The following is a 139,523-nucleotide window of genomic DNA, read 5'->3' on the forward strand; positions in this document are numbered from 1 at the left end:
CCTGATCGCCCCTAACTGCCTCGGCCTCGGCCTCTGCCATCATGGCTTTGTCTGGAAGGATGTCCGGAAGACATCGGTCTAATTAGCATATTACCCTTTTATTAGTATAGATTATAGACACATACTCTTCTGTTGTTTCTGTTTCTCTGGAGAACCCCAAACTGACACAGGTCACATTGCCGTCTCCGACAAAGGGGCCGGGAGGTACCATCATGCCGTGGTGAGGCCCTGGTGTTGGGTTAGTGTTAATGAGTCCCTTGGAGTCATTACAAAGGGTAGTGACAATGTAGGGAAGACACCCAGGCTGCAGAGAGGGCCTGGCCTCGCCCAGGCTCTGCCACTCTCAGGGGGCTGACTCTCGACAAGGTGTGTACCTCTCTGTGCCTCAGTTTCCTATTCTGTAAAATGCAGATGAAATCACCAAGCCTGGAACTCAGCACTTGTCTGGGCCCCAGGAGTGTGGCCTGTCCCGCTGCCCCTGGCCTTCCCACTGCAGCCGCCTGCAAGTCCTGCCTGACTTCCTGCTGCTTCTGTGCTGGAGCCCCGCACTCCTCTCCCCTCCCCCCAAGGCGTGCAGACCTGCCCTGATGGGGCCTCCCCTGCTCTCTGGGCCCCTGTCTCCGGGGCTCGTGCAGGCTGAGGCTCTCAGAGCTCATAGGCACCGGGCATCCTGGGGGCGGCTCAGAGCCTCCTGGGGACATGAGTGGGGAGCCTGCTCCAGATCAGAGACCCCAGACGGTGCCATTGGGGAGCAAGGAGCCATCCCAGGACCAGCTACAGGTTTTGGGGGGCCCAGCGCAAAACGGCCCCTTGTTTGAGCCGTGTTAGGAAATTCAGACGGCAGCTCAGAGCCTGCAGCCATGCCAGGGCGCTTCTGAGCACAGCCGAGTCTGCCGAGAGCCTGGCGCTGGGGCAGCCTGGGGCCCAGACCCTCAGGGCAGCGTGTCTGGGGCTGGGAGAGGGACAGAGGGAGGGACAGGCTCAGGCGCTGGGCTGGGCCTGGCTTGATCCAGGCCTGGGGAGCAGCGGCTGATGAACCCCGGCCTCTCGGGGGGGGACAGGAGGGGGAGCAGCTGTCTATCTATGAAGCCCGGCCTCTCCGGGATGCACAGGAAATGGGTCAGTTTTCCCTGGGGATTCACGGCCTCAGGCCTTGCTCCCTCCAGTCTGGCTTCCGGTCCCTCCCCGGGGCTCAGGCCCACGCTGTCATTCCCCGGGCACTTCGGGGCAATAAAAAGGCTGGTTTGGTTGAATCTAAAACTTCCATCTCAAATCCAATTTCACGCTCGCCTTGTCCCCTCCCGCAGAGCAGCCCAGCCGGGCCCCAGCTTGCAAGAGGCAGGGACCGGGGGCCAGTGCCACCTCCTCTTCTTCCCTCTCTGCTAGGCTGGGGGGGGCGGGGGGGGGGCGGGGAGGCAGGGCAGGGAACCCCCCAAACCGCGTCTCTTCATTCTCCACGGCCCACCCCCGCCCGCCCCCCGCCCCCGCTGCCTCCTGGGTGGCCTCCTGTTGCGTGGCTGGGGGTGGAGGGTGGGAGGTGGCGGGAGCCTTTGGCCACTTCTTTAGCTCTGAGAGGCACCCCTTTTGCTGCTGGCGGGACCCCGACCCCCTCTGCCTCCAGCTGGGGGTCCCGGCCACAATTCCGGGGCCAGGAAAGGGCCCGCCCCATGCAGGACACAGCAAGACACCCAAATCTTGTGGGGAGGCAGACGACTCAGCGCTTGCTGGCCTCTGGGCACAGTACCACCACCAACCACCGGGCTACCTTCCTGGTGTCTTCCTGTGCGAGCACCTTCCTGACACCCCACGCCCCCACCCCGCTTTGCAGTCTTGCAATGAGGGGGAGCGGGTTCTCACACGTCCTGCTTCTCACCGGCCAGGAGTCCGAGGCTGACAAAGCTCAGACTCCTGCCCGAGGTCACACCGGCAGGAAGCGGCAGCATCTGGCCTCCCCAGCGCCAGGCCCAGTGTTCACGACCACTCGCCTCTCCGACCTTCTGTCAGGGGTCATACACGGTGCATGGACGATGGGGTGGGGGCCGATTCTGCCTGTGGAGAGTCAGGGAAGGCTTCATGAAGAGGCGGCCCTTGATTTTGTTATAAAGGGCAAACGGGGTTTCCCACGGGGACCAGGCGGGAAGGCACTGCAGCTAGAGGGAGCAGCGTGTGCCAAGGCCCTGAGGCCTGGCCGGCACCTACAGACCGGGGCCTGCCAGGTGCCCCGTGAGGTTGGGGTTCAGGCCTGTGTCAGATGCATGTTGGGAGGTGAGGCTGATGTGAGGGTTACTGAAGGCCCAAGAAAGAGGATTTGGGCTCCACTCCTGAATCCCCGGGCGCTGACATATGAAGATATCCCACTCCCTACATGCTTGCTATCACCTCCCTCCTGTGGTGGGAGCTCCGTGAACCCGCACGTGACCCTCTGCTCATCCCTCTGTCCCTAACGCTCAGCATGTCGGCATGCAGTGGGCGCTTAATACCTGTTTGGGGGATGGATGAACGAACGAATGAATGAATGAACGGGCACCTGGCTGGGAGGCGTGGCCGCACAGCTGTCCCTCACTGCCGCGGTCCTGAGTCTTCCAGCACCTGCTGGGCCACCGCTAAGCTCAGTGGATGGTCTCACCTTTGCACAGCGAAGGGCAGGGTCCTGCAAGGCGGGGAGGGGGCGCGAGTTGTCCTCAGCATCCTAGATACCACGACTTGAAATTCCACCCTGAAGCCACCAGGTGTCGCTCACGCCACACAAGAAAACCCATCGAGGGACTGTTGGGGTGAGTGGGGGGGCAGTGTCGGCAAATCTCATTTGTGAGCCACAAATGGGGTTCCATCAACGCTGGGCTTGCTCCTCCGGAACCAGGCAGGTGTGACCACCTCGGGCTCCCCCTCCCCAGCCACGGGCAGCGTGGGAAGGTGGCGGCAGGTGGGGGCCCAGGCCCGGGAGGCCTGTGGCCATGGTGCCACCCAGCCAGCAGCCCTGCCCACCGACCTGGGCCTTGGCCATCAGGAAAGCTGGGTCTGCGAGGCCATGCATCGACGCCAGCCACACCGCCCGCCCCTCCAGGCCGCCCGCCCCCGGACGCTGCAGGCCGAGGGAGTGGCCCTCCCCTGGCCAGGGTCTCAGCTTCGAGCCCCAGGGGTCTGGCCACTGCTGCCCTCGCCTCCCAGCTGGGTCTGGAAGCTGCTGGCTTCTGTGGGAAGGAGGTGGCCCACGATCGGGCAGGGGGTGCACTCACGCCACTATGGCTGTTTCCTGTAAGTCAGCCCAGAGCCAGGGCCACCGGGGCCAGTTCCAGGGAAACTGGTCATTGAGCCTCCGAGGGGAGCCCCCTTGGCCCTTCTCTTGGCCTGAGTGGCCGTGACGTTCTGGAGGACGACACAGACACAGGGCCTGGGGCGGCACCTGGACAGGGGCTGCCCGAGGCTGGCGGCCCCTGGAGGACCTGGCCTGGCGGACCCCTTCAGTCGCTCCCGGGCCTGGTTGTGCATGGAGTGAGCTGGGCAGAGTCCAGGCCAGGCTGACGGGGGGCCGAGGGGCGGCAGGTGTCAGTGTAGGGACGGCAGTGACCACGGCGCGGGCTGGGGCGGGAGGCGGGGAGTGCGAGGCCGGACAGGGGGGACAGCGTGTCCTGGAGAGGCTGTGCGGGGCCCATGGTGAGACGGGCCTGCCGGGCCCGCGTGGGGAAAGCGCGGATACGTCAGCTCTCGGGGCGAGCAGACGGCGGGAGTTACTCAGCTTGAGAAGGAATACATTCCAGCTCCCACAGAGGCCGAGTGCGAGCAGAGAACATCCGGCCCGCGGGTTCCACCCTCCACGGAAGGCGGGGGAGGCTGGGGGTCACCCCGGAAGGGCGAGCGCCGGGTGGGAGGGGCTGGGCCCTGACCGTGCAGCTGGGACCAGGTCTCGGGATTCTGCCCGGGACAGGGCGGTGCTCAGGCCGCGAGGCTGACGGCTCAGAGCAGTGTCTACCCGGACCTCTCGGCCGGCCCCTGCTTCCCCGCCAGCCAGCCAGCCCCTCGGTCCCGGGTCCGGCATCTCCCTGTGGGCCGGTCCTGATCCCCCCCACCCCCTGTGCCCTCGAGTGGCAGTGTCCCCCTCCCCCAAAGCCCTCCTCACTTCCCTCCGTCTAACGCCGGCCCCCCACTCTGTGCTGGGCCCTGCGGTGGGGTCTAGGCTCCATTAGCCCCCCCACCCACCATGAGCCACGGCTGGGAGCCATGTGGTGGGGGTGGTATGGCTGCTGCAGGCGGCCTGGAGGTCAGGGCCGTGGAGGACGGACGGTGCCGGGACTCCTGGGAGGATCTGTGCCACAGTCACCACCCCTCCAACCTCGTCACAGGCCCGAGGCCTCATGTCAGGCCCCGCGGCTGCTGGGGGTGCGTGTGTCCCAGGCGGCCCCCCTGCCCCTTCCCCCATGTGCTGGTCTCCCTCCATCAGTTCCCAGGGGTGCAGCCCAACCTCAGGGGGCGGGGGTGTAAGCAGCTGTGGAGGCAGGAGGGGCCTCTGCCCCCTGAGTTTAAAGGGAGTGGAACCAGCCAGATGGGGGGGGCGCTGGAGGGAGGGGCTGGCAAAGGCTCACGCGGCTGGAGTGTGGGACCGTGTGCCTGTGTGTGTGTGCGTGCACCTGTGTGTGTGTGAGTGTGTGAGTGCCTGTGCTTGTGTGTGTGCACGTGTGTGTGCACGTGTGTGTGCACGTGTGTGTGCACGTGTGTGCATGTGTGTGCCTGTGTGTGCACGTGTGTGCCTGTGTGTGCCTGTGTGCGTGTGCACGTGTGCGTGCATGTGTGTGTGCCTGTGTGTGTGTGTGTCAGGGGAGCTGATCACGTTGGTGCAGGAAGTGGAGACCAGGCTGCAGGGCAGAGTCTGCCCTGAGGGCAGTGGGAGCCCTGGAGGTGTCTGCGCTGGGCAGGGACCGGCCACATCGGCACGTACTAGAAAGTTCCGTCTGTCTGCAGAGAGGAGAGGAGGGCGAGGGAGCGGAGCGGACCTTCTCAGAGACCCCAGCTGTGTCCAGTGATGGAGCGGGGGCCCGAGCATGCTGCCCCCTCCCCGCCCACCCCGGCCTCCAGGGCTCCCCCCCTCCCGCTCCGCAGGCTCCCTGGGCTGGCCCCCGCCCGGCTGGCCTGGCGCCCGGGGTCCCCGTTTCCCGCCCCAAGCTCTTGGCTGCATCCCCTGACCCTGGAGGCAGGACTCGTGTCTGGACACCGCAGCCCTCGGACGAAACCGCTCTGGTAAACACGGGCCTGGACAGGAATGTGCGGGAGGGAGTCACCTGGCGTTGGCCCCGGGGCGCAGGGCGCAGGCTTTGCTCTGGGTTCTGGGAAGTCCCTTCCAGGCGGGAAGACCAGCCCGCTTCCCGGAGGCTGTGGGCCGAGGGGAGGCCGGGCCAGCGTTTCGCAAGGGGGTGGGGACAGGCCAGTCCCTGCCGGGCCCTGTCCATTGCGTCCTCCCCCAGCTTCTGTGCACGCGGGCCTGCATGGTACGTCACGCGCCTCACCCGCCCCCGTACCTGCTCCTGCCGGCGGCCACGTCCAGCACAGCTTGGCCACGTGGCTGCGTGGATCCACGGAGCGGCCTGGCTCTTCCTCACCAGCCCCGAGGCTCCGGGTCCCACCAGCCTCTGCGCTGTGGCCTGTTGGGTTTGCTCTTTTGTTCTCGTCTGGGGCCGTTGCAGGCAATGCTGCCCTGGGCGCCCTGGGCCACGGTCGGCCCGCACCTGGGCCAGTGTTTCGCTGGGGCAGAGGCTAAGCTGTGGGCCCTGCTGTTCGCAGGCCCGGGCTCAGTTAGCTGGTCTGTGAAATGGGTTCCGGCACTCCCTCCTTTACGGGATGACACAGGAGTGCGTTCAGCTGGGTGTAGGCACCGCTTCGGGCCTCTGCCTGGGGTGGGTGGCCGGGGCCTGGATTGTGGGGTGTCTGCCTGGGGTGGGGTGTCTGCCTGGGGTGGGGTGTCTGCCTGGGGTGGGTGGCCGGGGCCTGGATTGTGGGTGTCTGCCTGGGGTGGGGTATCTGCCTGGGGTGGGTGGCTGGGGCCTGGATTGTGGGGTGTCTGCCTGGGGTGGACGGCCAGGGCCTGGATTGTGGGTGTCTGCCTGGGGTGGGGTGTCTGCCTGGGGTGGACGGCCGGGGCCTGGATTGTGGGTGTCTGCCCGGGGTGGGTGGCCGGGGCCTGGATTGTGGGGTGTCTGCCTGGGGTGGGGTATCTGCCTGGGGTGGGTGGCCGGGGCCTGGATTGTGGGGTGTCTGCCCGGGGTGGGTGGCCGGGGCCTGGATTGTGGGGTGTCTGCCTGGGGTGGGTGGCCGGGGCCTGGATTGTGGGGTGTCTGCCCGGGGTGGGTGGCCGGGGCCTGGATTGTGGGGTGTCTGCCCGGGGTGGGTGGCCGGGGCCTGGATTGTGGGGTGTCTGCCCGGGGTGGGTGGCCGGGGCCTGGATTGTGGGGTGTCTGCCCGGGGTGGGTGGCCGGGGCCTGGATTGTGGGGTGTCTGCCCGGGGTGGGTGGCCGGGGCCTGGATTGTGGGGTGTCTGCCCGGGGTGGGTGGCCGGGGCCTGGATTGTGGGGTGTCTGCCCGGGGTGGGTGGCCGGGGCCTGGCGGCCAGAGAACAAAGCCGGTGCCGGGGAGAACAACAGGCCTGCCCCTCCCCGCTCCCGCTGCCAGGGCGGGAGGGCTGGATGCAGGAGAATGCTGGCCCCATCACACCCGCGGCTGTAACTCAGGCCCCCGACGCTGCCAGCGCCATAAATTTGGGCGGAAAGTGCAGCTCCAGCAGTTTGCGAGCCGGAGCGGGGGAGGCCGCGTGAGTTACCGCCGAGGAGCCCGCCCGGCATTGTTAGCGCAGCGGGGATGGATTGCCGCTGCCTTAATGAAATGGAATTTTAATTTATGTCCGAGCCCGCGGTGGGGTGGGGGTGCCCGGGCAGAGGGGGCTGAGCCCCAGGACGGGGTTCCCTCCGTGGGGTGGGGGTTGCAGCCACATCTTAAAGGACAGGACAAGGGGCACCCCCGGGTGCTGCCAGCCTCGGGGAGTTTTGGGGAAGACACGTGACCCCTCTGCGCCTGCCGCTCACCTGGTCACACCTGCGGGCCCAGGTGCCGACCCCTAGCAGCTCAGGGAGCGGGGGTCCGATGCTGCCACCTAGTGGGACCAGGTGTGGAGACGTGGGGGAGGGGCGGGTAATGAACCTGGGGCTCTGGGGGAGCCCCCCAGCCCCCACGAACGAACGAGGCATCACCACCTGTGCTGCTTGTGGCCGTTACACCCCTCTCGCCAGCCTGCTCAGCGGGGCGCTCTGTGGGTATCTGGCAGCCGGGCGGTTCCCTCCCCGCGGGGTGCACAGTCACACATGTGCTCTGGGGGGCGCTGCAGAGCCCGCACTTCCGGGGGAGCCGGGCCTGGTCGCACATCCCAGCTGCACAGTCCCTGCCCCCAGGGAGGCCCTGCCTCTCTGAGCCTCAGTTTCCTCTTCTGCCGTCACCCTGAGGGTGGAGGGTTCCGTCAGGTTGTGAGCACCTGGCCCACCACGGAGGCGAGGTTCTCAGCCCTCGCCAGCGAGTCTTAGATCCGTGCCCATTTCACAGCTGGGAACACTGAGGCACCTGCTCAGGTTCACAGAGTCGTGAGTGGTGCAGCCAGGCTCCCACCCTGTCAGTGGGCGTCGGGAATCACGGGGTTTCTCCTCCACACAGGCCGCCCGGGCCCGAGTGAGGGATGCAGGATTTACTGACCTGAGGTTGAAGGTCTGGGGACCTCCTGGGTGTGCCGGGCCCTGGCGGGCCCCGGTCACTCGGGATGGACGACACCAGGAAGAGGCTGCCCTTTGGCCGTGGCGTTTGGCGGAAGGGACTCGATGGGTCCCGGTCCAGCCAGCTGAGCAGGACGCTGTGCCCTGGAGGTGACAGCCAGGCGCCTCCACAGCCAGGGCAGCTGCATCTGGGAGATTTATGTCCCCGGGACTGCAGGCTCCCGGGCAGCGGGTGGCCCAGTCACCCGCCCTGGGACTCTGACCAAAAGCCAGGTCAGCCGGCCTGAGGGACAGGGTCTGGGGGGCTGGGCTTGCCAAGCTGTTTGGGGGGAATTTAAATGGAGTGGGGTGCACTGGGGGGCAGGTGGCAGTCACAGCCAGGAGGGAACAGGCCATCAACTAGGCCAGGGATGATGGAGAAAAGCCAGGAGTGGGGTCTCCATGTACATACGTGTGACATGTGACTGAGAGCCCAGCAGCCATGCCCACGTGTGCCCCACCTGGACCTGACACCCCACACTCCAGCGTGAGCAGAAATGTGCATGCACACACCCAAACCCATGTGTGTACACCCACCCCAAACACACACGTGCACGTGAGCATACAAAACCCAGTGTACACCCAAGTACATGTGTGCATATGCAAACACATGCACGCACATCCAAACACATGAATGTGTACTCCATCACAACACACGTATGTGCATATACCCAAACATGTGGCACACACCACACACACACACACACACACACACACACACACACACACACTCACACCCATGCACCGAGTAGTGGGCCCCTCTCGCCACTAGAGGGCACTGGAGGCCTCCCAGGCCTCCGACTCATTTGCTGAAACAGATGCCTGTGTGTGCGCTTGCGTGTACACACACACATACACACACACACACACACACACACACCCTCATGGCCAGTCGGCCTCAGAGCCAGGATGACACGTGATGGGAGAGGAAGGCTCTCCGGTGCTGGAAGTGTTCCCGGCGGCTGCGCCCTTTCAGACAAGCACCGGGCGTGTCAGCAGCTCGGCCCCCTCGCCCACACATGCTGACCTCAGTGTCCAAACAAACCAGGAAGCCCCCAATCTCCTCTCTCCTCTATGCCCCCCATTCACTGCCCTGAGCCTCACTTCCTGTCGCTGGCCGTGGCGCCCTCTGGACGGCTCTGCCAGGGGAGGGCCCGGCCTAGGAACCCAGGGACCCAGGGACCCAGGCCTGGACGCTCCTGGGGCAGAGGGCTTTGCTGGCACCGGGGGCCGTGGAGGGAGGTGTGCCAGGCCAGCAGATGAGTGGCTGGTGGAGGGACCGGAGGATGTGCAGAGGGAGGGCCTGGGCCTCTGCCACAGCCCTCAGGCCGGGCCCTCCTCTCCTTCAGCCTCTCCCCAGACCTGGGCACCCAGGCTCCCTGAATTTGGTCTGACCTCGACCCCTCCCCCAGGACAGTCTGGTGTGACCTCCAGGTGGGACTAGGCCCGACACAGGTGTGACTGAGGCCTGCCAGCAGCTGAGCGTCACCGAGCCGGCTGAGGACCCAGGTGGCTGGGGCTGCCTGCTGAGCCCTGCCTGCATCCTGAGCACCTGCTCTCCCCCCAGCCCCACCCCCACTGTGGCTGGTGAGGTGGAGCCCAGGGCCCACTCAGGGGGCGCCTGGGCGTGAGCGGCTGCCGTGGTCCAGGAGAGGAAACCGCATCCCCCCACTCGGTCATCCTGGGAAAACGGAGGAGGACGTTCACCGCCTTCACCCGCCACCACGTGAGCCTGACACACCCGCTGCTGTGGCTGCAGGTCAGGAGGCGGCAGGAGCTGCAAGCCCTGCCGACCGTGAGATGAAAGGAGGCTATGAGATGAAACCAAGGAAATGGAGACATTTTAATGCAAGAAAAAGAACAGCGGGCACAGCTCCCTGCCCGACGGCGGTCCTGCCGGGAATGTGCGCTCCGAGCGTCCCGTCCCCGAGCAGGCGGTGCCCGGCCGCTGGGCCCCTGCATCACGGGCCGCACACCTGCCCCCTGCGTCACATTCAACTGCTGCTGCGGCTCCTCGGCCGGCTGTGCCCTCTGGGGGCCCTGCCCCCGCTCCGGGCAGCCAGGCCGGACCCTCAGCCGCCCAGCCCCGCGGGATAGCGGCTCCGTGCCCGCTCCCTCCGAGGGAGGGCCTGGGCCCGGGCTCTCGCTGGTGGGAGAAGCCCCCGGCTGGGCGGCTCTGCGGGCACACGATGCCTCTGCCCTCGCCCAGAGCCCTGCCGGTGGGGCCCGGACACCCGCCGAGTCCCGTGGCCACTCGCCCCTCACAGCTGGTCCTCGTCCACCCACACGGTCTTGCGCTGCTCCTCGCCGATCTTGTCCTTGACCACGCGCAGCAGCTCCTCCACGCTGCCCCACATGTCGGTCTCCACCGTGGCGTACAGGCAGGGCAGCGCCTCCAGCTCCTTCTCCTTCAGCCGGCACAGGCGCAGGAACTCCTCCTCCGTGTCCGGCCGCGGCAGCATCTTCCTGCGGGTGGGGCGGGGCGGGGTGGGCTCAGGGCTGGGGAGAGGCTGCAGGTCGCGCGGACGGCTGGGCCCCGGGGTGTGCGACCATTGTCCAGCCCAGCCGCCCCTGCTGGAGGCCACCCCCCCTCGGGCCACCCCGCCGACCACTCCTTCCCTGGCTGTTTCTCCGCAGCGGCTGCTGCCTCTCGCACACGGTGTACTGAGCCCTTCTACTCTGCTCTACGGAAATCCCAAGAGGTGGGGATTAAAAAACCCACTTTCTTTTTACTTTCCCACGTGGTCAGGTACATAGAAATAAAACCTCCCATCGTCACTATTCCTCCGTGCACAGCTTAGCGGTAAGTTCACTCACACGCTGTGCAACCGTCACCACCATCATCTCCAGAACTTCCCATCTCCCCAGCTGAGCGTCTGTCCCCATTAAACACTCACTCCCCGCCCAGCCCCTGGCCCCTCCACCCGTCTCTCTGAACGTGACTCCTCTGGGCCTCGTGTAGGCGAGTCACACAGTGTGCGTCCTCTGAGCACAGTGTCCATGTTTCATGTGTCAGAGCTCCGTTCCCCTGAAAGCAGGGAGGGGGGGACATCGGCCGCGGGATGGACAAGGCCCTGAAATCATGTGCTCTGGCCCTGCCGAGGCGTGAGGGGCGAGTGATTAAATGCTTGACTAACGGAGTAGGCTAATGTTTCAGCTGGCGATTTTGTGTGGCCCAAGAATGATGTGTTACACTCCAACGGCCCTGGAAAACAGGGTCCCCCCGCCCCCACCTCAGGGGTGACGACCATCCCACTGCATGGGTGGGCCCCGCTCCGCTGGCTCCTGGCCCATCCGTGGGCACTGGGCTGGCCGCGGAACGTGGGTGGGTGAGCACCTGCCCAGCCCTGCTGTGGCCAGGAGTGGGGTTGCGGGGTCCCTGGAGGTGGTGTTAATTTTGGGGGCCCTCCATCGTGTTTCCCGCAGCAGCCACACCATCCCGTTCCCACGGCGAGCTGCGGGGTCTGCTCTGGATGAGGGCCACCTGGGGTGTGTGAAGTGGTCAGGTGGGACTCTGGTCTCATCTGCTCCCTCAGGGGTCCCCTAGGTCCTGGCACTTAACAGGCGCCCCCCAAACATCTGGGGACAGAGCGCAGTGGCCTCAGCTCTCCTCTCAGTCTTGGTCGTGTGCGAGGAGAGGTGGGGTCAGAGGTGATGCGTGTCCCCACCGGGCCCCAAACCTCAGCGTCATCCCGACTCCTCTCCTCTCAGACCCCACCGCCCAGCCTTTGACAAACTGCACACGACCTGGCCTCACCTCCCGCCAGACGGCCCCGGCTGCTCTGGGTGGGAGCCCCAGAGGCTTGGCGGTGGGGTGGGAGGAGAGGGGGTGCTCTAGGGCGCCTGGGGGTCTCGGAGCCCTACCTGAACCTCTTGATGTTCTTCTCCGACACCCGGATGAAGAGCACGATGGGGTAGATCCTGGACTTGATCAGGTCTCGCGTGCAGCTGATCCCGGCCTCCAGCAGGCAATGCTTGTTCTGCAGGCACAGCCCCGAGTCAGCAGCGGCCCACCTGCTCCTCCCCAGCTAGTGAGGGGCCTGGGCGGGGCCTGGGGTGTGGGAGTGGCCTGAGACACAGGGGTGGGGCCTGACATGCGGGGGGCGGGGCCTAGGATGCAGGTGTCGCCTGAGACACAGGGGGCGGGGCCTGAGACGCAGGGGTGGGGCCTGGGAGGTGGGGCGGGGCCTGACATGCGGGGGGCGGGGCCTAGGATGCAGGTGTCGCCTGAGGCACAGGGGGCGGGGCCTGAGATGCAGGGGCGGGGCCTGGGATGCAGACCAGGCTGAGAGCCCAGAGTGCCAGGGGCTGAACCAAGGCAGAACCGGGAATGATCAACAGCAAAACCCAGCCTCCTCTGGCCATGCATGGAGAAGGCACTGGGCGCCCAGGCGACCCTGGCGGCCTGAGTGAGTCCTAAAGTCAAAGGGGCACCAGGAACGCCAGCTGTGCCAGGTGCCGGGCAAAGGCGTCCCGGTCCCAGGCAGGGGGAGCACCCTCAGCGGGGTGCCCGGGCGTCCACAGGCCCCGGTGCCCGCCAGCTCATTTCCGAGGGGACAATCCCTGTGGCTGCAGGGTCGCTTCCAGCACAAACCACCTCTGCACGAAGCGGCCGTGAAGGTGGGAAACCGCACGTGCTCCCAGCGAGCGGCCGCGGGTCTCACCCCCGGGACCGGAACCGCACCGGGGCTCGCACGTGGGATGGAGAACTGACGCCGGCGCCCCATGTTCCCTCACTGCTCCCCGCCCTCCCGCCCAGCGGCCGCCGGCTTCTCGCAGATCTGACGGCATCACTGCCTCGCTCCCACGACCTCGTCCACTGTGCGAACCCTTCACTGGCCACGGCCCAGCCTCTGGCCACCGAGCCCCGGGCTGAGGGCTCTGCCTGTGCTTGTGTCTGCGAGTGACCAGGCCAGGAGGGTGCTGGCGTGACCATCTGCTGGACGGCAAATGCGAGCTCCTGGCCGTCCCCAAGGTCACACCCAAGGTCGGGAGCTGCGCTTTCAGAGCCCTGGGCTGGGAGAGACTCAGTGCGGAGGGCCGTGCGCCGGGCTCCAGAGGACGCTGCCCGCGCGCCGACACCTGCTCGTGTCGCTGCCATGACCTCTGGCGCTCCGTCTCCCCTCCTTTGGCCAACACCCCATCTGTCACCACCAGCTGGCCCTGGACCCGGCCCGGCCCCCACACACACGCTCTCTGTCTCTGGCCCTTGTTGTCACGGCCAAGCATCCCCCCCGCAAACAGCGTGAACTAGAACCCCAGGAAGCGGCAGAAACAGGAGGTTTCAAAACATGAGGGCACGTCAGAGCCGGGACGAGGCGTGGAGGGAAGAAGGGAGGAGGAGGAGAAGGAGGCGAGAGCCAGCCGCATCCCCACGGCGCTCAGCCACGGCCGAGGCGGCCTCCGCGGTCACCGGGCAGGGGCCACACCGCCCGGCCTCCCCCGCCTCACCTTGGCCGCCACGGCCTCGATGTTGGCGGGGACGATGCACTCGAAGGTGTTGGGGTTCTTCTCTCGGGAGTAGATGATGGTCTCTGACCTCTGCTTTCTGAGGAACTCGTCTCTCGTGACGACATCTGCGGGGACAGGCCCAGTCCTGAGGGAGGCTCGAGGCGGCGCTGGGCCGACGTCCTGTCCGCTCTGCCTTCCCATCGGGGCTGGACACAGCTGCAGGCCCGGGCCCACTCCTGGCCACGTGTACATAACCCGCCTCTCACCGCTGGAGGCTCCCGAGGGCGCGGCTGCGACTCCGCCGGCAGTGCCAGCACAGCTGTGAGTGCGCCTCACTCTGCTTCCCAGCGGTAAGTTTCACCGGACAAAGCGGCTCATGAGGATCATGGTGCCTGTCATGAGGGACTTCCTGCTCTACTCACCCACCCATCCACCCACCCATCTACCCATCCACTCAACTATCTTCCCATCAATCCATCTGCCCACCAGTCCACCCACCATCCATCAATCCACACACCTATCAATCCACCCACCAGTCCACCCACCATCCATCAATCCACCCACCTATCAATCCACCCACCAACCCACCCATCATCCATCTATCCATCCATCTATCAATCTGCTTACCAATCCATTCATCCGTCCACCACCCACCCATCCATCAAGTCATCTACCCATCCGTTCATCCATCTACTCACCCATCCATTTATCCATCCATCCATCCATCCATCCACATATCAACCCACCTGTCCATCCATCCATCTGTCCACCCACCACCCATCATTGTCTCCCTGCCACACGAGGATGCAGAAGTCCCCAGTGATGGGGTGGCTTGTCTCCCACATAAGGGCCCAGAGTGGGGACCCCTGGCTGACCCTGAAACCCGTATTCACACTGCCACCTTCAGAGTAAAGGGGGGAAGGGAAGACACCTGAGTGGGAACTTGGCCAGGCTGGCATGGGCACACAGGCCTCCCGTCCACACCCGGCCACTCCACCGCCCCTCCTGCTTCCCCAGCCGCTGTTGTGATGTGACGTGGCGGTGGGGGGGGCTCTGGCCGGCGGGGGGCTCACCTGGCTTGCACATGGTGAACTCCATGGCGCCCCCCGAGTTGAGCAGCTTCTGCACCAGCGCCTTGGCCAGCATGGTGGGCGTGAAGAGCACGGGCCGGCGGCGCTCGCAGTGGACGGCGCGCACCAGGCTGTAGGGGATCAGGCTGAGGTTCTTGCTGAGCTCGCTCTCGGGATCCAGCTCTGGGAGGGACAGAGAAGGGCTGGCTGGGGACCCCTGCTTGCCTGGCCCGGGTGGGGGGGCACGGAGGCCCTGGGTGCCTTCTGGCCTCACGGATCCTTTCGGGGGAGAATGGACCACGGAGCCCGGGTCTGGCAGATAAGGCTGACGGCAAGCCCACAGGCTCCGGGCCGCCCCTGGCCGCCAGGAAGCTTACGAGACCCTGGGCCAGGCCCTGTGCTGCGAGCTGGGCAATGACAACAAGCAGGCATGTGGCCCTGCCTCTGGGCGCTCCATGCCAGGAGGGCTGTGGTGGCAGAAGGCAGACAAGGTGCGAGGAGCAAACACCAACTCGGTCCCTCTGGACGGCACTGAGTGCCGAGGAGGGGCCTGGAGTGGACGGGCAGGGATGCTGCTCTGACGAGGGGCATGGACAGCGAGGGGCTGGAGTCAGGCCCATCTGGGCAGAGGAGGTGGACGCCAGGGAGTCAGGATTGCGGGAGCCCGCAAGGGGCAGGGCTGACCGGGCGCCAGGCGGAGCCCTGGAAGCTGCAGGGGCAGAGGCAGGAGCGCACGGCCTCATGCCGCCTTCCCACCCCATGCGGGCTGGAGGAGCCGCCTTCCGGAAACCAGAGGCTGGTCATGTGCTTTGTCTGACCCAGCAGCCCAGGCCCCACTCTGGCCACCAGCAGGCCCTGCACAGGGGCCTGTGCCCGGGGCCCCTCCCCGGCGTGATGAGTGGCAGGAGCGCGCACAGGGGACAGGCACCAACAAGCAAACGCTCCCAGCAAACAGCTCCCACCAGCACGGCTTCTGGGCACAAACCAACCGGAGCGGGGCTCGCGGGGATGGGCTTGGCAAACGCCACCTGGGGGGCTGTGTGTCCCCCCCAGCTGAGGCCAGGCAGATCCTCCCCGGGAGGCACCCTGTTTGGAGGGAGATGTTCCAGCGCCCCTTGCGGGGACCCTGAGCCGCTGGGCCAGCGGGGAGGGGCCAGCCGGTGGGTGCTGTACCTTCCTGCCTGTCCGCCAAGAGCTTGGTGGCGTCCATGGAGGGCCGGGCCAGGCCCCCGCGCGGGCTCCCGGGCACGATGCGCACGCGCTCATTGCTGTTCATCCTCTTGTACTTGTTCTCCGACCTGCTGACGAACTGGGGGCAGAGGGCGCACACGGCTGTTGACCGCGTTCGCGTCTAACCCGCCCCCGTGCTCTCAGCCTGACTCCGCAGACCTCTGTCCAGGTCCCAGCCTGCCCGGCCCGGCCCCCACTCCCCCTGGGGACACAGGAGCCCGCAGGCCTGCGGTCCTTGTGCGTGGGTGTCATTAGGTAACTGAGTGGACAGGCGCCCACTCTCTCCTCGCCCAGGCTTGGAGCTGGGGGCTCCTCCTGCGGCCCCGCCTGCATCCTGCAGACCATGGGTGCGGCCTCCGCAGGCAGTGGGGCCAGGGGTGCCCGGCCGCTGAAGGCCCTGGCTGGGAGCCCCACTGGCTGGGAGCCCTGTGGCTGGGAGCCCCGTTGGTGGACAGCCCAGGCCCCACCTCCCGGACACTGCTCTCTGCACCCATCTTGCTGTCCTCAGATCCTCCAGGACCTGCTCCCTCCCAAGTTCAGGGATGAGGTCTGGGGGGCCGAGAGGGCTACCCCCATGGCTGGCACAGAACCCAGGCTCCCACCATGTCCCCTGGACACTCTGCGTCTCTCCACACCCTCCTCTGCCAGGAGGGGAGTTGGGGAGCCGGGAGGGAAGTCAGGGAGCTGGGTGGGAAGTTGGGGAGCAGGGAGGGGAGTTGGGGAGCCGGGAGGGGAGTCGGGGAGCCGGGAGGGAAGTTGGGAAGCCGGGAGGGAAGTTGGGGAGCCGGGAGAGGAGTTGGGGAGCTGGGAGGGGAGTTGGGGAGCCGGGTGGGAAGTTGGGAAGCCTGGAGGGGAGTTGGGGAGCCGGGAGAGGAGTTGGGGAGCCGGGAGGGAAGTTGGGGAGCCGGGAGGGAAGTTGAGGAGCCGGGAGGGGAGCCTGGGAGCCGGGATTTCTGTCTGCTGTGCTGTCAAGCGGCCCCTGGACATCAGCTTGCTGACATGTGGCAGTAACGTGTGGTCCCGCGTGTCCTGCCCCCAGGATGCCTCAGGCCCAGCAGGGTTCCCTGCTACCTCTGCCAGGGGCTTCCTGCTACCTGTCCGCATCCCCTGGGCTTTCGGGTCACACCGTTCACCGTGCCTCTGGGTCTCCGTGTCCCAGCAGCAGGACAGAGCGGTGGAGGGACACGCCCCGCAGGCCCAGCTTAGAGCTGCTCCCTCAGCTCTGTCGCCTGTGACCGCGGGGACGGCCACATGGACCTGCTCACCGTGTGTGTGAAACCACTTCTGATCTCACGGGACACCCCCACCAGCCACTCTGTGGTCCTGGGATAATGACCCATGAAAACAAGTCCCTGTAGAACTGAGTGTAAGGGAAGATCATTTGGTCCCGAAGAGCTAAACTGGCTCGGTGGTTAGATAAGGTTTGAGGATCTGCTGGTTCCCGTCTCCCTCGGCTGCGGGCGGCTCAGGGAGAAACGGACGCTCAGCCCGAGGGACACACTGACCCGGACACCGGCAACGTGCTTCCCTTTCCTGGGACGCGGCTTCCGGTTCCTGTTACTGTTTAGCAGAGGCTGAGCTTCCAGCCACGAGCTCCCCAACCCCTTAGGAAAGCAGCGGGTTTGCTTTCCGCAGGCGCAGAGCCCGCAGACCGGCCCGCTGCCAGGTCGCCTGGACGGGAGGGGCAGGGCCAGGGGCTGAGGAGCCGCGGGCGCCCGGGCCTCACCTGGAGCAGCTGGCCGAAGAGGAAACTGGCTCTCGAGAGGCGGGGGCTGACCCGGGGGTCAGTGGCGGAGAGCGGCTCTTCGGGCTGCAGGGTGTTCTGAAACCAGGTGACCCCCCATCAGCCCCGCGGCGCCCGGCAGGACACGCCACCGCCACCGAGACACAGGCGTGTCGCAAGCCCCCTCCGAGCCGACAGGAAGTGCCAGCCAGGGACCCGCGTCCCGGCAGGGGCAGCTCAGACGGCAGGAGAAGCCCGAGGCCCGTTCCCATGGAGACGAGAGCCCTGGCTCAGCATCGCCGTGGCCTCCGGTCACAGGGCGGGCTCCTCCCGGAGGGGCGTCCTGAGAACCAAGTCCCCCCGGGACCCTTCACCCCAGGACTTCTCCACTCCCGGCTGCGATCCCTCCCAAGATGGGGGAGCCCCGGCGGGCAGGGCGGGCACCTACCCGGAAGGCCCTGAGGGTGTGGTGGGCGCTGTCGGCCTCCTCCCGGCTGCCCCGCTGCATCAGCCGCTGCAGCTTGACCAGGAGCAGCTGCTGGGCTCTGGGGAGGGGACAGGGGGGCGGAACCTCAGGGCCGGCGCCGAGGCAGGGCCAGCCCTGGGCAGGGGCCGTGCGTGAGGGCTGTGAGCGGGAGCCTCGCCTCTGGGCCTGAGTCCTGCCTCCAGGGCCATCATAGTGGCGCTGAGGCAGAGCCTTGGGTTCCTCATCTGTTAACGGTCCTATGAAGGCCGCCCCCCAGGCCTGGCCTGGGCCATGGTGCTGGCGTTTACAGATGCTTTACGGACGCCTGTGCGTCTAGCGGGGCGGTTGTTAGGTCGGAGAGAGCCCAGAATCGGATACATGCAGACATGTGACGAGATAATGGACTCCCCCTGGCATGTCTAACAGATCAGCACGCCAGACACAGATACTGGCTTCTCCCTGAATCAACACCGACCCCCACACAGATACTGACTCCTTCCTGAATACCTGGCTGACCCCCTGCAGCTGAAACTTCAACTGAATACCTCAGCTCATGTCCCTGCCCCTCACCTAACCGCAGTATAAAAACAGCGCCCCCCTCCCTGTTGGCGTGAATCCACGTGCCCTGTCCTTGGGGTACGTGGGTCTCCCGGGGACGCAGAATAAACTTTCCTTCCTTCCCTCCCTCTCTCCTCCCTCCCTTCCTCCCTCCCTCCCTCCCTCCCTTCCTCCCTTCCTTCCCTGATCAACTCTCTTTATTTCCTTCGCTGCCTCCTGAGCCACCTAACCTAACAGCGGTGTGTGTGGGGGAGGCTGGGGCTCAGCCCCTGGTGGCCACTGGCTACTGCTGTGTCATTCCGGGCCCAGGCCCAGCGGACGCGAGCGGGAAGCTGCGGGAGAAGGACCGGGAGGGCGCTCGGGGACTTAGGGAGAGAGCAGCGTCCCCGAGGCAGGAAGGCTCCCAGGAGGGGGAACGGGCCTCGCTGCTCCACGGCCAGGCGCCCGCGTGTCCCCTGGGCTGAGCGGCCGCCCCAGGCCCCGCCTCACCGGCTGTAGCTGGGGATGGTGCCCAGGTCCAGGTCGTGGTCCGTGAACGGGTCGACGCGCGCGCACAGCCACTCGTGCCGGTCCTGGTACATGGTGTCGCGCACGTGCACCACGTCGTCGCACCTCAGGGACAGGGAGCAGGCGTCCAGCTGGCCGGAGATGTTCAGGTTCAGCCGGATGTAGAAGGAGTCCCCTGAGGTGACCAGGCCCTCCTCCATGTCCTTCAGCAGCTTCCGGTACCCTGGCAGGAGGCAGGGGACACGCACCGATGAGGCGGTGCCGGGCCTCCCGCCGCCACCGCCGCCGCCTCCCGGGCATATCCACCTGCCCGGACTCCTCTCCGAACTGCTGGCACGGAGACGCCGGGCCCCCCAGGGAACTAGCAGCTGTGTCCCTTACGGGGCTCCCGGCTCGTCCTGGCGTCCAGGAAGCTCAGAGCTAAATTTTGGGCCAAGTTGCAACAAATCTGGTGTCTCTGCCACACCCCCACGCCTTCCCCACCCTCACCCGGCGCTCTAGTCCAGTGATGGCGAACCTTCTGAGCTCGGCGTGCCAGCATTTTGAAAAACCCTAACTTAACTCTGGTGCCGTGTCACATATAGAAATTTTTTGATATTTGCAACCATAGTAAAACAAAGACTTATATTTTTGATATTTATTTTATATATTTAAATGCCATTTAACAAAGAAAAATCAACCAAAAAAATGAGTTCGCGTGTCACCTCTGACACGCGTGTCATAGGTTCGCCATCACTGCTCTAGGCAATGCACAGCTCGCACAGTGAGTACAAGTGTCATCGTGGGACTCAGCGTGAGGGATTCGCACAGACCCGTGGTTGGCAAACTGCGGCTCGCGAGCCACATGCGGCTCTTTGGCCCCTTGAGTGTGGCTCTTCCTAAGCCTTAGGAGCACCCTAATTAAGTTAATAACAATGTACCTACCTATATAGTTTAAGTTTAAAAAATTTGGCTCTCAAAAGAAATTTCAATCGTTGTACTGTTGGTATTTGGCTCCGTTGACGAATGAGTTTGCCGACCACTGCCACAGACGGACACGCCCACAAGCACCATGCAGAGCGCTCGCTCACCCCTCCCGCCAACACCCTTCCTGGGACCAGCCCCCCACTGCCGCCTCCACAGGCCAGCGTGCCCGCTGCGCACGCGTGCAGCCAACAGCAGGGCCCCCGCCTGCTTCTGTTGCCCAACACCATGCCCGTGAGCGCCATCGACGCTGCGTGCAGCATCCGTGCCCTTTTCACTGCTGTGCACGAGTCCACGTGGCGTGGGTCTCTCCTGCGTGCACATGGGTGCTGTCCCAGGCCTCGGCTGCTGTGCACAGCCCTGCGACAGGCATCCTATGCCTCTCTGGTGGACGTGTGGACTGGTGTCTCTTGGACACAGTCACAGACGTGGGGTTCTCAGGCCCCGGTTATGCGTCTGTTAAGCACACGCGGCCGAGTGGGTTTCTGAAGGGCGAGGACCACGGCATCTGTGGTTAGACCAGTGGTTCTCAACCTTCTGGCCCTTTAAATACAGTTCCTCGTGTTGTGACCCAACCATAAAATTATTTTCGTTGCTACTTCATCACTGCCATGTTGCTACTGTTATGAATCATAATGTAAATATCTGATATGCAGGATGGTCTGAGGCGACCCCTGTGAAAGGGTCATTCGACCGCCAAAGGGGTCGCGACCCACAGGTTGAGAACCGCTGGGTTAGACCCACCTGACACCATTGCTCGTCAGTGTGACTCTTTCAAATCCCTTTGGAAGGAAGCAGGGCATGAAGCACAAATGCAGCAAATGCCGCAAGGGGTGCCCGTGACATGAACCCCTTTTCAGCCCCAGGTCAGCCCCACGCGCAGGGAGCTGCGGGAACATGGTGGGCGCGCACGCGGTCCCAACAGCCAGGCCCGGAGACCGCTCGTCAGACGGCCACACCGCACACGGGCCGCCTGAGCCAGCAGGCGTGTGCGCGTGTTCACGGCCCCCCCACCTGCCGGGTCGTGTTGATGCTGATCGCTCTGTGAGCGCCCCGCCCGGAGGAGACCCTATAAGCCGGCGGGTGGAGGGAGATTGCCTCCGCTGAGCTCCAGACCCAGGCTGTCCCGCTGCCCACCTCTGGGGGGCCCCGCCAGGCCCAGCCGGGAAGCCTGGGGGAGGCGGCAGGGCGGCGAGAGCGGCTATTTCTGCGCTGATGAAACATTCATGAGCCTGTGGTTAAAAATAAGCTCCAGCTGCAGAGATAATCACTCGGGGAAACACGGAGGTGAGGGCCTGGCACAGGGAAGACGGAGCTCGGCGCTCCCGCCCGGGGCCGGACCAGGAGCGGGTGAGGCCTGGCTGTCCTGGGCCCGGGGCCACAGCACAAAGGCCTGGCCCTCCGTGTGGCTGCACGGCCCTGCTCCTGCCAGAGCGGCCACCGCAGAGCCCACGCCAACCCCGGGGCTGGACCCGACAGAGGAAGCAGCTCCAGCCCGGCCCGGAGCGGGGAGCAGGCCAGGCAGGGCCAGTCCCGTCACTGGGAGCCCCGGCGGCCTCCGGCCCCTGCTCCTGGCTGGACCTGCAGCGCGCCCGGAGCCGGGTGTGCGCCCGCGGTGCACCAGGCGGGTGCGCGGCGCTCACCTTCGTCGCCCTCCTGCTGCCACCCACACCCGCCCGTCAGATCCTCCTCCCCCCCGCACAGGGGCGCGACGAGAGGCCGCCGCCCGGGGTCCTGCCCGCCTGGTGTCCTGTGGCCGGCGCGCGGGCCTCACCTTCCTGGTTGGCCTTGTAGTGCAGGGTGACGGGCCCGCTGCACCTCTGGATGGTCCAGTGCGCCTCCTCCTTCGTGCAGGAGTCCAGGGGCACGCTCTGCCGCTCGCCCTTGATGCAGCCTTCTAGCTGGAGAACAGACCTGTTCCTGCTGGGCCGCGGCAGAGCCCGGGCCGGCGGCTCCCAGGAAGCGAGAGCGTCCCCCCACACTGCACCCCGCCTCGTCGCCTCGCTCGCCTCCTGTCTACCCCCCTCCCACATACGTGTGCTGGCCCGTGTGCACCCGCATGGGCACAGGCTCCCGAAACACACGTGAGGAGTGGCGGGGGGGGTGGGGGGGGGGAAGGGCTGGAGAGGGCTCCTAGCGAGGAGGGGACCCGCCCCCTTCCCGCCCCCTCCTGGCCTGGGGGCCGAGCTGAATGCAAGGCGTGGGGGTGGGACACGAGGACAGCCCCCTAGAGCCCCCTCCCCCGGGCCCCGCCCTCACCAGCAGCAGCTGCAGGCCCTCGTGCAGCCCGGCCTTCTCGGCCAGCGAGCCCGGCTTGACCGAGTGCACGAAGCTGCCGCTCGCGTTGCCGCCGAGCAGGGTGAGCTGGGAGGTGAGGCTGTCGCCGCTCAGCGTGGTGTGCTGCACCGAGGGCTGCACCGCGGGCCCGGGGCCCCGCGCCTGCCCCACCGACGTGACTGACGGCCGGAAGGGTCTGGGCAGGAAACAGAACAGGGGGTCGTGCTGGAGCTGGGCACCTGTCCCCGGACCACGGAGGGCGGGCGCTGCTACCGCAGCCACCTCGAGGGAGAGCTGTGCACACGGGCGGGAAGCTGAGCTGCTCCGGGCCATCGGCAGTGACCCAGTGACCCAGTGACCGCGGCGGGAGACACTGCTGCCCTGAGAACCAGGTCTCCGCCCACTCCTCCTTGATGGGCGGGGGCCCAGGGCCAGGCAAACGGGGTAGGGGGGCCCTGCTTCGTGGCACCCCCAGCTGTGTGGCTGGGGAAGCCCCCCCCCCCCCGGGCCTGATTGGGGGACTCAGATTCTAGCTTTCAAGGGGCCATGGTCAGTTCCCTTCGTGGGGGTCCCACCTGGTGAGTGGCCTCCACCCCAGCACCCCTTCCCGCAGCCACAGTACCTTTCTAGAGAGAACTTCCTAAACATGAGGTTGACCTGCTCCAGGTCGAAGGCGTCCACGCCCTCGGACTGGTGGGAGGAGGAGGAGGAGTGGATGGAGGGGGGTCCGAAGGAGCACCGCTCGTGGCTGTCATCTGCAAAGGGACGGGGCCCTCAGGACCCAGGAGCAGGGGCGGAGCGGAGAGGGTGCCCTGGGCCGCTCCTGGGAGGCTCCCCCGCGTGAGGGAGCTGGGAGAAGGGCAGCCTCAGCCAGGCCCCTGAGGCCCTGATGCTGATGGCCTGGTTCCCCCTGCCCCCCCAGGAGCCCCTCTTTGCAGGACTAAGGACCCATGTCTGTGTCTGGAAAAGGCGGCCACCGTCCGCAGCTGCTGGTTCTGTTTCTGAATTGGGCTCATTTGGGGACCACCCGAGGTCTCACTACCCTCAACCAGCTCTGGGCCTGGGAGGCTGGGGGCGGGGCTGGGTGGGGCAGGAGGGCAAAGCCTAGACCTTGCAAAGCTGTCCCCCTCCCCCTCCCCCTCCTCCTCCCCACTCGGCATGACTGAGCGAGTGCCGGGGAAGGCCGCCCGGCACAGCTCGGCTCGGCAGAGGCTCCGCAGCCCCTGCTCGGGCTGATCACGAGGCTGGTCTGCAAGGGAATTTGTCCGGACGCTGCAGAAGCGCTTGGCCCGCTGCCCAGAACTCTCCCGCGTCCCCTTCCCCAACTCCTCCAATTCTCCTCGTTCCCAGCCTCCATTAGGGCTGACCTCTCTTAACACTTGATAGAGCTCCTGATGGCTCCCAATTACGGAGCCACTAATCTCTCATTTTATCTTCGGGCAGGCGGCGAGCTGGCCTGGAGGAGAGCCATCTCCAGAGGCCAAACCCTCCTGTCCCCTCCGCCCGCCAGCCAGGGGCTCCCGGTGTGGAACTCGGCACCGTCCCCTGGACCACAACCTCTGCCTCGGCAAGGACTCAGGGACACGCGTGTGAGCCCCGTGCACGTGGCCCAGGCCCGCGAGGCACGGGGCTCAGGGGGTGAGGCTGAAGCAGGCCACCAGCCGTCAGGGCGGGGCTGGGGCCGCACACGCTCTCCCCCAGAGACGGAGCCCCTTCCCGGCTCCCTGCAGGGCTCTGCATGGCACAGCGGGCCCAGGCGCCGGTCTAGGAGCGCCACGTGCCCTCGCTGTCCAGCGCTCCCTGCCCCACGCCTCCTTAACTGCCGCCCCACCTCAGCCCCCCTCCCCTCTCCTACTTGTCTTGTTCAGGTTGGTTAACAGCTTAATAAATGGATGCTTAGGCGGCCGCCCTGCCTCCAGGCCACCGTCCACCCACCGCGCCCTCATCTGATTCTGCGAAGTGAGAACAGAAGCACTTGTGCCGGTCGCTGGGAACCCATGAAACGGGACCAGGGCGCTCGCTACAGCCCGAGAGCTGTTCCCTCTTAAAGACCCAGGCCGAGCTCTGGCCCGTGCGCAGCAGCCCGTGTCCCCACGGCCCACGGAACAGAGGGCAGGCCCGGCCAGCGTGGCTCCGTGGTTGAGCTTTGACCTATGGACCAGGAGGTCAAGGGCACATGCCCGGGGTGCAGACTCCATCCCCAGTAGGGGGCGTGCAGGAGGCAGTTGATCCATGATTCTCTCTCATCACTGATGTTTCTCTCTCTCTCCCCCTCTTCCTTCCTCTCTGAAATCAATAAAAATATATTTAAAAGAAAAAAAACCACCCAAAAAACCAAAGGACAGCCCTCCGGCGCCTTCAGCCTCGCAGCCCACCAGGACGGAGGCCTCTCTGTGCGCGGGCAGCACCTGGGCGTCCTCTCAGAACCCATCCCCTCGCTCCTGAGGCCCTACTATGTGCAGGGCTCCGTCCCGCGGGCCCTGCTCCCACTCAGTGCCAGGCAGCGCGGCACCTGCAAAGGCTCGGAGCCGCCGGGTACCCACCGTCAAGGTCTAAGGCGTCGAAGCCACCGCTGTCGTTGTCCTCGTCCATGGCGCTGCAAGACACAAGGAGGGCGGGAGGGCGGTGGGCTGGGTGTGCGGGGCTCGGGGAGGGGAGCCTCTGGGACGGCCTGGCTTTCTGAGATGCTGGTTCTGAGAGGGCAGGAGGGATGGAGAGAGGAGGGTCGGCGGGAGGGGGGCTGTGGCTGAGGGGGGTGGATGCGGCGGGCGCTCTGCTGGGGAGGGGGGAGGTGTGTGGGGGTGGCACCAAGGTGTCAGCCTTCTCCCAGGTCCAGGTTGTTCACGCGTGCTCCTTGCCAGGGAGTATCGAGGCCCAAGCCAGGCCCCGGCGGGACCGGAGAAATGGGTCCAGCCCCGCCCGCGACCTGTGCTCTCGGTCCTTCAGGACCCGACATCTCAGACTTGAGTGTGACACGCCATCTGCGGCTGGTGGGAGACGTGCCACCCAGGTGTTCCCTGCCGTGCTGCCCAGGTGTGCCCCTGCCGTGCCGCCCAGGTGTTCCCTGCCGTGCCGCCCAGGTGTGCCCTGCCGTGCCGCCCAGGTGTGCCCCTGCCATGCCGCCCAGGTGTGCCCTTATGGTGCCGCCCAGGTGTGCCCCTGCCATGCCGCCCAGGTGTGCTCTTATGGTGCCGCCCAGGTGTGCCCCTGCCATGCCGCCCAGGTGTGCCCCTGCCATGCCGCCCAGGTGTGCCCCTGCTGTGCCACCCAGGTGTGCCCCTACGGTGCCGCCAGGTGTATCTGAGTGGTTTTCTGGGACCCTGATGGTTTCCAAGAGGCGAGGAGGGGGGAGAGGGAGGATCTGGGCCATGCCCGGTGCTGGCTCTGCCACCTGGGCCCAAACCCTGGAGCCACGGGCGGAGGACCCCGACTTTGCGCACACCAGGCAAGTGGCGCCGGTTCTGCCATTTGCTCGCTGGCTGGTGGCCCTGGGAAAGCCAGGTCCCTTCTCTGAGCCTCGGCCTCCTCGTCTGTAAAATGGGTCCCGCGCTGCCCTCCCAGGCGCCCGGGAGGGAAGGGGTCAGTGCAGAGGGCACGGCAGGCACCAGGCCCGTCACCCACCTCCGATGGGGCGCGTCCTCCTTGCAGCGCCTGACGATGGAGTCGTTCCCCGGGGGCTCGGCGGTGATGGACATGATACTGGACCGGCTCCGGTGGGGCTGCTTCTGATGCCAGGGACAGTGTTATGGGGCCAGGCAGCCCCGCCCGGGCCCCCGCGGGCACCGGGATCACAGGCACAGCGACCACATTGGCACGGACAGGGCCCCGCCTCCGCTGGGGTGTGGGGCCTGCCAGCGGGTCTCAGTGGGGACCTCGCCCACCCAGAACCAGCACAGTCGCTCCTCTGCGGAGGGGCGGGGGTGGGGGCGCAGGCGGGGAGGATGGGCTGCAGGCGGGAGTGGCCTTGTACCGGCACAGGCTGAGCGCCAGGGCCCCAGCTGCGAGGTCGGGGCACCCGCCCTGGACCAGATGAAGACCTGCAGGCCTGGTGTGTGGGGGGCAGTGGGGCGACCTTTCGAAACCAGGCCTGCTGGCTCCTGGCAAGGGCTGCCTTCTACGAGCGCCGGATCCCCGCCCAGAGCTGGGGTTAGACTCGCTAATCCCCAGACCTCTGCTGCTGGCGGGTGGGGGAGGCGGCTGAGACCCAGCTGGGGTTTCAGGGCTGAGGGGTTGCGGCAGAGTCCCCGCAGCTCCTGCGATTCCTACAGCCCCTGGCGGGGGCTGGGGGGGGGGGGTGTGCCTCCTCCATCTGAGAGTTAAATTGGGGAGGAGGAGGCCGGAAGGTGGAAACACATCCTGAGCCCTAGAAACATCTTTACAGACATAAGAGGCCTGGGGTGCAGTCCGGAAGGGGAGCGGGCGCCAGGTGTGCAGGGGGAAGCAGGGCCCTGGGGTGGGGGCTGGAGGGCCCCCCCGCTTACCATCTTGGGGAAGGAGCTGGTGATGGGCAGGGACCGGGAGGAGCTGGGGCTGACGTCCATGCCTTCTTCTTCCTGTCCCCTCCCTGTCCTCACCACGGGCAGGAGAGGCCGAGGGGAGAGGGGAGGGACAGGGAGTTGAGAGCCCCTTGGCGGGGTAGGGGGAACAGGGGGTGTCCTGTCTGGGGGCTCGGCTCCTCTCCCACGGGGCTTGCTCTCTCCTCTCCTGACCCGGTCCCACTGCGGGCTCCTGGGGGGAAGGCTGGGCTCATTCACCAGCAGCCTCTGCCCTGGCCAGGCCCAGCGGCTCAGTCAGGGTCCCCGTCCCCCAGGTAAGGTACTGTCCCCTGGAGCAGGGAGTCCCTCCCCTCCCGCTCCCTCAGGGGCTGCTGGGCCTTGGGCACGCTTCTCGCGACAGACAGACAGACAGACAGACAGACAATGCACTGGGGCTCTGGGGACCCACAGGGAGGGGTGGTAGACATGACGAGGCTGCTCCTGCTCTCCCGGCACAGTGACCACTAATTACCACGTGGACACCCCGCCCCGCCCCCGAGGCCGGTCCGAGGTGTCCCCGCAGGGGCGAGCGCCAGGGGGAGCGACAGGGACGCAGAGCAGCGGGGGACAGAGCGGAGGCCGCGCCGCACTAACCTGGAAAGTCGGACGCGCGCTTCAGGCTGATGGGGGACTTGGCTCTCTGCAGCTGAGGGGGCAGAGGACAGGGTCACGCGGGGCCCAACCCGGCGCCGTGACGGGGGGGAGTGCGCGGGGGAGCCCGGCGGCCCCTGCCACGCGGCTGCGACCACAGCAGGCGCACGGCACCCATCTCCGCGGTGCTGGGCAGACGCGCCCCCCCAGGGAGGCCGGGGCTGGGCCCCGAGGACAGAGCTCCCGGGCCAGAGGGTGAGCAGCGGGTGCGAGCGCCGGGCTGTGCAGATCCACACGCCGAGGGCGCGGTGAGGGAGGGCGGGCTTCGGCCGCTGCCGGCCACTCAGCACCAGTGGGTCCCCTCGAGGTGCTGCCCTGGGTCCGTGGTGCAGGGGACGGTGGGGACCCGTGGGCACTGTCAGGCCCTCACACGACATCGGCTCCCTCCCTCCCTCCCTCTCCCTCCTGCCCTCACACGCTCCTTCCTCATCCGGAGCCACGGACACGCTGGACACGGAGCCCGGCCGATGGAGGTCGGGGAGCCCGCCCCTGCTGTGCCCGCCACTCCCCATCAGGAGGGGGCGGCTGCACTCACACCTACCTGTTAAATTTGGAAATAATGCCTCCCCCCCCCTCTCTTACTACACTTATTTATTTATTTAATATTTCTTTACTGATTTCAGAGAGAGGAAGGGAGAGGGAGAGAGAGAGAGAAACATCAATGATGAGAGAGCATCATTGACCGGCTGCCTCCTGCACACCCCCCACTGGGGATCGAGCCCACAACCCAGGCCTGTGCCCTGACCGGAATCGAACTGTGACCTCCTGGGTCATAGGTCAATGCTCCCCCCTGAGCCACGCCGGCCGGGCCTCTCCTACGACATTTAGAGGAAATGAGGGGTCTGGTCAAAACGCACAGCGCACGGTGCCCATCCGTCCGTCCGCAGGGCTGTGACGGGCGATCCGCCTGGGGCCTGAGACCCGCAGCAGAAGCACAGGCGCGTCCTCGCCGGCTCCTGCCCGCCGCCCGCCGCCCGCCGCCCGCCGCCTGCAGGTACCTGGATGCCCTTCAGGTTCATCCTGCGCTTGGGCGGGTGGCAGGGCAGGAAGTATCTGCTGTCTTCGGGCGAGTCCTCGGAGGTGGAGGAGTCGTCGGCTTCCTGGCCGTTGGTCCGGGGGCCGGCCTCCCCGAAGCTCTGGGAGATGATGGTCACGGGCAGGTTCCGGGGCAGACTCTGCGGACAGGGGGGCCGGGCGGGGGGTGTGTGTGTGTGGGTGTGTGTGTGTGTGAGCAGCAGCCGGCAGGCCACGGAGCCGCTCTGCCCCCGGCGCCGCCCCTGCCCTGGGCCGAGCTCAGGACTCCTGCGCTTCTCTCCTGCCCCGACCCCGACCCCGTGTACCTGGAGGCCAGGCCATCTTCCAGCTCCACCCCCTCTCTCCTCCCCAGTCTCCATCCCGCCTCCCGCCAGCCAGGGCCTGGAGCAGGGACGGGACCCCTGAGCTGGTCCTGGCCCTTTAATCCGAGGTCACCATCCTCTCTCCAATTTCCAGCCCCCGGTCTGAGCTACGAATACGGAAAACATTGCCAGGCTTGGCCAGGAAGCTCAGTGGTTAAGCGCTGACCCCTGAACCAGGAGGTCACGGTTCAGTTCCCAGTCAGAGCACAGGCCTGGGTTGCGGGCTCGATCCCCATGTGGGGCGTGCAGGAGGCAGCCGATTCATAATTCTCTCTCATCATTGATGTTTCTCTCTCTCTCTCTCCCCGTTCCTCCATGAAGTCTATGAATATATTTGGAAAAAAACCAAACAAACAAAAAAACATTGCTGAATGATGAAGTGAGGACAGAAACATGGCAGGTCCTGTCCTCTGTGCCTGAGCTGAGGGGCGAGGGCACGAGGTCACTTCTGCTGACCCCCAGAGCCACGCCCCGCCCGCCCGCCGCCCACCTGGTCCAGGCTGCCGCTGTCCCGGGACAGGCGCCGCAGCTTGCTCTCCAGGTTGACGATGCAGGCTTCGCGCCGCACCATCTCGATCCGCATCTCGTCGTTCTTCTCCTCCAGCTCGCGGATCTGCTTCCGGTACTTGTCCTTCTCGATCAGGCACTGTGAGTACTGCGTCTGCGCCTCGTCCCGGGAGTGGAAGGCCTGCGGGAGGGACGGGCCCCTGGCTCTCCACCCGTCTCCCCCCGGACACGCCTCCCCGCCCAGCGCTCCTGCTCTCTCCGCTGTCACTCACAGCCTTTCCCAGCAGCACGCGTCCTGCTGGGCTCCAGCCGCGTGGGGCTTGGGGCTCGGGGCGCCTCTCTGGGGGCTCAGGGCGCCTCTCCGGGAGCCCACTCCCCGGGCCCGAGGCACCTGTCATTCCCACTTTATAGACAGGGCACCGAGCCTGCCAGGGTGCCCGCGTGTTGGTCACACGCCTGAGTGACAGGCCCGACCCAGCTACTCCGGAGACCAGCACTGAAGGGCCGTGCGAGGCCAGCCCGGCCCCACGTGTTCAACTGCCTGTGCGTTCGGAGAGCCTCCGGTTGGAATTCATCTTTGAAATGAAGTGGGAGAGCCCGGCCGGCTGTGGGTCCTGGGGGGCGGGGGGAGGGCAGGGCCTGGGCCCAGAGCCCCGAGTCCTCGGCCGAGTTTCCCCTCCCGTCCAGAGCTGGGCTCAGGGGGAGCTCTGAGGACCGTGGTGAAAGGGCCTCGAGATGTTTGGACACCGGTTTGGGATCTTTTATCCTCATCTGTCACCCGTTTCACCCCACGGTTACCCGGAATTTTCCAAGGGACATAGAGAGCCTTTGAATTGTTCTAAACAGCGAATGGGGAACCCCCTCAGCCGGGAGGGGCGGCTGGTTTTACTGGAAAAGGCTCTGTGGGCCCTTCTTGGCCGCCACCAGGGTGCCCTGGCCCTCGGTGCCCCCCTGACCTTCGTGTCCTCCTGACCCTCGGTCCCCCCAGGCTCTCTGTCCCCCGTGGCCCTGTCCCCCCTCGGGCGGCGTGGCGCACCTGGTCCCGCTCCCGCTCCACCTCCTCCAGCTGCAGCATCACCGTGTTCATGCGGTGCTTGTACATCTCGCAGTCCTTCCCCAGCGTCGAGCACTTCAGCTCCAGGTCTTCCTTCTCCTCCAGGTACTGCGGGGGGACAGGCAGGCGGGGGGTCAGCGTGCCGCCAAGTCACCCGCAGGCCAGGCCGCCGCCCCAAGTGGCAGCCATCTGACCGGCAGGGACGGCCGCAGTAGGTCAGTCAATGAGCTGGGATTTGCTCAGACCTACTGTGTGCCAGGGGACGGAGGGGGGACGTACAGACCCGGTGCGTGCCCCCCGAGGCCTGCCATCGGGAAGGGAGACGGGACCCCACGGACACAGTAGCGAACAGCTGCAGGGGTGCGGGTGCTGGATGTGGGGCCGAGCAGCCCCCGCCCACCTTGTCCCGCAGCCCCTCGGCCTGGCGGGCCTCCTCCTGCAGGTTGTAGATCTTGTTGACCAGCTCCTGCCGGTCCTCCAGCGCCTCCTTGCGGTCGTGCTCCAGGATGTCCAGGATGGCCTTGTCCGAGTCGGGCAGGCTGCGCTGCCCGGCCTGGGGGCGGGAGAGAGGGTGGGTGCAGGGCCCGGGAGCTGGGGCAGACACCACAGACGCCCGCAGGCCACGCTGAGCCACGGGGCAGACACCACAGACACCCGCAGACCACGCTGAGCCACGGGGCAGACACCACAGACGCCCGCAGGCCACGCTGAGCCACGGGGCAGACACCACAGACGCCCGCAGGCCACGCTGAGCCACGGGGCAGACACCACAGACGCCCGCAGGCCACGCTGAGCCACGGGGCAGACACCACAGACACCCGCAGACCACGCTGAGCCACGGGGCAGACACCACAGACGCCCGCAGGCCACGCTGAGCCACGGGGCAGACACCACAGACACCCGCAGACCACGCTGAGCCACGGGGCAGACACCCACAGACGCCCGCAGGCCACGCTGAGCCACGGGGCAGACACCACAGACGCCCGCAGGCCACGCTGAGCCACGGGGCAGACACCACAGACGCCCGCAGACCACGCTGAGCTGGGAGCAGAGACGAGCAGGGAGCGAATCGCCGCCCCTGGGGTCCTCAGCGGTTTGTTAGGTGAGAATGTCATCACCTGAAGAAGCATAGCTCCTGCTGCCGCCAACACCCCGAGGCCTGCTGTTCGGCCTGCTTATCGGAGCCCCAGAGGCTGCTCCCCAACACGTCACAGGTGACAACAAAGACAGGGCAGGCCCGCTGGTGGGCGCCTCCGCCAATTAGGTGCCATCCGCTTGGGTGACACCGGCTCAGCTCTGCTCCGTGTCAGAGCGCAGGCGCCAGGCAGCCAGTTGGGGGAGGCAGGGGAGGCGGGGGAGGCAGGGGAGGCAGGCGGCCTCTTCTCTCCCTTAGGGGTGCGCTGGGCCGTCACTCCGCGGAGACACCCTCCGTCCCCCGCACTCCGTGCTGACAGGGGCAGGAGGCACTGGGAGTGTTAATAAACGCACGGGCTGACCGTGGAGGACCTTGGGATTTTTTTGGTTCACCCTCACCTGAGGGTATTTTTTCCATTGATGTTTTTTAGAGAGTGGAAGGGGGGGCGGTGGAGAGGAACATCGATTGGTTGCCTCCCTCACATACCCTGATAGGGGCTGGGGATCGAACCCATGACCCCTTGGTCCCGGGCCGGCGCTCTAACCACTGGGCCACCAGCCACGGCGAGTCTCTCTGGATCTTTAAGGACCAGCAGGCCTCCCCGGCTCAGGGCACCGGCTGTGCGGAGCGGGTCAGCTACAGAAGCGCTCACAGCCCCAGGTCACCGTGCCGCGCCCGCACCTGGATGATGGACTGCAGCTCCTGGATCTTGGTCTTGAGCATCTCGTTCTCGCGCTCCAGCTCCAGCACCTGCTCCCTCTTGGGCCGGCTCTCGATGTCGTTCTTGAGCTTCAGCGACTGGTTCCGCTCCAGCTTGCACTCCTCCTCCATCTTGTTCAGCCGGTGCTTCAGCTGGTCGATCTGCAGCCGGGGCCGAGGGGCGGGGTTGGCAGGGGCCCAGGAGGCATCGCTCCCGGGTCCCCCTGATGCGGCCCCGCCTGGGCCTGCCCTCCCTCCTCCTTCCGTGGCGGCCAGGGAGGGCCCACAGAGCCTTTTCCAGTAAAACCAGCCGCCCCTCCCGGCTGAGGGGGTTCCCAATTCGCCGTTTAGAACAATTCAAAGGCCCCCTATGTCCCTTAGAAAATTCCGGGTGAAACAGGTGACAGATGAGGATAAAAGATCCCCAACCGGTGTCCCCGAGGCGTTGGCCAACTCGATGCCCTTTCACCACGGTCCTCAGAGCTCCCCGTGAGCCCAGCTCTGGGCCCACCCTGACCCCCCCCGAGAGCGGCTCTGCTCCCCTAGGCTTTGTCCTCGTGGGTTCACAGCAGGTTTCACTGGGAAGGACAGCGTTCCGGCTGAAAGGTCCCAGGCCCACGGGTCTAGAGGGCCTGCCGGGGGCAGTCCCAACATCTGGACTCGGGGCAGCTGGACACGTGCTGGGCGTCACCGCGGGGTGAGCGTCAGGAACTGGGGCCAGGAGCCTCTCACACCTGGTGCCCAGGCGAGTCTGCTGCCCCGGACCCCGGCCTCGGCAGAGCTCCCAACACGGGGGCTCGTGGTCAAGGCTGCAAGGAGGGGACCCCAGAGGGAGCAGGGGGGGGTGTCCTGTCAGGTCCAGGCTCACGGAGAGGCGGGCAACAAGGAGCCTGGTAGGTGGAGGGCCTCGGCTTTAGCTGGGAAAGGCCAGCTCTGCACCCCTCGCCCGGGGTGCGGGGGCGGGGAGAGGCCGCAGGGGAGCGGCCTGGGGCTGAGATGGGACGCGGGGGCCAGATGGGCCTTTCAGTTCTAGACACGCTTCCGCACCATGACCACATCTCAGGGAGGGAGAGTTCCAGCAGGGCACCGTGTGAGCCCCGCCCTAGGTTAACGTCCGCACGTGCTGGGTAGCGGGCACAGGGGCACTCCTGCTTAGAGACCGTGGGAAAAGGCCTGGTCAGCATCCTGAGCTGGGCCCGGGGCCCCAGTGCCCCGAGTGGGCGTGGCGTGCCGCCCGGAGGGGCGCACGCGGGACCAGCCGCTCCCCCAGCGGCTCACGGTGCAGCGGCTCACGCATCTGTGGGTGTGGGTGTTACTGCCGTGACTGCCACTGACCAATGAGGAAACTGAGGCCGAGGGTCAACTAACGGGGAAGCGGAAGCCAGATCTGAATTCCCATCGATGGTATTTAAGGCTCCTGCTCTTCACACACACGTCCCTCTGCCCGTTACGCCTCTGATTCCATCCGCCCGGATTCCAGGGGGCTGTTGACTGATCTGTCCGCTTCAGCTAAATTGCATGTGACCCGACCAGAAATCAGGTTATTTATCCCCGAGTCCCCCACGGTGCTCAGCACAGTGCCTCACGCGTGGCAGGTGCCTCATAAATATCCCGAGAGTCTATCTCTACCCGCAGCCGCAGTGATCCATCTAGAAATAAATCAGCTGTCACTCCCAGCTCTCCGGCCTTCAGCGCTCCCCACACCTGGGATGAACGGCAACGGTCTCACCACATCCCCTCGATCGGGGTCCTGGCCGCCTCCCCCACCTCCTTCCCCGCTACTTGCTCCTGTGGCTCCAGAAACACCACCACGCATGCCCCCTGCTCGGGGCCTCGGTCGCTGGGAGCTCCACCCTGAGACTGGCATGGCCGGCCCTCCCTGTCCTCGGCCTCTGCCCCGCGTCCCCTCTCAGTGGCCTCCCCGACCGTCCCCCTTAAGACAGCACCCGCCCCGCCCCCCGGCCTCCTGCTCTTCGCGTTCCTCCTGAACAGCCCTGGGCACGGCCAGGCGTGTGTCTGCTGTTCTCTGGTGAGAGTGGCCCCGGCTCAGGGGGTTGGGGCTTGAGTTGCATCCCTGGGACAGCGCCTGGGGCGGGTGGCGCTCAGGACGCGAAAGGAACAAACGGGTTAAGCAAATGCCCTTCCCGTCTGCACTCGGGCGCTAAATCCTTTAATGACAGCGTCATGTGCTGGCGGCCGTTCACCGAGAGGCAGCCTGGCTCTGGGACTGGGCCCGGCTGGCCTTTCTGCGCACAGCGGTGCCGGGCAGGGGCTGCGCCCAGGCCCCGTGCCATCTCCTCGCTGACTCCTGGGGGCCACCGTCTGGGCACGGCCCCTGCGTCTCCCCACCCCCGGCCTGGTGCACAGTCTGTGCGCCCGTCTGCACGTGCGCATAGGGCGCCCGGGCCCCGAGCAGGAGGGAAGCCCCACGAGGTCCCTGTGCACACGTCTGCACCTGCCTGCGCCGGACCTGGGCCCCGAGCGGGACCTCGGCTGGAGGGCGGTGGGTGGCGGCCCCGCCCCGCACCTGCCCCCACCCGCTCCGCCCTCACCTCAAGCTGCAGGTCCCGGCTCCGCATCACCGCCATGTTCTTCTCCTCGCTGAGCTGCGCGTAGCGCATGGCCAGGTTGTAGTTGTCGTCCTTGACCTTGACCAGCTCGTCGTTGTAGCCATCGCGCTCCTCCTTCATCTTGTAGTAGCGCTCCTGGAAGGTGAGCAGCTCCACGCGCGTCAGCGTCAGCTGCTTCTTCTCGTCCTCCAGCTGCCGCGCCTTGGCCAGCAGCTCGCAGCGCTGCAGGTCCTTGGCCTTCATCTGCTGCTGCAGCTTGATGACCTCGTTCATGAGGAAGTGCGTGAGGCCCTCGTGGCCCTCCTCCACTGTGGGGGGTGGGGGGGGGGTGGGGGAGGGGGGTCAGGGCATCCCGCTCCCCACCACCCACCCGCCCCTCCTCCACTGCGGGGGGGCGGGGGGGGTCAGGGCATCCCGCTCCCCCCCCCCCACCCACCGCCCTCCTGAGCTCTCACACCCACGGGCCCCAGACTCAAGGGGAGCAACGCAGCTCATCCTGGTTGAGCTTGGGTCTGGCAGGGAGGCAGACATCAGGAAGGAGGGACGCAGACATGCAAGTGCAGCCTGAGATGTGGGAGGGAGGGCACAGGGCAGAGTGTGAGGGGCCTCCAGCCTGGCGGCGGTGGGGGGGTGGTGTTGGGTGGGGGGGGGTGGCTGAGAGGTTGAGTGGAGGGAAACGCTCCGGGAAGGTGGGACATGCGGAGGGGGACGTGGCATGCGCCTGGAGCCCAGGGAGAAGCAGAGGCGGTGGAGGCTGGAGTGTCAGCCGGGCTGGCCCACGGCGCCCTGTGGGCTGCAGGAGGACTGGTCTCAGACAGAAGCAGCGGGAGGTTTTACACAGGGAGGTCTGCCGAGGTGGCGAAGGCGCGAGGCAGGCAGGGGTGGATGCAGAGAGCTGGGGGGATGCAGGGCTGGGAGGAGGCGGGCGCAGGAATGTGTAGGAAGGGACGTAAGACTAGACGGCCAAGGCCTCTGGCTCAGGGATGCTGGCAAGAGAGTAGGCGGGAACCGGACCCAGAGGCGGGGAGCATCTGTCCCGCCGCCACCATTCACGGGGATGTGCCAGGAACACCCCCTCTCTCGGCTCAAGCTTCCCTTTGCCGCTTTCACCATCCGGCAGAAACCAGGGGCCGCCAGCCCGCAGGTGCTGTCCTAGCACCACCGGTTCGCCGCTCTGGGACTGTCCCACCAGTGGACACCCCCCCGCCCACCGCCGGACGCTCTCCTGGCCGAGCCGCTCACCCACGATGGTGGAGAACCTGCGTGTGGGCTCCTTGCCAGTCACCAGCTTGTACAGCTCCGGGTAGTAGAACTCCAGGCTCTCCAGGAACACCACGTAGCCCCGCTGCCCCTTGGTGTGCAGGATGTCCAGCAGCCGGCCTAGGGACACGGCCCGTCACTCGGCGCCCAGAGCACAGGTGACCGGACCTGGGTCCCATGTCCAGCCGCATCCCGGACTCCCATCCCTCAGCGAACGCGGAGAAGACAGCGTCGCCACAGCCGTCGCTCCCGAGGTGCCTCCCGGGTCCAGGGGGTGGAAATCAGGCCCTCAGCGGGGATGCGGTGGCTGTCAGCTCCCTTCCTCTGGGAAACTGGGGGGACCCGGGCACCCGGACACGGCCTCAGGACACCCACAGCTTCCTGTCGACCGGGTTACAGTGAGCCACGCTGGCTCGGCTCCCTGACCGGAGGAGAGGGAAGTGCAGTGGCCACTGCAGCGTGGAGGGTGTTCTCTGGGCTTCGGAGCAGAAAGCACATTCTGTGCGGGGAGCTAGGAGTCCCCGGAAGCAGGCCGCTCCCCTCGGGGCTGCCAAGCGCCTGGAAACAGCTTTAACGCCAGAGGGATGTGCCCGCAGGTCTCTGCCCCACGGGTCCCACTTAGTGTTTACATGTCCTGGCCTCCCTTCACTGTTTCACTTCCAGATGTTTCTTCCCTGGAGGTCCCCGAGCTCGACGTGTCCCCAGGACGGCAGGACACGCGCGTATCATCTTGTGTGGGTGCTGGTGTGTGGGCTGCCGGCGTGTGGGCTGCCGGCGTGTGGGCTGCGGGTGTGTGGGTGCCGCCGGTGTGGCTGTGCTGCCGGCGCAGTGGGGGCGGGGTTGGAAGTGACAGCCGGGCTCGGCAGGAGAGCGCTGCGATGGATGATGAGTGTCGTGTTCACAAAGGACAGTCACAGCGCACGAGGCACTTACCGCCATCACGCCGTGGGGGAGTGACTCCAAACCTTTTAAACTGTGAGCCACAGAGAGAGACGTGTATCCTGTGACCCCGTGTGCCGCACAAGGACAAATACACACACGTGTGTACACACAGGCACGTGCATAAAACCCAAACCAGTTTCACAAACCAGACGTAGCACCTTGAGTGAATGTAAAAAAGTGCTAGGCAGCCCTGAGGCAGTCTGACCCCTTCTCAGAAGACTCTAGGGTGTCCCCAAAACGTATGCACGCCCTTGAATAATTATAAAGGCAGTGCTTATTAGAGCACATTTCCTTTTCAAAACTGAGCTGTCAGCGGCTCAAGTGTGCACACAGTTTTTGGAGACACCCTGCATTCTTAAACAGATACAACGCATTGGGTTCCACAGGCATCAATGATAATAGAACTAGAGGCCTGGTGCATGAAATTCATGCACTCAAGGGGGTCCCTCGGCCCGGCCTGCGCCCTTAGGGGAGCGGGCCTAACCCGGCAGTCGGACATCCGTAGGGCTGCTGCGGAGGCGGGAGAGGCTCCTGCCACCACCACTGCACTTGCCAGCCATGAGCCTGGCTCCTGGCAGAGCGTGCACCCCCTTTGGGAGCGCACTGACCACCAGGGGGCAGCTCCTGTGCTGAGTGTCTGCCCGCTGGTGCTCAGTGCACGTCATAACAACCGGTCATTCTGCCACTCGGTCAATTTGCATATTAGCCTTTTATTATACAGGACACAGTTCTCGAATAGCAAAGTTATGACTCAGTAAGAAATGTGCTTCTTTATGCCTGAAGTGACACGCTCTCTCGGCAGCTCTAACGGCTACTCTAACTCCGAGGGAGCGATGCGTGTAAATGGTGTGTGGACAGACTGTCACCGCGGTAACGGAAATGAAGACGTCGGGGGTTGTGACGGGCGACCACGTCCCAGGTATCGCTAATCACCTGCTTTGTCGCCTGCCTCCACCTGTCAGCGGAGGGGTGCTCCCCTCAGGCCGGGTAGGAAAGTAAACACCGTTTCCCGCTCTCCGAGGCCGGGACCCTCTCAGTTCTACCGCTTGGTGGCGGGCAGGGCCGGGCAGAGGGCCGTGGGCCCAGCTGATAATTCCCGCCCGGGAGAAACTTCACGCTGGCACAGTAGCCGGAGGGGTTTCCTGGGGCCGCCACCAGGGGCAGCCCGCCCACCCGTCCCCGTCCCCGTCCCCGTCCCGGGAGCAGCTGGCTCACCCGCGCGGTTGATCTTGGAGGGCAGCATGGGCGCGTTGAGCACCTCGTCCTCGTCCTGCTCGTCGATGACCTTGCACTGGCGCAGGTAGGGCGTGAGCTTGGCCGGGTTGATGTAGCGGCTCAGCATGTGCCGGTTGCACTCCACGTTCTCCCACAGCGCGTCCTCCTCGTCCTTGAGCGTCTCCATGTAGTCATCCATCCCGGGGCCGCCTCCTGGCGCACAGAAGGCACGCGGTCACCCGGGGCTCACGGGACCGCGGGACCCAGTCCTTCAGGGTGACCTCTGGACGGGTTCTAAAGGTCAAGCAGGGCCTGGTTGGGCCTCGTCCCGGGCACCGAAAGGGTGCCGGTTCGATTCCCGGTCAGGGCACATGCCTGGGTTTCGGCTCCATCCCCAGTGGGGGGCCCGTGGGAGGCAGCCGGTGGATGTGACACCCTCACATTGATGTTTCTCTCTGTTCCCTTCCTCTTTCTCTCAAATCAATAAGCGATTCTTTAAAATAAATTGATAAATAGATAAATGAAAAGAGTCAGGCAGAGGAAAGCATTATGGTATTCTAACCATTTAAGAAAGGAAGGGAGAGGCCTGGCCAGGCCGCTCAGTTGGTTAGAGCATCGTCCAGGCTCGCAATTCGGGTTCGATCCCTGGTCAGGGCACATACGGGCATCAGCCGACGAACGCACACACAAGTGGAACGGCAAATCGGTGTTTCTCTCCCTCCTCCCTCTCGATAACCGATCAATCAGTAAATGAAAAGAAAGGAGGGGATAGAATACAGACAAGCTGGGTGAGCAAAAGTCGGCCCACAGGTGTTCGTGTGGAGAAAGACACGGGTTCTGGCTGTGACGGTAGCTTTACCAGCTCTGTGTTCCACGCACTCACAACTGGAGCGCTGCTTCGCCACCCGTGTCTCCATTCCTGTCTATTCTAACCACGAGCCACGGGCGGACAAGCCACAGTGTTAGGGCAACAACTCCTGGGAGAGGGGAGGCTGCAGCGGGCGTACAGCCCCCCCCGCGTTCTCATGCCTCTCGGGGAATTGTCCTCAACGAAGACGACCCGTGTGGTTATTTTTTTGTTCTGCAGTTTCACGCCGGTGGTGTCATGCTGCGCGCTTCCTCGCTTCCTTTTTCAACTTGCTTTCTTTTCTCTACGTTTTTTGAGACTGATTTAGGTTGATATATACGTCTGATCTGTTCATTTTTAAAAACATATTTTATTGATTTTTTACAGAGAGGAAGGGGGAAGGATAGAGAGTCAGAAACATCGATGAGAGAGAAGCATCGATCAGCTGCCTCCTGCACACTCCCTACTGGGGATGTGCCCGCAACCCAGGTACGTGCCCTTGACCGGAATCGAACCTGGGACCCTTCAGTCCGCAGGCTGACGCTCTATCCACTGAGCCAAACTGGTTAGGGCTAATCTGTTCATTTTTAAACTGCTTTAATGAAATATAGTTTATGTAGCACACAATTCACCTTTCTAAAGTGTACAATTCAAAGTACATTCACAGAGCTGCCCAGCGATCACCCCAATTCATGTTAGGACAGTTTCATCGCCCCCAAAGGGAGCGCCATGTGCATCCCTCTGATGCGCACCCCTCCCGCCTGGGCACCCACTGACTTCCTTCCAGGCACCTGCCTTTTCTGGACCTTCATGCGCAGCAGGCGCTCCATTGTCAGAGTGACAGTGCCTGCATTTCAAGTGCTTTATTCACGTCTAACGGTGGCATGTGTTCCGTGGTAAGAACATAGCAGCGTTATTTATCCCTTCCCCCCGGTTTTCGACTGGAACATTCAGCACTGTCTCCAGCGGGAGAGCATGGAGCAGCCTGACCAGGAGACAGTCCCCAGCCCTGCTCCACGGAGCCACGGCCCTGCTCCACGGAGCCATGGCTCTGAGGGATGCATGTGGTGGCCCCAGGGCGGCCCCAGACACGCTGGTGTTAAAAGGGGAGATTTCAGAACAAACACAGGTCCTTTAAGAAAAAGCACTTTGGTCTTTGCCCCCTTCCCTCGGGATCTGGAGGGGTCAGAGTGTCCTTTGTGTGGCAATGCGATGCCTCCTTGCTAGGGGCCCTGGAGAGCTCCAGGGTGGGCTGGTGGCCAGAAGACAAGCAAGTGACCGGAAGCGACTCAGCCCCACACCTGACCTCTGGGGAGGGGAGAGGCCAGAGAGTGAGTTCAGTCCTCCATGGCGCCCGGCTGGCGTGGCTCAGGGGTTGAGCGTCGGCCTATGAGCCAGGAGGTCAGGGTTTGATTCCCTGTCAGGGCACGTGCCTGGGTTGGGGGCTTGATCCCCAGTAGGGGGCGTGCTGGGGGCAGCCGATCAGTGATTCTCATCATTGATGTTTCTCTCTCTCCCTCTCCCTTTCTCTCTGAAACCAATCAACATATATTTAAAAGAGGAAAAGAAAGTCCTCCATGGAGAATGATTAACCAGCCATGCCCGTGTAATGACACCCCATAAAAACGCCTAAACCCTGGGGTTCCCAGAGCTTCTGATTTGTGCCCACGTGCCCACGCTCGGAGGGGCACCTCAGCTCCAGGGCCCTGGGCCTGGGCATCTGAAGGAAGGGGACAGGCTGGTGAAGATGAAGGTGAAGCCAAGTCTAGGGCAGTGGGTACCCCGATACCCAGTGCTGCCTCCTACTCACACCCTCTCAGCGGCCACCGCCCTGCGGTCTTGTCTGTGTCAAATAGACCCCTGGCCCCGGCCGACTGAGCTGCCCAGGGAGGACCCACCCACGCGCCGGTTGCACCTCCACCTGGGGCTTCCACGCGGGCCACAGACAGCGGCCGGGGAGTGGGCTGGGGGCTGAGTGGAGGCCGGCACCTGGACGCCAGGGAGGTCAGAGCTGGGCCACCACCAGCGGACAGAGCGGGGAGGGAGGCAGGGAAGCGACGCCCCATGAGCCCCGGCCACGCGTGGCCCTGCTCCTCCCGCATGGCATCTGGTCCCTGCTGTCGACCGCAATGATCTCCCAGTGAACGAGCTGTCTGGCCTGGGCCTTTGCTACATGCGACCAAGGGCCTTGGCTGCGTGCTGTTTGGAGCAACAACTGACTCAGTGATTACAAGTGGGCGCAGTCCCAGTCAGGCCAGCAAAGTGCACAGACAGCAAGCTGCTGTCACCACCGGGCGTCCTGACCCCCAGCCCCTTTGCAAACCCAGAGCGGGCCGCCTGGCTGCTGGGTGGGGGCGGGGTGGCTCGCTCCCTCCAGGTGAACCTGCCTTTGCTATTTCCAAGGCGTCGACATCCACGTTGGACGCTCCCCCCTCCCCTGAATATATTTTTAAAAAATATACTTTTGATTTCAGAGAGGAAGGGAGAGGGAGAGAGAGACAGAAACATCAGTGATGAGAGAGAATCATGGACCGGCTGCCTCCTGCACGCCCCCACACTGGGGATCGAGCCCACAACCCGGGCCTGTGCCCTGACCGGAAATTGAACTGTGACCTCCTGGCTCATAGGTTGATGCTCAGCCCCTGAGCCACGCCGGCCGGGCCCTCCCCTGAATCTTAACCAGAGCTGGTGGCAACTCCAACCCAACACCGGCAGGTCTGACCAGGGTCTGGCCAGGGTCCGGCGTGGTCTCAAACCCTGGGCCCCACCGGTCTTTCTATAAATAGCGAAAGAGCAAGTTCAAGGCTCCCGGGCAGGCCCCACAGGAAGGGCCACGCTGCTCACCTCTTTACAGTCCCGCCTCACTCATCTGAAACACGTACCACGGGGCTCCCTGCTGCTGTCACCGTGAAGGTCAAAGTCTTCACCTGGACCCCAGGCCCTGTGTGGCACGCCCCCGCCCGTCCCCGCGGCCTCCAACCCACGGACGCTGAGTCAGAGCCGGCTGGGGACCTGCTGGGTCAGAGCTGGCTCCGCGCCCCCTCACTCTCAGGTCACCGCGCTCTGTTCCTCTGTTCGGCTCAGGGCGAAGGGGGCGGGTGTGACGTACCTGGCATGTGGCAGGCTCAGGACGCCGCTCCTCCCGTTACCGAGGCCTGAGCGTCACTCCTCCAGGGCCGGGCTCGTCCCTCCCCGGGCCGGGCTCCTCGGGGGCCTGGGGCTGCGGTGGCCGGGCTCTGGAAAAGGGGAGAAGCGGACTGGGCAGAGCCGGAGGGAGAGCAAGGGCCATGCGGGGCCTCAGCGGCCGAGCAGCGCCTCTCTCCCGGACGGGACGTGGGGCGGCCGCGCCCAGGAGCCGCTGGAGGAAGAGCCGTGGATCCAGCCCGGGGCCGCCTGGGGAGCCACTGCCCAGGTTCTGAGGCCCCGGGACAGAGATGGACAGAGGTCCCTGGCGGGGGTGGGGGCGGGGAGGGCTCCCCACGGTGCGAGAGGACGTGCTGAGTGGACGCTCCTGTCGGCCCTCGCTCAGGAGCCAAGGGCAGCGCACATCCCCAGCCCAGAGGCGCTGCCTTCGCTCCATTACGTCTGCAGCCGCGGCATCGGGTGGGACAGGCGCTTGGTAACTCCCCACGGAGCTCCTTCCGGGCTCACAGGCCGCCCGGCCAGGCCGCCCTCGGGTTGAAGGGAAGGACCAGGCTCCTCGGGAGAAGGGGGCCGGGAGGGGAGGGAGGCTCCGCCCTGAGCAGGTGGGAGGGGCTGCCCCCTGCCCCCCCCCCCCCCCCCCCCGCCCTGCTGGCTGCAGGCCTGTGAGGGCTCCGGGGGTGCTCGCTCGGGAGTGAGGGGCCTGGGCGCCCGTTTAATCAGGAATCCGCTTGATTTGGGCCGAAGGATTAATCGCAGGTGACACCGGCCCTCCCAGGGCTGACAGAGCTGTTCTCGTCGGGTGTCAGCTCGATCGTAGGGAGCTGTCACGGCCTCGCCCCGGGGAGCGCAGGACACGCTTCTCTGGAGGACGCCGTCTCCCTGTTCGGTGACCGGGACAGGAGCAGCCGCCCGCTGCGGGCACCGCGGGGAGGGCTGTGGGCACCGCGGGGAGGGCTGTGGGCACCGCAGGGAGGGCCGTGGGCACCGCGGGGAGGGCCGTGGGCGCCGCAGGGAGGGCTGCGGGCCAGTCTCCGGGCCGAGTGCCCAGCTGATGTGAGCAGGCCGCCCACAGGCGAAGGGAAACGACTATTTTCTTCATTTTAGAGAAGGAGGGGCCGTGGGTTCCTTCTACAACCAGAGGAAAAGGCTTCTGGAAATTGGCTGGTGAGAAGGTTCCTTTGCAAGAGACGGAGCGCAGGTGGCCCAGGCTGGCACAACCACCAGACATGTCAGCACAGACTGGGGAAACCGAGGCACAGGGCCGCCGGGAACGAGGCTGCCCTTCCTGCCTCTGCCCTAGAGTTGGCCCACAGCCTGAGGAGCCTGAGGTCGGGGGAGTCGTACAGGCTGCGTCTCCCGAGAGACGGACCTGCAGGTATTTAACAGTCACCCCGATGCTGACACGTCACCCCGATGCTGACAGGCCACGGACCGCGCACAGGCTCCCTGGGGGGCCATCCCGCAAGGAGGCCCATGTGAAGGAGACGACACGTGTCAGATCCCCACGGAGGCAGCTTTGGGCCACGGTCGCTGGCCGCCTCTCATCACCGCTCCACAGAGCCCCGAATTGCTTTTTTTTTTTTAAAGTCTGACTTTTAAATGCCTCTAACCAGAAAGTGTCTGTACAAAAGCGCCCTGAGATATCGCTTCAGCACACAAGCCTAAAACAGAAGTAAAACCAAGTTCGAGGACGGCAGTTATTGGCTCAGGGTTAAAAAGAGCTATTGCTTCTCACAAAGGAATCGATGGCTCGGGGAGTTACTGGCGTGGGAGTCAGGCCGGCCGGGGAGCCCATCCATCCTGCAGGGCGGCCGTTAGCCGATAAGCAGCGCTGTCTGTGTGGCCCAGCCGCCCCTGAAGGAGGCCATCCCTGGGGAGGGCGAGGAGGCTCCGGGAGGTGGGAGCGGCCTGTGCCGCCGGGAGCAGAGTGCGTGGAGCAAGGCGAGACGTAAGAAAGCACAATCTGATCATGAAAACCCATGAAGAAGTTAGAGAAGATGCTGCAGCCATGAAACAACGCCATGAAAAGGAACGAAGAACGGGTTCTTGGCAAGTGAAATAAGGTCGCAGACACTTGTAATGAATAGAGGATTTGGAAGAGAAAGTTGAAGAAATCTCCCCCAAAAGTTAACAAAAAGTTAAGGAAGATGAGAAGGAGGGCTGAGGTCCGCTTAGAACAGTGGTTCTCAACCTTCCTCACGCCGCGACCCTTTCATACAGCTCCTCATGTTGTGGTGACCCCCAATTTCATTGTTACAAATTGAACATCATTAAAGCACAGTGATGAATCACAAAAACAGTATGTAATTATGTATGTGTTTTCCGATTGGTCTTAGGCGGCCCCTGTGAAAGGGTCATTCGACCCCCAAAGGAGCCGCGACCCACAGGTTGAGAACCGCTGGTTTAGAAGGTCTAGTACCCAATAAGCCGAAATCCTGGGAAGAGACAACAGAGGTTATATTTCCTTTCCTGTGCACCTTTTGAGGATATCCTATACATGAAGGGATGAAACGATCAGAGAAAGAATATTAGGGACCCTCCACATGTAGGACTATGAGTCTTCCGATGGGAAGAGGTGGCGAGCACGCGGCACAGCCCGGGGAAACGCCTTCTCAGAACCTCACTGAGATTTCAGGCCACCAGCGAGCAGAGACCCCGAAAGCGTCCGGGGGAGAAACAGCAGGGCACCCCGAAAGCTCTGGAAGTAAGTCTGGCCTCGGGCTTCCAATAGCAACTCCGGAAGCTGGGAGGCAGCCAGGCAATACCTTCACATTTTCGATGGAAAATACCATTAAATCTGGAATTGTAAACCCACCCGAACGATGATGAGTGAAAACAGAACAGTATTCTCAGAAAGGCAGTGACTCTGGACGCTTACTTCCTCGTCCCCTTTCTGGGGAAGCTACTTGAGGATGTGCTCCAGCAGAACGAGGGGCTCAAACAGTAAAGGGGAAGGCACGGAGCCCAGGAAACAGAGAATCTGATGGGCCAAAGCACCAAGGAAAGTTCCGGGATGAGAGGGGTGCCGCAGGGCCATCGAGGGCCCACAAGAGACACTGCCAGGGTGAATGTACTGAATGGTCACCTCGTATCCTATATAATAAAAGGCTAATATGCAAATCAATTGAACGGCGGAATGACCGGTTCCTAAGATGCCCACTGTCCACCAGGGCACAGACGCTCAAGGCAGGAGCTGCCCCCTGGGGGTCAGTGTGTTCCCACAGGGGGTGCACCGCTCAGCTGGAAGCCAGGCTCACAGCTAGCGAGCACAGTGGCTCCCAGTCCCTGTGCAGGCCTAAGCTGTGAGTCGGACATCCCCCGAGGGCTGGGCTGAGGGATGCTCCCCCTTAGTGCACGAATTTCGTGCACTGGCCTCTCGTATTTGATAATGTAGGACATAATATTGTGAAGCAAAGGACCGGTCTGAGAGTCAGATGGGGAAAATTAAGGACAGGCACATTAAAACCAAAAGCCTCAGCAAATGAAAAGAAAAAGAGAGGCAGTTGTAACTCCAGGAAAAAATAAAAAGCTAAGAAAGGAAACAAATTACAGGCCTCAACCAGCCTCAACATAAAACAGTACTAACCTAGTTGTGGAAACGTAGCACACAACACTGTGACCCACGTGCACGGGGAAAGTGGAGGAGGGGGGCGCACAGTGGGGTCCAGAGGACGCGGGTCCTCACCTACCTCGCGCTGCGCCGACAGGAAGGACAGAGCAGACGCAGCGACACGTGGGCTGCACACACGTTGCCCAGAAACACGGAGGTGGGTGCCGGAGGACAGCAATGATGAAGGCGAGTCAGAAGTGGTCGCCTTTGGGGGTCAGGACGGGGCATGCTGCTGGCCAGGCTGGGGACTGACGGTTTTCCCGACCAGCCTACTTAGCTTTTTCCTCTCCCCACCACTGGTTTTTGGAGAGAGTGGGTGAGAAGAGAGAAACGTTGATGTCAGAGCGACACATCGATTGGTTGCCTCCCACACCCACCCGGGCCAGGGCTGGGGATGGGACCTACAACCCAAGCTCACGCCTTTGACCGGGAATCGGACCGGCGACCCTCCAGTGTGCAGGTGCATGCTCTAACCACTGAGCACCAGAGCGAGCCGGCTTAACTTGTAAACCTGCATGACATGCGTTATCGTGGCAAAAATATCAATAAAAAATGACATACATCTACCAATGGAATACGGACGCTGCATTACGGTCTGAAGGGTCAGACAGCCACCCCCTCCTCTGCACCCTCACCGCGCCCCACCCTCTGCAGAGCCTGTCACACCGCTCACCCCTTCACCGGCCAGAGGTGCGTGCAGGGCATTCACAGACGCCCCTCCCTCCCCTGCACAGGAGTGCGGTCGGTCGGGTTGTGGCTCCCAGGTTAGGATGAGGGGGCAGGTTAGGGAGTAAGCCCTGGGTGAGACCCCACAGCCGCTCAGGGGCAGAGCCTCCAGCCCCCCTTCCCTGACTCTCCGTCACCGGGGCCTGAGGGAGCCAGCCGCCCTCACAGATAGCGTGCAGGCAGCGGAGCATCTCCTCCTGCCCGCCGGAGCCCTGCTTCCTGGGCTCTGTGTCTCCCTCATTCCTGTTTGCTCCCCTCGTGTTGCTGGAGTGCACCCTCCAGCCGCCCAGGAAGAGGTGGGGGTAGCTGCTGCGGGCAGACACCCCGTGGATCCTCTCATTTGACACAACCGCCCTCAGAAGCGGCCACTACCGACCCCCCCACCCCTTTACAGAGAGGAGACAGGCCACCTGCCCTGTCCATCCCCTTTCGCCCCCGCAGCCCCGCCAGAACCCAGCATGGGGCCTTAGCCACAGTAGGTGACCCACATCTACTTGTCTGCGTATAAATAAACGAACGGCGAGGCCGCTCTGACTTCACCGCCCGCACAGAGCCAGGCCCTTCGCCAGGAGCCGCCCTGCGGGACGGACGCGCCTCTGCTGGCGGCACTGGTCCCTCGGGCGGGCGAACGCTCCGGGGCCAGACGGGGTGGCAGTCAGGGAGATAAACGCATCTCTGGTTAATTGATTTGCCTGGGAGATTGGAGTGGGCGGCTCGAGAGGGAGGGTTTAATTATCCCAACGAAACCTCCACTTAATTGAAAGGAGTTCTGGCAGAAAAAAAAGTGGGGGGGAGGGGGCTATTATTTAAAAGACTGATCTAGTGCAGTGGTTCTCAACCTTGGCCGCACATCAGAATCACCTGGGACTCTTTAAAATCCTGATTTCCAGGCCTCATCCTCTGGAAATTCTGTTTCTTTGTTATGGGGTGGAGCCACAACATGAGTAACAAAGAAACAGAATTTCCGGAGGACGAGGCCCAGAAATCAGGATTTTTAAAAGATTCCCAGGTGATTCTGATGTGCGGCCAAGGTTGAGAACTGCTGCGCTAGTGCCTGTGAGGACTGAGGACACACAGGGATACACCAGCACTGGGCCGGCCGGTGGCGTTCACAGTCCAGGAAGGAAAGCTCATGGAAAAGACCCCGAGTCACGCCTTCCTCGTGTCCCTCCCCTCTCCCCTCGTGGCCACAAGAAGGACACTCAGAGAAGCAGCTAGAACCCCCCCTGCCGGCTTCCTCCTGGCATCCCCGTGAACGTCCTCACCTCTGTCTATCTCGGCTCATTGAACCGAAACGTTGAGATGATAACATTTCCCATCAATTACCATGTGTACAGCAATCAGTGGTGCTTCACCCGTACATGTTTTGAAAGCAGCAATTATCGTTTTAAATTCACAGCCGAGTGGCAGGCACTGCCAGCTGCCGGCCCAGACCCATGCTCTCTTACTCTGTTGAGGGAGCCCAGTTTTGTGGAGTGTCGCTGGGCCCATCTGGAAAACGGCGTTTCTCGCCTCCCTTGCAGCTAGGGTGGCCGTGCGACACAACCCTGGCCTCTGCGACGTGAGTGGAAGTTTCAGGGGAGACACCGGGGAGGGCTCCTTGGGCTGGGGGCAGGGTCTGGGCAGAAGAGCCTCTTCTTTGTCCCTGTCTTCCTCCCTGGGAGGCGGATCCAACGCCCGGAAGCACAGCAGCTGCCCTGTGAGCGTGAAGACAAAGGCTGCCCTCGAAGTGCAGCTGCCTGGGTGCCGCCAGGACGCCGGGTCCAAGCTCAGCTTTGAGCCACTGGTCCACAGAAGAATAAAATCCCTCGTGTGTGTGGAATTCTGATTTTGTTTCTATTATTTGCAGTTAGGAAAACCACCCTCACAGACACGTGTGACAAGTAAGATCTACGGCCTCTGAGAGCGCCATCGTGGTCCCAGCTACAGACGCCTGAGTCCCGGCTGTCCATCGCTCTTGTTCCTTTTCCTAGATACAAGACCGAGCAAGCAGGCGATCGATGAAGACGGAGCACCACCGTGGACGGAGCGCCGCGGGTGACAGCAACAAATGGTGTGGCTCCGAGGGGTGGCTGTGCCACGAGGCGGTAGACACAGCCGGGACACAGTAACGAGACGACACCGCCTTCTGTCTGTCTGCCCGGCCGCTCTTGGACGGCGGTGCCTGGCGGCCCATTCCTCTCCCGCCGGCCTCGGTGCAGCCTCCGGTCCTGAGCCGACGCTGGATTTCCAGGCCCAGCCTCTCCCACACCCGCTGGCCTCGCCTCTTCTCTCTCAGCCCTCGGTCTTCCCGACGCTCCCAAACGCCCGGTTACAGCCATGCTTCGCGCCAACATCCAGGCATGCCCACTCCATAGCCGGGCACTGCCCACCGCCATCCCCCCGGGCACCAGGCGAGCTCCTCAAGGTGCTCCAGCCACTCCTCTCCGTGACCGGCCAGGGCCATAGCTGCTGTGGATACAAGTGCCAGGGACAGAGGAGGCCCAGGAGGCCCCAGGATGCAGGGGCGGGGGTTGGGGGGCGAGGCCCACTTACTGAGCCGGAGACCAAGGGCACGGCCACCTCACCCCTCCCCACCCCCGGCCCTGGCGCCCACGCTCCTTCCCAGTGGCCTCCACCCTGCGCCAAGGACAAGCCCTTCTGAAGGATGTGCCTCCCTGCCCCCCGCTTCTCCCCTACCCCTGCAGCTCTCACTTCTTGCCGCAGGGAAGCTCCTGAGAAAAGCACACTCCGCAGAGCTAGGCTTACACTGTTCTGGAAGGCGCGTCCCTTCATCATGGGGCTCTGTGAGCGTTGGCTGCGTCTGGATCCCAGAGCCGCGCACACAGTGGATGGACAGGACAGTCCTCAAGGTCTGTCAACCCTCCCCCCCATCCCCCCACCCTAGTGTGAGGCCACCTCTCTGCCTCTTGGGAAGCGCCTGACGCCTGGCCACGGGAAGCCCTCTGGCCTCGACCACAAGGAAATGCCGCTCTTCTCTCTCCCGCGGCCGCCTTGGCAGCCTGGTCAACGAACGCCTGTTCACCACGGGAGCCGCGAAGTCACCGAGAGCACCAGCGCGCTCCAATTCAGGGCCTCTGTGCTTTCAGAGGCAGCCCTCTGCTTCGTCCGAGGGCCCCTGGGCGTCCCTCATCGGCATCTTCCTCCTCGTCTTGGCCACGGGTTGGTTCAGCATTTGGGTTGGAAGGAACTCCGAGAGCCCGCGGTCCCGCTGTGACTTCGACACGCCAGTCTCCAGACGGGGCGCGGTCACGCTACGCAGCACGTGGGGATTCAATGGAAATGCGACTGGGATGCTCTGGTGACCTCCGGTTTTATAATAAAATCATCCCACGGCCACCTCACTGTCTTCGGCCATCAGCCCCCCAGGAAGTGTGCCCTGGGAGCAGGAAATACGCCTGCGCCCGGCCTAGTCCCACCTCCATCCTTGGCCATTCCGTTTCCGCGCCCGCTGTGGGTTCCTTGGATTCACCTGGGACTTGCACAGCCAGGCCCTCGGTGACCTCTCCCCACCTCCACCCAGTCTCCCCCAGAGTCTGGGCAGGAGACCTGGGGTCTCTACCGCGCAGAGGCGACCCCACCGTGGACGCAGCGAGCATCCATCCGGAGCCGACATCGCAGATCATTCAGTTCCAGCCCAGGAGAGGGGTGGGGGGACGAGGGGGCCTGTTTGGAAACGACATGGCAGCTGCGCCTGACCTGGAGCAGCGACAGGCAGACCTGCTCCTGGGGGGACCCGCAGCCCCGAGAACCTGTGAAGTGAAAAGGTCGGCCCTCTATTTCTCAGGAAAGGACACCAGCATCATCAAATTGGAGCCCCACGCAGAGAGCAGCCACAGACGAGAACGGGAAGGTCCTGTGGGAGCCGCACTCCCACTACAATCTTCCCTTGATCTTCTCACTGGGCCGGCACTGGTCCCGCGGGGGCAGGAGACAGACCAAGTCAAATGGCAAACTAGGCGGCCCGAGGCCTCTGGATGTTTAGTGGGGCAACATTTGAAAGTCTGGTGATGAGGATACTTCAGGGCAGACTTAAAGTGGGAGACTGGGAACCCTACTCATCCATCCATCCATCCATCCATCATCCATCCACCCATCCATCCATCCATCCACCCATCCATCCATTATCCATCCATCCATCCACCATCCATCCACCCATCCATCCATCCATCCATCCATTATCCATCCATCCATCCACCATCCATCCACCCTTCCATCCATCCATCCATCCATCCATCATCCATCCACCCATCCATCATCCATCCACCCATCCATCCATCCATCCACCCATCCATCCATTATCCATCCATCCATCCACCATCCATCCACCCATCCATCCATCCATCCATCCACCATCCATCCACCCTTCCATCCATCCATCCATCCATCCATCCATCATCCATCCACCCATCCATCATCCATCCACCCATCCATCCATCCATCCACCCATCCATCCATTATCCATCCATCCATTATCCATCCCACTTAAACATCCATCCATCCATCCACCCATCCATCCATTATCCATCCATCCATCCACCATCCATCCACCCTTCCATCCATCCATCCATCCAACCATCCATCCATCCATCATCCATCCCACTTAAACATCCATCCATCCATTATCCATCCATCCATTATCCATCCCACTTAAACATCCATTCATCCATCCATCCATCATCCATCCATCCATCCATCATCCATCCATCCATCCATCCATCATCCATCATCCATCCATCATCCATCATCCATCCATCATCCATCCATCCATCCATCCATCATCCATCCATCCATCCATCCATCATCCATCCATCCATCCATCCATCTGTCCATCCGTCCATCCATCATCCACCCATCCATCCATCCATCCATCCATCTGTCCATCCATCCATCCATCATCCATCCATCCATCCATCCATCTGTCCATCCGTCCATCCATCATCCACCCATCCATCCATCCATCTTCCTTCCATCCATCCATCCATCCATCCATCATCCATCCATGTGTCTGCAAACAGGTCTGCTGACGATTTCAATCAACCTGAAGAGTAACAGGTGATGGTCCAAGGTAACAGGTGCCACCGGGAGGCAGTGGAGCGGCAGCAGGAGCCAGAGGAGGCAGGAGGCTCAGCGGTCACCTGCACAGGCTGCTCAGGTCAGCGGAAGTGACGGGGCAGGAGGCGCAGGCTGGGTTTTACAGGCCTCAGGCTCCTCCTCTTCCTCCGAGGGGCTCAGGACTCAGGTGAGAGCTGGACTCTCAGGCGTCGGGTCACTGGGCAGGTCTCTGGGCAGCAGAGGGCAGAGGAGGTGCTCTGAGGGCCAGGTGACCACGACCTCGATAAGATGGGTCGTCTCTGAAGAGCCCTCCGCTGTCCAAGTAGAGAGTTGGGGGGCTGGGGTCCGTGTGCAGGGCACCCCCACACAAAGAACAGGGAGCGCCTGCCCTCAAGGGGTTAAAATATGTTCTGCTTGTTGGTGTGAAGTGACATCGTCCCCCTAAAAGAGGGGGGTGTAGCAGAAGCGTCCCAGGACTGTACTCAAATCAAAAAGAGAGGGAACCCCAAAACCTTTGCATGAAGGCACCAAGCCGGGGCTTCTCTCTGCCCCTGTGGGGAGAACGTGCCCTGAAGTGAGAGACCCCTGGTGGGAGCTGCCGCTCTGCGTCCGCTGCTGCGGCCTCGGCGCTGCTGAGCCTCTCGGAGCCGCCTACTGTCCGCACAGCTGGACGGACAGCACTTACGTCCTAGCACTGTCACCGTGCCCACGCAGGCACTCAGTCCACGTCGCTCCGTCCAGCCCGGCCACAGCCGGCGGCAAACGCGACGGAGGTCTCTGCCGAGGCCCCGATAGTCACCTCCACACCGAACACAGTTCACAGGAAAACGTCAGGGACTGGCCGCCACCCTGCTGTCGGGGCTGCTGGTTAGAAACTCACCCCCCTGGGGGGCGGTGTCGCTGTCTGTCTGTCTGTCTGCCCTGTTGCTTACGATCCTCGGGGCAGGGAAGCCCTGTGGCCGGCAGGACTCCTGGACAAACAGGCGCTGAGTTGTATAAAGGGATTGCTTTCCGAGGGATGCACGCTGGCTCCCTCCTCCGTGCGTGCTGTCCTCCCTTCGGCGGCGGGTGAGCCCTGTCATCTCCGTCATCTCATCTCCGCGCGGCGAGGTTTCCCCCGACAGCCTGCGGGCTGGACCGCGTGCCCTTCACACACGCCTGCATTTCGGGTCTGAGCGCCCGTCCGTCGCGCTCTCCAGCAGCCGTGGATTAGAGGCAGGACCACATGGCCCTGTGGTTTCCGGCCTGTGGGACAGAGCCCTGGTCTGGGCGGGGCGGCCTCTCCCGGCTCTGTCGCGAGGACGCTCCGTGGGCTGCGCTCCCAGACGCCGCGTCCGAGCTGGGCTTTTTCCGGTGGCGCTGCCAGAACCCGGAGGCCTTGGTGTTGATGAAGCCCGTCCAGACGCCACGGTCCCAGTCTCTCCGTGGAACCCCGATGCTCTGAGAACCGATCGCCCAGAACCAGCCAGTGGCCCCTGTGCGAGCCGTGTGCGCGCTCTCTTGTGTGAGGTCACGGGAAGGGGACGGGAGCCTCGCCGCCAGCTCCCCTTCAGAGACACCTTCGTGCTGGGGTGTCTGAGGGGCGGGGTGTCTGAGGGGCAGGGGCACTCATTCGATGTCAGTGGGGACAGAGGGACGCAGGAAAAGCCCAGGACCGACGTGAGGTGGAGGCAGGACGGGCGTAGGAAGCTGCTGGAGCTCAGGGGGAACCACCGCCACGAATCCTGCGTCACAGGGGGCGAGGCGGGGGTGGGGGGGTAGGACTCCGCGGGCAGCTTCTGGCGTCTCTGCCACATCCTGGTGCCTCCCAGGCCTCGCGCTCCCCCGGCCTCTCTGCCAGCTTCCGCCCCGGCCCAGCACCCCGAGCCCACCCAGCAGTGACCCTAAAACAGACGCCTGTCCCCACGGAGGAGCCCTGTGCAGCCGAGAGAAGGGGCAGAGCACTGACACGCTATGTCACGTCCACGCAGTGGAGCCGGGAAGACATGCTGCTGAGCGGGAGGCAGACGCCCACGGCCACGCAGCGAGGGCTTCCATCCCGGAAACGCCGGGACAGGCAAGCCCACAGGGCCCGGGGCTCGGGGCTCAGGGAGAGGGCGGAGGCGGGGGCGACGCTCCTGTGTTCTGGGGACGGGAATGCTGTGGAGCTGGACAGAGGGGGTGCTGGCACAGCACCACGAATGTACTAGAAACCACTGGCCCAGCCGACGTGGCTCTGTGATTGAGCATTGACCTATGAACCAGGTCAGGGTTCGATTCCGGTCAAGGGCACAGGCCCGGGTTGTGGGCTCCATCCCCAGTGTGGGGTGTGCAGGAGGCAGCCGGTCCATGATTCTCTCTCATCATTGATGTTTCTATCTCACTCTCCCTCTCCCTTTCTCTCTGAAATCAATAAAAATATCTTAAAAAAAACCCCAATTGTTCACTCTCAAATGGTGCATTTTATGTCCCGGGAACGTCACCTCGATCAATACAATGAAGTAGGTGAAAGCAGCTACGAGTTCCCAGCACATGCGTGGCGGGTCCCCAACCAGCACTAGCCCCACCGCCACGCAGCCCCGCCGCCACGCAGCCCACCACCACGCAGCCCACCACCACGCAGCCCCCGCCACCACGCAGCCCACCACCACGCGGCCCACCACCACCACGTGGCCCACCACCACGCAGCCCACCACCACGCAGCCCACCACCACGCGGCCCACCGCCACGCGGCCCACCACCACCACGTGGCCCACCACCACGCAGCCCCCGCCGCCACGCAGCCCGCCACCACGCAGCCCGCCGCCACGCAGCCCCGCCGCCACACAGCCTGCCACCACGCAGCCCCGCCGCCACGCAGCCCCGCCACCACGCAGCCCCGCCACCACGCAGCCCCGCCGCCACGCAGCCCACCACCACGCAGCCCCGCCACCACGCAGCCCCGCCGCCACGCAGCCCACCACCACGCGGCCCACCACCACGCAGCCCCCGCCACCACGCAGCCCACCACCACGCGGCCCACCGCCACGCAGCCCACCACCACCACGTGGCCCACCACCACGCAGCCCCCGCCGCCACGCAGCCCGCCACCACGCAGCCCCGCCACCACGCAGCCCGCCGCCACGCAGCCCCGCCGCCACACAGCCTGCCACCACGCAGCCCCGCCGTGCAGGCATCGTGGTTTTACCCGATGCCGTGGTTTCTGATGTCATCACGCTTCCTGCACAGCCGTGATGGGAATGTTACCGCGTCCCAGAAAGTTACCGGTGAAAGGAATTCGGGAATCTTCACGCTCAGAGACAATCCAGCCGGGGCGACGCGGACGGGACCCAGGGGCAGGCACCCGGGGCTCTCAAACCCGAGTCCTGGGGCCGTGGGACTGGGAGAGCCAGCTGCACGGGCGGGTGGGGGGGAGGCCACAGAGGCAGGTGGGCAAGGGGTGGGAGAGGACGGAGAAAAGGGAACAGGGACCAGGTTTTATTTAGCACCCGCAGGTGCACGGCCAGAAAAGGGAAGGGCAGTGAAGCGAGTCGCAGCGAAGGAGGGGGCGGGCGGGCGGGCGCTGGGTGCAGGGCGGGGAGGAGAGGGCGGGCCGCCTGGGGGCTGCGTCTCTGGGCATCCCTGTCCGCCCTCCGCCTCCTGGCCGCTCAGAGGCCCCAGCCACCCGCCCAGGAACTAGCGGGGCCAGCTCCCCGTCGGCCGAGGCGTAACAACACGGGACTCGCATGTCCCACGCCCCGGGGAGTGTCACCAGACCCCTCAGAGCACGCCCGTTCCCCCGTGCGAGGACCGTGTGGGAAGCCAGGCTCCAGGGCCGCCCCGCGTCACACGCACGTGTTGCAGGCCAGGCCGGGGCTGCGTCTACCGGCGCCGACATTTCTGCACCGACGGGTGCTACCCTCTGGGCGACTCGAGACCCCAAGAATGAACCACTCGCTTCTCCTTTTAAAGGACGCCCTGCACCTGAGTCACCTCTCACACCTGTGAACCGCAGTTCGACCCTGAGAAGAGGACTCAGCCCTAATGAGCGAGACTGTCCCCCCCCCCCCCCCCCCCCCCCCCCCCGCAGGAGTGTCTGCCGCCCACAGGACCTGCCGGCTGTTTCACGAGGAGACCAGGCCCGGCTCAGCGCCTCCCGCAGATCCTAGGCGGAGTGAGCTGTCCGGGGGCCCTGGCCCCGCTGCCCTGGGGTGAGCCCTGCCCCCACGCGGGGCCGTTTGTCCAGGATCGAGGACCTGGGTCACCCTCGCGGCTCGGCTCCCAGCGCCGCCTTCTCATCCCTTTGCTGTGGGCGGGCTGGCCTCGCTGATGTCCGACATCCACGCCGATTCCTCTGCCTCCAGATCTACTGAGCCTCGGAGGAGCTGACTGACTGGTGCCCCGGGAAGGCGGGCCCCAGGGGTGGGTCCCAGGGGCGAGGCTACGGGGCGTGAGGTTTGCATGGGGCGGGGGCCCGGCTTCTAGACACAGACGCTGTGCCCACGTCCTCTCCGCCCAGCCGGGGCACAGGCACCACACTCCTTCCCCAAGAACTCCGTCGGGCCCTCAGCCTGGGCACCGTCCTCATCAGAGGAAAGTTAGGAAAACTGCCCGGCCGGCGGGGCTCAGGGGTGAGCGTTAACCTATGAACCAGTGGGTCAGGGTTGGATTCCCCGTCAGGGCACAGGCCCGGGTTGCGGGCTCAATCCCCAGTGCGGGGCGTGCGGGAGGCAGCCGATCTGTGATTCTCTCATCATTGATGTTTCTTCCTTTCCCTTCCTCTCTGAAATTAATAAAAACATACGGGGGAGGGGGGCCCTAACCAGTTTGGCTCAGTGGATAGAGCATCAGCCTGTGGACTGAAAGGTCCCAGGTTCGATTCCGGTCAAGGGCATGTACCTTGGTTGCGGGCACATCCCCCGTAGGAGGTGTGCAGGAGACAGCTGATCGATGTTTCTAACTCTCTATCCCTCTTCCTTCCTCTCTGTAAAAAATCAATAAAATATATTTAAAAAAAACAACATACGGGGAGAGGGGGAAGAGACAGGAAGACCAGCAACGGGAGCAGGAGGCTCTGTCCGCACGGCAGCCAGGATGGGCGGCCTCCATGCAGTTCCGTGCCCCGTGCACCCGAAGCCGGTCCCACAGCCGCCAGGAGTGTGAGGGCCACCGCGTGGCTGAGAGGTGAAGACGCACGACCATGAGAAATCGGGGAGCGGGGTGCACGCCACCCTGACCTGCAGCCCACTCCCTCCGAACCAGCCGCGGCTCCCTGGCAGGTGCACAGGCCTCAGGGCGCCGGCTGCGGGGCTGTACTCACGGGCTCGCACATGGCGCTGCCCGGCCTGGCCGGTCCCTCTGGCTCCGGATTCCCGCTCCCGCCTGCTGCGGGCCAGGCCCCCAAAGGCTGACGCTGCAGGAGTGGCGCCCGGAGCCCGCACCCCGCGGGGGCGCCTCTATTCTCAGCCGGGGCAGCGGTGGGGCTGGGGGGGGCGGCCGCACTTCCCTTTTTGCTTCTGCTCTCAGCAGAGTCTGTGGGTGACTTTCCAGGGAGGGGGGAGGCTGGGAGGAGAGAAGGGGCCCCTGGCAGCAGAGAACCGGCGGGTCTGTCTGGGGGCAGCGGGAAGGGCGGGAGGTCTGGGCAGCAGCGGCATCGCCCCAGGTCTGCCCGCCCGACGCTGGACCCCGGGAGGCGGCCGGGGCGGGAGTCTGGGACCCAGCACCTCCCTGCAGGGACTTCCTGTAGTTGTTGCTGCTAACCCAGAGGACACTTTTCCCACTAATTTCGTTTTTAGAGAGAGTGGAAGGGACACAGAGAAACATCGCTCTCCCGCACACGCCCTGACCGGGGCGGGGTGGAGCCTGCAACCGAGGTGCGTGCCCTGGACCAGGACAGAACCCGGGCCCTGCTGTTCTCAGGCCAATGCCCTAGCCACTGGGCCACACTGGCCAGGGCCCTGGAGGAAACCCTTGAAAGCCTCACGCGGAGGCGCTCAGAGCCAATCACACCGCCGCGAGCTTCTCCTCCAGACCCCGGGCCGCGGCAGCGAGCGGGCACCCTGTGCCCTGGGCCTCAGGGCGATGCGGAGCGGGCGGTCTACAGCCCTCAGCCAGAGGGAGGGCGGCGGGGGGTGGATGGGCAGCCCGCACACCCGGGGTCAGAGGTCAGCCCCGCCCCTTCCTGGAAGCCTGCTCAGCCCCCTCCTCCCCTGCTCAGCCCCCTCCTCCCCTGCTCAGCCCCCCCCCCACCCCCCCCGGGCCCTACCTGGGGACCCTGGAGACGAAACACACCCTCCTGGGCCACGGGGCTCTGGTGTCTGAGCCCCAAACCCCGGCCCCTCCAAGCCTGGGGAGGGGCGGACGGGAGGACTCCTCCCGAGGGACCAGGTCTGTCCTGCCGGCTGACACCGGCTCGGGCCAGGCCCACCCAGAACTCAGGAGCCAGCCTCCGCCGGTGTTGCTTTATTTAGCTTTGCCCCGAAACCCCGGTCCACACGGCGTGAGCCTTGCCTGCTGACTCAGCTCTGCAGCCAGAACTCATCAAATCCCATTTCAAACGGGTCCAGTGATTTTATTTTCCGATCATAAATATGAAATTTAATTAGCAGCTTGCTGCTAATGAAGTCACCGTGGAGGGCGGCCTGGAGATGTGGGTGGGGGGGGGCGGCGCCTGGGGAACAGGGCCCGCTGCCCTGCTTGCTCTCCCCGCCTTCCGCGTCCCTGCAGAGCCGGGCAGCTGTGAGGCAGCCGCTGGGCCTGGACGGACACGTGGGACCCTGCCCTCAGGCGGAGAATTGCAGGGGCGGGGGCAGGGGGAGAAGGTGCGAGGCGGGGGGAGGGGCCAGGGGGGTCGGACGTCCCCTCCCTGGGTCTGTGTCCCTGGCCATCACAGGCCGGCTGTCTTCTCTCGCAGCTGCCACTCTCCACGCAGAAGCGAGGGGCCGGGAAGAACCCCGAGTCTTTGCAGAGAAGGTGAAGGAAAGGCCGCGAGAAAGAGCCGGAAGGAGCCGGTTCCCCTGCCTGATGCCAGGATCTCGGGTGAGCAAGGCTCCAGGAGACCCAGGCGTGAGCCCCGAGCAGAAGTCAAACCGTGACCTCCTGGTTCACAGGTCGGCGCTCAGCCACTGGGCCCCGACGTGGGGTGTGTTTTCTTTAAACAGAAGCATCGCACCGTTCTGCTGGCACTTGGGTTCCTGGACAGGTCGGAGCAGCACCTGCTGTGGCTGAGGGTCGGGGCTGAGGGTCGGGCTGAGGGTCGGGCTGAGGGTCGGGGCTGAGGGTTGGGGCTGAGGGTCGGGCTGAGGGCCGGGCTGAGGGTCGGGGCTGAGGGTCGGGGCTGAGGGTCGGGCTGAGGGTCGGGGCTGAGGGTCGGGGCTGAGGGTCGGGCTGAGGGTCGGGCTGAGGGTCGGGGCTGAGGGTCGGGCTGAGGGTTGGGGCTGAGGGTTGGGGCTGAGGGTCGGGCTGAGGGTCTGGGGCTGAGGGTCGGGCTGAGGGTCGGGCTGAGGGTCGGGGCTGAGGGTCGGGGCTGAGGGTCGGGCTGAGGGTCGGGCTGAGGGTCGGGGCTGAGGGTCGGGCTGAGGGTCTGGGGCTGAGGGCCGGGACTGAGGATCTGGGGCTGAGGGTCTGGGGCTGAGGGTCTGGGGCTGAGGGTCGGGGCTGAGGGTCGGGCTGAGGGCCGGGACTGAGGGTCTGGGCGCTGTATATCGGCCCCAGCAGGTGCAGGTGCTCAGGGATTAAATGCCCTGAGTAAACTAAGTCTGCGAACCTCAGCGCCGTCCCCTCGGCCACAGCACCGCTGACCCCCTCGGGGACCTGCCTCCGCAGCCCCGGCTCCCTGAGACCTTCCAACCGGAGGCTCCGCAGGGATCACACTGAGAGCTCTGCTCACACTCCCTCCACTGTCCGCAGGGACACGGTTGTGGACTGGCCTGCTCACTCCCCTGCAGAACCTTCCAGAGCCCCAGTTTGACACTGGTGCCGGGCTCTCCTGGCTCAGAGCCGCCCGGTCTTTGAGGGCACTCCCGACCTCACAGTTTGGATCTACACACTCGAGATTCTCCTGGGTAACCGAGGCCCGTGTGGGACCAGGTCTCCACCTTCACCCCAATGGGGCCCTCCCCTGGCTGTGGCCTTGCTAGGGCCCCAGACGCCCGGATGGGCTGCGGCACCCAGTGGACACACTCAACAAATCCCCAATCACGGTCGGCCCTTAGAGTCCCCGCTCATCTGGGCTGGTGCATGCAGGTCGACCACGAGGTGTGGAAACATCACATTATCAACAGCAGTGAGCATAGTAGACAATTATAAACCAGGACGAGGGATCTGAAAAGGCCTTGGCCAGCCGGTGGCTGGGGAGGGCTGCTGGAGGTGACGAGGCTCAGGATCACGCTGGCTTTTTGCCTGGATGCTCTTTGCATGGGAGCGGGGAGCCCGGGGCGGGGGGGCAGAGAGGTGGAGCCCAGACGGCGCAGGGCAGCCTCAGGGAACCCAGGAGACAGACTGGAATCGGGCTGCCGGCGTCTGCCATTGGGACAGGGATGCCGAGAGGAGGAAGCCACACAGAGGAGGGTGGGCTAAATGCTAAACACACACACGCAGGCCGGACTGCATGAACCTGGCAGAGAACAGCCACCGAGGGCCGGGACTAGAGGGGTTTCGATGACACGCGGACTGAGAGATGCTGCAGTCCTGCCTGGCCATGGAGAGACCCCACTGTGCTCCCCTCAGCGACCTGGAAAGTCCACCCACAGGACCACTCAGAGGCACCGAGCACCCTCTAAAAATAAGTGGGAAAAGAATCAAGCCCATTGACACGTAAATTAACGGTTTGCCAGATCAAAAGTTATCCCAACGGATGGGTAACACAACCCAGACACTTGGCTCCCATAACCACCAGAACTCACTCACATTTCACCAGATGCGTCTGAACCAACAAACGTGGCTCATCATCAGGAGCAAAACCCGTAGATAGAAACAGACCCGGAGATGACAGAAATGTTGGAATCTGCACGCGAAGACTTTAAAACAGCTGTTATCAGCATGTCAACGATTTAAAGAAAACACGACACAATAAAGCAAAAGAGAGGAAACAAGAAATAAGCAAATGGAAATTCTAGACCTAAAGATCAGAACACACGAACTAGAGATTCAACAGATGGGCTGAACCATCATTTGGGCCTCGCAGAGGGAAACACAAACAAACCACAGCGAATTTAAAAACAGGGCAAGAGGAACGATACAACGGAGACACCGAGGGGAACAAAAAGATCGAAAAGGATGGAGCTAAGAATCAGTACACTGTGGGGCAGTATAAAGTGGTCTAACGTTCATGTTCCTAGAGTCCCAGGAGGAGCGGAGAAAGCGGAATTGTGGAAGAGGATGCTTTAAAAATTTTTCCAAATTTGATGAAATGTATCAACCCACAGGTCCAAGGATTTCAATAGATTATAGCAGAGTAAACAAACAAAACCCTCCCCCCCACACAAGGCATATCATAACCAAATTGCTGAAAATTACATATAAAGAGCAATCTTAAAAGTAGACAGAGAAAAAAAAAGACACATTCAATGCAATGGACTGGTGATAAGAAACACTGCTTATTCCCCCCAAAAAGCAATGCGAGGAAGAAAACAATGGAAATGTACGTTTAAAGTGCTGGAATAAAGCACCTAACATGGGATTCTTTATCCAGCGGAACCTCTTTCAAAAATAAGAGGAAAGAAAGGCTCTTTCTTTGACAAACCCGAAGTGGAAAAAATTCATCCCCAGCAGACCTGCAGCACGAAGAATATGAAAGAAGATTCTTCAGCCGGAAGACTCAGATCTGCATGAACCGAGGAGAGCCCAACACGGTAGCTGTGTGAGCAAATAGAACATATTTTTATTTGTAGTTTCTTTAAAAGATAATTGATCCCGGAGGGCAAAAATAACGGCAACCTATGGTGCAGCTTAGAAAATACTCAGAAGTAAACTATAGATCATAGTAACCCAAGGCATGAGCGGCTCAGTGAAAGCGCACTGCAAGTCTTTACACTGTATGTGAAGTGATAGGTAAAATCCAGGTGGCCCGGCCAATGTTGCTCAGTGGTTAGAGTGTGGGCCTGCGGACCAAAGGGTCCCGGGTTCGATTCTGGTCAGGGGCACGTACCTCGGTTGCCTTTCCCGGCCCTGGTTGGGGGCATGCGGGAGGCAACCAAACCATGTGTCTCTCTCACATCGATGCTTCTCTCTGTCTCTCCCCCTCCCTTCTACTCTCTCTAAAAATCAATGGGAAAAATATCCTCTGGTGAGGATTAAAAAACAAAACAAAATAAAAACAAGGCGGATGTGATTTAGTGGCAGAGTAGGTTTAATATAAATACAAGGTAGGCTGTGATCCAGGTAAAGATGCGTTTCAGAAGCCGCAGAACAACTGCGCACACGCACGGGGAGAGCAGGCAGGAGGCTGGCCGGGCAGCAGAGAGGAAATGAGAAGCTCACAGGCCTTGGTCAACCCAAAGGCAGGCCGGCCGGCCGGAGGGGAACCGGAACAGAGAACAGGCCCATCAGAAAGGAAACAGAGATTAGACGGTACGTGCCACTGGGCTAAACTCTGCCCTGAAAAGCCAGAAGCGATCAGAGTGGATGGCAAAGTGCTTATACGATATGCTGTTCATAAGAGGCACTTCAAGTATCAGGACATGGACAGGGCGAAAGTAAAACCGCGGGAACAGTGTGCGTCAAAACTGGAGCCACTGACATTAGAAAAGGAGACCTGGGGAAAAGGAGTGTAGGGAGGGGCCAAAAGGGACATCTATATATAGAAAAGCCTAAGTGCCAAACGACCGAACGACCGGTCGCTATGATGCACACTGGCCACCAGGGGACAGACGCTCAACACATAGGATCGAGCTCCCTCCTGTCTGGATTGGGCCGAAACTGGCTATCTGACATCCCGAGGGGTCCCGGATTGTGAGAGGGCGCAGGCCAGACCGAGGGACCCCACTGGTGCATGAATCCGTGCACCAGGCCTCTAGTTTTATTATAATAATGGAGTCAGTTCAGCAACAAGATACAATGATCTGAATGCGTATGAGCTTAATTATAGAGTAATGAGGCCAAAAAAACCCCAACCAAACAGATAGAAATGAAGGGATCAGCCAAGCCTACAATTATAGCTGTAGATTTCTCTTTCATTGTAATTATTTATTATTTTTTAAAAAGAATAGTTTATTGATTTTTTAGGGCGAGAGGAAGGGAGCAGAGAGAAACATCATAACATCCATCGGCTGCCTCCCGCACACCCCTCCCACCCACTAGGGATCGAGCCTGCAGCCCGGACATGTGCCCTGACCACGGACGATGCCCAGCCAGCGGAACCGCACCGGCCAGGGCTCTAGTCATAGATCTCAACACTCCTCTCTCAGTAACCGTTAGAACAAATAAATAAAAATCCTGGAGAGGGGAGATTTGGACAACACTATCCCCGCCTTACCCAGTGGGCATCTGCTTACAAACACTCCAGCCAACGCCCGCGGACCCTGCCGAACACAGAGGCATTTCAGTACCCATCAAACCTTCGCCAGGACCTGGTGCGGGGCCATAAAACAAGTCTCCACAGCTTTATAAAGATTAGAATTATAAAAAATATGTCCTCTGACACCAGGGAATTAAACGAGAGACGGTAATTTAAAGGCACCTGGAAAACCCCCAGATGTCGGGAAGCTCAGTGGCAGCCCTAAAGAACCCATCGACCGAAGACGACGCAGAACGGAAAACTGGAAAACGGTTGGACTCGAATAGAAATGAAAACAAAACACCAGCATGTGTGGCCGGCGGCGGAACCAGTGTGTTGAGGGAAAGGTCTGCTTCTAAACGCTCATGTTCGGGAAGAAGGACGACTTAAAAGGAACGTTCTGCGTTTCTACGTGGAGACGCAGAAAAGCCGAAGGAGAGGAACGGCGATAAAGAATGGGGAGCAAGACAGAAAGAAAATTCAGAGCAACGTGGGGAAATCAATGGGATTGAAAGCTGGTTCTTTGAAAAGATCAACAAGGTTGCTGCACCTCTAGCTAGAGATTAAGAAAAAAGAGGACAGAACGAAATGACCAATATCAACCCGCTGGCACGCCGCCGCGGGCACCCGGGTCCTCTCTACACATACCTGTGGTGATGCCAATGAGAAGCCCGGCCCAGCTGACAGGACCGATCGGACAACGGCGCGGCGATGGAAACACGCCGTGATATAACGACCGGAGCGGCGTCGGGCCGTTCCTAAGTACAATAAGGGCGACGTGAACACGAGCTCCGTGAGACCACGACGGGCCATCTGGTGACAGGCGGCCGCTCGGGGACGAGGGGCAGGTGGCGTGCACCGCGAGGACACAGCTGGGTGAGGGGTCGCTCGCGTCCTGGGCGGACAGAGCGAATGTGCCAGATGGCTCCGGGGTGCTCACAACGGTGCGCGATTTAAACCTACGGACTGTTTATTTCAGACTGTTCATCGAAACGTCAAAGAAGAGAGAGAATCATGGGTCGGCTGCCTCCTGCACACCCCCCACTGGGGATCGGGCCTTAGAATCCAGGCATGTGCCCTGACCGGGAATCGAACCCGGGACCCTTCAGTCCGCAGGCGGATGCTCTATCCACTGAGCCACACCAGCCGGGGCTGTGAGGAAGGGTTTACGATCAGCGCATGGAGGGCAGGAGACCCAGTGCCGAGGCACCAGGTGAGCGGTGGGAGGCCGCGGTTCCTGAGCCGTGTGGCCGGGATTCGGATCCAGGTCAGTTCACCCTCGTCCACCCACCACCCCCTTCTCAGCACCGGGCAACGGGACCGTGGCCGCGTCTGCGGCTCCGTCCCTCCCCTGCGAGCGAGGGTGGCCAGCGGGATGCAAACCCCTCAGGGAAGTACATCGGGAATAACCACGAGAGGGAACAGGATGGAGGTGACTTCCCGCTCCCGCCCCCTGTGATTAATTCCCTTCGTTTTACATGCAAACGCCTCCGCCCCCGCAGCAATAAATAGCCCACCGGCTGCAAGGCCTGCGTATCAGTCACCACCCGGGGCCGGGTTTCGCTTCCTCGCTGCAGCTCCATCGCGTTGGATTCTTTCACCAGGACGGCTCCGCGCAGGGTCCCTTCAAGGACAGACACCCGGGCGGGGCGGCGACAGGGAGGGTAGGGTGACCACGGGGGGGTGGGGGGGAGGGGGGAGGCGAGACATGAGATATTAGCAGCCACGAGGAAAAGAAGGGGGCGCCACGAGGAAAAACACCACCAACTACATTTCAGTGACATTGGGCCACGGACCAACACAACCAAGAAGCTTACAGGTTCGGCTAATGCACCATCCGAAGGCGCCTTCCCTGGCCCGTCTCCTCGGCAAGAATGTGGAGCCATTTGTCACCTCCCTGACACGGAGGCTCCCCGACACTGGGCGCCCCCGACACCAGTGCCCCCGACACTGGGCGCCCCGAACTTTCTCCACCTGAACCTCCGCAAAGGCCAGCCCCCCTCCCCCGCCAGAGCTGGGTAGAGCGACCTTTTCCTTCTGAAGAAGTTGTCCTTGCTCCCAGGACCCCCAGCTCTGCCCAGCTCACCCGCCATCTGACACGGGCGGCTGAGGGCTGGACACGACACGTCCGTTCTGCCCAGTGGCCGCCTTCGTGGCCACCTGGTCTCCTCTCAGGGCCTCCTGGGATTTTCCCGTGCAAGACCCTTCCCCGTGGGGTGGGGCTTCTTAGCTTTCTTCTTCTTTTTTTTTTTTTTTTAATATATTTTATTGATTTTTTACAGAGAGGAAGGGAGAGAGATAGAGAGTTAGAAACATCGATGAGAGAGAAACATCGATCAGCTGCCTCCTGCACATCTCCCACTGGGGATGTGCCCGCAACCCAGGTACATGCCCTTGACCGGAATCGAACCTGGGACCTTTCAGTCCGCAGGCCGACGCTCTATCCACTGAGCCAAACCGGCTTCGGCACTTTCTTCTTTTTTAAAAAATATATTTTTATTGATTTCAGAGAGAGAGAGAGAGAGAGGGAGAGAGAGAGAGAAACATCAGTGATGAGAGAGAATCATTGATCACTGCCTCCTGCACGCCCCCCACTGGGGATCGAGTCCCCAACCCGGGCATGTGCCCTGACCGGGAATCGAACCCTGACCTCCTGGGTCATAGGTTGATGCGCAACCCCTGAGCCACACCAGCTGGGCAGAAAAATAATCTTTAAACTAAAATTCGATGTTCAGCTAAAGCGACTCCAGGGTAAAAGGGGAAGAAACACATTTTCCACACGAGCAGGGACTGAGATGTGTGTCACCCACAGGCCCACGGTGACGCGACCACCAGACAAGGCCCGTCGGCGGAGAGGGCCAGAAGCCCACGGGAGGACGGGATGGAGGAGGCAATGGTGCCGGCCTGCTGCGTGCGATCCGAATGGCATCCCCAAGCTCACGCGGACACCCCAGCCCCCGCACCCCAGAGCGCGAGCGTATCCATAGACAAGGTCGCGAAGAGGTGGCTACGTTAGGACGAGGCCATTAGAACGGGGCCTTGGTGAAGAACGGCGAGAGTCCGTGGGAAGGGTCACGAAAGGGAGCCGGTGGCCACGCGAACACCAGACAAAGTAAAAACTGTTGTAAGACCCAAAGAAGGACGTTATATATCGATAAAAGGGTCGATCGATCGATTGAATGGAACAATGACAGACGCACCTGACAGCGGAGTCCCCGAGATACAGGGTGCAGGAATCGACAGAGTCAACAGGAGGACTCTCTCCCAGGGAGGGCTGCGCACTGCAGTAGCCTGTTTCAGCACGGACGGAACCGCCGGCAGATCAATAAGGAACGGCGAGAGCAAGCCATTACGGGACAGAACAGGACAAACACGGCCTGACCGGTCCCGGGGGGCAGAAGCCAAGAAATGATGAGAGCTACCATCGCGGGTACATCCGGAGAACACGCTCCCGCGTCACACCTTACATACAACAAACGCACAAGGGCCACAGGAGAATGGGGCTTCAGGGGACACACATTGAAAGGCACAGGCCCGGGTTTCAGGCTCGATCCCCTGTGGGGGGCGTGCAGGAGGCAGCTGACCGATGATTCTCTCTCATCGCTGATGTTTCTATCTCCCCCTCTTTCCCTCGGAATCAATAAAATTATAGTAAAAAAAAAAAAAGGGACAAGGTGGCTTGCAGGCTGCGAGGAGGAACCAGCACCCCCACCTCCCCCGCCACTCAGGGTCACGTGCTTGGAGCTCAGAAAACAGAACCGCAAGACAGCCGGGCAGAAGCTGGCAGAGTCGCTGTGGGTGTCGCAGTGCGAGACGTCACACGGCCCCGAGGAGGGGACCCGTGAGTATGATCAGAGGACGGAACAGACGTAACATGTTGGCTGTAATGGACCAGCTTGAAAGTCTGTCCCCGACCATCGGACCATCGGCATCGGGCGGCCCACGGCTCTCAGACGCACATGAAGCTTTACAGAAGCTCACCACATCAGGCGACGTGAAAAGCGGAAGTAGCAGGGGGTGGGATCGCTGCAAAAAGTATAAAAATAAAACAACCACAAAGGGGACCGTCTCCAGCCGCTACGCCATCACAACGTAAACGGGAGATGAAGATTATTTAAGCAGGAACGGCAACGAGGCCACCCACTGCCGGACGCAGGGGCCAGCGAGGGCGGATCCCAGACCAGCTGCTCTCTCCCCGTGTTCACACACGGCACAAAGCAGCAGGCCGCAGCGGGGCCCCGCAGACCGGAGCTCGCTGAACACCGTGGGGCGGGCAGCTCGGCGTCGTGTCCACTTCGGCGCATGGTCGAGGTGCCGCTTCAGATCAGTGTCGAGAATAAAAGAAGTTTCCAATAACGTGGGGATAATCGCCAACGATTTAAAATGTGTGCCTGACCCTGGGCTGGGAAAGGCTCCTGGACGAGCGCAGTGAGGACGTCGCCGGGAGACGGTGGAGGCGGCTGAGCAGAGCGCGATGAGGCGGTTCCGCGGGCGCGGCGCCAGCTGATGTGAGCGAGGGTCAGACAGCCCCGCGACGCCGGAGAGAAAGCGGCCGCATCAAGGAAAAGACAGGAACGCGGCAGACAAGGGAAGAAGGGACACACCCCGGTCCGCGTGATCAGCGAACAGGGAGCCACAACCAAGATGCAGCGCCAACAGAGGCGCCATGCTGCCCCTGAGCTGCTCCAGCTGTTCCACGAGACCCAGGAGGGACCCTCCCTCCCAGGGTACCCCCACCTCCCAAGTGGCCCCCCTCCCAGGGTCACCCTCACCTCCCAGGGTCACCCCCCTCCCAGGGTAGCCCCCCCCCCCCCAGGGTCGCCGGGGGTTGGATGAGTCAGCAGACGCCTGGATAGGGCCCCTGGCTCGCCTGCCTGGCTGCTGCTCTCCCTGCAGCGTGGCCTTGCACTCCAGTGGCGACATGCTCTCATTCAGGTAAAGTCCTGGCGAGGGTGCTGGGGAAGAACCACGCTCACGCTGTCTTGGTCCCGCCAGTCCCGGGGGGCCCCCTGCCGCACCCACCAAGTCACCATGGTGTCCCCACCCCAGCAAGTCCCTGTTGGCACCGAACCGACAGAAACAGTCGCCTCTCCCACAGGAGGGAGTGAGACCAGCAGGAGCAGGAAGGGAAGACCCTAGATGCCCACACAGGGGCTTCTGTCCCAGGGGAGGCCTTGGAGCTGTTACAAATGGGGCAGCCCGGCCAGCGGGGCTCAGTGGCTGAGAGGCGACCTATGAACTAGGAGGTCAAGGTTTTGATTCCCAGTCAGGGCACATGCCCGGGTTGCAGGCTCCATCCCCAGTGGGGGGCATGCAGGAGGCAGCCGATCCATGATTCTCTCTTATCATTAATGTTTCTCTCTCTCTATCCCTCTCCCTTTCCTATCTCTAAAAATCAATTAAAAATATATTTTTAAAAAGAAGAAGAACAGGGCAGAGTTTATACCAACATGGAAAGAGCTCCAAGACACATTTTAAGTGAAGAAAGCAGCTGCCGGACAATACGTGTTGTATGATGCCCCCAAACTAAAGCGCGTATTCCTGTCGCTACATTCGATGCCGGGACGAGGCCTGGACGGCGACCACCCGCCGGCCGCCGGTCCCGCAGGGGAGCTCACCAGGATTGATGCCGCGCTTGGAAAGAGGCAGCAGCGTGGCGACATTCCTTGAGGATTTTAAAGAATGTTTCCATGCATGAATTTTTAGAAATAAGAGTAAATGAAATATAAAACAGACCCAAACACCAATGCAATCTTTGGCCACACAGCCGGGGATAGAGGCGGCTGCTGTAATGATTTCGAAACTCGCTCCCAACTTGGTCCTCCTCCCTCCCATCTTTTCCCAACCTGACCCTCTGTCCCTGGCCTCGCCTTGCCTCAGGCCACGCTGTTTGTAACAACAGAAGCGGCATTGTTGGCTTGGGTTGCTCTCCACCCTTAATGTGCTGCAAAGCACCTGGGAGCCCCGTGAAAATGCAGATTCTAATTCGGTGGGTCCGGGGTGGGATCCCTCAGACCCCACCCCGGACCCACCTCTGAGCCACGCCACAGGGAGATGTGGACATCCCACACCTTAAACATATATCTATACTTGTATTGATTTCTGAGAGGAAGGGAGAGGGGGAGAGAGAGGGAAACATCCATGATGAGAGAGAATCATGGATCAGCTGCCTCCTGCACGCCCCCCACTGGGGATGGAGCCCGCAACCCAGGCCTGTGCCCTGACTGGGAATTGAACCCTGACCTCCTGGTTCCTAGGTCAACATTCAACCACGGAGCCACGCCGGCCGGGCTGTCCTTGATCTGTTGATCCCGCATGTCCATCCGTGGCTGGTGCCCCTGCTCCGAAGCCCCCGTGGCTGCCCACCCACAGGACAGCCGCTGCCTCCTGCTGCAGCATGGCAGGCGGGGGGGGGGGGGGTGTGTGTGTGTCCTTGGGGGCCTCTCCTTCCCCTGACCTCACATCTTCAGACTTTTTCCCCACATGGATGCTCCCCCCGGCCCCCCGCAGGCCTGGCACCGAGCTGTTTCCCTGCCCAGAAGGCCCCGGGCACTCCTCTCTGCGGGCAGGGCCTCGCGGCTTCCAGCCTCCATCCAGCGGCCAGACTCGGGGAGGTCCCCCGGCTCTCTCGGCAGGCCCGGCGCCCCGTCCCTCAGACCGGCCTTCGTCGCGGGTCCCGTTATCACCAGCGCTTCATCCTGCAGCGATCGCCCCGACTGCAGGCTCGTTGGGCGGGAACCCGGTCTCCACTTTCCTCCCTGGCACCCAGCGGATCCCTGTGGCTACAGACCCCGGGACGATGACTAAGAGGATCAGGGCAGCCCGGCCGGCGGGGCTCAGGGGCTGAGCGTCGACCTATGAACCGGGAGGTCATGGTTCGATCCCCGGTCAGGGCACTTGCCCAGTTGGGGGCTCCATCTCCGGTGTTGGGCGTGCAGGAGGCAGGGGATCCATGATTCTCTGACATCACTGATGTTTCTCTCTCTCCCCCCCTTCCTCTCGGAAACCAATACAAATATATTTTTTAAAAAGAGGATAAAGGTAGTAATGGGTGCTCACGTCCGGGGATCAGACAAGGGGGACAAGCAAGTGCTTGGCAGGTGGCTCAGCCGGGTGTTAGGTTTGGAGGGTCCCTTCAGAGCCCGCCCGGGTCACCCCGAAACGAGCAGCCCACGCCTGGGCCACGGGGTCCCACTGAGAGGGGAGCTCCCCGCACGGGCAGGCCCTGGCAGATGGGAGCTCGCGCAGTCTCCCGAGAGGGGCGCTATCCCCGCCTCACAGGCAGGAGCGGGCAGAGCCACCCCGGGTCGCCCGAGGCCGCGGGCTGGTGGGCGGCAGAGCCCCCGCTCACGCACGCGCTGCCCGGTGAGCAACACGCCGGGGGTGAGTCACTCGGTGCCCGCGGGACAGGAAGGCGAGGGGCGCGCCTGGCGCAGTTCTGACTCAGGCAGCCCTTCTGGGCCTCTGGCCGGTCTCGGGGGGCCGTCCCCTCCCCCGGGAATGGCCCCTCGCAAGGAGCATCGCCCCAAATCGCCCCACACCCCGCAGCACGGCGACCCGCTCTGTCAGGAGCCTCTCGATCCTGCCCGGGACCTTCGGGTTTGAAGCAAAACAAAAATCTGATTCACTGTTTCCAGTCCTGCAGGAAACGCAAGGCCTTTATGTTTCTGTCACTAAAAACCCACGTCAACCCAGAAAAAAAGCCTCTGCACGCGTCTCAGCTCACACGCAGCACGCGTGGCTCATGACGAAGGCGGAGCGGCCCCGGGCGGAGGCGAGGGGATGGAGCCCATGGCTGTGCACCCACCCGCCAGCGAGGGCCCCGCCACTCCCGGGCAGAACACCCGCCCCGGGAAGAGAGCCTGTGGCTTCTGGCACCCCAATAATGTGAGGGCGATGGCCCCCCAGCCCCCGGGACTCGGGAAGCTCAGCCCAGAGGCTGCGGGCGGAGCCGGGGTTTCGGCAGGAAACGCAGGCGTTGGCCCCATTCAGGCGGGAGCAGGGGCGTCCCTCACGCACGGGGGCGGCTCCCCAGGCAACAGGCATGGATGCATCTGGAACCCTCCCGGACCCCAGGGCGCACCCGCTCCAGGAATTAACCAGAAACGCACTGGGCAAGGCTCTGGGCCTGCTGCTCCCCGCCCACCAGAAAGTCCGCTGAACCCCGAGATCCGGGTGAGGGGCGACCCCGAGGGGAGACAGACGCTGCCTCTGGAAAGAGCCCTGCTTTGTGCAGAAGCATCACCACGGGGCGCGGACGCTGGCTGAGCTGCGAGGCGCCCGGTGCTGCCAGGCTGGAGGCTCCCCCTGCCCGCCCCTGCCCGCGGGGGCTGTTAGAAAGTGCACCCCCCCAGCACCCACGCGGCCCCGTCCTCATCGTCCCAGGGAGATGGACGCCGGTGTCTTGGCAAAGGGAAGGCCCAGCGCCCGCCGAGGGAGGAGGCATGACCCACAGGAAGTCACGACCAGGGAGCACTTCATAGCAGCAAACCTCGCACGACATGGCAGCTCCCCACCCGCTACCGCCTGCCCCTCCGAGCGACCCCGGGGGCGGGGGGGGAGGCGGGGGGTGGGGGCAGGCCCTCATCTCGATCTCGCTCCGGGAGAGACAAAACCCCGGGGCAGAGATGTGCTCAAGGCCACGCGCAGCCACGGACAGTTACAGCCGGAAGGTTCCGGCCCTGACGCGGGCGGAGATGACTCACGGGCACGGGCTTCGGTTGTCAGCCGCACACCCGCCGCAGGCGTGGCATTCGGTCCCGGCCGCTCCACCGCCGCCCTGCTCGCCTGGGCCCGGCCCCCAAGGGAAGACTGCCGGGCGTCTGCCACTTGCCCTGGCTCCTCGAAACCCCTCGCGCGCGGGGAAGCCGGGAGAAGGGCCTGGGCTCGGGCTGCCCACGCCGCCGTGCGCCCACCCGCAGGGTGAGACGTCCGCCCGGAGCACCGGCCGGCCCGCGTCCACACGCCTGCTCGCCTGGCAGTGAACGTGCACGGTCGTGTCGCCAAGACGGGAGCAGGGAACCGGCCGAGGGTGTAGGCCTGAGCGCCGGGCAGGATGGAAGAGGGACGGAGGGGCGGAGACATCGGAAGTCCGATCGCGGATCTCCTGACGTCAGGCGGACATGGAGTCGGCTGGTGGTTAGGTCACGTAGGAATCAGAAAAGAGGGACCAGGAAGGATGTGCATGGACATGAGAAACAACGAGAGAGAGAGAGAGAGAGAGAGAGAGAGAGAGAGAGAGAGAGAGAGAGAGAGGCACTGCGGCCACGTGGACACTGTGCTCCGAGGGAGAAGGGCTGCTGTGGCCAGTGATGCTGTGAGGTCCGAGGTCCGGGCCTGCAAGGGCGAGGGTGGACACTGGCCGTGGCCGTGGAGGCCGCGCCGTGGCCGGGAGCAGCCCTCTGTTGCTGCCGTGGGCGGGAGGCCTCCCACCTGGAGAAGTTAGAGACCTCCCCGCCCCCAGGCCGCTTTCCTCTGCAGCCTCACACGTCCCCAAACTCAGAACCAGGGGTCTCCGGGGGCCCGAGGAAGGCCCACCCCTGAGAGCGGGGGACACATGCTTTTCAGAGTTGGAGAACCCGCCAGGAGGGGTCTGCATGTGCCTCCGTCTTGCCCAGTAAGCAGGGGTGGCCTTGGGCTCAGCCCCCCGCCCAGTGGAGGTGAGCGGCTGGCTTGGACCAGCTTCTGAGAACTGGAGACGCGGGCTGGAGAGGGCGAGGCGGCATTATTCACCTGAATGCTCCCCTGGACCAACCGGACCTGGACAAACCAGACCAGGACCACTGGACCTGGACCAACTGGACCTGAACCAACCAGACCTGGACCAACCGGACCTGGACCAACCGGACCTGAACCAACCGGACCTGAACCAACTGGACCTGAACCAACTGGACCTGAATAAACTGGACCCAGACCAACAGGAGCTGAACCAACCGGACCTGGACCACCTGGACCTGGACCAACTGGACCTGAATCAACTGGACCGGGGGGACCAACCGGACCTGAACAAACCAGACCTGGACACACTGGACCTGAACCAACCAGACCAGGACCAACAGGACTGGGACCAACCAGACCTGGACCTACCAAATGGACAAACTGGACCTGGACCAACCGGACCTGGACCAACCGGACCTGGACCCATTTAAAACGACCTGGGCCGTTTCTTTGTAGCGAACGTCAGTGAGTCACACAACCCTACGTAGCCGCCGGGACGGGCCCTGATGCTGATGGAAGGCGGTTTCACTTCACCGACCTCCATCCCCTGAAATCACCGTTCACCGAACCCGGGCCGCGCCGCACGGGGCTTGTGCCCTCGGGTTAGACAGTGGGCGCGGCGCCGGGACTCCTGCGCGAGTGTTCAGCAGCGTCACCGACAGCCGCGCACGGGACCCACACGGGCGTGTCCGGGGCAGGTGGTGAGTGATTGTGGTGGATTCGTCGGCGCAATCCTGTGCAGCAAGGAGAACCCCGTGACTGACTGCTACACACAACATGCAGGGAACTCAGGCGGGAGACGAGAGAACACGCGTGGGGTTCCGTGTATGTGAGGGTCAAGGGCAGGTGGGGAGGGGCGACTGGGACAGGCCGTGAGGCCCCCTCCCACCAGACACATCGGAGGGGAGTGTGCTGTGCACCGGCTCAGGGGCTCCCCCACCAGAGCGGACTCCCCCCCCCTCCCCGGGATCTCTCTGACGGGGACGCTGGACTCGGGAGCTACGACCAGCGAACTTGTCCTTCAAGTGGGACCAGCCCACCCAGAACTGGGGTGGCAGCCGGAGACGGGGCACCCACCCCGGCCGCACTGTCCTTTCTTTGTTTTTAAGAAAAAGATGTTTATGGATCTCAGAGAGGAAGGGAGAGGGAGAGAGAAACATCAATGAGAGAGAACCACTGATCGGCTGCCTCCTGCGCGCCCCCTGCTGGGGATCCAGCCCGCAACCCGGGCCTGGGCCCTGACGGGGAATCAAACCGTGACCTCCTGGTTCATCCGTCATCGCTCAGCCACCGAGCCACGCGGCCCGGCCACGCTCTTCTCGGCCTCGCCGTTCCCGCTGCTTCTTACTCATAAAGAGGAGGCTCGTGGCACGAACCAGCCAGACACCCCGACTCCTCCCTCGGGCCCAGCCTCCGAGCCCCACGCCCCGGACGTCCTATGAGAAGCAGTTCTCTGTCCGGCTCCTCCCAGACACTCCCGTGTGCATCCCGGTCAGTCCCGTCTCCGCTCGCGCGGTAGTGGCCTCACGGAGCCCTGCTGCCGGGGTCGCGCTGCCCTCAGGAGCGTCTGTGTGGCTCCCGGCTTCCCTGGAAACACCGCGTGCAGGCGGGGCTCCCCGCCCGGGTTCCCCGTTATCGCGGGGTAAGTGCCCGTCGCCAAAGCGAGGCGTGCGGCGCCCTGCCCCTCCCCCGCCAGCACCAGGTCCCATCACACCTTTGGACGCCGCCAGGCTGACAGGTGAGAGACGCAGGTCCCTGGCGACTTCCCTGTTCCCTCTGAGTGAGGCGTGCCGAGCTGGGTGGGGGACACACACGCTCTGCGCACATGTCGCCTGGAGCAGGGTGTGTGGGTAGGACTCCCCGACTCTGCAAGCGGCTGCCTGAGGCCAGGGGCCCGGCGGCTCGGCCTGTGTTTTCGCCTCTGGCCCAGTACCCCCCCCCCCCCCCCTGTTTGTATGCAGCCGTGACCACGTGACAGCCAGGAGGAGCAGGAGGATGACCGAGCAGGTGCGCCTGGGGGAGCCCGAGCACAGGACGGAGCAGGGAGGCGAGAGCTGAGCCCGAGCTGAGCAGAGAGGACAGGGCCACCGACACCCCGTCCACAACCGGACAGCGACCACTGTCCTCTGTGAGCCTCGAGCAGCCACAGCCCAAGGACCCCCGCTGCCTGGCCCAACCAGGTGTGCTGCCTGGACCAACCGGACCTGAATCAACTGGACCGGACCAACCCGACCTGAACAAACCGGACCTGGACCCACTGGACCTGAACCAACCAGACCAGGACCAACAGGACTGGGACCAACCAGACCTGGACCTACCAAATGGACAAACTGTACCTGAATCACCTGGACCGGGACCAACCGGACCTGAACCAGGCAGGGATGCAGGCCTGGCGGCCGGGCGCTCGGACAGTGGGGAGCCGCACTCCGGCCCTGGCGGGACTCTCCGTCCGACCTCTCGTCCCCCCCCACCCCCCCCGCAGGTCTTGGGAGGACAGCACAGGGAGTGACAGGCAACATCTCGCGTTCCTCTTACACGTGGCGTAGCCGACAGGCCCGACAATGACCGACCCCAGCATCCGGCCGCAGTGGAAGAAGGGTTCCTGGGGAGCTGGGTGGGCACAGCCTGTCCAAGGTCAAGGATGAGCACAGAGGAGCAGGGGCGCCTTGAACCCGCGTCCGCGGCCACAGCGTGAGCGCCTTCCCCCTCCCCCTCGGCCTCAGACCCCGAGGTGGAGCTCGGACCGCCCATGGCCGCCTCCCCTGGGTCTGACCGTTTTTTTAAAACACGAGTTTTAACGACCTGGTCGTGCAAACGCAGCAGGCAGCAGTGTTGGGGGCCTTTGGGGGGCGCTGGCCATGTGGGGCTTCACCCCGTCCCACTCCCAGGGGCCCCGGGTCAAGGCCCAGCAGAGCAGAGGCTGCTCGTTTTTAAAAAAATCCTCACCGAGGATATTTTCCCATTGGTTTTTAGGGAGAGAGGGAGAGAGAGGGAGAGACAGAGAAACATCGATGTGAGAGACGTCGATGGATTGCCTCCTGCACGCACCCCGACCAGGGCCGGGGAACCTGCAACCAAGGTGCGTGCCCTGGACCGGAATCGAACCCGGGACCCTTCAGTCTGCGGGTCGCCGCTCTATCCACTGAGCCACACTGTCCAGGGCAGATCAGCTGGTTCTGAACCGACTTGAGGAGGCTCCGTGCTCCGCGGTCCACCCTCCTCTTCATCACCATCCCCTGGATGTCGGGGCCCGACCGGGCCTTTATGCCTGAGGTGGCACCTCCTCCCCGCCCGCCCACCCTGACCCGCACGGCCCTTCCGTCCTGGGCAGCACGGCTCGTTGCGGGAGGACGAGTGCCGCATGGGGAAGCGGAGGAGGAGGAGGAGGAGGAGGAGGAGGAGGAGGAGGACATAGGAGGTCGGAGGAGGAGGAGGAGGAGGAGGAGGAGGAGGAGGACACAGGAGGACATAGGAGGAGGAGGAGGACATAGGAGGAGGAGGAGGACATAGGAGGACATAGGAGGTCGGAGGAGGAGGAGGAGGACATAGGAGGAGGAGGAGGAGGACATAGGAGGACATAGGAGGAGGAGGAGGAGGACACAGGAGGACATAGGAGGAGGAGGAGGAGGAGGAGGACATAAGAGGAGGAGGAGGAGGACATAGGAGGACATAGGAGGAGGAGGAGGAGGAGGAGGAGGACATAGGAGGAGGACACAGGAGGACATAGGAGGAGGAGGAGGAGGAGGAGGACATAGGAGGACATAGGAGGAGGAGGAGGAGGAGGACATAGGAGGAGGAGGAGGAGGACATAGGAGGAGGAGGAGGAGGAGGAGGACACAGGAGGACATAGGAGGAGGAGGAGGAGGAGGAGGAGGACATAGGAGGAGGACACAGGAGGACATAGGAGGAGGAGGAGGAGGAGGAGGAGGACATAGGAGGACATAGGAGGAGGAGGAGGAGGAGGAGGAGGACACAGGAGGACATAGGAGGAGGAGGAGGAGGAGGAGGACATAGGAGGAGGACACAGGAGGACATAGGAGGAGGAGGAGGAGGAGGAGGAGGAGCCAGAAAAGGAAGGAGACTGACACCTGCTCCCCGTGGAGGGGCCTGGAGTGACTCTCAGGGAGACCAGCCGTCCCAGAAGGACAGTCACTGTCCACCTCCCTGGGTCCCTGAGGCGGCCGACTCACAGGCCCAGTGGAGGGTGGGCTGGGGCGGGAGGTGGAGGTGGGGGTGGCGGCACATGGCGAGGAGCCGGGCCACCCTGCACCTTGTGGGGATCAGAGGGTAACGTCTACGTTATGTGCATTTTACCACCATTTACAAACGCACCCGGGGACCCTCCGTGCAGCCAGGACTGTGGGCCGTGGGCGCTCATAGATCCACGCTGTGCTGGCAGGAGGCTGGGCGGGTCCCTGCCCTAGGCCACCCGGCCACAGCACCACCCACAGCCGGAGGGGGGAGGGAAGGGGGCCGGGGGATGGAGACTCAGGCGGAGGAGAGCGCTTGCCCAGCCCTGCCCGCCTCATTGTGCGCGGAGTTTGCAGCGCTGGACGCGCGTGGAGCAGGCGCTCCGAGGCCTAGGACCCCCAGCACCTCCTGCTTCCTGTGGGGGGACCTGACACCTCCAGGGCCATGAATGTCGGGGGACACTTTTTCAACCACAAGCCAGAGGCCTAGAGAGAAGGCAGGCGCCCAGGTCGGCGGGCCCAGGCCCAGTCAGCAGGAGGCTCCCCGCGCGTGGCCACACCTGGGGCCCCCTCCCTGGGGCCTGGGCGCTCTGAGCCTGGGGGCACCGGCCCATCTCCTCTGGGCCTGACCCCCAGGCCAGGAGGACCTCACCTGTGGCCAGAGCCTCGCATCCAGTCACCCGCCTCCCCCCTCCGCCCCAGGCCCCAGCTCTCTGGAGCCTCTGAGTCAGGCCTGGCTGAGGTCTGGGAACTTCCTGTCCCCTCAGGTGGTGGAAGAGGCTCTTTTCCTCCCTCCTCCCTCCCTCCCTGGGGGCAGGTGCGGGGACGCTCTGCTCTGCGGGGTCACCCCTCCTCTGAGGGGCTGGCACTCTGCCCGGTGGACACTCGGATGGTCAGAGAACCGCAGAGACTCCGGGAGGTGCAAAGTGAAAGAAAGAGAAAGGCTTGGAAGGGGGGACAGAGAAAGGGGGGGAAGAGATGGAGAGAGAGAGAGAGAGAGAGGAGCAAAGGGGCCCAGCACTGGGCCAGCAGAGCCAGACACTCCCCACCCCCCACCGCCACTCACCGCCCACAGCCCTTGAGGGACCCAGGCATCCCGGCCGGCCGGGACCCTGTACCCTCGAGTACCTCCCCCCCCCCGCCCCCGTCACTCCCCCCACCACGACCAGGCTCTTTCCCCCAGTGCGTCCCCTGACTCCCGACTCCCCCCTCGGCCCCCCCACCCCCGCACGTCCTCTGAGCCTACCTGGGGCGCTCATGCTCTGCCAGCTGCGGGCACCTCCTCCATGCAGGCCACGGGCTTCCTCCCGGAGGCCCGGCCCTGGGCCTGGCCACACCGTCCAGTCCAGCGCCTGCCCGGGGGCTGCAGGGCCAGGGGTGGGGGTGGGGGGGCAGCGCGCCCCGGAGGCAGGGAGGCAGGAGTCCGACACCAGGAGTCCGACTAAAGAGAAAAAAGAAGAGAAAGTGTGTCACAGACCGGGAGGGCGGGGGAGGGAAATGCAAAACCCGACAGGAAATGAGACTAAAATGCAAAATGTTAGAAGAAGAGATAAGGAAGGGGGGAGGGGCGGGCTGGGTCCCAGGCCCGGGAGCAGGCGGCAGGCGGTGGGTGGGCCCTGGGCGGGGCCGGGGCAGGCACTGTGGACACTCGGTGAGCCCTGTGGCCGGCCACCTGCCCGGCTCTGAAACCTGCAGGCGGGTGTGGCCGTGGGAGGGGCCCCCAGAATGATGGGAGCATGAGTCCTGCGGCCTGGACACCCCAGACCTCCTCCCGCCTCACCTGTGAGCCAGCAGCCCCTGGGGCTGGCCGGGCCGCGTGCCTCCCATGGCCTCCGCCCGCTGGAGGGGTCCCGGTGACTGAGGCTGCCATCCCTCCCGCCCCCCTCTCTGCCCCCCAACCCCCCACGGGCCTGTGAGGGCGACTGGGGCCTGTGGTCCTTGTTAGCACTTTACCCCCAGGCACGCCGAGGGCCCGCCGGCCGCCCTCTCCGACCCACTGCAGGTCCGGAGGGTGCACCTGGGCCCACCGGCACCAGGGGGTCTCGGGTTCTGGGCCTCCCACGGCCCGTGTCCCTCGCGGTCTACCCTGCCTCAGTTTACCATCCTCGCCCGCCCCCCCCCCCCCCCCACCCAGAGAACAGCCCCTCCCGCTTCCTGCTCTGATGTCTGGGGAGAGGTCCTTGGGTCCTGGAGGGAGACAGTCCGTCAACCGAATGGCCGAGCAAGAAGGTGTGACTCCGCGTGCGGGCCTCGAGGGCCCTGGCTCCTGGCTCCTGCGGGGCGGCCAGTGAGCAGGCGGACAGAGCGCGCTTCCTGCGAGGCGTCCAGAATGAACCCTGGAACCCACAGAGAGAGAGGGCCAAGCCCATCCGGGCCGCGGCCCGCAGTCCTGGGTCCCGGGGACCCTCGGGGCAGGCGGGTGCATGTGTCCTCAGGAGCCTGCCCCCCTGTGGCCCTGGAGAGCCGGCTTCTCACCATGCACACACATCCATGCACACACATCCATGCACACACACCATGCACACACCATGCGTGCACACCATGCACACACATCCATGCACACACACCATGCACACACCATGCGTGCACACCATGCACACACATCCATGCACACACACCATGCACACACACCATGCACACACACCATGCACACACACCATGCACACACATCCATGCACACACACCATGCACACACACCATGCACACATATCCACGCACATACACCATGCACACACACCATGCACACACCATGCGTGCACACCATGCACACACACCATGCGTGCACACCATGCACACACATCCATGCACACACACCATGCACACACACCATGCACACACATCCATGCACGCACACCATGCACACACACCATGCACACACATCCATGCACGCACACCATGCACACACACCATGCACACACACCATGCACACACACCATGCACACACACCATGCACACACACCATGCACACACACCATGCACACACACCATGCACACACCATCCCCTCCACGCGGGGCTGAGGGGGGCGTCCTGCAGAAACGTGCAGAACCCGGTGGCCGCGGCGCTGCTGCTGTGGGACCGAGGGCTGGCGGCGGGCCCCCTGGGCGCCGCGCGTGGGGCAGGTGGATGCGGAGAAAACGTGGACTCAGCCATTCGCAGCAGCTGCGCTCTCGGCCCGTGTTTCCTTCCCGAGGGGACGGAGGACAGCAGACACTTCATCAGCATCAGGGCAGCCGGGGCCGCACAGCCGGTGCGGTGGGGCCTGTGCGGGCGCCGCCTAGTGATGAGGGATTGCGGTCAGGACGGCCTGCGAGCGTGGGAAGTGGTCACGGACGCTCCGTCTGTCTTGGGAGCGGAGGTAGCAGCTGGGACCGAGGAGGCTCTGAGTCGCCGGGGCCACCTCCTTGGAGTCCTTCCTCCCAGGCTCCAGGGCGCCCTGTGCGCCTGGTCCCCGTTTAAAGATGGAGCCGGTCCGCCTGCTCATCCCTCCCAGGCCGCCCAGGGCGCCCCTCCCGCGGCGCCGAGAGCACCCGGAGCCACCAGGCCGCCGGAAGGCCCGTCTGAGCCCGGAGTCAGGCTCCTGAGAAAGACCAGCGCCGAGGCCAGAGGACTCGCACCTTAAGACCGTCGAGGGGCTGGGCCAGGAGGCATCTCCTGGCGGGTGTGCCTGGCGCTCCGTCAGCTTCCCGAGGGCCCGCCCGCCAGGCCACTCCAGCGCGAGGGGAGCTCCCACCCGCCGTGGACGCACCCGGCACTGTCCCTGTGGGCACCAAGGTGTGGCACGTACGTCAGACAAGTCAGAAGCCTGCGTTTCTGAGAGCGCACCCAACCCTCCGGGCTGCGCCTTCGCGCCCGCACACCCTCCGGCATGAAGTGCGATCGCCCACCCCGACCGTGACCTCCCAGAGAGTGTGGGCGGATGCGTGTTTCTGACCTTTAGTTTCTTTCTTTTTTTAAATATACCTTTTTTGATTTCAGAGAGGAAGGGAGAGGGAGAGAGAGATAGAAACATCCATGATGAGAGAGAATCATGGATCGGCTGCCTCCAGCACACCCCACACTGGGGACCCTGAAACCCGGGCCTGTGCCCTGACCGGGAATCGAACCGTGACCTCCTGGTTCATAGATCAATGCTCAACCACGGAGGCAGGCCGTGCGAGTGTGTGTGTGTGAGTGGGGAGCACTGAGTTTCTTCATGGAGGAGCTGTGTCGTGGGAAGTGTCCACGTCACCACGGCTCGGTTCTGGGTGTAGAACGTGGGGGAGAGTAACAGCTGCGTGAAGGGTGAGGCGAGGGGGCGAACAGGAGGGAAGGGAAGTCAGACGGGAGCGTGGAAGCAGGAAAGGGAGGACTGGAGGCGAGAGGAGAGCCGACCGCCGACTGCAGCGGATCTGATGACAGAAGCTGCTGGGGAACGGTCTGTAGGTTCAGTGTCAGCCCCAGTTCCGAGGCCGAGGCGGCACATGGGTCGGCACCCTACCTGCCGTCCAGGCCGCAGGGTTGCACGTGGCACTGTCCGAGGCGTCCACGTGAGCGCCTGCAACAGTGGACACACCCAGAGCAAAAGCAAAGCAAAACCACCACCAAACCACACAACACACACACACACACACACACACACACACACTCACATAGTCATACAGCCACTCACACACTTGCACACACTCACACACACACGCACACTTGCACACACACACAAACTCACACACACTCACACACACACTCACACACACACTCATACTCACACACACTCACACACATACAGCATGTGTCAGTGACGGTCTATATAGGCACAGCTCCGGGGCTGCTGATATGAAATAATGATGAGAAGGGGCCCATACAGCGTTAACAGACGTGACCAGAAACATGAAGTACATTCGTGTTGTTCACGGCCGAGTCGTATCCCACTGTTAAACGCACCCCCGCCCCTTCACCCGCTCCTCTAGGAAATCCCGCCCTCGGCGACAGCACGGAGGGGCCTGGAGGGCGCTATGCCGAGTGACACAGGCCATCAGAGAAAGACAAGAGCCATGTGAGTTCACTCATAACAAGCAAGATAGAGACAGACTCCTAGAGCAGCCGGGGTGGGGGTGGGGAGAGTGGGAGGGTTGAGCAAAAAAGGGGAAAAAAAGAGAAAGACTCACAGACACGGACAGAGGTGTGGTGATTGCTCGGAGGAAGGGGGGGGTGCGGGGGGATAAAGGGGATGGAGACTGGACTTGGGTGGTGACCGGTGCCCAGACAGTGTGCTGTAGATTCGTGCGTCTGAAACTGTCTAATTGTTAACCGGTGTCACCCCAGTAAACTCAACAAAAATAAATCACATTTTATCAATAAGGATTAGGACCCGCTGGGCCGGTGGGCCTCACCCCGGGACAGGCAGTGTCTCCTGTGGCATGGCAGGCCTTCCCGCCACGGCCACGCCAGCAGTGGCGCCTCCTACTGACAGCTAGGGCAGAGCACTTTAACAACCTCTAGTTCAAAACTATTTTCAGGAATCCTATATAATAAAGAACTAATATGCTAATTAGACCGGATGGCAGAACGACCTTCCAGAACAACCAGTGGGCAGGGCTGCGGGGCCATGAGGCAGCCGGGGCTGCGAGGGCCTTGCACGAATTTCGTGCATCGGGCCTCTTGTAATCCTATATAATAAAAGGGGAATATGTAAATAGACCGAACTGTGGAACAACCAAACAACTGAACAACCCGTCGCTATGATATGTGCTGACCACCAGGGGACGCGTGCGGAACATGGTGGGTGTTGGGTGGAGCAGGTGAGCGGGGGCGCCAGACCAAGGCGGGGCGCTGGTCGTTGTCATCGGGGTGAGCCTCTGGTGGTTACTGAAAACTCTTTGTACCCATGCACTGTGGCCCTGCCTGGTGCTCACACTTGCTGCCGGCACCCCTGCGCCAGCCCCAATCACTCAGCACCGTCAGTGGGCGTGAGTAGCGGCTGCTGGCCCCGATCGCCCTTGAGGGCTTCTCCACCTCCCCCTGCTCCTGAGGGGCGATTGGGGCCAGCAGCCGCCTCTTGCACCCACTTCTGGCGCCAGCCTCAATTGCTTCACGCCGTCAACGGTGTGAGCAGGGCTGGTGCAGTCAGCACCTGGGAGTGTTGGTGGTGGGAGTGGGGTTGCCGGCAGACAGGGGGTCGGGGGGCCGCGGGGCCGCGGTGGGAGGGCCTGGGCGGGGGTGCAGAGGATGGGCCGAGACCCACCCCTGTGCCCACCGCAGCCTCGAGGCCCACAGTTCCTTTCAAGGTGCACGAATTCGTGCACTGGGCCCCTAGTTATATAAGAGTTGGCAACACATCGTTATTTGTGTTTTGTTTTTTTTGGTTTGAAAATAATGATCAGTTATAAAAAGAATGAATTTCAATTTTAAAGACATTCAAAGTCAGAAAAAGACTTCCCGTCTGAACGAAAATGGGTACTTACCAAACAGAATATTACAGCTTAGGACCTGCCCTCGGTCTCACCGTCTTAAAGTTTAAACATGAATAAAACTCCCCGATGGGCACAAAAACGGCCGACGCGCGGTAACAGGAGGTCGCTTGGCTCTCGGTAACGGCCTCTCGGTTTACAGGCGGGAGGAGGACACGTGAGCTTGGAGATGAGAACCGGCCGAGAGGAACTCAGACACGTCCGACCGTGGAGGAAGCCTTTTGCTTTAACAGCCTTTCCTGAGCGCCGAGCCACGACCATAAAGCTCAGCTATTCCGAGTGTACAATTCAGTGGCTTTTACTACATCGACAGAGCGGTGCCATCACCAGCATTTCCGTCACCGTCCACACAGAGCTTGCGCCCGCTGGGAGTCTGTCTCCCACACCCGCCAGCCCCAGCTGTCCCCTCCCCTGCCTGCACCCAGCCACCCGCCCATCCATGCTCATCTCTGCGGACTTGTCTGTCCTAAATGTTTCCTAGAAGTGGCATCGTACCGAGTGGCTTTGTGTGTGGCTTCTCTCACTGAACAAAGTGTTTCCGAGGCTCCCAGCGCCACAGCCGGACGGCGTTCCGTTATGACAGACGCTGCCCCTTCCTGTACCCCCTCCCCCCGCCCCCCGTGTGTCCGTCTTCCACCAGCTGGCGGGCCTGGGCTGTTTCCACTCCCGGCTGCACCGGGTTCCGCTCTCGCCGTCAGTGCCGCGGTTCCACGTTCTCGTTTTATTGCCAACACATGTTACCGTCTTTCTTTCTTTCTTTTAATCACGGCTGTTCTCACGGGCGTGAAGTGGTCTCTCGCTGTGGTTTTGATTTGCTGATGACGTTGGCATCTTTTCGTGCGTCTCTCGGCCACTGGAGCATCTTCTTTGGAGAAGTGTCTCTTCTAGCCCTTTCCCAGGTCAGGGGTGGGCTGTCGTGTCTGTGGACTTGTAAGGGCTCTTTCTTCTGGGTGCAACCTCCGTGTCAGGTCTGTGGCTTGTGAGCAGTGTCTCCCCGTCTGCGGCTGCCTTCCCACCTTCCTGACGCTGCTGTTCGCAGCACAGACATGTTCCTGTGGACGTGTCTGCTGTGTCTGTTACTCTCTCATGGTGTGTTTGCTGGAGCTCCTAGGACAGTGATGGCAAACCTATGACACGCGTGTCAGAGGTGACACGCAAACTCATTTTTTTTTTGGTTGATTTTTCTTTGTTAAATGGCATATAAATATATAAAATAAGTATCAAAAATATAAGTCTTGCCCTAACCGTTTGGCTCAGTGGATAGAGCATCAGCCTGCGGACTCAAGGGTCCCAGGTTCGATTCCGGTCAAGGGCATGTACCTTGGTTGTGGGCACATCCCCAGTAGGGTGTGTGCAGGAGGCAGCTGATCAATGATTCTAACTCTCTATCCCTCTCCCTTCCTCTCTGTAAAAAAAAAAATCAATAAAATATATTAAAAAAATAAGTCTTTGTTTTACTATGGTTGCAAATATCAAAAAATTTCTATATGTGACACGGCACCAGAGTTAAGTTAGGGTTTTTCAAAATGCTGACACGCCGAGCTCAAAAGGTTCGCCATTACTGTCCTAGGACATCAATGGGGGCCCCAGCCACATTTCTCTCCTAAGAGTGTCACTCTCCCAGCCCTTACACGGTCCCCTTGGATGTAATATTTGTTTATGGTGTCAAATCTGGGTCCAAATTCAGGTGTTTGTTAAACAATACATTTGTATTGATTTCAGAGAGGAAGGGAGAAGCATTAATGATGAGAGAGAATCATCGATCGGCTGCCTCCTGCAGGCCCCACACTGGGGATCGAGCCCACAACCCGAGCCAGTGACCCAACTGGGAATCGAACTGTGACCTCCCGGTTCATAGGTCGCCGCTCACCCCCTGGGCCAGGCCGGCCGGCCAGATTCGGTTTCTGACATGTGGATGGACATCTATTCGTCCCAGAACCACAGCTGAAAAGACTACCCTTTCCTCCGTGAACTGTCTGGCCCCTTTTGTCCAAAATCAGTTGGCCATAAATGAGGGTTTACTTTCGGATTCTCCATTTTATTCCATTGTCTATCGGTCTACCCTAGGCGAGTGCCACACTGTCTGGATCGCAGTAGCTTTGAAGGATGTTTTTAAACCAGGAGGTGTGAGTCATTCCACTTTGTCCTTCATTTTCAAGATGGCCTCGGCTGTTCAGGGCTCCTTGGGCTCCTGTAGGACACTTGAGGGCCGGCTTGTCCATTTCTGCATGAAAGCCGGCGATTTTGGTAGGAATTGTGCTGAATCTGTAAATGAATTTAGGGAGCGTGATCACGGGCCGTCTTCCCATTGATTTAGGTCCCTTTGAACGTCTTTCCAGGACGGCTGACTGTTTTCGGCGTCGACGTCCTCCCTTCTTTTATTAAATGCATCCCCCAGTGTTTTATTTCTTTCGACGCGATTATAAATGGATTGTCTTCTTGATTTTGTTCTCAGGTTGTTTATTGCCAGTGCACAGAAACACAATTGGTTTGTATATATTGATCTTGTATCTCTCAATCTTGCTGAGAGAGCGTGTGTATTCGTCTTAATCGTTTTTGAGCGGGTTCCCTGGGGTTTGCTAGGCACAAGCCTGTCCTCTGAGGCTCCCGCGTCTCTTATGAAAACCCGGCAGAACCCCAGGGGCGGTGTAGAATGCAGACCAGCCACAGATGGATTCCAGGGGAGCTATCACCGGCCTCGGGTGGAGTTGCTGGTCTGCTGTGATGATAGAACAGACAGCCTCTTGGTCTTAAATTCTCTACAGACTTCGTGCCCACTGCTGCCTATGGCTGGGCAGACACCCCCCCGCACCCCAGTGCACTGGGGCCCACCCCACTTTCCTGGCGCTCTCTGAACCCGACTTTGATACAAACCTTCCTCAGATGCACACACTTGGTCACCCGGGACACGGCTGAGCCTCAGCATTCCTGCCGCCCCCCGCCCCCCAGACCCTCCACATCCTGGGGGCCGGCCGGGATGGCCTGGGGACACCTGAGTGGCAGCTCTGCTCGTGCTGACACTGCCCTGGGCCTGTGGTCAGAGGCGTAGGATGACGTGGTGCCGAGGGGCTGCCGTGTGGAGCCCCACACCCGGGGGGCGCACAGGCCTGTGAGGGTGACGGCGCTGCTGTGACCGGTCATGGACGCCGGGCCAGGCGGGTCCCGCTTGCTGCTCTGTAAGGAGGGACGCTGGTTCCGTCTGACCCGCCGCGACCGGCAGCCCCTCGCCCTGCACCGCCCGCCTCGGCCCGAAGCTGCTCCTGTGGTTTGTGATGAGCTCGGAAGGAGGATCGTGAACCAAAGAGAAGAAAACCCGCTGGGTCCCTCCTGCCCCCCGGCCCCCGCCCCCTGCCCGCCCCCCTCGGGGCCCACATCCCCGGGGCCCACCCACATCCCGGGCTTCTCAAAACTGCATTTAAAATGCACTGTTTTCACACAGCTTAGGGCAGCGTCGGCAAACTCATTAGTCAACAGAGCCAAATACCAACAGTACAACGACTGAATTTCTTTTGAGAGCCACATTTTTTAAACTTAAACTATATAGGTAGGTACATTGTTATTAACTTAATTAGGGTGCTCCTAAGGCTTAGGAAGAGCCACACTCAAGGGGCCAAAGAGCCGCATGTGGCTCGCGAGCCCCAGTTTGCCGACCATGGGTTAGGGAGCAGAGAGGGGTGTTTCTTTTTATTTCTTAAACATGTTTTTATTGATTCAGAGAGGAAGGGAGAGGAAGAGGGAGAGTAAGGGAGAAGGAGAGGATAGGGAGAGGGAGAGGGAGAGGGAGGGAGAGAAACATCAATGATGAGAGAGGATCATGGGTCAGCTGCCTCCCGTACACCCCCCACTGGGGTTCGAGCCTGCAACCTGGGCCTGTGCCCTGACCAGGAACAAACCCTGACCTCCTGGTTCCTAGGTCGATGCTCAGCCACTGAGCCGCGCCGGCCGGGCCCCACAATTCTTAATATGTGACAACCTGCAAATATAGTTATAACATCACACGTTTAAAATGTTTTCCTGAAAGAAATGAACTCTGTGAACACGCAGTGCCATACAATCGTGCTTTTCGCGTGCCGATTAGAGGCTCTATAATAATAAAAGCATAATATGCTAATTAGATGGGACGACATGGAATAGCGCGAGCCTGTTCCAGCGGGAGCGCGGGAGGTGTCCTATAGCAGCTCTGTGAGGGGCACAGGCCCCCTTGGCACAGAAATGCGAGGCCTCAGGCTGAGGGAGCAGCAGGTGCTCACGAGGGAGCTGTGGCGTGTCCACCTCCCGCGCTGCGTGCGTCGGCCCGTGTCGCAGGTCAGCTGACCCCGGCAGAAATGTCAGTCGCTATTAGTCTGAGGCAGGACTGCCAGAGGGACCGGGAGCCCCCTGCGCCGTGGGCGCGGACTCTCCCTCCCTCTCTGCTCAGCGCCCAGGGAACCGTGAGAAAGGAAGGAGCAGGTACCGTTCACCGGCCCGGCCCCAGGGCCTTTGCACGTGCAGCCGTGGGCTCCCACCTGGACTCGCACCAACTCTCCTGTCTGCCCTTGAGGTCCAGGCACCTGCCAGCTTCGAGTAGCCACAGCACCTCCCGCCTCGGACGCAGGGGCCACCAGAAGGCCCTGCGTGCGGCTCAGCGACTGGGCTCACTCGTGTGTTTCCAAACTGAAATCTTGGGAGGACAGACCATTAAGGATACAAGACGTGCCCGTGTTACTTACAAATGGCTGCGGGCCAGGTGAAAGGTAACGGTACACGGAACTGATTGTGGCCGCGGGCTTTTCTAACACCAAGGACGCAGCCGTCGGCGGGAGCGAATGCTGGGCTGCAGACCCCCTCCTGCTTCCCTGGGCAGAGCCGTCAGGTGGGCACAGGAGGGAGATGCGCTGTCTGTGGCCGGAGCCTGGCTTTGGGGATATTCATCTCAGTCACACACAGATGCTGAGCCTGACTGCACCTGGCCTGCCTCAGCCACTTTTTAAAAAATCCTCATCTGAGGATAGTTTTCCTTTGATTTTTTAGAGAGAATGGGAGATGAAAGCGAGAGAGAGCGAGAGCAAGAGAGAGAGAGAGGAAGGGACACATTGATTGGTTGCCTCCTGCACATGCCCTGACCAGGGTCCGGGCTGGGGAGGAGCCTGCAACCAAGGTTCATGCCTTTGACTAGAATCGAACTCAGGACCCTTCAGTCTGCAGGCCGACACTCTACCCACTGAGCCACACCAGCCAGGGCTGCCTTGGGCCACTTTTGCCAGGAGCCTCTCTCAGAGCCTTCAGGCAGCTCCGCAGCCCCACCCGGCCGGCAGGTGCGGACAGCCCACCTGCTCCTGTGCCCTGCAAACCCGAGCTGGAACCCTGCCTCCCACCTGGCTCTGTGACGCTGGGCGCCTGTTCTCATTCATCAAAGTGGAGAGTCGTCACCCACCGAGTCCACGCCCATCGGAAACCCATGGCCTGATTGGAAGCGGGTCTGTGCGGAGAAGGCGGTGAGATGGACCCTAAGCCACTGGCAGGGTCCTGGGAGGAGAGGAGAGGACAGGGACACCGGGACAGGCCCGGAGGTGAGAGCAGAGCTGGGGGTGTGTCTAGGAGCCAAGGGGTGCCACCCGGAGCTGGGGGAGGGGCAGGGACGAGCCTCCCGGAGCCCCCAGAGGGACCCAGTCCTCACTCCACGTTGACCGTGGACTTCTGAGCCCACAGCTGAGCACAGGAACCGGGTTCTGCTGTTTGACGCCGCCCGCTCGGCAGGGATTGGCTACCGTGGCCCCGGGACACGAGTGCAGGCCCCAAAGCAGCCGTCAGAGTGGCCCTGACCCCACAAGGGAGCAGACGCCCCTCAGTGTCAATGACGTGCGCACGGCGTCTCCCCGATAAAGAGCATGTCACACGCAGTCTCCAGGGTGACGCGGGTCTGTCCCTCAGGCATCACCAAGCCCATCGCCGGCTCCTCCTGCCCCCCCCAACTCCCCTGCACCCCTTCTCCCCTCGATCCCCCCAACGGTGCCTGGGTGCCTGAGCCTCCATTGGATCAAACAGCCAAGAAACTCCCGGTTGAGCCGCGCGCTCCTCCCCACGTCCCAGGCCCCGCGTGCCCGTGCGGAGTGATCGCCGACTTCACCGCCGCGCAGGCAGGTGCGCTGGTAGTTGGTGACAGATGTGGAAATGCAATAAAAGGCACGTTAAATACAACAGAACAAGCGGTGGCCGGGGGCGGCGAGTGTTAGAACACGAGGAGGCGCACTGTTCTCCCGCCCCGTGTGTCCTGGAGTCTGTGCGGCTAAGACAGAGCTGAGCCCGCCGCGGGGACAGACGGTTCCAGACGGGGATGTGTGTGCACACGCGTGTGGCTGCCCCTGGTGCAGGGTTGGCATGAAGAAAAGCTCTCAGGCCTCAGCCCTGGGCGGGGCACCAGTCCTCTCTAGTGCCAACACCGTGTGGGCACCCACTGAGGTGCCATTCCCAGTCGCCACAATACCAGGTGTCCCGGTTAATAATGCGGATTTTTTTCAATAGATGGAGTTACACGTATGTTGATATATAAGTAATTTGATATGTATGCTATTTTGTTGTATGGACAGCAAGCTTCAGAACTTCATATGTCAAGTTTGCTGAAGGTGTTAACATCATAGATATTTTTTATGCTTAAAAATGTCCAATTTCGTGCCAAAAAAAAGAGCATTTGCAGGAAGTTTTAATTCATTATTTTGAAGAAAAAGTTATCGTATACTTCGGGAAGCTTATGGTGAACATGCTCCATCTCAAGATACTTGTGATCGCTGGTTTAAACACTTTAAAAGTGATGGTTTTGATGTGAAAGAGAAAGAATGTCCAGGTAAACCAAAAAAGTTTGAAGACCAACAATGACAAGCATTATTGGATGAAGATGCGTGTCAAACTCAGAAACAACTCGCAGGAAGATTAAATGTTGCTCAGCAAACAATTTCTGATCTTTTACAAGCAAAGGGAAAGATTTTAAAGGAAGAAAAATGGTTGCTACATCAACTGAACGAAAGACAAATGGAAAACCGAAAAGTCATCAGTAAAATGTTGCTTCAATGGCACAAAAGAAAGTCTTTTTTGCATCGAATTGTGACTGGCGATGAAAAGTGGATTTATTCTGAGAATCCCAAATGCACAAAATCATGGGTTGATCCAGGTCAACCATCAACATTGCCTGCAAGGCCAAATCCCTTTAGAAAAGACAATGCTCAGCATTTGGTGGGATCAGGAAGGTGTGGTGTATTATGAGCTTCTCAAACCAGGTGAAACCGTTAATACTGATCACTACCGACAACAAATAATCAATTTGAACCACGCTTTGATCATAAAACCACCAGATGTGCCAGAAGACACGGCAAAGTAATTTTGCTTCATGATGACGCACCATCACACACTTCAAAACCAGTTAAACACACGTTAAAAGATCCTGCCTGGGAAGTATGAACCCACCCGCCGTATTCACCAGACCTTGCTCCCTCAGATGAGCACTTGTTCCGATCGATGGCACACGCACGTTCTGAGCAGCGCTTCAAAACGTATGAAGAAGTGGAAAATTGGGTCTCTGAATGGTTTGCCTCAAAACAAGAAAAGTTCTATTGGGGCGGATCCACAAATTACCCGGAATATGGGGGAATGCGTAGCTAGCGATGGACATGACTTGAATAAAGCACTTTTGATGTTTCTCTTGAAATTGTCGTGTTTTCTTTGATTATAAAACCCGCATTATTAACTGGTACACCTGGTAATGCGGAATCATGTCCCCCCACCCCCGCCCCCACTCACAGGCTGAGTCCCAGCCCCAACCCCTCAGCAGGTGGCTGTTTGGAGGCGGGGCCTTAAAGAGAGAATGAAGGTCAGTGAGGGCCTGGGGACCCACTTCAACATGACTGGCGTTTTCTAGGGAGAGGAGAGGAGAACTCAGACAGGAGGGGTGACCTGTGGGGACCCAGGGAGGAGACGGCCATCTGCCCGCGAGGAGAGGCTGCGGCAGGAGCCAGCCCTGCGGCACCTGGACCGGCCTTCCAGCCCCCAGGCCTGGGGGGGGGACCAGCGTCTGCTCTGATCCCCCGTCTGCTCTGATCCCCAACCCGTCTGCCCTGAGCCCCCGTCTACTCTGATCCCCCCTCCCCCGTCTGCCCTGAGCCCCCGTCTGCTAGGATCCCCTGTCTGCTCTGCCCCACGGGCTGAGGGGCACCTGGCCACTTGGACTCGCTCAGGCCCACAGGCGGCCGGGCGGCCCTGCTGGTCCCAGCGGATCACCTGTGTCGGCGCGGCTGTCCGGTCCTCAGTGGCCGCGGCTGGGCTGTCCGGTCCTCAGTGGCTGTGCCCCTGTGGTCTCTCCTGCCCCAGCGGGGAGCCGGGGTGTTGGGGTGACGGCAGGGCGGGGAGAGGGTGCATTAGTGCAGGCGCCGGAGGCCCAGCCCGGAGGAGCCGCACACGTCTGTGCGTCCCATTGGCCAAAGCAGGTCACGTGACCGGCCACACGGGGAGGCGGAGGGCATGGATCTCGGGAGGGGCAGGGAGTAGGGTCATGTCTGCAATCAACCCAGAGGGCTCCCAGATATTTTATTTGTTTGTTTGTTTTTACTGATTTCGGAGCGGAAGGGAGAGGGAGAGAGAGAAACAGTCATGATGAGAGAGTCATCGACCGCCTGCCTCCTGCACGTCCCCCACTGGGGATCGAGCCCGCAACCCGGGCATGTGCCCTTGACTGGAATCGAACCCGGGACCCCTCAGTCCGCAGGCTGACGCTCTACCCACTGAGCCACGCCGGCTGGGTTAGACGTCGTATTTTGAAGTAAAAATCTAAATGTCAAGCCTGAGTGATTTGGAGGAGGTTCTGAGGGACAGAAACTCTTCGCAGTAAAGCGTTCGGGGTCCCTGCGTAGCAGGGGCAGGGAGAAGGCCCTGACTTGAAGGGTGATGGAGAGCAGGAACCGATCCCCCCAGTTTCCAGTGACTCGGTGTTCGAGGTCTGCCTTGTACCCCGGGGACCCGCACGCGATCAACAGTGACAATGCGGGGACCCAGGTTTGCGTCCGACAGAAAACCCTGAGCTTGGGGGCTCCGTCAAGATGTCGGGCCCCTTTGAAATGTCACTTTCCCCGGGAAGCCCTTGTCTGGGCCGCCGCCTGGCAGGTGTCGCTGCTCTGGGCTCTCAGACCTTTTGACTCCCCCCCTCACCCCCCCCCGAGGGCACGCCGCACCCCTCGCCACACAGCTCTGTGGGCTCAGCTGGCGGGGCTCCCGCGTGGGCAGGCGGCAGGCCCACCTTCCAGTTTTGCTGATCGCCTCCCCAGGCACAGACCCGGGCTCCGGGGACACGGGGAGATGACCTTGTGGAGCGTCCCGAGTCCCCGCAGCCCCACTCCCCGCGGGCGGCCTGGGAAATAGCAGAGATTGATTTCCAAGGAAATAAAAAGGTTTGCATTTCTGATGGGCCCGGAGCCATTCCGGGATGACGTCCCCGCTGGCCTGCGGGGATGCCAGAGAGACAGATGGCGGAGCCGTGCCCGGCTTTTGCAGCTAAAACAAACAGCCCCCCCCCCCCTCAGGCCCACGGTGGCACCGGGCCTCGCTCTCTGGGGGGTCCTAGAGCCTGCAGAGGGCTGGTTTATAGCTCTGTTTGGACCCGGCTTTGTCCGGCAAGATGTTTGTCAGCGGCTCTGAAATACGGGCGCACATTCCTTGAACACTTGTAATTTAGCTCCAATTGCTCCTTGCCGGTGGACACGCAAATGAAAATCAACAAGATTCATACTTATTTCCAGGCGCGCGGCGACAGGAGCAAAATTAACTCCGGTAAATAAGACCCTTCTGCGAGGGACGGAGTTGCTGGGAACGGCTCTCGACCCTGAAAACTAATCCGGAGGCTGAAAGAGCCCGCCATCAGGACAAGAATAGCAATTTCAGGGCGGCCGTGCGGCGGGCGCGGGCCGGGCCGGAGACACCATGCCTGCAATTTATTTCTCTCGAGCACTTCGCGGGAGGCGTCACGAGTGCTCCACGGCTCAGTGCGGCTTCTGTGCACACGAGCGAGCGGACAGTGCCCCGTGTATCAGGCGGAGGGAATCGGAAACCGCAGAGCCGGCGGGCAGAGCCCTGTGGACGGGAAGCTGGAGGCCGGGCTGGCGAGGGGCCCAGGCATGACTGGGAGGCTGAGCCCAGACAGGCCGCGACCTGGGAGGACGGCAGGCAGGCCTCGAGCGGACGGGGAGGGAGAGGGGGCGCTGCCCTCCTGCCTGGGCAGGTGTGGGCGCCGGGACGATTCCTGGGGCCCGGGGGACGCGCTGATGGACATTTCTCTGTGGACAGGAGCCTAGAGGTTGTGGCGACCGTGGATGGAACACACGTGTGTCCAGCTGGAGACGGACCGGTGGGTGGGGGTGGGTGTCCTGGGATGGGGGGGCACCAGCAGTTGGGGCGTTTCAGGGAGAGATGGCCAAGGGGGCTGGGCCCCTGGAGGTGTCTATCATTGGGGTCAGGGGACCAGCTTTGTGGGAGGCAGGAACGTCAAACCTGTCCCCACTCTTCATGGCCCAGAGGGCGGAGGAGCCGGAGGCTGTGGGAGCGTGGTCACGGACGATACCCAAGAACACTTCAGAGTGACCTTGGCTGGACCCTGAAGTGCCCACGTGCTGGGTGAGGGCAGCACATGGAGCGTCACTGTGTGGAAGGACTTTGAGTCCCTGGGAGGCAAATTGGGGATCAGAAGGGGGGGCTTGTTGGAGAGACAGTGCAGCCCCCGGTGCTCAGTGCACAGTGCTCAGTGCACAGCGCACGGCGCAGGCTCTTGAGATGGAGGGGGCCTTCCACAGGCCTGACACGGGCATCTGCGCGGGCCCCTGCGGCAGCGTGGGCATCAGTGTGTGCACTCGCGTGCCCAGCGCATCTGAGTGGGCATCAGTGTGTGCACTCGCGTGCCCAGCGCATCTGAGTGGGCATCAGTGTGTGCACTCGCGTGCCCAGCGCATCTGAGTGGGCATCAGTGTGTGCACTCGCGTGCCCAGGGCATCTGAGCAGGAATCCTGTGTGAACTCGCGTGCCCAGGGCATCTGAGTGGGGATCCTGTGTGAACTCGCGTGCCCAGGGCATCTGAGCGGGAATCCTGTGTGAACTCGCGTGCCCAGGGCATCTGAGCGGGAATCCTGTGTGAACTCGCGTGCCCAGGGCATCTGAGTGGGGATCCTGTGTGAACTCGCGTGCCCAGGGCATCTGAGCGGAAGTCATGTGTGAACTCGCGTGCCCAGTGCATCTGAGCGGGAATCCTGTGTGAACTCGCGTGCCCAGTGCATCTGAGCGGGAATCATGTGTGAACTCGCGTGCCCAGGGCATCTGAGCGGAAGTCATGTGTGAACTCACGTGCCCAGTGCATCTGAGCGGGAATCATGTGTGAACTCGCGTGCCCAGGGCATCTGAGCGGGAATCCTGTGTGAACTCGCGTGCCCAGGGCATCTGAGTGGGGATCCTGTGTGAACTCGCGTGCCCAGGGCATCTGAGCGGGAATCATGTGTGAACTCGCGTGCCCAGGGCATCTGAGCGGAAGTCATGTGTGAACTCACGTGCCCAGTGCATCTGAGCGGGAATCATGTGTGAACTCGCGTGCCCAGGGCATCTGAGCGGGAATCATGTGTGAACTCGCGTGCCCAGGGCATCTGAGCGGAAGTCATGTGTGAACTCGCGTGCCCAGTGCATCTGAGCAGGAATCATGTGTGAACTCGCGTGCCCAGGGCATCTGAGCGGGAATCCTGTGTGAACTCGCGTCCCCAGGGCATCTGAGCGGGAATCCTGTGTGAACTTGCGTGCCCAGGGCATCTGAGTGGAAATCCTGTGTGAACTCACGTGCCCAGGGCATCTGAGCAGGAATCCTGTGTGAACTCGCGTGCCCAGGGCATCTGAGCAGGAATCCTGTGTGAACTCGCGTGCCCAGGGCATCTGAGCGGGAATCCTGTGTGAACTCGCGTGCCCAGGGCATCTGAGCGGGAATCCTGTGTGAACTCGCGTGCCCAGGGCATCTGAGCGGGAATCCTGTGTGAACTCGCGTGCCCAGGGCATCTGAGCGGGAATCCTGTGTGAACTCGCGTGCCCAGGGCATCTGAGCGGGAATCCTGTGTGAACTCGCGTGCCCAGGGCATCTGAGCGGGAATCCTGTGTGAACTCGCGTGCCCAGGGTGTTCTGGAGCTGATGGAGGAAGTCAGTCCAACCAGTTGTCGGCACCTACGCACCGAACACTTTTTAAAAAAGAAAGAAACAAAGCAGAAGCTAGTGCGCTGACTGCGTTTCCCTTCGCACCTTCTGTCGGGTGTTAGACATTTTTAGATCCGTCCGTCCGTCTGTCCGTCCGCAGGACTCACCGTCTGTCCATCCACTACGATGTGCTCAGCCCATTCTCATGTAAAGAGGCTCCAGACGCCCCTGGGGTGCAGGTGACCGACCTGTGGGCGCACGGAGGACGTGCTGCTTGGACCCCTCACGGACCGTCTGGAATGACTGACGGACGCACCCGCCAAAGACGCTGAGAGTCAAGGCCCGGCGTACATGGTGTCCTTGCTAATGCGTCCCTCATAGAAGCGTTAGAGGAGAGTTAGGGCTCCTTCCCGCTGTCCTCGGGGTCCCTCCCCCCTCCTGTCCTCAGGGCCCCCTTCCCCCTCTCCTGTCCCCAGGGTCCCCTCCCTCCCTCCTGTCCTCAGGGCCCCCTCCCTCCCTCCTGTCCTCAGGGCCCCCTCCCTCCCTCCTGTCCTCAGGGCTCCCTCCCCCTCTCCTGTCCCCAGGGTCCCCTCCCTCCCTCCCTCCTGTCCCCAGGGTCCCCTCCCTTCTTCCCCGCCAGGTGCCTCCCCTGTGGGGCCGGGAGGAGTGGACGATGTCACCTTCCCCGTTTATTTAACCGCGACCGGGAGCCTTCTCCCAGGAAGTCAATGTCACGCGTGCGAAAGGCCCCGACAGGAGACGAGCAGCTGCTGGCTCTGGGAGGCTCCCTGGGGAGGTGCTGACAGCGCGCATCAGGCGGAGGCGACAGCAGCCCTCGCCCTCCGTCCTCCTCTCGTTCCTCCTCGCTGATGAGTCCGAGGTGACAGCTCCCCGAGGCCGCGCAGCCGCTCGGAGGCTCTGTCTTTCCCGTGGCGGAGCGACGTCCGTCTCTTCTCATTTGGTGTCGGCGCTCCACCTGCTTGTTCTCATTAGCGAGGCTGCCGCCGGTCTGCGATGCCACGGCCGAGCCTGCACCCGCGCCCGGACAGGCGGCGTGGCCGCGGGGTGACAACAGGGGGGCGCCCGGACACACGGTGTGGCCTCGGGGTGACATCGGGGGGGCGGCCGGGGACCGGTGTGGCCGCGGGGTGACATCGGGGGGGCCCGGGGACGTGGTGTGGCCGCGGGGTGACATGGGGGGCGGCCGGGGACGCGGTGTGGCCGCGGGGTGACAACGGGGGGGTGCCCAGACACGCGGTGTGGCTGTGGGGTGACATGGGGGGCGGCCGGGGACAAGTGTGGCCGCGGGGTAACATCGGGGGGGCCGGGGACGTGGTGTGGCCGCGGGGTGACATGGGGGGGGCGGCCAGGGACGCAGTGCGGCCTGCTGACCGGACAACCTGGGCAGGAACAAACAACGACACCCGACTGCGAGGAAGAGCTGGAGCCCTGTCCTGCTCCCGCGGCCCAGGTCGCCCCCGGGGTCCCTCTTCTCCTGGGCAAGAGCGGCAGGGACCGGGCGTCTGTCCCCCCCACCCCCACCCCCACCCCACCCAGATCCTCCGGGCTGGGCCGTGCCCGGCCCTGGCAGCGCCGCCGTGAAGCGGGGTGAGCTGGGAGCCGCGCTGGGAGCCGGCCGCCCGGACACCGCAGCCGCTGGCGCTGATGGATGAGGCTGTCGGTGGGGACAGCGTTCCGGTCACGCGTGGCTGGTGGGTTAGGAAAGAATTGACTGCAAACATGGACTGTGGGGGGCGGGGGGCGGGGGGGCCCGAGATGGGGGAGGGCCTTTCTTCCCGCCAGGTGCCTCCCGCCGGACCTGCTGTTCAGGGCGCAGATGCCAAGAAAACACGCGGGCCTTCGAGGCATTTCCTGCGTCGGCAGCTGTGCCCGGCCCAGAGCAGCGCCTCTCCGTCCCCAGACCCCGGGCCCCAGGCCCCTGGCCGGCGGCTCCCTCAGAAGGGCCCACGTGTCTGTGTTACTGTGACGACAAGAAAAAGTGCCAACACACGGGCAGTGAGTGGTGCTGTCGGTGCCATTGACGGGCAGACGGTCTGGCCAAGGCCGTGCCTGGAGCCCGCTCCCCTCCTGCTGGCAGAAAGCAAATCGTGTTCAAGGGAAGCCGCCCCCGGTTCAATCCTGTCGCGAGAGGATCTGAGCGGTCAGGGAGCTGTTTGAGGAAGAGACACCTGCAGATGTCGGTGAAAGGGGAAGAGCAAACAAGAGGGGGCAGCACGTGCAAAGGCCCTGTGGCAGGGTGGCAGCGAGGAGAGGGGTGGGACGTCCTGCACGGAGGGCGGCACAGGCGGGGAGGACCAAGCCGAGAAGTCGAGTCATTATCCCAAGAGCAGTGAAGCCACAGGAGGACGTGGGGTAACGTGACCACATGTGTCTTTAGCGCCATCACTCCGCCCGCCTGGGCCGGCAACGCGCCTCCAGACAGCCCTGCGGCCACAAAGGCCTGTCCCCTGGACGCCGGGAGAGCTGCTGGCAGGAAGCCCTCGTATCCAACCGCTCGGGTGGCATCTGCCAGAAGGGCGCTGGCCCCTGTCGCACCCCTTCCCGGGAGAGCCAGCAGCTGGTGCTGGTCACCCCCAGGACCGCTCTGAGGGTCACCCATCTCCAGAGCCTCTGACAGGGTGTCTGAGGCCTTCCTTGAGGGGGGGGGGGTCACGCTGGATAGCGCCCCCTGCTGAATCCTGCGCACCTGCTTGCCCCCCACAGGCGACACCCTCCGGACCCCCTGACAGAGCGCCTGCTCGCTCCCTCCTCTGAGTCTGCTTCCCGGACCCACGGCGGGAGCAGGGACGGGCTGGTGATGGGGGGTGGGGGTGGGGATGGCTCCCAGTGGGCAGGGAGCTGGCGGCTGACCAGGGCCGGGGAAGAGAAGAGGGGAGCTGCCCTGAGTTGAATTGCCCCCGCCCAAAGATGCCGAGCCCCGACCCCAGGCCCGCGGACGTGACCTCATTGGAAATGGGCCTCTGCAGGCGATCAGGTTAAGGCAGTCGTCAGGGGGGCCCTGCTCCCAGATGCCCGGGCCCTTCCCCAGGGGAACGGGGTGCGACTCACACGGGGAGGGGGGCGCCCTGAGGAGGAAGCAGAGGGGGTGGCACGTCTGCAGGCCCCGGACCAGGGACGGAGCCACCCCGGGAGGCAGAGCGTGGCCTGGGGCGGACCCTCCCTCGCACCTGGGAGGAGCCCCCTGCCCACCCGACCCCCGGCCCCAGGCTGCTGACCCGAGCCCGCGAGCGCCTGCCGGGTGAGGTGCCGGCGGTGACAGCCGGAGGCCGTGCGCATCTCATCACTCAGCTCCCACGACAGACTTAAATGCTCAGAAACAGAGCAAAACCCAAACCTAAAATGCTGGTCACTATGAAAAAAAGTGATGCTCTAACCCAGGCTGCTGCTGAGAAAGGAAGACGGGCGGGTTCCCACCTCCGCCCGCTGCAGGGGTGCGGCTGGGAGCCCTGCGGGTCCCACTTCCTGCAGGGCCTGTGGGGTTTCTGTCGGTTCTGTGCACACAGCTCAGGAGCTGTGCGCCTGCCCCCCCCCCCCCCCCCCCCCAGCCCAGGCTGCAGGCCTCCTGCAGGAAGCCAGCGGGGAGCCGGCGACCACGGGGCTGCGCACAGCCTCCCCACTCCTGCCCGGACCACTTCCCCGCAGTTAGGATCCCCCCCCACACACCCAGGGCCCCAGGGGGGCCGGCACAGGCCTCACCTCCTGTTTCACTAACGCGAGCGGCCTGAGCAGAGGAGCCCATTTTAACGAAACATGAAGAACTGAACTTTCCAAGCGGGTGTCTGGGGAGAGTCCAGCCTCCGGCTCCCGGGGGTCTGTGCAGCCGGGACCACGGGGAACGGCCACCTCCCGCCGGGGGGGGGGGGTCAGACGCCACAGGACACTCTGAGGGTGAAGGCCAGCCCCCCAATAACAGCAAAACCCCCACATTATCTTTGCAATGGAGTGAGGTGAAAAGGAATCTCTCACAGAGGTGTGATCTGACCCTTACGATGTATAAATATTAACAGGACAGACTCTCCTGGGAGATTCCTCGTACAGGTGGCGCTACCTTCCTAACAGCGGTTCCCTCGGCTCTCAGACAGTGGGACCCCTCCCTCTCTCTGGCTTTGCTGGAGATTTAAGCGTCACCGTGGGATGAACGTTTCCATGAACGTTTCCTAGGAGTACGGCCCGCCCTGGGCGCCGCGCGGCCGGCACCGCAGTGATGTCTCCGATGAGGCCTGTGCTCCCACAGCGGGGGCAGCGGGGTGGGTGGGGCTGGCAGGGGCAGGGCGGGCCGCAGAGCTGCAGGCCGGAGGTGCTGTAAGGTGATTTGATTTACATCACACCCTTGAGAATGCAAAGTCCGACACCAAACCAAAGGGGAGACACCCAGAGGGTAGCGGGCACCTTGACGCGCTGGCGTGCACTCGGGGCAGCGCAGGGGTGGCCCCACTGCCTGTCTCCCTCCCTCCCTTCCTTCTTCTCTCTCTCTCTTTCTCTCTCTTAAAGATTGTTTTATTGACCTTTACAGAGAGAGGAAGGGAGAGGGAGAGAGAGAGCAACATCAATGTGAGAGCGGAACATCGGTCAGCTGCCTCCTGCACACCCCCTCCCAGGGATCGAGCCTGAAACCTGGGTGTGTGCCGTGACTGGGAATCGAACCTTTTGGTGCGCGGGGCGGTGCCCAACCAGCCGAGCCACACTGGCCAGGGCCCACTGGGTTTCTTACCTTCCTCCCGCCCAGCCACCTGGGGAGGGAGGTGAGGGAGCGTCCCCCTTCACAGACAGGCAGACCGAGGCTCCTGAGCGCGCAGAACCCGCCCGCGGGCCGGCAGGAGTTAGAAACCCAGGTGCCCTATCTCCCGGCCGGCTGGTGTGCACCAGACGCCGGCACTGCCCATGCACTGACCGCGGCGACTGCTCTGAGGGGCTTCTGCGCGGCATCTCGGTGGCTCGGGCGCCTTGTGGGGTCCCCGGGAGCGCTCCTGTGGGCGTCGTCATCCTGCCACCCAACAGCCTTTCCGTTTCCACGAGGTGAGCCACGGGCGACGCACGCTGAGCCGCCTGTGTGAGCGGAGCGGGGAGGGGGCCACAAGCACCGCGAAGTCCCACTGGCACCGGTTCCCTCGCAGAGAGAGATCCGGCGCCTGGCGTGAGGCTGGGGCAGCGCCGTGGCGGCAAAAACTAAGAGCCGCCCGGGCGACCTTGTGCGGGAACTGGTCTGGGAGGAACACGGGCCGAGCGGTGTCAGGGCCTCTCAGCTCTGCTCCCAGCACAAGGACAATCAGCTGCGTCCATCCGTCCGTCCCCAGGCCCCAGGCACTGATGGGAGCCCAATTAGGGGAACGGCTCTCGCTCTTGGTTAATGTCAGGAAGGTGAGCCCGCGGGCGGACAGGACAGGCGGCTGGGAGACACGGAGGAGCCTCGTCATCCCAGGGCCCGGCCAGCAGACCCTTCCTGCTCCCCAAAGAGGCCCCGGGAACTGGGTGTCCCCGATGCCGGAGGGCACCATGGGCACCGCAGGGCACAGGGCCTACTGGTCTAGGGAGCCGCAGGCTGAGACGCGGGGAGACGTGCTCTGGGAAAAGGGGAATGGACTGTGGCTTAGGGGGTGCTCAGGACCCGATGGACGTGAAGGGGTGGGGGGTGGGCTAGCAGAACCAGAGAACCCAGGGCGCACCTTTGGTTGGGCTTTTCCCAAATGGACAAGGGCTCCTGGCCGATGGGCCCAGGGGGCACCCTGCACCCGGGAAGGGGAGGTGGCCTGTGGGCTCCGTGGGAGGAAGGGGACGGGGAGGGCTAGCAGGGCTGGGCCTGGGGGGGCATGTGGGGGGGACGGGGAGGGATCCGGCGGCAGGTGCTGGGGAGACAGTGCAGGGGCAGAAGCCGGAACCCAAAAGGCAGAGAAACAGGAACAGGCTGGGTCAGGGAGGCTGACATAGAGCAGGAGGGCAGCACACAGGGCGGGAACCTGACTCGGGGTGCAGGCGGTCGGCACCGGGAGCCTCAGGGGAGGGGCAGCGTCCCCCCAGCATGCACGGCTTGGGAACTGAGGTCTGGAAGGGGCAAGTGGGTTCCCAGCCCTGGAAACTCGGGGCTTGTGAAGTTGGGGGGCAGTCACCATGACCACCAAGAGGAAGGGGGTCCCTGACGACCCTCAGGTGGGTCCCCTGCTCTCGGGCCTCAGAGCTCACAGGGCAGCTGTGCTCACAGGCCTGGCTCATCACACAGAGGGTTTGATCCCAATCCTCCCGGCAGGATGGAGGGGGGCGCAGAGTCCAGGGGGGCCCATGCGGAGCTCCCAGGGGTTCCCCTCCAGAGGAGGTGAGGGCAGAGCGGCCTCCTCCCACAGTGAGGGGGCAGTGAGCAGGCAGCGCAGCCGGCAGGGACGGCCCTGATCCTCTGTGTGCAGTGTTTCCGGGGCTCTGTCACCCAGGCATGGTTGACTCCCCGTGTGGCTGACCTCCGGCCCCTCCAGAGGTCGAGCTGATTCTGTGTGACCCAAAGTGCCCCTCCCCCGCAATCACCCTGTTAGACGGTATGGCCTGGTCCATGCCCCCAGGTCAACAGACACTCCCATCGGCCCAGAGCACCTCGCCCACGAGGTCACCAGCACAGGGATGCGGGCTGAGGGCAGAGGTCACAGTGAGGGGACCAGGTCCCCCAATACGACTGCCACTGGGGATCAGAGGCGGGGTGCCAGGGCCAACATAGAGTGGGCCAAGACCCTCCCTTCTATCCTCCCCCCTCCCCCTTTCCTTCCTCCCTCCCTTCCTCCCTCCCTCCCTCCCTTCCTCCCTTCCTTCCTCCCTTCCTTCCTTCCTCCCTTCCTTCCTTCCTTCCTTCCTCCTTCTCTCATTAAGACAGTGCTAAAGGTCTTCCATAAATTAACTGGGCCGGGCTGCCTCCCATCGCCATAGCGACGGGCTCTCTTCCCAATGGCTCCCAGCTGCCCCAGTAAGTGAAGCTGTGACGCAAGCCTGGGTGGCTCTTGCCAGCTCCAGGCCGCCCTTCACTGGCCTAAACATACCTTTCCGTGGGGAGGACAGTCGTGGCAGAGCCACGGTGCTCCGTCGTGTCACCGCCGCACAGCGGAGCCGGAGGGCAACGGAGGGCGGCTCCCGCACCTGTGCCAGTGGCAATGGGTTTCCTTGAGAATTCTTCGCCGGGTGAAATAGATTCAATCTGCATTTGCTTCTAACTGTTATATAGTAAACGCTGCAATGGAGACACGATCTAATACAGGAGAGGAGGATAGATGAGGCCTAAGAACGGTCTGCGGGGAGGACAGACTCAGGGGGGAGGGGGCCCTGGAGGGTGGGGGCTCGGGGGGAGGGGGATCGGGAGGGAGGGGGCTCGGGAGGGGGGGGCTCGGGGAGGCCTTGTCAATGTTGGGACTAATTCTATTTGTAACGGTGACCCCAACAAACAGACCTGGTCAGGCCTCCTCAAGCTGGTTTTATTTTATCCCCCCAATCAGTTGTATTATTACCTTAATTGGGGAAAAATGATCTACCAAGTTCCCCGCAGCCTGAAGGAACATGAGTTTAACTAGGTCTTAAAATTGAACATGGCCGGCACGGCACACCCCAGGGACAAGCAGTCTGTAACGAGAGGAAGCGGCATTGCCAGCCTGGCGTGGAAACACAGCGGTTCTCAACCTGAGGGTCGCGACCCCTTCAGGGGTCGAACGACCCTTTCACAGGGGTCGCCTAAGACCATCGGAAAACATCCATAATTACTTATTGTTTTTGTGATTAGTCACTATGCTTTCATTATGTTCAATTTGTGACGATGAAATTGGGGGTGACCACAACATGAGGAGCTGTATGAAAGGGCCGCGGCATTAGGAAGATTGAGAACCGCTGCGCTAAAGGGAGACCCACGTCCACACCGCCCGCCGCTCGGACTCGCACTTTCCCTCCCAAGAAAAGGGACACGTGAGAGGCAGTGAGTGTTCGCTGAGCGACCGGTAAGCACCCAGCACCTGCTATTGGGAATGCATCCCAGGGTGGTGCTGGGGTGGGCGGGGGTGGGTGGGGGTTGCCCATTGGCTGCTTTTATGAATACACTGTGCCCTGAGCAGGAGCTGGTTGGTGTGCAGGAAAATGGAGCTGTTGTCATGGCAGCGGCTCCACGCCTGTTGGGGATGTCAGAACAACCCACGGAGGGCAGCTATTCTGTGCTCAAATCATTAGTTTTTAAGTAGGCACTTATCACTATGAATTTGCCTCTTAGAACTGCTTTTGCTGCATCCCGTCAGTTTGGGTGTGTTGTATCTCCATGTTCATTTGTCTCAAGATATCTTGAGTTTTCTTATGCTTCCTTCTTTGAGCCACTGGTGGTTTAATCTCCACGTGTTTATGAACTTTCCAGTTTTCTTCCTGTGATTGATTTCTGGGCTCATACTATGTGGTTGGAAAGGATGCTTGATATGATTTCAATCTTCTTAAATGTATTAAGGCTTGTTTTGTGGCCGAACATATGACCGGGCCTGGAGAATGTTCCCTGTGTGCCTGAGACGAATGGGTATCCTGCCGCTTTGGGATGGCACGTTCTGGAAAAGTCTGTTAAGTCCATCTGACCTAACATGCTTCGTCCAGTGCAGCGGTTCTCAACCTGTGGGTCGAGACCCCTTTGGCGGTCGAACGACCCTTTCACAGGGGTCGCCTAAGACCATCCTGCATACCAGATGTTTACATGACGATTCCTAACAGTAGCAACATGACAGTGATGAAGTAGCAACGAGAATAATTTTGTGGTTGGGTCACAACATGAGGAATTGTATTTAAAGGGCCAGAAGGTTGAGAACCGCTGGTCCAGTGTTTCCTTCTTAACTTTGTGTCTGGATGAGCCGTCCGCTGTTGAACAGGGGGTTCTGAGTCCCCCACTACTATCGCATTGCTGTCCGTTCCTCTCTCCAGGTCTGCGATTATTCGCTTTATAGATGTGGGTGCTCCAAAGCTGGGTGCACACATGTTCACATTTTTACTAAGTGCACCACAGGGGGGCAGTTACGCTTGCTGGGAGCCCCGTCATGCCAGGCACTGAGCGCATACCCAGCGACTCCCACAACAACGCTTTTCCCATTTTACTGATAAGGAAATTGGGTGTAAAGAGGGAAATCATGGCCAGCAAGGACCATGTTCCCACATGACTTCATCTCGTCGTTGGAAGGGTCGGCTGGAGAAGGTTCTATGTCTCTTACTCCTCTCTTATGGTTTTATTTTTGTTGTTTTTTTTAAAAGAAATGTTGAATCTAAACTGTGGAGAGCGGCTACAGCGTCTGGACAGGTTCAAGCCTCGGACTAATGAGAGGGCACGGTCCTTTCATGGCAAAGCCACATACAGGTCCCAGCTTGGAGGGCAAAGCCCTCCCAGCACAATTATAGCCAAAGGCTGTGGCTGTGAGCTTGACCTTCTGGTCGGAACCTGTGGGCCCAGGTGGCTGAGTGATGTGGGCTGTGGGAGGTGCAGCAAGTGCTGCCCAAACAAAGCTTGATAGAGTTCAGGCGCATGTAATCGAGTAAATTCAAAACCCTCGGGAACGTTGTAAACACCATGACCACGCCCTTACTTTGCCTCGTGGAATCTGCTATAAAATAAAGACTTGGCTTGCAGGCCGTGGCTCTGTCTCTCCATCTGAGAGCAGCGTCCCACCCGGCCCCAGCTTCATTCTCTTGTCTGTCTGCTTTAATCCTTCACACCCCGCTCCCCCCTCCCCCCTCAGGTTCACCCCTGGCCGTGCTGGACAGGGTTCGTTAAACAGCCTGGGTTCAGTTTTTACTGACCATGGGCGCTCACTTCCTAATCCTCACTCTTGACCTCTTCCTCCTGTGGGGCTGTTAATAGAAATGGGAAGTTATGCTTCCTGACTGTCACTTGCTCCCGTGGAAAACCCCTCAGTGACCTCTCGCCCCTCTCAGGCTCAGGCCTCGAAGGAGACGTGGTGAGAGCCCTTGGGGGCCAGACACCCGCCGCTGCCTCTGGCCTCTGAGGAACTGGCACGGATGTGGGTGTGCAGCCACTGCCTTTCGAAGGAAGCCGTGATGTGTCCGGCTGAGCAGCGGGAGCTCCGGGGCGGGAAGGCCATGAGACGGGGAGGGTCTGAGAAAGGGTTTCTTTTCTCCCGGAGGGAACAGTGCCGCGTGCACTCCTGTTCCCGGCCTTCCTGCCGGGGGCGAGGCCACGATGGCCAGTATGGCGGGCGTCCCGCACAGAGGGGAGACTTGAACCGGTTCGAGCCAGCTAGGAGGCGCTTTCGGGATTAAAGGATAATGAAAGACTGACATAAAATAGCTTAAAACCTTGGGCTGGGTGTGGTGCCCGCCCTCTGGGGGGACAGAGCACACAGAGAGAGCCAGCTCCGAAAGCTGTTTATTATATACTCGCGTTACAGGAAGTGACATCTCATCTGGGTGGGCCTTTGACATCATGAGATCCATCCCCTTAACACTGGGCGGGAGAGTCAGGCTGAGTGGGGTCCAGTCTTTGGCTGGTCCCGCCCTCCGGGAGTGGCTCTGCCCCCCCCTCCCCCAGTCCCAGCTGATGTAAATGAAGCCGAGTGGATTCTAACGGCCCTAACAGCCGGGGCTGCAGCAGCCTCTTGTGATCCTGAGGGAAGGGCCAAGGGGTCTGCCAAGATGTGGGTTTTGACGTCGTTGAGCCGCTGAACCGACACCTGCAGCCACCCGCCCGGACCTTCTCGTTCTTGGGTGGGAGAAGGCCTCCGTGCTGTGTGAGCCTCTCCGGCCAGGTTCTGCTCCTCTGACGGGGTCCACGCTCCTCCGTGGGGCCGAGACGGTCCCGCCCTCACAGCGCATCTCCCAGCAGACACGCGCTCCGTCAGGGAGGGCAGGCCCGCCTCTCGTGCCCTCGTCGCCAGACTGCCGACAGTCTGGAATGTTGGAGGCGCTCAGCTGCCCGCTGAACGATGGCGACCAGTGAAGGGCGTTGAAGGACGGGTAGAAGCAGAGCCGCAGGGGGCGCTAGCCCTCCCAGACACGGAGGAGCCTCGTCATCCCGTGTCCCCGATTCCTGAGGGCACCGTGGGCACCGCAGGGCGAAGGGCCTGCTCGTCCTGGGAGCCTCAGGGAGCCGCAGGGGGCCGCAGGGAGCCGCAGGGAGCCGCAGGGAGCCACAGGGGGCCGCAGGGGGCCGCAGGGGGCCGCAGGGAGCCGCAGGGAGACGTGCTCTGAGAAAAGGGGAATGGACTGTGGCTTCGGGGGGTGCTCAGGACCCGATGGAAGTGCAGCTGGGGGCGGGGGTGGGGGGGGGGGGAGACAGGGGCCAATTTCAGCATCTGATGCCCGTCCCGGCACCTCCTGTTCCCAAGGCACGGGCAGCCTGGCTGCTCCCGGTAGTTGGCGGAGACGGAGGGACCGTCCTCACCACGCCGTCGGCGCAGGCGGCGTCCCTGCCAGGCTCCTGCCCGCTGTTGTCAGCGAACGTGAATTCGCCGCGATGACCGATGACCGCGGGCCTCTGGGCTGCCCTTTGGCTGCTGTCACCCTGTGACCCGCTGCCAAAGCCGCCCTCGGCACGCCCCTCGGCCTCGGAGAACCCTGGGCGGGTGTGTCCGAAGGCGGGGACGTCCAGATACATGTGTGTTTTTCCACTCGTGGGCTCATTCTGCTCTGCAGGCAGGTCGGGTGCCTGGGAAGCATGCGCTTACGTGAAGGTGAAGCACACATGGCCACAGCTCTGTCCGCCGCGGCTCTTCCCGACGCCCCTTCCTTCCTCCCCAGCGGCCCCAGCAGCGCCGTGGGCCCCTCACTCTGAGCGGAGTGTCCGTTAGGGGGTGTGTTTTGGTTAACCCTCACCTGAGGCCATTTTTCTATTGACTTTTTTAGAGAGAGTGGAAGGGAGGGAGGGAGACAGAGAGAGAGAAACATCGATGGGAGAGAGAGACACATCGATCGGCGGCCTCCCCACTTGGCCGGACCACGGCTGGGGATGGAGCCCAGGACCGAGGCACAATCAGCCAGGAAAGTCTGCTCTTTAATCCCCCTCGGACTCGCGGAGAAAGCCTGTGAACACTGGGTCATGCCGATGGGACCGGGGCCCTGCGCACAGGCTCCCTCCAGCCGGGCTGGGAGGCGCGCTGTGGACGTTGCCGGGCCTGGTTTCCGGGGGACAGCTGGCGACCAGAAGACGTCATCGGGTGTGTGAGGCCTACAGACCCCGGTGGTCCGGGCCCCGCCTGGCTCTGGATTCCGGCTCTGCCCCTCGGTCGCTTGGGGACCCCGGGAAAGTGTCTGAGTGTCTCCCCCGTCATGTGCCCCGTGTGAAGCGTGGGATGTAGACTGTGTCCAGGCTTGACCTTGCTCGTCTGGGAGAGGCAGTGAGAGCGGAGCCTGATTCACACACATGGACAGGCGTGTGGCCCGGCCGGGCAGCTCGGGTGTCAGCATGTCCCAATACACCAGGCTGCGGGGTCGGCCCCAGTCAGGGCACGTACCAGAAGCCACCAATAAATGCATAAGCAAGTGGAACAACAAGTCAATGTACTTTTCCCCCCTCTCTCTCTTTAAAATCAATAATAATCTTATAAAATAAAAGGCTAATATGCAAATTGTCCCCTCACCTGGGAGTCCGACCAAGGGGCAGGGCCAGCCGGCCAACCACTGGCAGCCCCTCCCCCTGGCCACCCCTGCTCCCCACCATCCCCCAACCCCGATTGGGGGTGGGGCCGGCCAGCCAACCACCCCAGCCCCTCCCCCCGGCTTGTCTGGCCTGATTGGCTCAATTGGGGTGGGCAGGCCGGACCCCACCCATGCATGAATTCGTGCACCGGGCCTCTAGTAATAATAATAAAATCCGTTTGGGGATAAAGCCCGGAACCCAGGCACGTGCCCTTGGCTGGAATCGAACCTGGGACCCTTCAGTCCGCAGGCTGACGCTCCATCCACTGAGTCAAACCAGCCGGGGCCATTGATGTTTTTTAGAGAGAGTGAAAGGGAGGGAGAGAGACAGAGAGAGAGGAACATCGATGTGAGAGAGAGACCCACCCGAGGGAGGGCTGGGTGGAGCAAGCCCAGCGAAGCAGGGGGTGCTCACTCACGTGAAATGTCACATGTGTCTTCGGGCCTCAGTTTCTCCACTTGTAAGAGGAAGGAAGTGCTGCTCGTGAAGCCCTTGGTGACTGCAGATGCACATGTGACGCGGACACAGGGTCGCCATGGCTACATGATGGCAGTCTCCGCGGACGGGGGAGGCGCACGCGGGCAGGGGCCGCTGCCTCGATGCACACAGGGTGTGTGTGTATGTGTGTGAGTGTGTGTGTGTGTGTGAGTGTGTGTGTGAGTGTGTATGTGTGTGTGTGAGTGTGTGAGTGTGTGTATGTAGGTGTGTGTGTGAGTGTGTGTATGTATGTGTGTGTGTGAGTGTATGTGTGTATGTGTGTGAGTGTGTGTGTGTGAGTGTGAGTGTGTATGTGTGTGAGTGTATGTGTGTGAGTGTGTGCATGTGTGTGTGAGTGTATGTGTGTGTGAGTGTGAGTGTATGTGTGTGTGTATGTGTGAGTGTATGTGTGTGTGTGAGTGAGTGTATGTGTGAGTGTGTGTGTGTGTGAGTGTATGTGTGTGTGTATGTGTGTGTATGTGTGTGTGTATGTGTGTGTGTATGTGTGAGTGTATGTGTGTGTGTGAGTGTTCACAGAGTAAGACAACCAGCAGCCCCTCACAAAGGAGACCTAAGAACGGGCACTAAATACGTAGAGTTTCTCGCCTTCCTCACTGATCAAGGAAATGCACATGAAACCACTGCAGACAGGAAGGCGGATGAGAGAGCGCTCACGGACCGGGCGCTGGAGGGGAGACAGGAACTCTCCAGCGATGCCGGGGGGACCCTCAGGGTTTGTCCTTAAAGGGCCCCGCGAGCTCAGGCTGCAGCCTGCGTTCAGGGAAGGCCAGGCCTTGACGGAGAGGAGGCCTCCCCGCGCTGGAGGGCGGGCCCTCCCGCAGCTGCGTGTCCTCCCAGCGGCCACAGCCGGGGCTGGCTCGGGCAGAGCAGGGCGCACGCAGGGGCTTTCCACTCCGGCGCGAGGGACAGGAAGTCGGTGTGGGCCCGGACCACAGGGCGAGGGGGTGGCCGGCCGCGCCGGGGATGTGGTCAGCCTCAGCTCCGTCCCATCTCCGGGAGGGTCCGACCTTCACCCGCGCGTGGCAGCAGGTGGCGGGGGTGACGGAGGAACCGCCCACACGATGGAGTGGCTGTGAGGGCTGGACCCTGCGGACGCGGCCAGGTACTGGCTCGGGTGCCCGATGCCAGTGCGCGCGCGTGACTCACTTTCCCTAAGTCACTCCCTCCCCGGGGAGAGGAGATCATCTCCGCTCAGAGGGGCACCCGGGAGCCGGGCGGACGGGGAAGGCGGACGCTCGGCTCAGGGGCAGCGCAGCAGCCGGACCCGGCCGGTGACGGTGGAGACAAGCAGAGAACCAAGCGCCCTGAGTCGGCCAGGCCCAGCCAAGCAGGGCGAGGCTCACGCGGGCCCCAGCCCAGCAGAGGGGGCGCTGGCGCCTGCCTGGGGGGAGGGGGGCCCTTCCCGGGAAATGGAAGTCCTCCACGGACAGCGTTCCCGGGAAAGACCGACGGGAGAGCGGGGACCGCGGCCCAGGAGGGAAGGCGGCCGCGTGGGGAGCGGTGACAGCCAGTCCCACGGAGGCACCGTGTGGCCGAGAGGCACCCCGGCCGCCCCGGCCTGTGCTTATGCCTCCCGCCCACGTGGAATGGACGGCCTGTGTGACAACAGGATGCTGGTGAGGCCGCAGCGACACGGCGCTTCTCCCGTGCTCTCGGGGTCACTGGCCAGGGGAGGCCGCTCTGTATCGGCTGTGAGCACCCCCCGGCCCCTGTGAACAGGCCTGTGTGGGAGCAGCGAGGCCTCCAGCCGACAGCCTGACGGGGAGTGGTCCGAGGAGCCGGCCCGGCCCCAGTCGAGCCTTCAGATGACGCAGCCTGGTGACGTCCGGACGGCAACCTCAGGAGAGACCCCGAGCCAGGAGCCCCAGCTCGGCCACAACCAAATCCCTGGCTCGCAGAAACGGGGCCACACGGCTTCATTGTTATTTTAAGCCACAAAACTGGGGGGCATCTCTCGTGACTTCCCAAAAGGAGATTCTGTCGCCCACGATGGACCTCTCCCCGTGATCTGGGAAAACAAACATGTGAAGGTCATGAGCAGACAGCGACCTCGGGAACCATTTCCCCACGAGCACGTCTCCCGGGTCCTGCTCTCCACACAGCGGATCCCCAGCCCGGCCGGTCACACGTGGCTCTAGTTGGATGCGTTAATTCCCCCCGAGAGCATCGCTCAGGGCGGCAGGAGGTGGAGGGAGGGTCCCCGAGGCCGTCTGTGAAGGTGGGGAGGGCGGGAGGGTGTGCGGTTCTACAGGAAGGGATGCTAAGCCACGCTCCGGGGCTGGGGGCTGGGGGCTGGGGCCTGGGGCAAGGACCGTGGGCCGGGCAGCGGGGGGAGCCGAGGAGGAAGGAAGACGGAGGGATGGGATGTTTAGAGGCAAGAGTCCCTGTGGCCCTCAGCCTCCCAGACCCTGCGCCACCCCCTCTGAGCAAAGGGGGTCCGGATCTCCCCCTGTTCACGGACGACTCATTCAGAAACACCCCCCCCCCGCCCCCCCCGCCAGCTCCTCGTCCTGCTTTGAATTCTGCTGCCGGCGGCAGCGGCGTCTGAGCCCACAGATCACCTGTCTGCCTCACCTTGCCCTTCGGACTGGCCGTCCACTGCCTTCCTGGTTCCACTTGACCATGGCCGTCCACTGCCTTCCTGGTTCCACTTGCCACGGCGTCCCCCCTCAGGGCCTGCCGGCCGCCTGGGGGGTCTCCTGCCCCCTGCACTGTGAGCGGGACTTGGATGGGGAAACCCGGGGGAGTCAGACAGACGCCCCCACCTGGCCGGGCTGGCACTGCTCTCTCTGATGCTCTCTCTACTGTCGTCCTCGGAAACGGCACTTTGCAAACGCAGCTCTCAGGACACCCCCCCCCCCCCGCCCCACCCCGCCGCCCGCGCCCCGCGCCGTCACTGGTCTGCGATCTGCAGCCCCTCCGCGTTTCTCTGAGTCCCGGACGGAACTACGGCCTTTCCACGAGGGGCCTGCTCATGGGCCTTCGGATGAAAACTAGCTCCTCACCACACCTGCCCGTCGAGATAACACAACGCAGGCACGTCACACGTGAGCTCGTAGCCATCGGGAGCCCATTCCCCTTTCCCTTTAAGGCTTTACGGAGCCCTCGTGGAGCTGGGCACAGGGTGATGCCCCACAGGGGGCGCTGGGCAGGGAGGCGCCAGCCCAGGAGGCAGTGCGTGTGCTCAGCGGGTTCGCACTCGAGGAGAGGCCCAGGGGAGAGGCCGAGGGGAGAGAGGCCGAGGGGAGAGAGGCCCAGGGGAGAGAGGCCCAGGGGAGAGGCCAGGGGAGAGGCCCAGGGGAGAGGCCAGGGGAGAGGCCCAGGGGAGAGAGGCCCAGGGGAGAGAGGCCCAGGGGAGAGGCCAGGGGAGAGGCCCAGGGGAGAGAGGCCCAGGGGAGAGAGGCCCAGGGGAGAGGCCAGGGGAGAGGCCCAGGGGAGAGGCCGGGGGCGGTGGGGGGAGAGGCCCAGGGGAGAGAGGCCCAGGGGAGAGGCCAGGGGAGAGGCCCAGGGGAGAGGCCAGGGGCGGTGGGGGGAGAGGCCCAGGGGAGAGAGGCCCAGGGGAGAGAGGCCCAGGGGAGAGGCCAGGGGAGAGAGGCCGAGGGGAGAGAGGCCCAGGGGAGAGGCCGGGGGAGAGAGGCCGAGGGGAGAGAGGCCCAGGGGAGAGGCCGGGGGGAGAGAGGCCCAGGGGAGAGAGGCCCAGGGGAGAGGCCAGGGGAGAGGCCCAGGGGAGAGAGGCCCAGGGGAGAGGCCGGGGGGGAGAGAGGCCCAGGGGAGAGAGGCCCAGGGGAGAGGCCAGGGGAGAGAGGCCGAGGGGAGAGAGGCCCAGGGGAGAGGCCCAGGGGAGAGGCCCAGGGGAGAGAGGCCCAGGGGAGAGAGGCCCAGGGGAGAGGCCCAGGGGAGAGAGGCCGAGGGGAGAGAGGCCCAGGGGAGAGGCCGGGGGGGAGAGAGGCCCAGGGGAGAGAGGCCCAGGGGAGAGGCCAGGGGAGAGAGGCCCAGGGGAGAGAGGCCCAGGGGAGAGGCCGGGGGGAGAGAGGCCCAGGGGAGAGAGGCCCAGGGGAGAGGCCAGGGGAGAGAGGCCGAGGGGAGAGAGGCCCAGGGGAGAGGCCCAGGGGAGAGGCCCAGGGGAGAGAGGCCCAGGGGAGAGGCCCAGGGGAGAGGCCCAGGGGAGAGAGGCCCAGGGGAGAGAGGCCCAGGGGAGAGGCCCAGGGGAGAGGCCCAGGGGAGAGAGGCCGAGGGGAGAGAGGCCCAGGGGAGAGGCCCAGGGGAGAGAGGCCCAGGGGAGAGGCCCAGGGGAGAGAGGCCGAGGGGAGAGAGGCCCAGGGGAGAGGCCCAGGGGAGAGAGGCCCAGGGGAGAGGCCCAGGGGAGAGGCCGAGAGGAGAGGCCCAGGGGAGAGGCTGGGGGGAGAGAGGCCGGGAGGAGCTGGCCGGGTGCCCAGTGGCTGATCATCGACCTCTCACCCGGGAGGTGGCAGTTCCATCCCCCGTCAGGGCACATGCCCGGTTGCAGGCTCGATCCCGTGTGGTTCACAGGTCGATGCTCAGCGACTGAGCCGCACCCGCAGGGCCCCGGGCGTGTTTACTCCTTAGAGCTCATCTTGATTTTTCAAATGTGATTTACACTGAGGCAGCGACTACATGGAATCAGGCCACGCTCACAATTCACACGGTGCCTTCATGGCCTGCTCAGTGTCACCTTCTATCACGTCCCAGTGTGTGCGTGCGTGCACGTGTGTGCATGCGCATTTGTGTGTGTGCGTGTGTGTGTGTATGGTGTGTGTGTGTGTGTGAGTGTGTGTGTGTGTATGGTGTGTGTGTTTGTGTATGGTGTGTGTGTGTTTGTGTATGGTGTGTGTGTGAGTGTGTGTGTGTGATTGTGTGTGAGTGTGTGTGTGCGTTTGCGTGTGTGTGTGCGTGCGTGTGTGAGTGTGCATGTGTGTGCATGCGTGTGTGAGTGTGTATGTGCGTGCGTGTGTGCGCGTGCGCGCGCGTGTGTGAGAGTGTGTGAGTGTGTGTGAGTGTGCATGTGTGTGTGAGTGTGCATGTGTGTGCATGTGTGTGTGTGTGTGTGAGTGAGTGTGTGAGTGTGTGTGTGTGAGTGTGTGTGTGAGTGTGAGCACATTTACCCTGTAGGACCGAGGTGGGACGTCGGTGCTGCTGTGAGGATGGGGTAGGCCAGCGCCCCCTGGACTGGCAGGTGCCAGATCAAATTTGGATTTCAGATAAACAGCACATTTTTTAGTGTGAATATTTATTTGTATTTGCTTTATCTGACAATCCTGCCTGGACCTCTGATTTATGAGAAGAAAAGCTGAGATTAGGATTTACTATGAGAGAGAGAGAGGTGGGGGCGGGGAGGAAGGGGGAGAGATTACCGCTTCTCCTTTGAGCACGCCTGCGGGGAATCATAACGTGTGACCCACCTCTCCCCAGTTTCCCCCTTTTGGGGAGGACTCACTCTCACTCTCTCCTTCTGCTTGGAATTTACATACAAGAACCTCCTCCGTCTCCCTAGCAACGGGGCCTAAAAGCAACTTTCCCGGACAGCAGCCGCGAACCCGTTCTGGAAGAGCTGGATCCCTTCCCGTCGAGCATCTTTAACGACTAAACAAGCGCTTGGAACCCGGTTCCACGCACACCAGCCTCCGTTTCCGTTTGGGGAAAAGGCCGCAGACATTCTTCTCCGGGCGGGGCTGCCCCGCCCCCGTCCAGGGCCGTCCAGACCTGGCGGAGTCACCACATGAGCGGGAGCCAAGGGGACGAGGGCCCTGGGGGGACGCCCCCCTGGGAGTGGGAGGACGGAGGCCCTGCTGCGCTCACACACCGAGCACTTGGAAAGCTTTTGGTGAACAGCTGCGCCACCAAAGGTGTGAGCTGGACAAGACATTCTGTTTGTCACCCCAGATCTCTCTGCCCCCAGATCTCTCTGCCCCCCCAGATCTCTCTGCCCCAGATCTCTCTGCCCCCAGATCTCTCTGCCCCAGATCTCTCTGCCCCCCAGATCACTCTGCCCCCCCAGATCTCTCTGCCCCAGATCTCTCTGCCCCCAGATCTCTCTGCCCCCCCAGATCTCTCTGCCCCCCAGATCTCTCTGCCCCCCAGATCTCTCTGCCCCTCCAGATCTCTCTGCCCCTCCAGATCTCTCTGCCCCCCCAGATCTCTCTGCCCCCCCAGATCTCTCTGCCCCAGATCTCTCTGCCCCCAGATCTCTCTGCCCCAGATCTCTCTGCCCCCCAGATCACTCTGCCCCCCCAGATCTCTCTGCCCCAGATCTCTCTGCCCCCAGATCTCTCTGCCCCCCCAGATCTCTCTGCCCCCCAGATCTCTCTGCCCCAGATCTCTCTGCCCCTCCAGATCTCTCTGCCCCTCCAGATCTCTCTGCCCCAGATCTCTCTGCCCCCCCAGATCTCTCTGCCCCCAGATCTCTCTGCCCCCCCAGATCTCTCTGCCCCCCAGATCTCTCTGCCCCAGATCTCTCTGCCCCCCAGATCTCTCTGCCCCAGATCTACCTGCCCTCAGATCTACCTGCCCCCAGATCTCTCTGCCCTCCCAGATCTCTCTGCCCCCACAGATCTCTCTGCCCCCAGATCTCTCTGCCCCCCAGATCTCTCTACCCCCCCAGATCTCTCTGCCCCCAGATCTACCTGCCCCCCCAGATCTCTCTGCCCCCAGATCTACCTGCCCCCCAAGATCTACCTGCCCCCGCCCCCTCCTCTCCACCCCGAGACTCCTCTCCAGGACCCGCACCCCAGGCCTCCCTCCCCCCGGCCTCTCATTTTGTTAAGGTAATTGGCACGCCCCCCCCACCAAGTGTGCAGGTTGCGTCTCGGTGGCTCTACAGCATGACGCCCCAGCACCACAAACCTGACCGCTCCCCCCATTCCCTCCAGCCGCTCGCAGGAGCTCCGGGCAGTGTCCCACCGGGACCGGACTTCTGTGGACACGTGATAGACGTGGAGCCGCACACATGCAGTCCCGTGTCCCGCTCCCCCCACCTCACAGCCCACTTTGTCGTAACCTCTGTGCTCTGCCCCTTCCTCCTGCAGAGCAGGCCTGGCGCAGACCCCACGTCTGCTGGACCTACTGGGCAGCCGGCGGGTGTCGGGGCTGCTTGCGGATTTCGGTTTTTCTGAACGACGCTGCCGTGACCATCTGCGCACGTGTCTCTGTGTGGACACGCGTGTTCGGGTCCCTTGGGTCGGTTCCGAGGAGTGGAATTGCCAGCTCAGAGGGTCAGTTTATGTCTGACTATTTAAAGCTACTGCCGCTCAAAGCTACTGTAACATTTTACATTTTCACCAGCGACGAACGAGTCCCAATTTCACCTACGGTTTGCAGTTTGATTTTTAAAAACTGTAGCCATTTATGAGCGGTGCCGTGGCCGTGGCCGTGGTCGCCCATCATGGCGGCCTGTGCATTTCCCCAATCACTCAGGGAGGCCTGGCCGCTGCCTCTCAGTCACTGGTGTGTCTGCATCGTTAGCAAAGCGTCCCTAGAGCTCTCGCTCATTTTAAATTTAAATGGTCTTCTTCTTACCGGTTCCAAGAGTTCTTTGTAGATTCTGGATACGAGTTCCTCGTCAGAGATGTAATTGGCAAATAGTTCCTCCCGGACCGCGGCTGGCCTTCATTTTCTTAATGGTGTCTTTTGAAGTGCGGGTGTTTTTAATTTTAATGATGCCCAATTTATCAACTGGCTAATGCTGTGCGTGTCGTGTCTAAAAACTCTTTGCCCAACCCAATGTCTTGAAGGTTTCTGTCCTAGAAGTTTTATAATTATAGTTCTTATATTTCGGTCTGTGGTCCATTTTGAGTGAATTTTTATACATCATAGAGATAAGGCCTGAGCTCCTTTGTGTGTGTGTGATGTGTGTGTGTGGTGTGTGTGTGTGTGTAAGTGTATGTATGTGTGTGGTGTGTGTGTGTGTGAGTGTATGAGAATGTGTAAGTGTGTGAGAGTGTGTGTGAGAATGTGTAAGTGTATGTGTGTGTGAGAATGTGTGTGTGTGTGTGGTGTGTGTGAGAATGTGTGTGTGGTGTGTGTGAGAATGTGTGTGTGGTGTATGTGTGAATGTGTAAGTGTATGTGTGTGTGTGAGAATGTGTATGTGTGTATGTATGTGAATGTGTGTGAGAATGTGTAAGTGTATGTGTGTGCGTGTGAGTGAGCATGTGTGTGTATGTGAGTGTGAGTGTGTGTGTATGAGTGTAAGTGTATGTGTGTGTGTGGTGTGTGTATGTGAGTGTGAGTGTGAGTGTGAGTGTGTGAGTGAGCATGTGTGTGTATGTGAGTGTGAGTGTGTGTGAGTGTGTGTGTATGTGAGTGTGAGTGTGAGTGTGTGTACAAATACCCAATTGTTACAGCACTGGTTTTGCATAGACCATTGTTTACGCTGGTGGGTTGTCTGTCGTCTTTGTGGAAACCAGTTGATGACGCGTGGGAACGTGTCCGGCTCCCGGTGGCCGTGGGTGGACGGGCCGCTCCGGCCCGTGTCCTGGCCGCCGGCGGTCACGGGTTTGAAGTGGCGGCGGGCGCAGACCCCGTTTTCCTTTCTCACCGTCGTGGCCGCCGGAGGTGCCTCGCTCTGCGTTTCCGTTTGTGCTTCGGGGCCAGCTTGTCAGCTTCTGAAAATCCCGCGGGCGTGAAAGGGTCTCCCACTGAGTCTGCAGATCAAGGGGGGAAGCGGACACATCAGCAACATTAAACCTTCTGATCCACAAACGGGAAGTCTCTCTATTTATTTACCTCCCTTCAGTGTCACCGCGGGGACCTGGACCCCCCCAGCCCCGCCAGTTCCCACCCGGCGAACCCCCTCTTCCGCGGGGGCTGGGCAGCCGGCTCCTGCCTCGGGGCCACGTGCGCCGGGGGCTCCATCACCTCCGCGCCGGCTGCGGGCCCAGCGGAGGCGGTGCACGCGCATCGCACAGTCCGGTGCGTGACGGTAACCACAGCAGGTCGCGGGGGGCGGTGTATTCTCGCTCTTACGTCCTCTCCCACGGCGCTGCCTGACCGCAGGCCCCGGCCGCCTGGCCCACGCGCGCCCTGCGGGGGGAGCGGGAGGCCTGTCCAGCGGCGGGCAGGGCGCTGCGTGGACACAGGTGACGGACAGCTCCCGGCGCGTGTGCTTCCCCGCGGCGCCTGCAGGCCGGGCTCCGAACGTTTGCTCCAGGCAGTGCTCTGTCTGGGGGCCCCTGGGGTGGTTGGGGTGCCCCGGGCCCAGGCATCGCGCGGGCACCGCCCCCCCCCCCCCCACACACACAGGCCTCCCAGAGCAGCGCCTTCGGATGCTGTCGGTTTGTACCTCCGTTTCCTCCGCAGAGTCTTTAACACACGTTCACGTGTTTCCGATCGTCTCTAAATCCGTTTAGAATTCACAAATGTAGAGCTGCAGCGAGATCATGAGGGGAAGCCGGCCGGACCCCGGGACAGCGCTGGCCTTTGTGTTTCTGTTTATCGCCATCTCCCCGTCGCCCCTAGAGACCGATGGCTCGTTCGGGAGAGAACCTGAGTCCGGAAGCAAAGTCGCTGCTTAATGGCCTCCCTCCTCCCAGTCGAGCCGCCGCCCACACGGGGATGTGTTCCCGGGCACAGCAGCAACCCAGGCAGCATGAGATTTAAACTATCAACAGATACCCCAGCCTCCACGCGCGCGCGCACACACACACACACACACAGACACACACACATGCACACACACATGCACACACGTCTGATTCCAGCCTGGACATACAGACGGGCAGGAACGGGTATTCGGTTTCTGACAAAGGCATCTCCCCGGCGGCCCCCCCTGGAAGGCCTGGCGCTGGGTGTGGGCTCTGAGGGGTGATGCCCCCTCTGCCCATTGCTGCCAGGTCGGTCCTGCGTCCTGTGTCCTGTTTAATTACTAATAAACATTGTAGCCCCCCCCCCCCACCTTAAATGAGGATGGAAATGAGAGGCCGGTGCTGCTTGTAAAGACGCCGCGGGAACACACGTGTCAGAAATGAGTGATTTGCTGCAGGGAACTCACGGAGGAGGAGTGGGGTCGCCTCCTGCGGGCATTTCTGCCACTCACCGGCGGCCAATGGGCTTTCGTCCTGGGCCCTGCGGGAGGCGCTCTCCCATGGGGCTCCCCTCTTTCTCATGCCTCTTCTCTTCCCCCCACCCCAAGCCCCCAGGCCGCGTGGCCAGCCCTGCCATGACGCCTCAGCACCGGGCAGGGCTGGGAGGACCCGGGACCCTCGGGCTACTCCCCGCTGCGCACTGGCCGCCATCTGGGGGCAGGACAACAGGCTGGCCAGCCCGAGGCCTCAGTGAGCGCCCCGCACCGTGACACGTGCGCAGTGTGACCGCCCAGGCTGAGGGCCGAGCAGATTCTGCCCAAATCATGGTGGCTCTGCTCCCCACGACGTGCTCTGTCAGGAACGTGAGCGGTGATGCACGGAGCACCTGCCACGTGCCGGCACCGAGTCCTTCACACGGACCGTCTCACTGCATCTGCACAGCACGCGGTGGTAACATCAGCCCATTTCACAGGTGAGGAAACCGAGGCACGCAGCAAGCAGGCAGCCAGGTGCCTCCGGCGTTCCACACCCCCCTTCCCACGCCCTTAGGCTGTGAGCAGGAGCACTCCCTCCTGAGCCCTGAGCCCTGAGCCCTGCGAGGGGCCGAGCCCGCCCCACATGTTGCTTCCGCCAGTCCTCACAGGACCCAGGGACGGGAATCCTTGTCCACCCGTCACAGCTGAGGACACTGAGGGCCAGAGAGTGGGGTCGCTGCCTGAAGCAAGTGTCAGAGCCCACCCCAGGCCCAGGCCCCGGCCCCGCCCCCACAGCCCCCCTCAAATCCGACCTGGGCCCCTGGCCTGGTCGAGGCGGTGGACGGGCCAGTGGGGTGCGGTCCTTCGGGAGTTCCGGGGAGCCTCCTCACGGCCCGGCGGCCCTCTGTCTCAGAGGCTCACGTCCGTCCGGTCTGTGCTCCCTTCGTGCCATGTTGGTGCCTCTGCCCGCGCCCCCGAGCCAGAGTCACCATCTGAAAACAGTCTCGAGGCCCATCCCCCGCCCGTCAGGTGATTTAAAACCCATGAGAAGTTGGGCAAAAACTAGACGCCGGAGAGAATGTGGGGGAACGCAACCCCCGCGCCCTGCTGATTGATGCAGACGGACCCAGCCTTCCCGGGGAGCTCAGGGGCCTATGAGGCCGAGCGTGTGCGGAACCCCGAGCCAGGGGTCCCCGCGAGGTGCGCCCCAGGAGCCCCGGTCTGTAAAAGGGACACAGCCGATGCCTATCAGGAGGGACCGTGAAGGAGGCATGGAGGCCCCTATGCAGACATCGGGAAGCTGGTGTGATCGATGACGGGGGTGACGGGATGTGAGAGCTGACAGCCAGCGAGGGGCTCTGAGAGGCGCCAGCAACAGTATGATGGGCTGTTCATGGACACGCCCCTCCAGGCCCGGGCAGGAGAGGGAGGGAGGGGTGCCTTGCCAGTGGGGTTGGAAGGACTGAACCTCATCTGTAATGTTCTAGGCATTTTATATATTTTTAAAATATATTTTTATTGATTTCAGAGAGGAAGGGAGAGGGAGAGAGAGAGAGAAACATTAATGGTGAGTCATTGATCGGCTGCCTCCTGCACGCCCCTGACCGGGAATCGAATCTCAACCTCCTAGGTCATAGGTCAGTGCTCAGCCACTGAGCCACACTGGCCGGGCTGCGCGTTTTATATTAAAAAACAACAACAGACAGGAAACGTCGCGGCTGTTAATCTGGGTCCGTGGGCCCCTGGGAGTGTGTTCCCGTCGTCGCTGCGCTTCTCTGTGCTTTAAACACGGGGAAATGAGAAACCCCGGGGTGCGACCGCAGCCTGAGCTGAGGCGGCCCCGTACCCAGTGGGCGGCGCTGCTTCGTGCCCGGCTCAGCAGCCGGAGGAGCCGGCCTGCTCTCCCCACAGCAGGACAGGGAGCAGAGGGCGCCGTCTCCGAGGCTGCTTTGGGAGGTCGTTAAAGAAATCTGGACATTGTAGGCGATATTGATTAGCAGAGACACAAACGGGGAGCAGAGTGTAAAAGCTAATCAATAAGTACATGCGTCTCTCCGCTCCCGACCTTAGATAACGGGGCTGACTGAGGGCCTCGCCACTCACCCTGCGAACCGGAGTTAAATATTCATTATGGGTCATACGGCTCCGCCCCAGGAGGGACCATCTGGGGCTCCGGGTATATCCCCCCCACTCTGCACCCCCCCGCCCCCCCGCCCCGGGCAGATTCCCAGGAGAGGCCACCACGAACCTTGCCCTTTCTACCGGCCAGGAGAGAACAGGACCGCTACGGGACAGAATTCATGGTGCCACAGGCTGAGCTCATAATATCAGCGTGGATTTAAAGATATCAGTTCTTAGCGAGAAATTAAAAATAGTCCGTCCTCTCCCCGCCCCCTCCCCTCCTCCCCGCCATCTCTCTCTCTCTTTCCAGATTTAGACTCGGAGAACCTTGCTAGGTCACCTCCCCCTCAGCATCCCTGTGACGCCTCCTCTGTGTGAGAGGCTTGGGGGCACGTTCTTTAACAAGCGGGTGTCGCCTTGCTCCTGCGGGGACCCTGCAATCAGCTCAGTTGCAAATGAAGGAGAGGAGGCGGGAGGCCTAGGACCTGCCCACGGCGCCAAGGGAGCCACCGGAGAGCCCCCCACACCCACACCCAGCCCTCGGCCCCACCTGAGCACCAGGGAGAGAGCTCCTCCCCGCCCCTCCTCACCCCGGGGGTCCCCCTGCACCTGAGAGTTCAAGGACGACACGTGGCACAGCCGTGGCTCCTTTACACGGGGAAACTGAGGCCCGGACGGAGCTGAAGGCACAGGGGTCCCAACGCCCTGTCTGGGGTCCTCGCCGCCCGACCCCATGCCTGCCCCTCTGTACACACGGAAGAGCGCCCCCCCAATACCCATGCCAGCGGCGGGTCTGGTGCAGAGGAAACCCCACGCCCCCTCCCGCCCACCTGCCCCTGAAAAGGCACCGCGGAAACCCCACGGATTCAGGGTCACGCAGAATAAGCTTCTCTCAGTGAAGTGACCCCAGTGGAGAGAGAGCCTCCAACTCCCCCCGGGAACAGGGCTCCGACGCCCCGACACTGCCAGCTGGTGCCGGGGGGCCTTGTGCCGGCGCCCAGCCTCCCTGCGCTTCGCTTCCCAGAAGCCCTTTCTAGTTTTTTTAAAAAATATATTTTTATTGATTTGAGAGAGGAAGGGAGAGGGAGAGAAACATCAATGATGAGAGAGAATCATGGACCGGCTGCCTCCTGCAGGCCCCACATGGGGATGGAGCCCGCACCCTGGGCACGTGCCCTGACCTCCTGGTTCAAGGTCGACGCCCAGCCACTGAGCCGCGCCGGCCGGGCCCTGCGGCCCTTTCTGTACCAGCGCTGCTCACACTCAGCCTGCACGCGGCCACCTGCCCGTCACCGGCGGGTCCTGGGACTCAGCGGGGCTGACGCTCAGGTGCCTGTGGGGCCGGCGGTCTCCGTGCGGGGCCCGGAGTGGCTTCCCGGCTCAGTCACCTCCCTGAGCTGACAGTTCCCGACACCCCTCCTGGCCTGAGGGCCTCGGAGCCCGTAGCCTGGACGGGATGAAGCAGCGCAGCCCCGCCCCCGCCTCCTGCACCGAGCTCTCCTCTGGTGCCTGGACCCCCGGGGAGCGGCATGAGCCTGCGGGGCGGGAGGCTCCCTCGGGCACAGACCTTGGCGTGAACAGCGCTGTGAGCCCAGGAGAAGGTCACGGCCATGAAGAACCTGATTGCAATTAGGGGCTTTGCCGGCGGGGGGGGGGGGGGGGGGAGGGACGGGGGGGGGGGCGGAGGGCCGCAAAACAGAGACGCGGGTTTTTCCTGCGAGCGAGGGTCCCACTCAGCTCATCAGCGCCGTCTGCTGTGTCCCCGCAAGATGCTCACGTGCCCACGACCTCGCTCCTGTCCCTCCCCGGGTGGGACTGCAGGGCCAGCGTGGGAACCTCACGTGTGAGGGCTGGAGGGACAGCCTGGGAGCCACGCACCTCGCGCTTCCTAGAGGAGAAAATGCCCACGGGACAAATGCCACACATCCTGCTCGCACCCTGAGCCGCCCGAGGCCTTTAAGAGGACGGAGCCCCCCCGGGAGGAGGCGGAGGAGGGGAACCGCTGCGAGGCCCCTGAGCACCACCCACGGAGGCCCACGCTCCGCTGGTCACCCCGCACCCCACACCATGTACCCTACACCCCACACTGCATGCTGCACGCCCCACACCGGGAAGGGGGTTGGGCTGGAATCAGCGTGAAGTCAGGGGCCTGGGCACCAGTGTCTGGGTTCTCAGTTCACACCCACGTGGAGCGGGGAGGGACGGGGGTGGGGTGGGGGACAGGGAGACAACCGCTCCGGGAAGGGCGGTTTGGTCCTCGCAGCCAGGAGGAAGCGCTGCCGGAGGGGAGGGAGAAGAGGCTCAGAGGCTCCTGGGCCTCGCTGGCTGTGTTCTCAGGGCCCAGGAAAGACTCAGAGGCCACCCTCCCCACGAGGTCGCTCAGCTGCTAAGGCTTCTGCTGCCGCCTTCCCTCTGATAGTTAATAGTCGGTGAATGGGCGCCGCCTTCCTGAGGCAAAACCAGGTGTCGCCAATGACTTTCCCGTGGAATGGGATCACTGCCAGGTTCTCCCAGGGCCCGGGAGGCTGCCGTCACCATGATGGAGTGAGGGGGGCCTGGGGAGGAGGGAGGGGGGCCTGGGAGGAGGGGGGGGCCTGGGGAGGAGGGAGGGGGCCAGGGAGGAGGGGGGGGCCTGGGGAGGAGGGAGGGGGCCTGGGAGGAGGGGGGGGCCAGGGAGGAGGGAGGGGGCCAGGGAGGAGGGGGGGGCCTGGAAGGAGGGAGGGGGCCAGGGAGGAGGGAGGGGGCCAGGAAGGAGGGAGGGGACCTGGAAGGAGGGAGGGGGGCCTGGGGAGAAGGGAGGGGGGCCAGGGAGGAGGGAGGGGGGCCTGGGGAGGAGGTGGGGTGTGGGGGGGCGCTGTGGGAGTGGGGCCTGCAGTCCTGCATGGACACCCAGAGGGCGCTTTACAGAGCCCGGCTCCCTGCCGCCCTTGGACTCATTTTCTTCCATGAAGGCGTTTGTTTACTCGCAGCCCCACCTGCCCCCCGGCTCTGTCAGTGCCTGCGCCCTCCCCAGCGCCACCTAAACCAGCTCCCTCGCCCGGCCTCCCTCCCGGCCTCCTCCAGCGTGCACTGCCCACCGACACGCACAAGCTCCAACCTCGCCCCCCCTGCACCCCGGGCTCCAGGGGCTCCCGCCACCTCTGTTCGCTGACTCACTGACGAACCCCAACCAGGCAGGGACGGAACCCCAACCAGGCAGGGACGCCCTGTGACCCCCTCGGCGACCAGGCTAGGGGTCCCTTCTGACCCCTCGGGACCTCGGCAACCAGGCCCCTGCTCTGCTGACCCGCCTGCACGTCCAACCCCAGACCCGGCCCCCTGGCCTCGGGCTCTGTCTCTGCTCGGCCTTGGATGCACCCCCCCACCTGGGTGTCTGACCAGCACCTGCCCTGCACCCACCGCCCCCCCCCCCCCCCCCCCCCCCCCCGGCTGTGCCTGGCCAGCACCTGGGTGGTGGGGGTTGTGCTCCTCTGGGCTCGCAGCTCCTGAGGCAGCTGAGCCCCTGGGGGCCTCCCAGCTCCACTGGCCCCTCCCCCCTCCCCCGCGCCCCGCCCCAGGCACCACTCACCCAACCTCCTGGTCCTGAGCGGGCACCTCGGGAGGCCACCTGGCCAGAGGCTGAGGTCACCGTGTGGGGCGGTGGCAGGTGTGAGCTGGGGGAGGGAGCAGGGTCCTCTGTCCCCAGCCTGCGGGGCGCCCAAGGTGAGCGAGGGAGGGAGCCTGAGCTGGTCCCTGACCTCCCGCTGGCGACATGCAGCTCCTGCGCCCCGGCCGGTCCTCCAGCCTCGGGACGGGGTGTCCGCGGGCCCACGCCTAACGCGCTGTTCAAGCACGTCGCCCGCCCCCCTCCCCGCCGCCCCCGTAGGACAGACGCCCCGAGGGGAGGTCAGGGCCCCCAGGGCCTGCGTCCTGGCGAGGGCGGGAGGAACGGGAACCCGTGGCTGCGGGTGGGAGGGTAACAGGTGCGGCCACTGTGGGCAGCAGGAGAGGCCCTAAACGCACAGACGGACGCCATGTCGCCCCCGGTCCCACTGTGCGGACACCCCACACGCAGGCCCCTCTGAGCTCCTGCCCTCAGCCAGCCCCCCTGTGGGCACCCCCCACGTGCACAGCCCCTGCCTCACCGCAGCCACCACATGGGAGCCGCCCAGCGTCCCCCGAGGGTGGAGGGATAGGGCCCGTGGGTACCTGTGCACAATGGATACTGTTCGGCCATGAAAAAGAATTCAACCCCGCGTCCGCAACAGCATGGACAGAGCTTCGAGCCACTGTACTAAGCGAACCACTAGGTCAGAGGAAGACAAACGGTATGATCCCCCTTGTTCATGAAACCGAAGCAAAACCAACCCACGGAACTCCGAGGAAAAGAGCTCGGACTGCGGTTACGGAGAAAGGGAGGGAGGCGGTCAGGAGAGCCGGACTCGGGCTCTGGGACCAGCAGGCCCAGGAGGCCCCGCCTGCTGACCACAGCCCGCCCTGCGCGACGCGGGGACTGTGAGCGTCCGCCCTGAGCTCGCATCACGAGAACATGTTCTCCTCCCTCTGTTCTTGTTCCTCTACCTCAGTGGTTCTCAACATTCTGGCCCTTTAAATGCAGTTCCTCACGTTGTGACCCAACCATAAAATGATTTTCGCTGCTGCTTCATAACTGTCATGTTGCTACTGTTAGGAATCGTCATGTAAATATCTGATATGCGGATGGTCTTAGGCGACCCCCGTGAAAAGGTGTTCGACCACCAAAGGGGTCGCGACCCACAGGTTGAGAACCGCTGCTCTACATGAAGACGGATGTTCGTGAACTGCCGTGCAATCATGTCACAGGCATGACCATGAGACCACCCCTGCTGTCCGCCTTGCCCGCACACAGGGACACGACACCGGCCATTCTTTTTCAACAAAACTGAGAACAGGGCTTGTGCTTTCAATGTTAACCGACATGTGAGGCGAATTCCTGCAGAGGTTGCATCCACCCACAGCTTCCCACGCCTGTGAGCACGCGTCCCCCCCCCCCCCCCCCCCCCCCCCCCGCCGCCCCGGTCTTGCCCGTATTGGAAATCACTGCCCTTCTAATCATTGGTTAATCGAACCGATGAAAAATGGCGTCTCGTGATCAATGTCATTTGCATCTCCTGTGAGTTGGGGCAACGCTGCCAAAGCTTGACAGGCAACGTCCCTCTGCCGTGAGCTGTCCGCTCCTATGTGTCTGGGCTGCTTTTTTCCACAGTCTCGGTGCCTCATCCATAAAACGGGCACCAGGGGAGCCGCGCCCGGGAGTCCTGGAGATGCACGGAGCCGGCGCGCACAGGGGGCTCCGCAAGCACAGCGCGTGCCGGCCCAGGCGCGGCTTCGGCAGAGTTTTGGGCCGAGGAGGGAAAAGTCTGGGCTGAGGAGGGAAAAGTCTGGGCTGAGGAGGGAAAGGGTAGGCGACAGGGTGCCCATCATGGGCTGGTGGAAGGCAGGAGCCTGCAGCGGGCGCCGAGAAGAGCCGCTGAAAATTGGCCTGAGCCTGGAGAACGGCGAGCCGGAGAAACACCGGTGGGGAGTTTGGGGGAGGGGGCGGTCAAGAACATTGGGGCTCACCGAGCAGCAGCCATGGGGATGATGCCCGTGGAGCACCTGTCACCGTCCAAGGGCTCTGCCTCCGCAGGATCCCAGCCAGATGGGACCGGCAGTTTATTCCCGGCCTGAGGCTCAGAGAGGTTGAGTGCTTTGCCCGAGGTCGCACAGCCTGCGATGGCCCCGCAGGCGCCCCTGCCCCACCGGGAAAGATTGAGCCGACCGGTATCCGAGTGACCCTCTCCTTGGGTGGAGGGACCCCCACCACTGGGGTGACACCGGGAAGGCCCAAACCAGTCTTTTCTTGATTTCTTTGCTAAGAATTGTAGGAAGAAGATCGTTCAGCCTCCACATTTCTATGCAAGCGGCGGTGCGTCCGCTCCCTCGCTAATTGGAGCAGAAACGAGCGGCGAGCCGAGCGGCGTGGAGGGCTCGGCGCAGGTGTGAGCCGTTAGCGGGAGCCGCAGGTGACGGTGCAGACGGGGCAGCCCAGCGCTCCGCTCCGAACACCCGCCGTGGCCCTGCACTCCCGGCTCCGCTCCCGGGCCTGTCGCTCTCGATGCTGTAACCCAGCGCAAACGTTTTAAATAAGTCAGCACCCTGTTCTCCTGCGCAGGACACGCGTGGCATTTTCAAACACGAAGGGAGAATAAAACATGTTTTAGTGAGGAAGGCTGGAGCCAGAAACCACTGTTTTCCTGCTCGCTCGCTCGCTCGCTCTCCCTCTGGCCTTCGCTTCGTGGGGGATAAATAATTCACCTCGTCTCTGGAGCGAGCGGGACTGAGCTGAGCGGATGGAATAGAGAGAGTGCCCGTGGGTGCCCGCGGCTCCGGAAACGGCCTTAGCAACCCCGCTCAGCCAGCAGCCCCAGCTGGCCCAGCGTCTCGCTGCTCAGGAGCAGCCTGGGTTCTGAGACGGGGGTGGGGCTGGGGGGGGGACCAAGGGAACCCCCAGACACAGAGGGAGCTGTGCCTTTAAGGCAGCCCCTCCTTTATCGAGGCAGCTGCGGTGGCCGACTGAGGTGTGAGGGCAGCTGCGTTTCAGCAGGTGGGGCCAGGAGCCTGGAACTATTTTCTCTGCCTGCAGTCGCTGTGTGCATGTATTTGCACGTGTGTGTGTGTGTGCACGTGTGCGTGTGTGCATGTTAAGGCGTGGACTCAGTGTCTGCCTCAACCACAGCCCAGCGAGCCCCAATCCCCGTCAGGGGAAACTGGGTCCAGATTTCTCACTCTCAACCAGGAACGGTGGCTGGCCCTTCCCACCTCCGGGCCGGGTTCTAGAACATTCTCTGCTCAGGGAGGCTCTGTCTCTGAGTCACCCCCCTGCACGGGGCAGCCCCTGGGTGACCAGTGGGATGCTACAGCCCCGGGCAGGACGAGGGGCCCTGTCTTTCCCTGGCAGCCCGGTGGCTCTTGTGCCGGCAGCTGCCTGGTCCGGGGCCGGGAGTGTGTGTGACGCTCCAACCGCCCAGCCTCCTTAGGGACGGCTAGTGCCGCGGAGTGGGACACGTCAGATACATTTAAATCCATCATGATCCTTAAAGAGAAAAAAGCCCTGGCTGGTGTGGCTCAGTGGATAGAGCGTCGGCCTGCGGACGGAAGGGGCCCGGGTTCAAGTCCAGTCGAGGGCACATGCCGGGGTTGTGGGCTCGATCCCAGTGGGGGCTGTGCAGGAGGCAGCCGGTCCACGATTCTCTCACCATTGATGTTTCTCTCTCTCCCTCTCCCTTCCTCTCTGACATCAACACAAATCTATTTAAAGAGGAGAAACCTTCGCTGGCCTTTGGAGGGTGTGAGGTACCAACTTGCTGTGGTGAACATTGACCAACACGGGAGCGCCGTGGATCTACCCTGCGTCCCTCCAGCACCTGTGCCCCAGGCCGAGGGACGGGCGCACGGTGGGCGGGGCAGGCTAGCCAGGCAGCGCCGCAGCCGGGGGAGGAACGAGGCCGGGGCAACCCGAGTGCGGCCGTCCTGCAGGCGCCTGTGGACACCCGGGCCTGAGCAGTGAGCACCACACTCATCCCCCGGACACAGCGCAGCGTGCGCCCCGGGAGGACGCAGCGCCCCACAGCGGCATGTTCTTGCCAGAAAACACACCCCGAATCTGGACAAGCCTCCAGGTGCAACCTCCTGTTCACAGACCGTCCGGAGGACAGAGGAGCGAGGGAAGGGGCACCACGGGGTGCAGCCGGCAAGCCTGGGCGGCGAGCACCTCGGCCGGCAGAGGCCCCCCTTCCCTCCGCAAGGAACTGAATGAAATAACGACAACGGAGTACGTGCAGGGGAGGAGGGCCAGCGGTGAGGGGACAGGGAACGCTGGGCCGACCGCAACGCATGGCCTTGCTTAGTTCCTCATCCACGTTTTAAAATGAGACCAGGAAACAGCTGCGAGGCCATGGACTCGGAGTGGGCCCTGTTCTGGATGTGCTCTGGGTGGTGGGCATTGGGTTATTGAAGGAATTGTGGGTTCTGTTCTGGATGTGCTCTGGGTGGTGGGCATTGGGTTATTGGAGGGATTGTGGGTTCTGTTCTGGATGTGCTCTGGGTGGTGGGCATTGGGTTATTGGAGGGATTGTGGGGAGTGGTCTGGATGTGCTCTGGGTGACGGGCATTGGGTTATTGGAGGAATTGTGGGTGCTGTTCTGGATGTGCTCTGGGTGGTGGGCATTGGGTTATTGGAGGAATTGTGGGTGCTGTTCTGGATGTGCTCTGGGTGGTGGGCATTGGGTTATTGAAGGGATTGTGGGTGCTGTTCTGGAAGTGCTCTGGGTGGTGGGCATTGGGTAATTGAGGGATTGTGGGTGCTGCTCTGGATGTGCTCTGCGTGGTGGGCATTGGGTTATTGGAGGGATTGTGGGGAGTGTTCTGGGTGTGCTCTGGGTGGAGGGCATTGGGTAATTGAGGGATTGTGGGTCTGTTCTGGATGTGCTCTCGGTGGTGGGCATTGGGTTATTGAGGGATTGTGGGTCCTGTTCTGGATGTGCTCTGGGTGGTGGGCATTGGGTTATTGGAGGGATTGTGGGGAGTGGTCTGGATGTGCTCTGGGTGGTGGGCATTGGGTTATTGGAGGGATTGTGGGGAGGGTCTGGATGTGCTCTGGGTGGTGGGCATTGGGTTATTGGAGGAATTGTGGGTGCTGTTCTGGGTGTGCTCTGGGTGGAGGGCATTGGGTTATTGGAGGGATTGTGGGTGCTGTTCTGGGTGTGCTCTGGGTGGAGGGCATTGGGTTATTGGAGGGATTGTGGGTTCTGTTCTGGATGTGCTCTGCGTGGTGGGCATTGGGTTATTGGAGGGATTGTGGGTGCTGTTCTGGATGTGCTCTGGGTGGTGGGCATTGGGTTATTGGAGGAATTGTGGGTCCTGTTCTGGATGTGCTCTGGGTGGTGGGCATTGGGTTATTGGAGGGATTGTGGGGAGGGTCTGGATGTGCTCTGGGTGACGGGCATTGGGTTATTGGAGGAATTGTGGGTGCTGTTCTGGGTGTGCTCTGGGTGGAGGGCATTGGGTTATTGGAGGGATTGTGGGTGCTGTTCTGGGTGTGCTCTAGGTGGAGGGCATTGGGTTATTGGAGGGATTGTGGGTTCTGTTCTGGATGTGCTCTGGGTGGTGGGCATTGGGTTATTGGAGGAATTGTGGGGTGTGGTCTGGATGTGCTCTGGGTGGTGGGCATTGGGTTATTGGAGGGATTGTGGGTCCTGTTCTGGATGTGCTCTGGGTGGTGGGCATTGGGTTATTGGAGGAATTGTGGGGTGTGGTCTGGATGTGCTCTGGGTGGTGGGCATTGGGTTATTGGAGGGATTGTGGGTCCTGTTCTGGATGTGCTCTGGGTGGTGGGCATTGGGTTATTGGAGGAATTGTGGGGTGTGGTCTGGATGTGCTGTGGGTGGTGGGCATTGGGTTATTGGAGGGATTGTGGGTGCTGTTCTGGGTGTGCTCTGGGTGGAGGGCATTGGGTTCTTGGAGGGATTGTGGGGAGGGTCTGGATGTGCTCTTGGTGGTGGGCATTGGGTTATTGGAGGGATTGTGGGGAGGGTCTGGGTGTGCTCTGGGTGACGGGCATTGGGTTATTGGAGGGATTGTGGGGAGTATTCTGGATGTGCTCTGGGTGGTGGGCATTGGGTTATTGGAGGGATTGTGGGGAGTGTTCTGGATGTGCTCTGGGTGGTGGGCATTGGGTTATTGGAGGGATTGTGGGTGCTGTTCTGGATGTGCTCTGGGTGGTGGGCATTGGGTTATTGGAGGGATTGTGGGTGCTGTTCTGGATGTGCTCTGGGTGGTGGGCATTGGCTTATTGGAGGGATTGTGGGGAGGGTCTGGGTGATGGGCATGGGGTTATTGGAGGGATTGTGGGGAGGGTCTGGGCTGTGGTGATCATGCTGTGCTTACGCTTTTACACGGGGTTGCAGCACCAACTTGGTAGCCGTGGGTGAGGGAAGCAGCCGACCCCCAGAGAAGCCAGGGCTGGACACGGGGCCTCCCAGGTGGGACCCCAGGAGGAGCGGCTCCGCCTCCCATTTCTAGAACGCGCTGAAGCAGCTGGGGCTGTTGCTATGGCTGCCCTCCCCCACCCCCCTTTTTTTTTGTTTGACATCCACTCCCAGAAAAATAAGATTGTGGGCCACATTTCTTGTTTCACAAAGTAAATTAAAAAAAAAATAGTTATTGGGTGGCACACCGGCATCTATGCTCACCCTGCCTGTTTCCTGGCAATAAAGCCGGGGGTGCGGTTTAAATCAGCGAATTTAAAAGGCTCTGACCGCGGCGCGGAGTTCCCAGGGCACAGGCAGGCCTCGGAGACAGCGCGCATCGGTCCCGGATCCCGCATCAGCGAGTCGCGGCCCCTCGCTGGGGTAGGTCTTGCCTTCTGGCTGTAAAAGGCACGAGGCAGAGCTGTGGTCAGAGCCCCGGAGACAGAAGGTAGGAAACGGGCCTGGGGGCTGGGGGAGGGGGCAGTGAGGCTTTAATGGGGACAGAGTCTCGGGGAAGATGAAGCAGCTCTGGAGATGGATGGCGGTTACTTAATGCCACTGAACTGCACACTTAACGTGATTAAGGTGGCGAGGTTGATGCCGCGCGTACTAAGGTTTACTGCCGGGAGGGTGCGGCGTGGAGGGCCGATGCAGGTGCCGCGGTCTCTGGCAAACGTCTCGTGAGGACTGAGAATCCAACGGGCGAGGATAGAAAGACCCTAGAACACGGCCCTGGACAGAGCGGCCTCGGTGAATGTTGGCTGTATTTGTTGTTATTGGAGCTCCCTTGGTCTGACTGAGCCAGCCCCCCAAATGCAGCCCCAGGTGTAGTTCTCCTGGAGACCAGCAGAGGGCGCGAGCTCCCGCCAGGGGCAGGTGGGGAGGGAAATGTACAGGGTCCAGGCAGCGTTTTCTTTCTTCCTGTCTTCTCGGTGCTCTGACGGCTCTTCTGGGCATCACCGACTCCTCCAGCCGAGAGGGGGTGCACGCTTCCTTTTACCCCCAAAGAAGCGCAGCTCCAAGAGCAGCTATTTCTTTTCCTGGGCAAGGGAGGCTGCTGTAATCGAACCCCACAGACAGGTCCTTATAAACAGCTAGTAACCTGGTGCACGGATTCGTGTACATTGAAAAGAAATTAATTGGAAGGTGGCCGGTGGTGGAGGAGCAGGACTGGGTGAGAGGGGCCGGACATGCCCTGGAGCCAACCTCCCGTGGTCCCACCCCAGCGTCTGCAGAGTGAGCGGGGTCCCTCCAGTGGGTGGGGTCCCTTGGCCTGGCCTGTGGGGATCGGGCCGAAACCCGCTCTCCGACATCCCCCGAGGGGTCCCAGAGTGCGAGAGGGCACTCTGCAGAGTTGCTGTCGTTCAGGGTGTGGAACACAAATGCAAGTGTGCAGTAAACCAGATTCGGGGCTGGCAGTGCCCCAGCCACAATATAACCCATGGCCCAAGGTGGAATCATGCGGCCCCGTGAGGAATCGGGCTCCCTCCTTTCTGGTTTTGGGGTGCGTCACACCTGAGAACTACCGCTGCCAAGTCACTGCAGCTCTGCAGCTCCTGCTTGAGCATCTGCCCCCTGGTGGTCATAGCGACCGGTTGGATGGTCAGACACTTAGCACATTAGCCTTTTATATATATAGATGGGCACTTCCTTCTCACAGTTCTGGAGGCGGGACGCCCATGGTCAGCAGGCTGGTGTCTGGTGAGGTGCATTTCTTGGTTCACAGTGGTGTCTTCTTGCCCTGTCCCCACATGGCAGACGGGCCCAGGGACTCAGGGCCATTTAGAAGGGTGCAGAGCCCAGGCACGAGGGCCCCACCCCACGGCTTAGTCAGCACCCAGAGGCCTCCCCTCCGAACCACCACATTGGGGAGTAGGGCCTCAACAGGTAATTGGGGGACACAGACATTCTGTCTGTAACAGAGCCCATCTCTGCGGCTGGGTTCCCTTTCTGGGCTGTTCGTTCGGACTCAGTGGACCCGAGAGCTCTTCCCTCCGGCTCTCCCCCAGGGCGGCCTTCGCGTCGTCCAGACTGAGCATCTCAGAGACGTGCCTCTCACACTGTGGTGTGCTTGGGTCACCTCACAGGCCATCTGAAGACCCAGGTAACACTGACTCAGTAGGTGCGGGTTTCTAGCGATTTCCAGTGGATGCCAAGGCTGCTGGCCTTTGGCTCACACGCACCGCAGCAAGGACTCCTGGGAGGTCTCTGGCCACGGCCCTGGGAACCTTGCGTGGAGTGGAAGAGAGAGACTTGGCTCTCGCCCAGCCGCCCCCCAGGGCCTGGTGCGAACATTTCCGCCCGTCCAGCCGCCGGGAACCCTCTCTGGCCAGGGGAGCTCCTGAGCTCGGTTCATGGCGAGGGGCTGTACCCGGCTCACGGCGAGGGGGCTGTAACCGGCAGGTGGTGTTCGGTAAGTAGCTCAGGAGCAGGCAGGACCAATTAGGAGCTCCACGCAGATCCCGCTCCACCTGAGCTGCCTGGGGCGTCAATAAAGCCCCGGGGAGTGCCGGGGGCAGCAGAAAGTTCCGGAGGCTCCGCACGGGCCTTTCTGCTTTCTCCTGCGTCATGTGTCCTCCTGACAGGGGAGGACAGTGCGACTCCCCTCCCCGGCCCAGCCCAGGAATCCACCGTAACTTCCCTGGCACACGCCTCGCTCCCCGGGATGACTTATGTGCTGTGGTGGTGGTGAGGGGGGGGGGGTGGCGGGGGGAGGCATGTGCGCTGGTGAGCGAAGCCAAGGCCACGTGGGGCCCCACAGGGCTGTGTGTCTCAGCCTGCTGCCCCTTGCGCTCACTCGCTTCCCGGCTCCTGTAAGAAACCCCAGGAAGCCCGGTGGCCTGGCTCAGGGCTTGAGTGTCAACCTATGAGCCTGGAGGTCAGGGTTCGATTCCCGGTCAGGGCACAGGCCCGGGTTGCGGGCCCGATCCCCAGTGGGGGGCGTGCAGGAGGCAGGCGATCCATGATTCTCTCTCATCATGGATGTTTCTCTCTCCCCCTTCCTCTCTCTGAAAATCAATAAAAATATTTTTAGAAAAAAGTATTTAAAATTGCAATAGTGTGCTTCTTTCTTTAAAAAAAAAAAAGAAACCTCAGGAATTCACTGAAACCCTGGGCTGTCACTGGAGGATAGGCCATGGCGCCCTCCGCCCCGCCCTCGGCCACGGGGACTCCTGGTCACGGCCACGCAGGGCAGCCGCCAGGGGAGCAGCCTGGGAAGCAGCCATCCCTCCGCCCAGAGCGGGTTCGGGCCAAGGGTTAAACTCCCAAGGTGGTGCCCAAGCCCCAAAGCACCACCCCTCACTGTCTCCTCCCAGACGGCCGTCCTCCCGCCCTGGGCCATTCTGTGGCCGAATGCTGACCTCCGGAGCTCCGGACCCTGAGGGCATGAAGGCAGCTGGGGAGCCCGGGGGGAGGGGCGGCCTCACCAGGAAGAATCCCCCAAAAACCTTGCTCATGAGATTTGTTCACGGAGTGAGCCCTGAAACCCCACAAAACAGCCGTGACAGGGCTGGGGAGGGGCGGGCGCTCCGGGCTCACCTGCTGTCTGACCTGGACGGTCAGGTGTGTGTGGGGGGAAGGGGCGGGGCAGAAGCCCGAGCCAGGCGCCGAGGTCAGATCGGCGTGACCAGCGCGTGACCTCACAGGGACGTGGCCATCAGCCGTTGCTGCTGGGTAACCCGTCCCCAAAGATGCGCTGAGCTCCTACCCGCCCCGTGGCCGCCGCCTGGTTTGGAGACGGGGCCTTTGCAGGCGATCCAGTTAAGGTGAGCTCCTTCGGGTGTCCTTGTGGGAGGGGAAACCGGGGCTCAGGGACACACCTGGGGAAGAGCGGGGAGGGAGCCGCGTGAGGAAGCCGGGCTCCAGAGGGAGGGCCCCCCGCACCTGGGGTTCCGACTTGTGGTCTCCGGGCTGAGATGACAGATGTCCGTGCTCTAAGCCGCGGGTTTGTGGTGCTTTGTCCCAGATGCCGAGGGAAACAGGACGGTGGGTTGTCTCGCTAAGGGGATGAGGAGGCCACGCCCAGTGGTCCTGGGGTCGGGCAAGACCATTAAAAACACAAACCAGCACTCAGCCAACTGCTGGGCACGGACAGCTGGGCCTGCGCTTCTGTTCCCCGTGGCCCCGGGCCTCCTCCAACCTGCTGATCATTAGCTTGACCTTGGGGGGTCACACTGCAACAGCCCCCCCTTATCCTCAGGGGATTCACTCCAGGACCCCCAGGGGCAGCCTGAAACCGCGGCTGACACCCCACCCAACCCTGCGGACACCGTTTTCTCTGACACCGGCCTATGGTCACATTTAAATCATGCATCAGGCCCAGTAAGAGGTTAACAATGGGAGCTTCTTGGCTTCTCTTGTCGCCTCCTATCGTCCATGTCACTGCGCTGGCACTTTGGGGCGTCATTCAGTGCCGTAAGGATGACCAAGCGCAAACACTGCGGCGCCTCAGCCGTCGGCCTGGTACCCAGCGGCCCCTCCGCGCCTGCCCGGGCGGCGAGTGTGGGCGTGGGACTCGGACAAAGGGCGGATTCACGTCCAGGCGGGTGGAGCTGGGAGGCGCTAGGTTCATCACACGACTCAGCACAGCTCGAAATGGAAAACGTATGGATTCTTTCCAGAATATTCCATGTCGTGTTCTTGGACCCTGGGTAACGAACCACAGATAATGGGACCCGCTGCTGTTATTTTGCTGGGACAGGGCGAGGGGCAGGAAGCTCAGAAACCCTGATGAAATGGATGCGCATCTAAAAAAATACACGTTTTTATTGATTTCAGAGAGAAAGGGAAGAGGGTGCGGAGAGAAACATCATGATGAGAGGGAACCATTGACTGGCCGCCTCCTGCACACCCCACGCTGGGGATCGAGCCCACAACCCGGGCCTGTGCCCTGACCGGGACCTCCTGGTTCATCGGTTGACACTCAGCCACGGAGCCTCGCCATCCGGGCTAAACGGATGTGCATTTTAAAATGCAATTTAGATGTTTGAGGCAGGAGCCCTGGATGTTCACCCTGGTTCCCTCTCCCTCCCCCTCCGCCCTGGGGTACACAGGCAGGCGCCTGGGATTGCCCCTCTGGGTAGGCACCTGTCTGGCCGCAGGCGCAGCTCCTGAACAAAGCCAGCGGGTCTGCGTCCTCCGCCCGCTCTAATCAGAAGGCCCGTCCGCCCCCTTTCATCCCGTCCCCCGCCTTCCCCATCGACCCGACCTGCCGGGGCGGCGGCTCCGTGTGCCTCCTGCCGCATGCTAATTAAATGTTTCAAGCGGTTCGCAGCCATGGTTAAGTGCAGGTAAAATTTTAATGATTTAATTAGCGAGCTCAACGAAAAGGAAAATCATGATGAAGGCAGGAGCGTGCCACCGTCCTGGGCTTTGAGCGGTTCCTGCAGCTGCGGGCGGCTGTGGCCCGAAACCGTCCCCCCTCGTCCCCGCCCGGAGGAGGCGGTCAGCGGGGCCTGCCCTGCCGTGTCCAAGGGGCCGCCTCCCAGGCGAGGGCCAGGGCTCCCGGGAAGGGAGCGTCCACCCTGGGGGCCAGGAGCCCCAGGCCGAGGGCAGGAAGCCGAGGTCCTTCCTGCAGGATGTTGGCCACCGTGCCTCGTCAGCCGCTCAGGGTCGGGGTTTGCTGAGAGCAGCGCACTGCGTGGGGGAAGGTGGGGTTCATGTGGGAAAATCATTCGCCTCCTTGGGGGGTTCTTGGTGTTTCTGCTTTGGAGGCTCCCATCTTTGAAAGTGCCAGGTTTTCTTTATGCAAAGAGCCAGCCCCGGGCCCATGAGAGGCGAATCCTCTCCAGGCGCAGCCTTGCCCTGTGCACCTGCCGCCACCCGCCCGGGCCCCCATCACCCCCGGCCCCCTTCACCCCTGGCCCCCACCGCCCAGCCCCCACCGCTCCGGCCCCCATCACCCCCGGCCCCCATCACCCCCGGCCCCCATCACCCCTGGCCCCCACCGCCCAGCTCCCACCGCCCCGGCCCCCACCGCTCCGGCCCCCATCACCCCCGGCCCCCATCACCCCCGGCCCCCATCACCCCCGGCCCCCATCACCCCCGGCCCCCAACGTCCCCGGCCCCCCTCACCCCTGGCCCCCACCATCCTGGCCCCCACCATCCCGGCCTCCACCACCCCGGGTCCCACCACCCCCGGCCCCCACCGCCCCAGCCCCCAAAACCCCCGGCCCCCACCATGGGGCCTTTCTGCTCCCTTTCCTGCAGCCATGACAGCCAGATCCCCAAAGGGCCCTGTAGTGTTCATGCAGCAGGAAGCAGCGTGGCCTGGAAAGCCAGCAGACGGTGTCGCCCGCCACTGGCCCTGGCAGCAGAATTGGCTCTGGAAGCAGAGCCCCCGGTGCCCGCTCCCGGCACGAACTAGAGCGGGGCCGGGAGGCGCTCCTGTCCCCCCTCAGGGAGACCCCGCCGCAGAGAGGGGCTCCTGGCCCCCCTGCCGGAGCTGAAGGCCCCGGGTCCGCGTCACATTCCTGAGGAGGCGGGGCCCACACAGCTTCACACACAGGAGGTTCTGGGAAGGGCCGAGTGGATGTAACACGCTCTCAGCTCAGCTCCCTGATCGGCTGCCTTCCACTGGGGATCAGCCTGCAACCAGGCATACGGCCAGGACCTGACCCCTGACCTCCTGGTTCATGGTCGGTGCTCAACCCGGCGGCTAGTCTTCCTGCCGCCTCCTCCGGCGTCTTCAGGGACTGTAGGGCCTGACGGGGACTTCCCCCCCTTGGGCAGCCTGGGTGGGTCCCTATTCTTGCACCAGATGTGAGACTTCGGGGTTCAGAAGAGGCAGTGAGGGTGTCTGCCTTTGAGAGCCGCCCCTCTAAAGCAGCACTGAAATCGGGGTCCCCGTGGGCCCCTGGTTCTGAGGTGAGCTTTCCACCCCAGCACAGCCCCGTCCAGGGGGTGGACCGCGGAGGCGACGTTCCTGCTCACAGCCCGTCCCGTCGTTAGCTGTTAACATGGGCCGTCACACGGGCCGTCACGCAGGCCGTCATACAGGCTCACACCAGTCGCCGGGCCAGACCTGCTGTTGGCAGACTTCCCGCTGCCGGACAGGCCTGTGTCTGTCCCTCCAGCCCGGCCCCTCGGCCAGGAGGTCACCGAGGCCGCGTGGGACCCACCTGCCCGACAGCAGTGACCACGTCGCACGTGTGAATAATGCCTGCACGGCCGCCTCCAAATTCCTCCCGGCGGCCCCACAGGGAGAGGAAGGGACAACAGGGGCCTCCCTCTCCCTCGCCACCTCCTTCTCCCCACCCCCTCCTTCTCCTCCCTCTCCCTCTCCCTCTCCCTCTTCCTCTTCCCTCCCCCTCTCTCCCCTCTTCCTCTCCCCCCTCTCCCTCTCCCTCTCCCTTCCCCCTCTCTCTCCTCTCCCTCTCCCCCCTCTCCCTCTCCCTCTCCCTCTTCCCCTCCCCCCCTTTCCCTCTGCAGGTGCAGGAAGGACAGGCCATGTGAGGGACAGCAAGGAGGTGGCCATCTGTGAGCCAGAAGGAGTCTCTCACCAGGAACCAGCCCCGACAGCACCTTGAACTTGGGCGTCCAGCCCCCGGCTGTGTGAGAAGATGCGCGTCTGTGGTGTGCTGCTATGGAGGCCCGAGGGGACCCCTCCACCTGCCGGGAAGGTCAGCTCCTCGCCGGCGGGGTGGGCTCGCTGGTCCTCCGGGCTGTGTCTGACCCCTCCCGGGGCGGCAAAGCTTTGTTGAGCGCAGACTGAGCTCGGATCCGGCCTCACGGGGAATGAGGAGTAGGGTCTGGGCTTCTCTGTGTCGGGCACCCAGGAACCACGAGCGAATTCTTGGCCGGTGGCGGTCGCCGCTCTTCCCGACTTCTTCCTGAGCCGCTGGGCTCCGCCTGACCTGCTCCGTGGCCGCCATTCTGTCTCCGCGTTCCCGGGGCAGCGGCGAGTCTCTGGCGGACTCAGAGTTTCTAGCTCTGAGCCACCAGGTGCGAGCAGTTACCTTCTTCCTGCCTCAGAGGTGAAGGCTGCTGGGAGCCGCCAGCCGCGGAGCAGGGGTGTCCTGGCCTGGGTCCTGGAGGTGCCCGCCTGCACCCGGAGCAGGCAACGCCACGGCGCGGGGAGGAGAGACGGCCAAGGACGTGGCCACACTCTGCCCAGCTCGGCCTGATGCCTGGTGCCAACCCTGAGATGCGTGCCATATGCCCACTGATCTCTGAGACTCGGACTCTAGACACGAGGGGCGGGGGTGGGGGGCCTGGGCACAGGCGGGGGCTGCGATCGTGGCCCACACACGCAGTGCGCTGTGTCGGAGCGCAGGAGGCCCGGGACCCCGCCGCCGCCTCAAGCACGCACACACGGTGCGGAGGTGTCATCATTCTAGACGCACAGCATATGTCCTTGCAGCTGACGAGGCGCTAAATTAATTCTAAACGCCGGGCGTGAGCTTCTTGCGTATAAACAGCTCTGTGCTGGGCATTCCCAGGCGCGGCAGGGCGCCAGCTATGGACTCGGCCGGTGTCATAGGCCAGCGCGCTCCACAACGGCTCCTCTCCACCGCGGGGATTAAATGCGCACGAAGGGACACTTGCTGCATCCACTCGGGGTCTCTGAAGGTCTCCCAGTCAGCGTGGAGCTGGGCCCCCTGGTGCCGCGCTCAGTGCAGCCGGGGGTGAACCTGAGGGGGTGGGGGGTGAAGGATTAGAAAGGACAGACAGGAGAATGAAGCTGGGGCCGGTGGGACGCTGCTCCCGGATGGAGAGATGGCCTGCAAGCCGAGTCTTTATTTTATAGCAGATCCCAGGAGGCAAAGCAAGGGCTGGTCAAGATGTTTACAATGTTCTCCGGGTTTCGAATCCACTCAATCACATGCACCTGATCGAGCTTTGTTTACTTGCTGCCCCTCC

General features: G+C 62.7%; 1 protein-coding gene across 3 annotated transcripts; it reads right to left on the reverse strand.

Moving 5' to 3' along the window:
• Nucleotides 1–9,605: 9,605 nt before the first annotated feature.
• Nucleotides 9,606–78,201, reverse strand: CARD11 (caspase recruitment domain family member 11). Of its 3 annotated transcripts, none has more exons than XM_070414296.1 (25): nucleotides 77,979–78,201; nucleotides 41,948–42,074; nucleotides 37,992–38,204; nucleotides 35,817–35,954; nucleotides 34,557–34,882; nucleotides 31,987–32,166; nucleotides 30,571–30,723; nucleotides 30,153–30,278; nucleotides 29,100–29,297; nucleotides 28,211–28,387; nucleotides 27,156–27,207; nucleotides 26,508–26,590; nucleotides 25,648–25,748; nucleotides 24,570–24,622; nucleotides 22,649–22,781; nucleotides 22,009–22,222; nucleotides 21,524–21,650; nucleotides 18,769–19,009; nucleotides 17,704–17,800; nucleotides 17,259–17,354; nucleotides 15,476–15,611; nucleotides 14,306–14,485; nucleotides 13,233–13,357; nucleotides 11,646–11,761; nucleotides 9,606–10,247 (listed from the first exon to the last, which is right to left on the reverse strand). In XM_070414296.1, exons 2-25 carry the CDS (start codon nucleotides 41,952–41,954, stop codon nucleotides 10,043–10,045), a joined length of 3,477 nt encoding a protein of 1,158 aa, XP_070270397.1. In that variant the 5' UTR covers nucleotides 41,955–42,074; nucleotides 77,979–78,201; the 3' UTR covers nucleotides 9,606–10,042. The 3 variants fall into 3 exon arrangements, with proteins under 3 accessions (XP_070270397.1, XP_070270395.1, XP_070270396.1); XM_070414294.1 differs by having other exon boundaries at nucleotides 25,648–25,751; XM_070414295.1 differs by lacking the exon at nucleotides 77,979–78,201 and adding an exon at nucleotides 45,672–45,689 and having other exon boundaries at nucleotides 25,648–25,751.
• Between the last annotated feature and the right edge of the window lie 61,322 nt (nucleotides 78,202–139,523).

Source organism: Myotis yumanensis, unplaced genomic scaffold, assembly GCF_028538775.1.
Source record: "Myotis yumanensis isolate MYYU_CA2020_CCGP unplaced genomic scaffold, mMyoYum1.0.hap1 SCAF_5, whole genome shotgun sequence".
Lineage (NCBI taxonomy): Eukaryota > Metazoa > Chordata > Mammalia > Chiroptera > Vespertilionidae > Myotis > Myotis yumanensis.

What these genes read in the sequence shown, in the direction of transcription:
- CARD11 (XM_070414294.1), bottom strand. An exon ending in GCCGGGACCTGCAGCTTGAG is followed by an intron (nt 32,167 to 34,556) that starts GTGAGGGCGGAG and finishes CCCCGGCTGCAG; the next exon opens with ATCGACCAGCTGAAGCACCG. An exon ending in TCGAGGCCGTGGCGGCCAAG is followed by an intron (nt 11,762 to 13,232) that starts GTGAGGCGGGGG and finishes CTGTGCCTGCAG; the next exon opens with AACAAGCATTGCCTGCTGGA.